The 143,522-nt window shown below is 50.6% G+C and overlaps 4 protein-coding genes across 8 annotated transcripts in view; 2 read left to right on the top strand and 2 right to left on the bottom strand.

Annotated features, from left to right (window-relative positions):
• The window catches only part of LOC119951012 (rootletin-like), a 71,795-nt gene extending 71,258 nt beyond the window's left edge, over positions 1 to 537 (bottom strand). The window contains exon 1 of the mRNA XM_038774045.1: positions 449 to 537. Coding sequence (XP_038629973.1) covers positions 449 to 537 — 89 coding nt within the window. The remainder of the gene's footprint in view (positions 1 to 448) is intronic.
• A 3,951-nt stretch (positions 538 to 4,488) lies between these two features.
• LOC119950564 (BTB/POZ domain-containing protein 17-like) lies at positions 4,489 to 15,744 on the bottom strand. 3 transcript variants are annotated; one of them, XM_038773083.1, is made up of 2 exons: positions 14,970 to 15,744; positions 4,489 to 6,017 (listed from the first exon to the last, which is right to left on the bottom strand). In XM_038773083.1, the coding sequence occupies exon 2, from the start codon at positions 6,004 to 6,006 to the stop codon at positions 4,633 to 4,635; it is 1,374 nt and encodes a 457-aa protein (XP_038629011.1). In that variant the 5' UTR covers positions 6,007 to 6,017; positions 14,970 to 15,744; the 3' UTR covers positions 4,489 to 4,632. The 3 variants fall into 3 exon arrangements, with proteins under 3 accessions (XP_038629011.1, XP_038629012.1, XP_038629010.1); XM_038773084.1 differs by lacking the exon at positions 14,970 to 15,744 and adding an exon at positions 12,405 to 12,458; XM_038773082.1 differs by lacking the exon at positions 14,970 to 15,744 and adding an exon at positions 12,249 to 12,292.
• A 19,426-nt stretch (positions 15,745 to 35,170) lies between these two features.
• LOC119979760 (lymphocyte activation gene 3 protein-like) lies at positions 35,171 to 105,661 on the top strand. 3 transcript variants are annotated; one of them, XM_038822380.1, is made up of 7 exons: positions 35,171 to 35,280; positions 96,282 to 96,650; positions 98,777 to 99,040; positions 100,603 to 100,908; positions 102,474 to 102,734; positions 104,239 to 104,360; positions 104,999 to 105,661. In XM_038822380.1, exons 2-7 carry the CDS (start codon positions 96,335 to 96,337, stop codon positions 105,068 to 105,070), a joined length of 1,341 nt encoding a protein of 446 aa, XP_038678308.1. In that variant the 5' UTR covers positions 35,171 to 35,280; positions 96,282 to 96,334; the 3' UTR covers positions 105,071 to 105,661. The 3 variants fall into 3 exon arrangements, with proteins under 3 accessions (XP_038678308.1, XP_038678307.1, XP_038678309.1); XM_038822379.1 differs by lacking the exon at positions 35,171 to 35,280 and adding an exon at positions 95,598 to 95,629; XM_038822381.1 differs by lacking the exons at positions 35,171 to 35,280; positions 102,474 to 102,734 and adding an exon at positions 95,598 to 95,629.
• Positions 105,662 to 137,623: 31,962 nt separating this feature from the next.
• LOC119951011 (T-cell surface glycoprotein CD4-like) overlaps positions 137,624 to 143,522 on the top strand; it is a 189,397-nt gene continuing 183,498 nt past the window's right edge. The window contains exon 1 of the mRNA XM_038774044.1: positions 137,624 to 138,065. The gene's annotated coding sequence lies outside the window, so the exon portion shown is untranslated. The remainder of the gene's footprint in view (positions 138,066 to 143,522) is intronic.

Genomic DNA, 143,522 nt, shown 5'->3' with positions numbered 1-143,522 from the left:
TTCCTCCCTATAACCCCACCCCTAAACACCTCCTTCTGTAACCCCACCCCTAAACCCCTCCCTCTGTAACCCCTCCCTCTATAACCCCTCCCCGAAACTCCTCCCTCTATAACCCCCTCCCCTAAACACCTCCTTCTGTAACCCTTCCCCTAAACTTCTCCCTCTATAACCCCCTCCCTATAACCCCTCCCCTAAACATCTCCTTCTGTAACCCTTCCCCTAAACTTCTCCCTCTGTAACACCTCCCCTAAACTCCTCCCTCTATAACCCCTCCCCGAAACTCCTCCCTCTGTAACCCCTCCCCTAAACTCCTCCCTCTGTAACCCCTCCCCGAAACTCCTCCCTCTGTAACCCCTCCCCTAAACTCCTCCCTCTGTAACCCCTCCCCTAAACTCCTCCCTCTATAACCCCGGCCCTTAAACATCTCCCTCTGTGACCCCTCCCTGACCTGTGACCCCGGTTGGAGGCCCGGGGAGGGATCCGGTAAACCTTCACATCCGCCTTGACGCACAAAACCGACTCGCGCTCGGCCGCCATTTTCCTCCCCTCCCTGCACTCAGCCGTGCCGCCTGAGGAAGGCTTCACTTCCGACAAGCAGGCCGTACTTCTGGTGGTCTGGGAGGACAGGCCTGGCGGACTTCCGGTGTCGGCATTCATTATTTCCGGTAACAGCCGCTTCACTTCCGGGCACCCGAACCGGGTCGCTTCGCGGCGCCTTCAGGCTTGAGTTCCGTTGTCTAGGCCGCGCTTCCGGTGAACATCCACACACACACACTTCAAAAAAGCGCGCAACCCGGTTAATTCCTCTTTTTTCTTTCAAGTTAGGCAGAGTAGTTAATAGATAATTAGATAAAAACCGCTGCCATTTAATCTTGTTGATTTTTTAAAATTGGCGCATGCGCACTGGCCCGTCGGCGCCAACCCACGTTCACCTTTTAATCAAAACCTTTCGTCCCAGACACGCGGTGAGATATATCGCGCGGCATGATAAAATTTCCGGTTAAAGGTCCCCGCCTTCTTTCATGCTGGCGCGGTGACCCAGATGGTTGTGGCAGCCATCTTTGATATTGGCTCACCCCTCCATCTTTCCTGCTGGCGACTGCTTTCCTTTTCCTCAAGGTCTTGTCTCTATCTGTGGTGCTGGCGTCAGTTCCGCCATTCCTCCCTCCCTCCATAACAGCAAAGCTGTTCTCTCCGCCATCTTTCTTACTGGCCCACAAGCTGTCAACTCCCAGTCACCAGCTTTGACAACAGGCGTAACATTTTGAGGACCTGCACTTGGATTCACGATGCTGTCAGACTGACACGTTCTCCACCTCTTTTTCTCCCCCTCCCCAACCCCCTGCCAAAGACCACGGTTTGAGTGCCAAGTGAATCCCAGGAGTGGGCACTCCAGGTTACCAGAGGGTGTTTGCCCGTCCTCACAATGGGTACTAAAGCGACCTCTTCATGTATAACAGCCTCAAGAGGGATTGAATGGACTTCTTCCTGTTCATGTCAAACAGCCTCGAGAGGGGCTGAATGGGCTTCCTCCTGTTCTTGTGTAAGACTTGAGGAGCTGAATGGCCTCTTCCTGTTCATGTCTAGGAGGGGCTGAACGGACACAGTGGTTAGCACTGTTGCATCACAGCACTAGGGACTAGAATTTGATTCCAGTCGTGTGGAGTTTGCACTTCTCCCCTTGTCTCTTTGGGTTTCCTCCCACACTTTAAAAATGTGCAGGTTAGGTGGAATGGTCATGATAAATTTCCCCTTAGTGTCCCAGGATGTGCAGGTTAAGTTACTAGCAAAGAAAGTGGTGGGTGGGGTTGTGGACCTGGGTAGAGTGCTCTTTCAGAGGATTGGTGCAAAATCGATGGGCTGAATGGCCTCCTGCACCTTAGGGATTCTGTGTGTTGAGGGGAGCCTAAATGAGACAGCTCCTGTTCCTGTGCAACAGGCTTGAGAGAGGTTGAATGGGCCTCCTGTTCCTATTCAGACCCTCTCGGGTCAGTTGCACAGGAATAGGAGGGGGCCCATTCAGCCCTTCTCAAGCCTGTCGGTGCAAAATTGATGGGCCGAATGGCCTCCTTCTGCCCTTAGGGATTTTATGAGTTATGGGGGGCCTGAATGGGACATCTCCTGTTCCTGTGTAACAGGCTCAAGAGAGACTGAATGGGACTCCTGCTCCTGTGCAACAGACTCAAGGGGCTTAATGGGCCTCCTCCTGTTCCTGTGTAACAGGCTCGAAGGGGTGTTGAATAGGCCTCCTCCTGTTCCTGTGTATCGAGGGAGGTTGAATGGGCCTCCTGCTGTTCCTGTGTAACTGGCTCGAGAGAGGCTCAATGTGCCTCCGCCTGTTCCTGTGTAACAGGCTCGAAGGGGTGTTGAACAGGCCTCCACTTGTTCCTGTGCATCGAGGGAGGTTGAATAGGCCTCCTGCTGTTCCTGTGTAACTGGCTCGAGAGAGGCTCAATGGGCCTCCGCCTGTTCCTGTGTAACAGGCTCGAGATGGGAGCTAAATGGGCCTCCTCCTGTTCCTGCTGGTGTACCGCCTGAGAGTTCCAAAGTCTGCACAACCCCCATCCCACAATGTCTACGTTGCCTCCCCCCACCACCCCCTCAAAGGAATCGAACGCCGCTATCCGTCACATTTTAATCAATTCAGCAATTACATTCACCGCTATCCGTCAGGTCAATGTGTAACATACAACAGGAGCAGGATGTGCAGACGGCCCCCGCACAGTCCTCTGGTTATCATCCGAGGGGTCCGTTGTTCTCTCCCCAATCCAACCAACCCCGCCCCACCCCCCCAAGGCACGACCATTGCCCCAAACCACACACGCGAACGTTAAAGGTAAACCCTTCCCCCTCCCCACCACCCCATCAGAGGCCCCAGAGATGACCATGGGGAGGGGTCTCCGAACGGCTGTTCCAAGGTGATGAACCCCCACCTCTGTCACTGCACTCCCACTGGACGTGCTTTGTCCGAATTTCCCTGGTGAGGGGAGGCAGCTCCGTCTTCGGATTTGGGGGAGAGCAAACAGAACACGAGGGGACAGTGACAGACATCGAGAGGTCCGTGCCAGGAGGTTAAAAATCCCGTCCCGCTGTAGGCCATCCAAGCCTCTCCCAATGGCGAGCGGTGCTGCCCCTGTAATTTTCCATCGGGTGGGGTGAAAGGTAAAGAGAGGGGTGGACAGAAACAGGGCACGAAATGGCACAACGCAAACCCCACAGTTATTCGACGACTGTTCATGAAAAGTGTCCCTCAGCACTGGCACTGGATGTGTACAGCACAGGTTGTCCAGATCTCTCTCATTCTCACTCTCTCACTCCCTGGAGGAAGGGCGGGGTAAACAAGGCAGCAGCGAGTATGAATCGCAGTTATTTAAAGACTGTGCCCAAGTTCTCTATAAATAACAATCCCTGTCCGCTACCGATGTACACAGGATAGTGTTATAGTGACAGACCCGTTGCACCAGTACTGTACCCCAGTGACAGACCCGTACTGTACCCCAGTGTTAGTGACAGAACCATCCTCACCTGTACTGTACCCAGTGTTATACAGTGGCAAATCTACACTGTCTCCATCAAACACTCCCAGGAGAGGTACAGCACGGGGTTAGATACAGAGTAAAGCTCCCGCTACACTGTCCCCATCAAACACCCCTAGGACAGGTACAGCACGGGGTTAGATACAGAGTAAAGCTCCCTCTACACTGTCCCCATCAAACACTCCCAGGACAGCAGGTACAGCACGGGGTTAGATACAGAGTAAAGCTCCCTCTACACTATCCCCATCAAACACTCCCAGAGACTGAAGAAACAAGAAGTGAGAGAGAGAGAGAGACAGGGGGGGGGGGGGGGGGGGGGGGGAAGAGAGAATGAGGAGAATGGGGGAAGAGACAGAGTGGGAAGAGACGGGGGGGGGGGGGGGGGGGGGGGGAGAGACGGGAAGGGAAGCCGGAGCAGAGGGAGGGGGATGGCGGTGAGGGGGGGTGCAAGATGGCGGGTGGGGGAGGTCGAGAAGGCAGGTGGGAGAGGGCGAGAAGGCGGGTGGGGGAGGGGGGGGTAGACAGCGAGATAGAGAGGTGGTGGGAAGGGGAGGGGAAGAAGGCGGGAGGGGGTGACAGAGGGAACGGGAGGCAGAGAAAGGGGGAAGGAGACAGAGAGAGGGGGAAGGAGACAGAGAGAGGGGGAAGGAGAGAGGGGGAGACGTTGACGGAGGGAGGTGGATGGAGAGGGGGGCGGAGCTGGGGGGGGGCGGAGGGAGAGGGGGCAGAGGGGGGGGGGCGGAGGGAGAGGGGGCAGAGGGAGGGGGGCGGAGGGAGAGAGAGGGACATGGTGACAGGGAGGGGGTGAGAGAGACAGAGGGAGAGTGGCGACTAAGGGAGGGGGAGAGACAAAGGGAGGGGAAGAGACAGGAGTGAGACAGAGAGAGGAGAAAGAGAAGGGGAGGAGCAGAGAGGGAGAGAGACAGAGGGAAACAGAGAGGGAGAGAGAGAAAGAAAGAGGGAGGGAGAGCGAGGGAGGCAGAGAGAGAGAGAGAGAGGCAGAGAGAGAGGGAGGCAGAGAGAGAGAGGGAGGCAGAGAGAGAGGGAGACAGGGAAAGGGAGACAGAGAGAAAGAACCCAATCCGCCCAGGTGCGGCTAAATCTTTTTCCAGTTTGTCTGCCCGATGAAGTGTAGAGTCATGGTGTCATTCACCCGGCTGACGTACTTGCCCCGCTCCGAGGCAGGCAACAGGTCGTCGATCTTCACGTCCTGCCAGTGGGGGATGTTGAAGGTCTTGAGGTCACACACAAGCCAGCGGCCCGCCAGGAAGCGGTAGAAAAGCACAGCAATCTGGTGCTCGTGTGTGGCCCGGCTGCTGGAGTGGCAGCGGATGATCTTGCAGTGCAGGGCTGCCCGGTTGTTGTCCTTCAGCACCCGCTCATAGAGGCCGGGGCAGGTGCAGCGGCGCTTGGCGCCAGGGGGAGCCGGCAAGCGCACGCTGCCACGGACTGGGCGCTCCTCCTGCACCACCAGCCGCTCGCCCTTGGGGTGGAAGGTGACAAACCACTTGGACTGCACCCGAAAGTTAGTGGTGGCAAACTCCTTGCAGAGCACCGTCTTGGTCATGGAGCTGAAGAAGTCGAGCTGCCAGGGACTGCCGCAGCTCTTGGCCGTGTAGAGCCGCTGACGCAGTGGGCAAGCCGGTGCCGCGTGGAGGCGCCCCACGTTCTCCTTAGTCAGGCAGCTGTCCTGGTGCAGACCCAAGCTCTGGGCCAGCAAGTCGTCGAGCAGCTGGCGCGGTGCCAGGGGGTCGACTCGCAGCGAGGCCAGCTCGTCGGGGCTCATCATGGGGAAGCGCAGGTGGGCCAGCAGGTTTGGGGCGGCAGCGTCGGGGCGGCGCTCCAGCCAGCGGAGCAGGGCCTGGCACAGGGCGAACTCGCTCTCCACCACCAGGTCCGATCGGCGGAGCAGGGCGTCCATTTGCTCCTCGTCCAGTGCCAGCCAGTCGGGTGAGCGCATCACCGTGTCCAGGTTCCACGCCACGAACGTGTCGCAGGCCTCCTCGAGCCGAGTGAAACCCACAAAGCGGGCGTAGCGGTGCCAGGCCAGGGCTAGGTCCAGCGCGCCAGCGTGCGCCACATTGTCCAGCAGGAACTGTTCACAGGCGATCCGCAGGGGCCCCACGTCGTACTTCTCAGCCAGGCCATGCACGGCAAAGACGTTGTCCACGTTGACGGCGATGCGGCCTGTGTAAAAGTAGCGCAGGAAGTCCTCAAAGCAGGCCGCTGCCCCCTCTTCCTCCGTCAGCTCCACCGTGCCACGACGGCCGTCTGCCCAGCGCTCGCCTGATAGCATGGCGCGGAAGACAGCACTGCCCAGCGCCAGCACGAAGCGGTGGGCCGGCAGCGGGCTGCCACCATTGATCGACAGCCGCACGTCGCAGAGCTCCTCGCTTTTGAAGAGGGACGAGAGGGCCGACATGATGTGCGTCTGGTGGACAAAGGTTTCCGACGCCTCCGAGCCGTCCATCCTCTGTCGACCTGCCGAGAAACCAGAGGGACAGAAGGGGTAATTAAACTTCAAGTGTCCCAAAGCCATGCTTACTAAATCACAACTGAACTCTGGCTGACCCAATGCTATGCCTACTTAACACAATCTATGGGGTGCACGGTAGCACAGTGTTTAGCACAGTTACTTCACAGCTCCAGTGTCTCAGGTTCGATTCCCGGCTTGGGTCACTGTGTGGAGTTTGCACATTCTCCCCGTGTCTGCGTGGGTTTCCTCCGGATGCTCCGGTTTCCTCCCACAGTCCAAAGATGTGCAGGTTAGGTGGACTGGCCATGTTAAATTGCACATAGTGTCCAAAAATGTTGGGTGGGGTTACTGAGGATGGGGTGGAGGTGTGAGCTTGGGTCGGGTGCTCTTTCCAAGGGTCGATGAGCCGAATGGCTTCCTTCTGTATGTATGAAAGTATGAATCCAACTCGGACGGACCCGAGGCCAGTGTTACTTCGCCACAATTGAACTCTGACTGACCTAATGTCACAGGTTTGCTGAAATGGAGATAACTTAACTGTAATTAAACTCGGGCTGAATCAATGCTGAGTTCACTTAACCACAATTGTACTCTGACTGACCCAATGTTCCATTTACTTAACTGCAATTCAACTCTGACTGACGTTTGTTTTCTCTATAAATTCAGAATGCCCAATTATTTTTTTTCAATTAAGGGGTAATTCAGCATGACCAATCCACCTACCCTACTCATCTTTGGGTTGTGGGGCTGAAACCCACGCAGACATGGGGAGAATGTGCAAACTCCACATGGACAGTGACCCAGGGCAAGGATCGAACCCAGGTCCTTAGCGCCACAGGCAGCAGTGCTAACCACTGCACCGCGTGCCACCCCAACTCTGACTGACCAAACGCTGCGTTTACTTATTCATAATTGAACTCGGACTGACCAGATGCCCAGCTTTAACTGCAATTAAACTTGGGATTGAAACTGTGCTTGCTAAACTGCAATTCAACTCTGACTGACCCACGGCCCCGCTTATTCAATTGCAATTCAACTCTGGACTGACGCCAGGCTTACTTAAGCACAATTGAACTCTGCCTGAGTCTCTCCACCCCTCCCTCCACAAGGCCACGCTTGAGAAAATAATCTGCTTTCATAGAATTTACAGTGCAGAAGGAGGCCATTTGGCCCATCGAGTCTGCACCGGCTGCTGGAAAGAGCACCCTACCCAAGGTTAACACCTCCACCCTATCCCCATAACCCAGTAACCCCACCCAACACTAAGGGCAATTTTGGACACTAAGGGCAATTTATCATGGCCAATCCACCTAACCTGCACATCTTTGGACTGTGGGAGGAAACCGGAGCACCCGGAGGAAACCCACGCACACACGGGGAGGATGTGCAGACTCCGCACAGATAGTGACCCAAGCCGGAATCGAACCTGGGACCCTGGAGCTGTGGAGCCATTGTGCTATCCACAATGCTACCGTGCTGCCCCCTTTCGAAGGGGGATTTAACCCCAAACATCTGCATTTAAAAGGGGCTCGGTAATCTGGTAAGCAGGTTCTTTAAGGTTGGTGAAGTACATTTTAAAGGGATTTTAGGACCAAGAATTCATTGCCAAGGAACTTTGTTCCCTATAATGTGAATTTTAAATTCAATAAACAGCCACCAAATGGGTTCAATCACAACTTAAAAGTCTACCCGGCTTTTTAATTGCGGGGCGGTGGCGGTGTAGTGGTATTGTCACTGGACTAGTACTGTAATAAGGAGATCCAGGATAATGACCTGGGGACTCGGGTTCGAATCCCACCATGGCAGGTGGTGGAATTTAAACTGATTAAAATATCTGGAATTAAAAGTCTACTGACCATTAAACCTTTGTCTATTGTCTTAAAAGCCCATCTGGTTCACTAATGTCCTTCAGAGAAGGAAATCTGCCATGACTTCTACATGTGATTACAGACCCACAGCAATGTAGTTGACTCTGAAACGGCCGAGCAAGCCATTCAGATGTATTCAACCGCTACGAAAACACAAAAAAGGAATGAAACCGTAAGTGGTTAAACCGGTTTTAGTTTAGACAGGTACCATAGTAGGCTTGGAGGGCCGAAGGGCCTGTTCCTGTGCTGTATTGTTCTTTGGACTACCTGGCATCAAACCAGGCACCGGAAACGACAACGGCAAACCCAGCCCTGACAAACTCGCAAAGTCCTCCTTACTAACATCTGGGGGCTTGTTCCAAAATTGGGAGAGCTGTCGCACAGACTAGCCCTACTCACAGAATCATACCACAGAATCATACAGCACGATTATCATTCCTGGATATGCCCTGTCTCAGCAGGACAGACCCAGCAGAGGCAGCGGCACAGTGATATATGGGAGGGAGGGAGTTGTTCTGGGGATCCTCAACATCGACACTGGACCCCATGAAATCTCATGGTTTCAGGTTAAACATGGGCAAGAATTACCATGTACCGGCCACCATCTACTGATGAATCAGTACTCCACCATGTTGAACGCCACTTGGAGGAAGCACCGAGGGTGGCAAGTGCGCAGAATATGCTCTGGGTGGGGGACTTCAATGTCCATCACCAAGAGTGGCTCGGTAGTACCACCACAAGATCGAGCTGGCTGGGTTCGAAAGGACATAGCTGCTGGACTGGTACTGCCGCAGGTGGTGAGGGAACCAAGAGGGAAAAACATACTTGACTTCATCCTCACCAATCTGCCTGCTGCAGATCCATCTGTCCATGACGGTATCAGTAACGTGACAACCGCACAGTCCTTGTGGCGACAAGGACCATCTTCACATTGAGGATACCCTCCATCTGGTTGTGTGGCACTGCCACCGTGCTAAATGGGATAGACTTCAAACAGATCTAGCAATTGAAGAATGGGCAGCCATGAGGCACTGTGGGCCATCAGCAGCTGCAGAATTATACTCAAATATAATCTGCAACCTCATGGCCCAGCATATCCCCCACTCTCCCATTACCACCAAGCCAGGGAATCAACCCTGGTTCAATGAAGAGTGCAGGAGAGCATGCCAGGAGCAACATCAGGCATGCCGAAAAATGAGGTGTCGACCTGGCGAAGCTACAACACAGAACTACTTGTGTGTCAAACAACATAAGCAGCAAGTAATAGAGCTAGGCGATTGCACAACAAATGCACCAGATCGAAGCTCTGTAGTCCTGCCACATCCAGTAGTGAATAGTGGTGGACAATTAAACAACTCACTGGAGGAGGAGGCTCGACAAATATGCCCATCCTCAATGATGGAGGAGCCCAGCACATATAGAACATAGAAAATACAGCACAGAACAGACACTTCGGCCCACGATGTTGTGCCGAACTTTTGCCCTAGATTAAGAACAAATTCATCTACACGCCATCATTCTATTTTAATCCATGTACCTATCCAATAGCCGCTTGAAGGTCCCTAATGTTTCCGACTCAACTACTTCCACAGGCAGTGCATTCCATGCCCCCACTACTCTCTGGGTAAAGAACCTACCTCTGACATCTCCCCTTTTTTTCCACCATTCACCTTAAATTTATGTCCCCTTGTAATGGTTTGTTCTATCCGGGAAAAAGTCTCTGACTGTCTAGTCTATCTATTCCCCTAATCATCTTATAAACCTCTATCTAGTCACCCCTCATCTTCTCCGTTCTAATGAGAAAAGGCCTAGCACCCTCAACCTTTCCTCGCAATACCTACTCTCCATTCCAGGCAACATCCTGGTAAATCTCCTTTGCACCTTTTCCAAAGCTTCCACATCCTTGGAGTTTACGATGTACTTTGTAATCCATGTTGATCTTTCAATATGTGTGTATTTGTTAAGTTAAGAGGAAAGTAAAAGAGTATTGTATTATAATCCAATTTTTCACGTTTAATCAATGTTTTTTTCCCTTGTTATTAAAACTAATTAGTTCTGCTCCACCACTTTTAAAAATAAATTTAGAATACCCAATTATTTTTTTTTCCAATTAAGGGACAATTTATTGTGGTCAATCCACCTAACCTGCATATTGAGTCTGCACCGATTCATGAAAAACACCTGACCTGCCTACCTAATCCCATTTGCCAGCACTTAGCCCATAGCCTTGATGTTATGATGTGTAAGGTACTCATCCAAGTACTTTTTAAAGGATGTGAGGCAACCCGCCTCTACCACCCTCCTACGCGGGGCATTCTAGACCATCTTCCTGTCCGGTTATAACACCATCTGGTATTGCAACAGAAGTTACTCCATCCTGCATGTTCATCATCTTACATAGATGGAAGGATACCAACAATGGAAAGTAGTAAAACATTTCAAGACAGTTCTCAAATAAAATTGGATAATTAGCCACCTAAAGAGGAATTAGGTCAGATGGCAAAAGCTTCATATTAAGGAGCACTTTAAATGAGAAAAAGAAAGGAACAGAGATTTGGGTGGTTTAGCAAGGGAATTCCGGCCCTTAGTAAGGCTTTGCCAACTGAAGACATGGTTGCCATTGTTGGAGCTGTCCAAATTGGGGTGCAATATCTATCTGTGCAAAAAAAAAAAGGCTGAGGCATTCACAATAATCTTCACCCAGAAGTAGCGAGTGGATGATCCATCTCTGTCTCCTCCAGAAATCCCCAGCATCACAGATGTCAGTCTTCAGCCAATACAATTCACTCCACATGATATCAAGAAACGGCTGAAGGCACTGAATACTGCAACGGCTATGGGTTCTGATAATATTCCGGCAATAGTACTGAAGACTTGTGCTCAAGAACTTGCCGCACCCGTAGCCAAGCTGTTCCAGTACAGCTACAACACTGGCATCTACCCCAGCAATGTGGAGATTGCCCAGGTGTGTCCTGTACACAAAAACAGGACAAATCCTACCCGCCAATTACCGCCTAATCAGCTACTCTCCATCATCAGTAAAGTGATGGAAGGAGTCATCAACAGTGCTCTCAAGCGGCACTTACTCAGCAATAACCTGCTCACCGAAGCTCAGTTTGGGATCCACCAGGGTCACTGAGCTCCTGACCTCGTTACCAGCCTTGGTTCAAAAAAGCGTTGAATGCCAGAGGTGAGGCGAGAGTTACTGCCCTTGACATAAACATAGACATAGAACATTACAGCGCAGTACAGGCCCTTCGGCCTTCGATGTGCGCTGACCTGTGAAATCACTCTAAAGCCCATCTACACTATTCCCTTATCTTCCATTGTCTATCCAATGACCATTTGAATGCGTTTAGTGTTGGCGAGTCCACTACCGTTGCAGGCAGAAAATCCCCAGCATCACAGATGTCCGTCTTCAGCCAATACATTCACTCCACATGATATCAAGAAACGGCTGAAGGCACTGAATACTGCACGCTATGGGTTCTGATAATATTCCGGCAATAGTACTGAAGACTTGTGCTCAAGACTTGCCGCACCCGTAGCCAAGCTGTCCAGTACAGCTACAACACTGGCATCTACCCAGCAATGTGGAGATTGCCCAGGTGTGTCCTGTACACAAAAAAACAGGACAAATCCTACCCAAGCCACGCCCTTACTACTCTCTGAGTAAAGAACCTACCTCTGACATCTGTCCTATATCTATCTCCCCTCAATTTAAAGCTTTGTCCCCTCGGCTAGACAGCACCATCCGAGAAAATGGCTCTCACTGTCCCCCCTATCTAATCCTCTGATCATCTTGTATGCCTCAATTAAGTCACCTCTTAACCTTCTCTCTTAACGAAAACAGCCTCAAGTCCCTCAGCCTTCCCTCATAAGATCTTCCCTCCATACCAGGCAACATCCTGGTAAATCTCCTCTGCACCCTTTCCAATGCTTCCAGATCCTTCCTATAATGCGGCAACCAGAATTGCATGCAATACTCCCAAATGCACCAGAATTTTGTAGAGCTGCAACATGACTCATGGATCCGAAACTCAATCCCTCTACCAATAAAAGCTAACACACCGTACGCCTTCTTAAACAACCCTATCAACCTGGTGGCAACTTTCAGGGATCTATGGACATGGACAACCGAGATCTCTCTGCTCATCCACACTACCAAGAATCTTCTCATTAGCCCAGTACTCTGTCTTGCTGTTATTCCTTCCAAAATGAATCACCTCACACTTTTCTGCATTAACTCCATTTGCCACCCTCTCAGCCCAGCGCTGCAGCATATCTATGTCCCTCTGTAACTTGTAACATCCTTCCGCACTGTCCACCAACTCCACCGACTTTAGTGTCATCTGCAGATTTACTCACCCATCCTTCTAACCCCTCCTCCATTCCATTTATAAAAATGACAAACAGCAGTGGCCCCATAAAGGCAGCATTTGACCGAGTATGGCATAAGGAGGCCCTAACTAAACTGGAGTCAATGGGAATCAGGGGAAAACTCTCCGCTGGTTGTAGTCAAACCTGGCACAAAGGAAGATGGTTGTGTGGTTGGATTTCAATCATCTCAGCTCCAGGCATCATTGCAGGAGTTCCTCAGGGTTGTGTCCTGGTCCCAACCATCTTCAGTTGCTTCATCACAAGTCAGAAGTGGGAATGTTTGTGGATGACTGCACAATGTTCTGCACCATTCGCGACTCCTCAGATATATAATCGCTTATTGTCACAAGTAGCTTCAATGAAGTTACTGTGAAAAGCCCCATGTCACCACATTCCGGCGCCTGTACGGGGAGGCTGGTACGGAAATAATGAGGCAGTCCGTGTCCAAATGCAGCATTTCTGCAGAAAACCCGAGGGAGGGGGAGAGAGAGAGAGAGAGAGAAGGTCCGTTTTTTCTGTGTGTCCAGGTCTCGACTCTGCCTTCCTTCAGTCTCTGGAAATCATCCCACTCAGGCAGAATCATAGAACTTACAATGCAGAAGGAGGCCATCGTACCATCAAGTCTGCATCGGCCCTGGAAAGAGCACCCTACTAGCCCACACCTCCACCCCATCACCCGTAAACCAGTACCCCACCCATCCTATCATCACTTGTTATCGCGCAGAATAGGGCCTTTTTATGGCCATGTTTTGGCCACCAGCCAACCAATCAAACTGAGTCCCCACCACATCTCGTGAGCTACAAAGCCTGGGTTCTGCTGTCAAGCTGCCAACTTCTTGAATGTCCTCCTTCTCGTTGCTGCTTGACATATGCACACATGTCCATTAAGTATCCATGGATCAAAAATGATACCGAAAAAAAAAAACAAAATGCGAAATAAGGGAATCAACAGCAAAGGATCCTTGCATACCTCCGTCCCTAAAGAATGAAACACCAGGGCATGTACGTTTCAGCATGGTAGCACAGTGGTTAGCACTGTTGCTTCACAGCTCCAGGGTCCCAGGTTCAATTTCCCGGCTTGGGTCACTGTGCAGAGTCTGCACATTCTCCCCGTGTCTGCATGGGTTTCCTCCGGGTACTCCGGTTTCCTCCCACAGTCCAAAGATGTACAGGTTAGGTGGATTGGCCATAAATAATTGCCGTTAGTGTCCAAAAAGAGTAGGTGGGGTTCCGGGGATAGGGTGGTGAGGTGGTCTTAAGTGGGGTGCTCATTTCAAGGGCAGGTGCAGACTCGATGGGCAAAATGGCCTCCTTCTGCACTCTAAATTCTATAAATCCTATGATATCCAGGCTTGGACTGACAAATAGCAAGTTATATTGGCCACACATGTGCCAGGCAAGACCATCTCCTACAAGAGAGGGTCTAACATCGCCCCTTGACATTCAACCCACATTAGCATCGCTGAATCCCCCACAATCACGTCCTGGGTGTACCATGGATCAAAAACTGAACTGGACTAGTCACATTAAAATTTGTGGCAAGCAGTAGCAGTTCAAAGACTAGGAATCCTATGGCGAGTAACTCACCTCCTGACCCCCCGAAACCTGTCCACCAACTGGAAGGCACAAGTCAGGATTGTAATGGAATACTCTCCACTTGCCTGGATGACTGCAGCTCCAACAACACTCAGGAAGTTCGCCACCATCCAGGACAAAGCAGCCCGCTTGATTGCTCCCCTTCCACAAACATGCAAACCCTCCACCGCCGATGATCAGTGGCAACTGTGTGCACCATCTACAAGATGCACTGCAGTAACTCACCAAGGTTCCTTCGTCAGCACCTTCCAAATCCACACCCACGACCATCTAGAAGAACAAGAGCAGCAGATACCTGGGAACCCCACCACCTGGAGGTTTCCCCTCCAGGTGACTCACCATCCTGACTGGAAAATATATCGCCGTTCCTTCGCTGTTCCACGGGACAAAGTCCTGGAACTCCTTCCATAACAGCACAGTGCGTTACCTACACCTCATGGAATGCAGCGGTTCAAGAAGGCAGCTCACCGCCGCCCACTTCTGAAGGGCAACTAGGGATGGGCAATAAATGCTGCCCACATCCCGTAAATGAATTTTAAAAAAAAAATTGCAACCCCCCTCCTTAGAGTGAACACCAACACGCCCAACGCAATCCCTCAAGGAGACCACAAACTGCGCAGTATTCCAGCTGCGGATGTCGCCAAGGCCCTGTGCAAAATTGGTGGAGTGGATCATTTCCGGCTGGGGTGGGCGGAAGCCATCTATCCTGCTCCTGCATTCAATTCCATCGTGTCTAACCTTGGGCTTCAGCTCCATTTCCCAACCCTCACCCCATATCCATAATTCTTTGAGACACCAAAGAGTTGTCCTCTCCCGCAGCCTTCAATGTATTGAACGACAGAGCAGAGAATTCAGAAGATTCACACACCCTTCCAAAGCGAAATCATTTCTCACCTGCTCGGTCCTAAGTTATCGGCCCTTATTCTGAAAATGCACCCCACCCCTCCACCACAAGGGGGGAAACATCCTCTCAGCTTCTATCTTGTCAAGACCCGCCCCTCAGGATCATCAATTTCAATAAGATCGCCACATATTCTCCTAAAACTCCGATGGCTAATGACCCCAACCTGTTCAACCTTCCCTCCTAAGACAACCAAGACCCCCCCCACCCACCTTCATCCTGGAACGAGTTGAACGACCCTTCTCCAAACTTCCTCCCAACGCAAGTCAATCGCTCGAGCAAGAAGACCAGAAACTGCACAGTACTCCGGCTGTGTACTCGCCAAGGCCTTGTGTGGCCACAGTAAGTCTTCCCTGCATTTATATTGCACTCACTCTTGAAAGTGAACACCAACACTCCCAATCACCTTCCTGATTTCCTGCTGTGTCGACGTACAAACCGGCTACAGAGAGCACAGAAGGAGGCTCTTCGCGTTGTAAGCTGCAGTTTCAAAGATAAGGGATTTGTCTGGTAAAGAGAGATTGAGCCGTTAGACCTATACTCTCTCAATATGAAGGGAGATCTAACGAGAAACATACATAGAAAATAGGAGGCCATTCAGCCCTTCTAACCTCGCTCCGCCAGTCATTATGATCAACACGTTCAATACCCCTGATCCCACCTCCCCACATCCCTTTCGCCAAGAACTATATCGAATTCCTTCTTGAAATTACACAATTACTTTCTGTTGTAGTGAATTCCACAGACTCACCACTCTCAGGGTGAAGAAATTTCTCCTCACTCAGTCCTAAAATGTTTACACCTTATCCTCAATACTATGACCACTTGTTCTGGGACTCCCCCACCATCGGGAATATTCTTATTGAATCTACCCTGGTAGTAAGTTGCTATGAGATCTCCTCTCACTCTTCGAAACTCAATGAATATAATCCTAACTGCCCTTAGTCTCTCCTCACATGACAGCCCACCATCCCAGGAATCAGTCTGGTAAACCTCCGCTGCACTCCATCCATAGCAAGCAACATCCCTTCAACACCGTTTGGAATAAAATATCTTTTTTTTTTAAAAAAAGAATATCATTCCACAGATAGGGGACCCAAAGCTGCACACACTACAGATGCTAAAAGGCATTGACAAAGTAGATATGAGGCAAATGCTTCTTCTTGTGGGACAATCTAGAATGAGAGTTCAACATTTTAGGATAATGGGGAGCAGATTTAAAACCAGAAAATACTTCTCTCAAAGGGACATGAATCTGTGGAATTTGCTATCCCAGAGTATGGTGAATGTTGAGACAGTGAGTAATTTAAGGAGTTAGACAGATTTTTGATTAGTAATGGGCTGAAGGGTTATGGCGAACAGGCAGGAGTTGAGGCCAAGTGGAGATCAGCCATGAGCGTTTTGAATAGTGGAGTTGGCTCGAGGGCGAATGGGCCTACTCTTGCTCCTAGTTTTATATTCTCAGAAATCCTTCCCAAATGCGGTGAGAGGTTCCTGCCTCTGCCCTCTTCTCAGGCAGAGAGTTCCAGATTCCCATCACCCTCTGGGTGAAAAAAACATCTTCTCAAATCCCCACTAAATCGCCTGGCCCTACCTTAAATCTATGACCCCCGCCTGGTTATTGAGTCCCTCTGATAAAGGGGAAAGGTTCTGTCTGATCTACCCTATGTCCCTCATCATTTTGTCCACCTCAGATCAGGTGCCCCTCTCAGCCTCATCTGTCACTAGATCATAGAATGATCATAGACTCACTGCAGTGAAGAGCTCTATAATTTTAATGGGTCTTTAGGCTCTATATCTGATTTCAAGAGACTGGATAATCTGTTTTAATGGCTCCATGATCTTATTCTATCTAGATCTGATTTTAATTGGGACTTTAAGCTGCGATAATCTGATTTTAAAGGGGCTCTCATCTGATGTCTAATGGGTCTTTAGGCTCTAAAATCTGATTTTAATGAACTCTATAATCTGATTTTAATGGGTTCAATAATCTGATTTCAATGGCCTCTGTTTAAAAAAGGAGGTAGGCAGAAAGCGGGTAATTATAGGCCAGTTAGCTTAACTTCAGTAGTAGGGAAGATGCTGGAATCTATCATCAAGGAAGAAATAGCGAGGCATCTGGTTGGGAATTTCCCATTGGGCAGAATGGCAGCATGGGTTCATAAAGGGCAGATCGTGCCTAACTAATAGTGGAATTTTTGAGGACATTACCAGTGCGGTAGATTACGGGGGAGCCAATGGATGTGATATATCTGGATTTCCGAAAGCCTTGACAAGGTGCCACACAAAAGGTTGCTGCATAAGATAAGATGCTGGCATTAAGGGTAAAGTAGTAGCATGGATAGAGGATGGTTAATAATAGAAAGCAAAGAGTGGGATTAATGGGTGTTTCTCTGGTTGGCAATCAGTATGCTAGTGGTGTCCCTCAGGGACCAGTGTTGGGCCCACAATTGTTCACAATTTACATAGATGATTTGGAGTTGGGGACCAAAGGCAATGTGTCCAAGTTTGCAGACGACACTAAGATGAGTGGTACAGCAAAATGTGCAGAGGATATCGGAAGTCTGCAGAGGGATTTGGATAGGTTAAGTGATTGGGCTAGGGTCTGGCAGATGGAATACAATGTTGACAATGTGAGGTTATTCATTTTGGTAGGAATAACAGCAAATGGGATTATTATTTAAATGATAAAATATTAAAACATGCTGCTGTGCAGAGACACCTGGGTATACTAGTGCATGAGTCACAGAAAGTTGGTTTACAGGTGCAACAGGTGATTAAGAGGGCAAATGGAATTTTGTCCTTCATTGCTAGAGGGATGGAGTTTAAGACTAGGGAGGTTATGCTGCAACTGTATAAGGTGTTAGTGAGGCCACACCTGGAGCATTGTGTTCAGGTTTGGTCTCCTTACCTGAGAAAGGACATACTGGCACTGGAGGGTGTGCAGAGGAGATTCACTAGGTTAATCCCAGATCTGAAGGGGTTGGATTACGAGGAAAGGTTGAGTCGGAGACTGTACTCGTTGGAATTTAGAAGGATGGTGGGGGGGGAGATCTGATAGAAACATATAAAATTATGGAGGGAATAGATAGGATAGATGCGGGCAGGTTGTTTCCACTGGCGGGTGAAAGCAGAACTAGGGGGCATAGCCTCAAAATAAGGGGAAGTAGATTTAGGACTGAGTTTAGGAGGAACTTCTTCACCCAAAGTGTTGTGAATCTATGGAATTCCTTGCCCAGTGAAGCAGTTGAGGCTCCTTCATTACATGTTTTTAAGATAAAGATCGATAGTATTTTGAAGAATAAATGGATTAAGGATTATGGTGTTCGGGCCGGAAAGTAGAGCTGAGTCCACAAAAGATCAGCCATGATCTAATTGAATGGCGGAGCAGGCTCGAGGGGCCAGATGGCCTACTAGTTCTTAAATTCTTATGATCTAATTCTAATGGAACTTTAGACATATAATCCTATTTTAATGGGCTCTATAATCTGATTTTAATGGGCTCTATAATCTGAGTTTAATGGGACTTTTTAATAATCTTTTTTATTGTCACAAGCAGGCATACATTAATGCTGCAATTAAGTTACTGTGAAAAGTCCCAAATCACCACATTCAGGCGCTTGTTCGGGTAAACAAGGGAGAATTCAGAATGTCCAATAGAGCAGAATGTTCATAGCACGTCTTTCGCTACTTGTGGGAGGAATCAGAGCACCCGGAGGAAACCCACGCAGACACAGGGACAACATGCAGACTCCGCACAGACAGTGACCCAAGCCGGGAATCGAACCTGGGACCCTGGAGCTGTGAAGCAACAGTGCTACCTACTGTGCTACGGTGCTGCCCTGATGGACTAATGGGCTCTACAATCTGATTTTAATGGATCTTTAGGCTCTATAATCTGATTTTAATGAGCTCTATAATTTGATTCTAATGGACTCTATAATCTGATTTTAATGAGCTCTCTAATCTGATTTTAAGGGGCTCTATAATCTGATTTTAATGATCTTTATAATCTGATTTTAATGGACTCTGTAATGTGATTTTAATCAGTCTTTCGGTTCTATAATCTGATTTTAATGGGCTCTGTAATCTGATTTTAATGGGCTCTATGATGTGACTTTAATGGGCTCTATATTGTGATTATAATCGGTCTTTATGGGGTTTTAGATCTAATTTGATTTTAATGTGCTCTATAATCTGATTTTAATGAGCTCTAGAATCTGATTTTAATCAACTCTATCAGCTGATTTTAATGGGTCTTTAAGGTCTAGAATCTGATTTTAATGAGCTCTATAATGTGGTTTAATGAGTTCTATAATTTGATTTTTAATGGGCCCTATAATCTGATTTTAATCGTTTTTTTAGGCCCTGTAATCTGATTTTAATGGGTCTTTTGGCTCTCTAATCGGATTTTAATGACCTCTATAATATTTTTAGTGATCTCTATAACGTGATTTTAATGGGCTCTTTAATCTGATTTTAATCGGTACTTAGACTCTGTAATCAGATTTTAATGAGCTCTATAATCTGTTTCCCCCCCCTATATTTAGAGTACCCAATTCAATGTTCCAATTAAGCGGCAATTTAACGTGGCCAATCCATCTATGCTGCACATCTTTGGGTTGTGGGGGTGTGATCCACACAAACATGGGGAAAATGGGCAAACTACACATGGACAGTGACCTGGGGCCAGGATCGAACCTAGGTCCTCAACACCTTGAGGCAGCAGTGCTAACCACCTATATAATTATATTATAAAGAGCTCTATAATCTGATTTTAATGAGCGCTATAATCTGATTTTAATGGATTCCATAATCCGATTTTAATGGGTCTTTAGGCTCTATAATCTGATTTAATAGGCTCTATAATCTGATTTAATGGGCTCTATAATCTGATTTAATGGGCTCTATAATCTGATTTTAATGGGTCTTTAAGATCTATAATCTGATTTTAATGAGCACTATAATCTGATTTTAATGGGTCTTTAGGCTCTATAATCTGATTTTAATGAGCCCTATAATCTGATTTTAATGGGTCTTTAGGCTCTATAATCTGATTTTAATGAGCCCTATAATCTGATTTTAATGGGTCTTTAGGCTCTATAATCTGATTTTAATGAGCCCTATAATCTGATTTTAATGGGTCTTTAGGCTCTATAATCTGATTTTAATGAGCCCTATAATCTGATTGTAATGGGTCTTTAGGCTCTATAATCTGATTTTAATGGGCTCTATAATCTGATTTTAGTGAGCTCTATAATCGATTAATGGGCTCTGTAATTGGATTTCAATGGGCTCTATAATCTGATTTTAATGGGTCTTGCTCCAACTTCATCTACAAGTTTGCTGATGACACAGCAGTAGTGGACCATATCTCAGAAAACAACGAGTCAGAATTCAGAAGGGAGATAGAGAACCTAGTGGATTGGTGCAATTACAACAATCTCTCCCTCAGTGTCAGCAAAACTAAAGAGCTGGTCATTGACTTCAGGAAGCAAATTATCGTACACCACCCCGGTCTGTATCAATGCTGCCGAGGTGGAGATGGGAAGCAGCTTCAATTCCTAGGTGTCCACATCACCAACAATCTGTCCTGGTCCATCCACGTCGACGCTACAACTAAGAAAGCACAATAGCTCCTATACTTTCTCAAGAAATTAAGGAAATTCGGCACGTCTACATTGACCTTACCAATTTTTACAGATGCACCATAGAAAGTGTCCCATTTGGCTGCATCACAGCCTGGTATGGCAACTGCTCAGCCCAAAACAGTAAGAAACTAGAGAGTCATGAACCAGCCCAGTCCATCACAGGAACCTGCCTCCCATCCATTGGTCTGGCGACACCTCCCGCTGCCTGGGGAAAGTAGGCAGCACAATCAAAGACCCCTCCCAACCGGGGGTATTCACTCTTCCAACGTCTTCCCATCGGGCCAGGAGGTAAAAAAGTCTGAGGAACACGCACGAACAGACTCAAAAACAGCTTCTTCCCCACTGCTCCCAGACTCCTGAATGATCCTCGTATGGACTGATCTGATTTTCTTCAACATCTTCTCTACTGAGTAGTACTGTAATCCTGAATGCTTCACCCGATGCTTATGTCTATGTATTTACATTGTGTATTTATGTATGCCCTATGTGTTTTTAATGTATGGAATGATCTGTCTGGTCTGCATGCAGAACAATACTTTTCACTGTACCTCAGTACACGTGACAATAAACAAATCCAAATTTAGGCTCTATAATCAGCTCTATAATCTCATTTTAATGGGACTTTAGGCTCCATAATCTGATTTTAATGGGCTCTATAATCTGATTTTAATGGGCTCTATAATCTGATTTTAGTGAGCTCTATAATCTGATTTAATGGGCTCTATAATCGGATTTTAATGGGTCTTTAGGCTCCAGAATCAGATTTTAATGGGCTCTATAATCTGATTTTAATGTGCTCTATAATCTCATTTAATGGGCTCTATAATCTGATTTTAATGGGCTCTATAATCTGATTTTAATGGGCTACATAATCTGATTTTAATGGGCTCTATAATCTGATTTTAGTGAGCTCTATAATCTGATTTAATGGGCTCTATAATCGGATTTTAAATGGGTCTTTAAAACTCCAGAATCTGATTTTAATGGGCTCCTAATCTGATTTAATGGGCTCTATAATCTGATTTTAATGGGCTCTATAATCTGATTTTAGTGAGCTCTATAATCTGATTTAATGGGCTCTATAATCGGATTTAATGGGTCTTTAGGCTCCAGAATCAGATTTTAATGGGCTCTATAATCTGATTTTAATGTGCTCTATAATCTCATTTAATGGGCTCTATAATCTGATTTTAATGGGCTCCATAATCTGATTTTAATGGGCTCTATAATCTGATTTTAGTGAGCTCTATAATCTGATTTAATGGGCTCTATAATCGGATTTTAATGGGTCTTTAGGCTCCAGAATCTGATTTTAATGGGCTCTATAATCTGATTTTAATGGGCTCCATAATCTGATTTTAATGGGCTCTATAATCTGATTTTAGTAAACTCTATAATCTGATTTAATGGGCTCTATAATCGGATTTTAATGGGTCTTTAGGCGCCAGAATCTGATTTTAATGGGCTCTATAATCTGATTTTAATGGGCACCTTAATCTGATTTTAATGGGCTCTATAATCTGATTTTAGTGAGCTCTATAATCTGATTTAATGGGCTCTATAATCGGATTTTAACGGGTCTTTAGGCTCCAGAATCTGATTTTAATGGGCTCTATAATCTGATTTTAATGGGCTCTATAATCTCATTTAATGGGCTCTATAATCTGATTTTAATGGGCTCCATAATCTGATTTTAATGGGCTCTATAATCTGATTTTAGTGAGCTCTATAATCTGATTTAATGGGCTCTATAATCGGATTTTAATGGGTCTTTAGGCTCCAGAATCTGATTTTAATGGGCTCTATAATCTGATTTTAGTGAGCTCTATAATCTGATTTAATGGGCTCTATAATCGGATTTTAATGGGTCTTTCGGCTCCAGAATCTGATTTTAATGGGCTCCATAATCTGATTTTAATGGGCTCTATAATCTGATTTTAGTGAGCTCTATAATCTGATTTAATGGGCTCTATAATCTGATTTTAGTGAGCTCTATAATATGATTTAATGGGCTATATAATCGAATTTTAATGGGCTCAATAATTTGCTTTAAGTGGCCTTTATAATCTGATTTTAGTGAGCTCTGTAATCAGATTTTAATGTGACTTTAGGCTCTATAATCTGATTTTAATGAGCTCTATCATCAGATTTTAATGGGCTCCATAATCTGATTTTAATGGGCTCCATAATTTGATTTTAATGGGCTCCATAATCTGATTTTAATGGGCTCTATAATCTGATTTTAGTGAGCTCTATAATCTGATTTAATGGGCTCAATAATCTGATTTTAGTGAGCTCTATAATATGATTTAATGGGCTCTATAATCGGATTTTAATGGGCTCAATAATATGCTTTAAGTGGCCTTTATAATCTGATTTTAGTGAGCTCTGTAATCAGATTTTAATGAGCTCTGTAATATGATTTTAATTAGCTCTATAATCAGATTTTAATGGGTCTTTAGGCTCCATAATCTGAGTTTAATGGGCTCTATAATCTGATTTTAATGGGCTCCATAATCTGATTTTAATGGGCTCTGTAATCGGATTTTTAGTGAGCTCCATAATCTGATTTAATGGGCTCTGTAATCGGTATTTTAATGGGTCTTTAGGCTCTATAATCAGATTTTAATGGGACTTTAGGCTCTATAATCTGATTTTAATGGCTCTATATGATTTTAATGTGCTCTGTAATATGATTTTAATGAGCTCTATAATCAGATTTTAATGGGTCTTTAGGCTCCATAATCTGAGTTTAATGGGCTCTATAATCTGATTTCAATGGGCTCAATAATCTGCTTTAAGTAGCCTTTATAATCTGATTTTAGTGAGCTCTATAATCAGATGTTAATGGGTCTTTAGGCTCCATAATCTGAGTTTAATGGGCTCTATAATCTGATTTCAATGGGCTCAATAATCTGCTTTAAGTAGTCTTTATAATCTGATTTTAGTGAGCTCTATAATCAGATTTTAATGGGACTTTAGGCTCTATAATCTGAATTTAATGGGCTCCATAATCCTATTTTAATGATCTCATAATCTGCTTTTAATGGTCTTGGCTCTATAATCTGATTTTAATGAGCTCTATAATAAATTTTAATGGGATTTTAGGCTCTATAATCTGATTTTAATGAGCTCTATTGTCAGATTTTAATGGGACTTTAGGCTCTATAATCTGATTTTAATGGGACTTTAGGCTCTATAATCTGATTTTAATGGGACTTTAGGCTCTATAATCTGATTATAATGGGACTTTAGGCTCTATAATCTGATTATAATGGGACTTTAGGCTCTATAATCTGATTATAATGGGACTTTAGGCTCTATAATCTGATTTTAATGGGACTTTAGGCTCTATAATCTGATTTTAATGGGACTTTAGGCTCTATAATCTGATTTTAATGGGACTTTAGGCTCTATAATCTGATTTTAATGGACCTTTAGGCTCTATAATCTGATTTTAATGGGACTTTAGGCTCTATAATCTGATTTTAATGGGACTTTAGGAGGCTTGGGCGGGAATTAAACCCGCGCTGCTGGCCTTGGTCTGCTTCACAAGCCAGTTATTTAGCCCACTGTGCTAAACCAGCCACTAATCTGATTTTAATGGGCTCTATAATCTGACTTTAAAGAGCTCTATAATCTAATTTTAAAGGGCTCTATAATCAGATTTTAATGGGTCTTTAGGCTCTAAAATCTGATTTTAATGGGTTCTATAATCAGATTTAAATGGGCTCTATAATCTGATTTTAATGGGCTCTATAATTTGATTTTAATGGGCTCTCTAATCTGATTGTAATGAGTTGTATAATCTGATTTTAATGGGTTTTGAGGGTGTGGTCTGGGGTTGGGAACTGGAGCAATAGGTCAGAAGGTGAAATAACAGAGAGGGAACTAGAGAATAGGGCCAGTAAGACTCAGAGGAAGGGAAGCAGGGAGATGTTGCTGAACACAGCTGTATTGGTGGTCTGAAGTTCACTTGTTTCAATATGAGAAGTATAACAGGTAAGGCCAATTAACCGTGGTGCTTGGATTGGTACTTGGAACTATGGGTGGCACAGTGGTTAGCACTGCTGTCTTACAGCGCCAATGTCCCAGGGTCAATCCCGGCCTTGGGTTACAGTTTATGTGGAGTTTTCACATTCTCCCCGTGTCCGCGTGGGTCTCACCCCCACAACCCAATAAGATATAGAGGGTAAGTGGATTGGCCATGCTAAATTGCCTCTTAATAGGAAAATAAAAATAATTGGATACTCTAAATTTAAAAAAATGTACTTGGAACTCTGCTGTTTTTGCCGTAATAGAGACTGGTTGAGGAGGGACAGGATTGGCAGATAAAGGTTCCAGGCATGATGGAGGGGGATGTAAAGGGCTGGGTGAAGGGGAGCGGGGGCGGGGGCGGGGGGGGGGGGGGGGGGTTCCCACTCTAGTTAAGGAGAATGTCACAGCTGTACTGCAGTAAGTCACCCTCGGAGGGCTCATGCAGCAAGGTAATATGGGTAGAGCTCAGGAGTAGGAAGGGTGCAGGTCACAATGTTGGGAATTTACTACAGGCCTCCCAACAATGAGCGGGAGATAGAGGAGCAGATGTATAGGCAGATGTTGGAATTCTATAAAAGCAACAGGGTTGTCGTGGTGGGTGATTTTAACTTCCCCTATATTGCTGGGACTCACTTAGTGCTAGATCTTCAATGGGGCAGAGTTTGTAAGGAGCATCCAGGAGGGCTTCTTGAAACATATGTAGATAGTCCAACTGAGGAAGAACATAAGAACTAGGAGCAGGAGTAGGCCATCTGGCCCCTCGAGCCTGCTCCGCCATTCAATTAGATCATGGCTGATCTTTTGTGGACTCAGCTCCACTTTCCGGCCCGAACACCATAACCCTTAATCCCTTTATTCTTCAAAAAACTATCTATCTTTACCTTAAAAACATGTAATGAAGGAGCCTCAACTGCTTCACTGGGCAAGGAATTCCATAGATTCACAACCCTTTGGGTGAAGAAGTTCCTCCTAAACTCAGTCCTAAATCTACTTCCCCTTATTTTGAGGCTATGCCCCCTAGTCCTGCTGTCACCCGCCAGTGGAAACAACCTGCCCGCATCTATCCTATCTATTCCCTTCATAATTTTAAATGTTTCTATAAGATCCCCCCTCATCCTTCTAAATTCCAACGAGTACAGTCCCAGTCTACTCAACCTCTCCTCATAATCCAACCCCTTCAGCTCTGGGATTACCTAGTGAATCTCCTCTGCACACCCTCAAGTGCCAGTACGTCCTTTCTCAAGTAAGGAGACCAAAACTGAACACAATACTCCAGGTGTGGCCGCACTAACACCTTATACAATTGCAACATAACCTCCCTAGTCCTTAAACTCCATCCCTCCTAGCAATGAAGGACAAAATTCCATTTGCCTTCTTAATCACCTGTGCACTTGTAAACCAACCTTCTGTGACTCATGCATCTAGCACACCCAAGTCTCTCTGAACAGCGGCATGCTTTAATATTTTATTCGTTTAAATAATATACCCGTTTGCTGTTATTCCTACCAAAATGGATAACCTCACATTTGTCAACATTGTATTCCATCTGCCAGACCCGAGCCCATTCACTTAACCTATCCAAATCCTCTGCAGACTTCCAGTATCCTCTGCACTTTTCGCTTTACCAACTCATCTTAGTGTCATCTGCAAACTTGGACACATTGCCCTTGGTCCCCAATTCCAAATCATCAATGTCAATTGTGAACATTGTGGGCCCAAACACGGATCCCTGAGGGACACCACTAGCTACTGATTGCCAACCAGAGAAACACCCATTATCCAACTCTTTGCTTTCTATTAATTAACCAATCCTCTATCCATGCTACTACTTTACCCTTAATGCCATGCATCTTTATCTTATGCAGCAACCTTTTGTGTGGCACCTTGTCAAAGGCTTTCTGGAAATCCAGATATACCACATCCATCGGCTCCCCGTATCTACTGCACTGGTAATGTCCTCAAAAAATTCCACTAAATTAGTTAGGCATGACCTGCCTTTAACGAACCCATGGTGCGTCTGCCCAATGGACAATTTCTATCCAGATGCCCTCGCTATTTCTTCCTTGATGATAGATTCCAGCATCTTCCCTATTACCGAAGTTAAACTCACTGGCCTATAATTTCCTGCTTTCTGCCTACCTCCTTTTTTAAACAGTGGCGTCACGTTTGCTAATTTCCAATCCACCGGGACCACCCCAGAGTCTAGTGAATTTCGGTAAATTATCACTAGTGCATCTGCAATTTCCCTAGCCATCTCTTTTAGCACTCTGGGATGCATTCCATCAGGGCCAGGAGACTTGTCTACCTTTAGCCCCATTAGCTTGCCCATCACTCCCTCCTTAGTGATAACAATCCTCTCAAGGTCCTCACCTGTCATAGCCTCATTTTTATCAGTCGCTGGCATGTTATTTGTGTCTTCCACTGTGAAGACCGACCCAAAAAACCTGTTCAGTTCCTCAGCCATTTCCTCATTTCCCATTATTAAAACTCCCTTCTCATCCTCTAAAGGACCAATATTTACCTTAGCCACTCTTTTTTGTCTTATATATTTGTAAAAACTTTTACTGTCTGTTTTTATATTCTGAGCAAGTTTACTCTCATACTCTATCTTACTCTTCTTTATAGCTTTTTTAGTAGCTTTCTGTTGCCCCCTAAAGATTTCCCAGTCCTCTAATCTCCCAGCAATCTTTGCCACTTATATGCTTTTTCCTTCAATTTGATACTCTCCCTTATTTCCTTAGATATCCACGGTCGATTTTCCCTCTTTCTTCCGTCCTTCCTTTTTGTTGGTAGAAACCTTTGCTGAGCACTGTGAAAATTGCTTGGAAGGTTCTCCACTGTTCCTCAACTGGTTCCACCATAAAGTCTTAGCTCCCAGTCTACCTTAGCTAGTTCTTCTCTCATCCCCTTGTAATCTCCGTTGTTTAAACACAAAACACTAGTATTGATTTTACTTTCTCACCCTCCATCTGTATTTTAAATTCCACCATATTGTGATCGGCTCCTTCCGAGAGGATCCCTAACTATGAGATCATGAATCAATCCTGTCTCATTACACAGACAAGATCTAGGACCGCTTGTTCCTCGTAGGTTCATTACATACTGTTCTAGGGAAACTATCGCGGATACATTCTATAAACTCCTCCTCACGGTTGCCCTGACCGACCTGGTTAAACCAATCGACATGTAGATTAAATCCCCCATGATAACTGCTGTACCATTTCTACATGCATCAGTTATTTCTTTGTTTATTGCCTGCCCCACCATATCGTTACTATTGGTGGCCGATAGACTACTCCTATCAGTGACTTTTTCGCCTTACTATTCCTGATTTCCACCCAAATGGATTCACCTTATCCTCCATAGCACCGATGTCATCCCTTACTATTGCCCGGATGTCATCCTTAAATAACAGAGCAACACCACCTCCTTACCATCCACTCTGTCCTTCCGAATAGTTTTGATACCCGCGGATATTTAACTCCCAGTCGTGACCATCCTTTAACCATGTTTCAGTAATGGCCACTAAATCATAGTCATTTACGATGATTTGTGCCACCAACTCATTTACTTTATTCCGAATACTACGAGCATTCAGGTAAAGTACACTTATGTTGGTTTTTTTACCTCTGTTTTGAATCTTACATCTCCAGTTTTTATTCCTTTTGTTTATTACTGGGCCTATTCACTGGGCTCCCCTCAGTCCTGTACCTTGTACTGTCGCCCTTATGGATTTCATGACTATGTCCTTCTCTGCCTTGCACTTTCCCCCTTACTTCCTTTTGTTTCTGTCCCTGTTTTACTACCTTCCAACTTCCAGCATTGGTTCCCATCCCCCTGCCACATTAGTTTAAACCCTCCCCAACAGCTCTAGAAAACACCCCTCCTAGGACATCGGTTCCAGTCCTGCCCAAGTGCAGACCGCCCGGTTTGTACTGGTCCCACCTCCCCCAGAACCGATCCCAATGCCCCAGGAATTTGAATCCCTCCCTCTTGCACCATCTCTCGAGCCACGCATTCATCCTATCTATCCTGACATTCCTACTCTGACTAGCTCGTGGCACTGGTAGCAATCCTGAGATTACTACCTTTGAGGTCCTACTTTTTAGTTTAACTCCTAACTCCCTGAATTCCGCTTGTAGGACCTCATCCCGTTTTTTACCTATATCGTTGGTGCCTATGTGCACCACAACAGCTGGCTGTTCACCCTCCCCCCCCCAGAATGTCCTGCAGCCGCTCCGAGACATCCTTGACCCTTGCACCAGGGAGGCAACATACCATCCTGGAGTCTCGATTGCGGCTACTCTTGACCTGGTATTGGGGAATGAGCCCGGCCAGGTGGCCGAAAGTTCAGTAGGAAGTCATTATGGGAACAGTGACCATAATTCAATGGTACTGTTGGATTAAGATAAGAGTAGTCCTCGGGCGAAGTTGCTAAATTAGGGGCAGGATGATTATAACAATATTAGGCAGGAACTGAAGAATCTAGATTGGGGTGAATGTTTAAGGGTAAATCAACATCTGACATGTGGGAGGCTTTCAAACGTCAGTTGATAGGAATTCAGGACCAGCATGTTCCTGTGAGGAAGAAGGTTAAGTTTGGCAAGTTTTGGGAACCTTGGATAACGAGGGACATTGTGAGCCTAGTCCAAACGAAAAGGGAAGCATTTGTAGGGGCTAGAAGGCTGGGATCAGACGAAACCCGGGAGGAGTATAAGAAAAGTAGGAAGGAACTTAAGCAAGGAGTCAGGAAAGCTAAAAGGGGTCACGAAAAGCCATTGGCAAATAGGATTAAGGAAAATCCCAAGACTTTTTATACATATATAAAGAGCAAGAGGGAGCCAGGGAAAGGATTGGGCCACTCATTTTTTAAAATAAATTTAGTGTACCCAATTTATATTTTCCAATTAAGGGGCAATTTAGCGTGGCCAATCCAGCTAGCTTGCACATCTTTGGGTTGTGGGGGCGAAACCCACACAAACACGGGGAGAATGTGCAAACTCCACACGGTCAGTGACCCAGAGCCGGGATCGAACCTGGGACCTCGACGTCGTGAGGCAGCAGGGCTAACCTACTGCGCCACCGGATTTGCCCACTCATGGACAGGGGAGGGAATCTATGCATGGAACCAGAGGAAATGGGAAATGTATTAAATGAGTACGACGCATCAGTACTCACCAAGTCTGGGGAAGGGTGGAGATAGTCTGGGTCACATTGAGATCAAAAAGGAGGCGTTTTGAAAAATATTAAGGTACTACATTTGAGTTCAACATTTTTTGCGAATAGCAAACATGTAAGAATTAAACTACACTCATTAACACTATCTCTATTTACTAACTACAACTATTAAAGGGCAGCACGATGGCTCAAGTGGTTAGCACTGCTGCCTCATGGCGCCAAGATCCCAGGCTCGATGCCGGCTCTGGGTCACTGTCCATGTGAAGTTTGCCCCCACAACCCAAACATGTGCAGGGTAGGTGAATTGGCCACGCTAAATTGCCCCTTAATTGGAAAAAATGAATTGGGTACTCTAAATTTTTTTAAAAGGTAGATAAATCCTCAGGGCCTGATGGGATCTACCCCAAAATACTGAGGGAGGGAAGGAAGGAAATTGCTGGGGCCTAGACAGAAATCTTTGTATCCTCACTGGCTTGAGGTCCCAGAGGACTGAAGAATAGCTAATGTTGTTCCTTTATTTAAGGGTAGCAAGATAAACTGGATAAACTGGTAGCAGGAAATTACAGGCCGGTGAGCCTTACGTCAGTGGTAGGGAAATTATTGGAGATGATTCTTCGAGACAGTATTTACTTCCATTTGGAAGCAAGTAGACTTATTGGCGAGAGACAGCATGGTTTTGTGAAGGGGAGATCGTGTCTCACTAACTTGATGTGGTTTTTCGAGGAAGTGACAAAATTATTGCTGAAAGTAGGGCAGTAGTTGTTGTAAGGCCTTTGACATGGTTCCTCAAGGCAGACTGGTACAGAAGGTGAAGTCACATGGGATCAGAGATGAGCTGGCAGGATGGTTACAGAACAGTCATAAAAGACAGAGGGTAGTATTGGAAGGGTGCTTTTCTGAATGGACGGCTGTGACTAGTGGTGTCGCTGGGATCTTTGCTGTTTGTAGTAATTATAAATGATTTGGAGGAAACCGTAACTGGTCTGATTCGTAAGTTTGCAGATGTCACAAAGGTTAGTGGAATTGCGGATAGCGATGAGCACTGTCAAGAGGGTATAGCAGGACATAGATCCTTTGGAGACTTGGGCGGCGAGATGGCAGATGGAGTTTAATCCAGATAAGTGTGAGGTAATGCATTTTGGAAGATCTAATACAGGTGAGAAATATACAGTAACTGCGGATCCTTTGAGAGTGTTGACAGGCAGAGGGCTCTGGGTGTACGGTCCACAGGTCACTGAAAGTGGCAACGCAGGTGGAGAAGGTAGTCAAGAAGGCATATAGCATGCTTGCCTTCATTGGCTGGGACATTGAGTATCAAAATTGGTAAGTTGTGCTGCAGCTGTAGAGAACCTTAGTTCGGCCACACTTTGAATTTGGTGTTCAATTCTGGTCACCACACTACCAGAAGGATGTGGAGGCTTTGGAGAGGTTACAGGTTACCAAGATGTTGCTTGGTATGGAGGGCATTAGCTATGAGAAGAGGTTGGATAAACTCAGTTTGTTCTCACTGAAACGATGTAGGTTGAAAGGCAACCTGATTGAAGTCTACAAAATTTTGAAGGGCATGGACAGAGTGGATAGTCAGAAGCTTCTTCCCAGGGTGGAAGAGTCAATTACTAAGGGACAAAGGTTTAAGGTGCGGGGGTCAAAGTTTAGAGGAGCTGTGCAATGGAAGATCTTTACACAGAGGGTAGTGGGTGCCTGGAACTCACTGGTGGTGGTGGAAGCAGGTATGATAGTGACGTTTAGGAGCATCTAGACAAATACATGAATAGAATCGGAATAGAGATACGGACCCCAGAAGTGGAGAAGGTTTTAGGTTCGACGGGCAGCATGGTCGGCGCACGGTCTGTTCGTATTTGTTCTTTGTATATTTCGGTTTTAATGGGTTTGGGTCTCCATATTTTATTTTTAATTGGTTTTAGGGCTTGATATTTTGTTTTTAATGGATTTTAGGGCTCTATATTTGGATTTTAATGGGGTTTGGCCCTCTTTATTTTGATTTTAATAGGTTTTGAAGCTCTATGTTTTGGTTTTATTTGTTTTTTATGGTGTATATTTGGTTTTAATGGGTTTTGGGCCTCTATGTTTTGGTTTTAATGGGTTTTTAGGATGCATATTTTGGTTTTAATGGGTTTTATGGCTCTATATTTTGATTTTAATGGTTTTTGGGGCTCTATATTTTGGTTGTAATAGATTTTTAGGGCGTATGTTTTGATTTTAATATGTTTGGGGGCAGTATGGTGTGTTTTTAAATATGATATTTGGTTCTGAGGGGGGGTTAAAGGGATTTTATGTCCGCCGATATTTATTCTGTTTAAAGGGATTTTCCCCCTCCGGCAGTTATGAATGTCAGAGGTCTCACCCCCTGGCTCGGTCACTCGGTCCCCGGCTCTCTCAGTCCCTCTGGTATCTCCCTCTCTCCCCGGTGTGTCTCTCTCTCTTTCTCCGCCTCGGTTTTTATTGTTTCTCGCGGATCTTCTGCCACCACCACCACCGCCGCCGCCTTCAATGCTCCCGGGTTGCCAACCGGAAGCGGAAGCTTCCCGGCGTTCCTCCCACCTCCCCGGCGTTCCTCCCACCTCCCCGACCCGTACGGACGCACAGCCGGCGTGCTTGCGTTACCGCCTCTAGCCCCGCCCCTTCTTCCCTCCGGCCGAGGATGCACTTGCATCGACCACCTGTAGCCCCGCCCACCGACCGCGCTACGTAACCTGCCTCAAACCCCGCCCCTTCTCCTCTCGGCCGACGACGTGTAGCGTCGCCCGTCTCAAACCTCGCCCCTTTTATCGACAACCGACGATGCGCATGCGTCGCCCATCTCCCGCTCATTCGGAAGAACCAGCACAGAGGAGACGGGCTGAAGAACATCGTTCTGAGTTTTTAGATTGTTTATCTGAGCTCAGAAGGCCGAGAGGGTGATCCTATTGAAACATATAACATTCCGTGTGGGGTTCTGGCAGGGTAGATATCCTTAAACAGGAAGAATTAAAAGCAGAATTATTGAAAGGGAGAGAGATTGCTGAACACTCTGAACTACGCTATAGAGAGATCTGGGTGCCATTGCCCATGATAAAATCATTTAAACACAACCCTCCCGTAGCTACAAGTTCTTGGCTGCTGAGACTGCTAGTGCTCTGAAACCCAACCAGGCTGGCCCTCTGGAAACCCTTAAACCCCAGCAATATCAGCAAACAGATGGGGAGTGGCCAAGCTCAGTCATAGAATTTACAGTGCATTGAGTCGGTGCAGGTTCCCGGGAAGAGCACCCCACTCAAGCCCACACCTCCACCCTATCCCTATAAACCAGTAACCCAAGCCTAATTTAGCATAGCCATTCCACCTAACTTGCACATCTTTGGACTGTGGGAGGAAACCAAAGCACCCAGAGGAAACCCATGCAGACAGGGAGAAAGTGCAGACTCTGACACAAGCCAGGAATTGAACCTGGGACCCTGGAGCTGTGAAGCAACTGCTAACCACTGTACAACCGTGCCGTCCCAATCGTTGGTCCACCAGGTGCTGCCTTCCTCGTTGTGCTCTAGTGTAGTCCCACAGCAGAGGAAGCGGGGGAACAGCAGAGCTCACTCCAAACAAAGGACAAAGTACCATGGCTGCTGGAACCCTCCCTAGCATATCACCCCCTCCCAGGGCAGAGCCCTCACCGATGACACTATCGGCTAGCCCACCCTCAGGACCACCAGTTATCTCCCAGCCTGCCCCCAGCCAGAGAATGCAACCAGCGTCCGATCACAACCTGTGTTTAAAACGCAGGCTCCATGTCACACTGCAGCTAAGGACCCACACACATCCCTCACCCACCCCATCTGTTGGACCTGCCTGCACACCAGACTCACCATGGACTACTCTCCAAAATCAGTTGCATTCTTGGACACACTCATATCCATCAAGGACGGTCACCTCAGCACTTTGCTTTACCGCAACCCCACGGATAACCTCACAATGCTCCACTTCTCTAGCTTCCACCCTAAACACATTAAAGAAGCCACCCCCAATGGACAAGCCCTCCGTATGCACAGGATCTGCTCAGACGAGAAGGAGCGTAACGGACATCTATAGACGCTGAAAGATGCCCTCGTACGAACGGGATATAGCGTTCTACTCATCGATCGACAGTTCCAACGCGCCACAGCAAAAAACCGCACCGACTCCTCAGAAGAGAAACACGGGACACAACCGACAGAGTACCCTTCGCCGTCCAGTATTTTCCCAGAGCGGAGAAACTGCGACATCTTCTTCACAGCCTTCAACACATCATCGATGAAGATGAACGTCTAGCCAAGGTCATCCCCGCACCCCTATTACTGTACTAGCCTTCAAACAACCGCGCAACCTCAAACAAACCATTGTTTGCAGCAAACTACCCAGCCTTCAGTACAGCGACCACGACACCACACAACCCTGCCATGGCAATCTCTGCAAGACATACCAGATCATCGACATGGATACCACCATTACATGTGAGAACACCACCCACCAGGTACGCGGTACATACTCGTGCGACTTGGCCAACGTTGTCTAACTCATACCCTGCAGGAAAGGATGTCCCAAAGTGTGGTACATTGGCGAGACCATGCAGACGCTGCGACAACGAATGAACGGACATTGCGCGACAATCACCAGGCAGGAATATTCCCTTCCAGTCAGGGAACACTTCAGCAGTCAAGGGCATTCAGCCTCTCATCTCCGGGTAAGCGTTCTCCAAGGCGGCCTTCAGGACGCGCGACAACGTAGAATCGCCGAGCAGAAACTTATAGCCAAGTTCCGCACACATGAGTGCGGCCTCAACCGGGACCTGGGATTCATGTCGCATTACATTCACCCCCCACCATCTGGCCTGGGCTTGCAAAATCGTACCAACTGTCCTGGCTTGAGACAATTCACACCACTTTAACCTTGGGTTACCCCTATCTCTGGATCTGTAAAGACTTGATTATCTGCAAATGCTCGCATTCTAAGCATTGTCTGGCATCTCTGACTTTGTCTATATATATATGTTTCTGGAACCTAGCTCTTCATTCACCTGAGGAAGGAGCAGTGCTCTGAAAGCTAGTGTTTGAAACAAACCTGTTGGACTTTAACTTGGTTTTGTAATACTTCTTACTGTGCTCACCCCAGTCTAACGCCGGCATCTCCACACCAGGTTCTTAGCATGGAGCCAAATTCCTGCACAGTATGAATATCTCACCAGTTGCCACCCTCCTGGAAAGGGAGCACAAGGCTCACCTGGTGCAGAGTCACGCAGTAGGCTGCACTTTAATTCAAACAGGAAGATCTAGAAGCTTGTGCTGTTTTAGACTGACATCAGTGACAACTCTGATTGATTCATGTGGCTGGTGGCCAATGAATGGGCCTAAGAGGTGGTGCTGTGTCCAGTAACAGGTAGTGATTGGATATTATCTCACTGGAATGTGTTTCTCAGAGACCTAAAGAAGTTTCAGTTTTTCTTTTGGCAGCAAAGGAAGAAGAACTGGCTATTCCCACTCTGTTTTCTCCAGAAATAACCGGTGAATTCTCACCAAATAGGGTAACTGTGGGAACCAGTTTTCTCTCTCTCTGCAGGAACGGCTGATGCAAGCAGAGACCAGAATCTGATGGCTCTCTCTGCAGAATAGGCTGGTCTGAAGCTCTAACTGTGAGTAGGTGTTTGCTAACTGTGGTAGGCCTGAACCCTGAAACTTTAACCCACACGCATAGCGTTCGTCTTAAACAAGGACTCTTATCATTTGACCCTAATTCTTATTATTTTTACCACTTTCCACCCCTCTATGTTTGTCTGTCTTGTGTGTGTGGGTAGAAGGTGGGGCAGTTAAAGGGGGAAGTCGGGTATTAGCTTGTTAACCAGTATTTACTGCATATTTCTTAATTGTTCTTGTTATAGATATAGAGTAATTGTGTTTAAACTTACAAACCTGGTGACTGTCATTATTGGTTGGGACACTGTTGTAAAACCTTTATCTGTTCTGTGTTTCTTGTTCATCCTTGTCATGCTGCCTGCCTTCAATCTACAGTTTTCTGATTAGCTGCTACACTGCTGAGATTTCTGCTTAAACTACACACTTTAGGCAAACCTGAAACACCCCTGGTTTAATGGAGTTGCCCAGGTTTTCCCTTGTAGGTTCTGTGGCACAGCCTGTGATGTCAGTTTGATAGACTTGGCAAGAAGCCAATCGGTGAATCTGAAATTTCGAACTATCTCCAGTTGTTGCTCGCGATTGATGGAGCCATTCAGAATCTACCGGAAGAAAGGCGGGTCATCTGGAGGGCTCCATTTTGTCCACAGTTCTGAAAAGGATTCAGTTTGGAAGCAGCTGCAAGACACTCTGCTCTCTCCATCTGACTCTGGCGGGCAAATTCTAAAACCTAGCCAGATCTGTGAAGGCTCCCCGAGTGAAAAGACACAGATAGCAATCAGGTCTGTGAAGGGCACTTCTGGAATAAGAAAACAGGCAGTCCCTCACCAGATTTGCAACCTTTTAATCCTCTGGAAGGCTGTAAAGACTCTGTTCTTAATATAGTGGAGTGTCTGTTGCAGACACCCAACAAAGGGGAAAATCAGGGATTCCACTGGGTTAAAGCTGCAGGACTCTCAGGGAGACTGTAGCTCCTTCTGGTGGTCAAAGGTCAGAATTGCATACATCTGAATCTTTCTGTCTATCTTTCTCTGCCCTCACTTTGTCTCTCTCTTGTCTCTCTGTCTCCCACTCACTCTGTCTTTCTCTGTCCTCCCCTCTCTCTCCTTCTGCAAAGAGAGGGAGCCAGACAGACCGAGAGAGGGAGAAGAGACAGAAGGAGAGAGAGAGAGACCTCTGGTTTCAATGAGGGTTAGGGAGCCCTCGGGTTAGCAACCACTGGAAAACATTTTGTATAGAGATAGCTTTGAAAGTTGGGTTGTAGAGAGAGATCCTTCGGGGAACAACCTGAGGATTCTTGCCTGTGTCGAGCCACTGTTTAACTTGACAACTCTTTACAGAAGCTGCTGTTCGGTTCACAGTCAAATCTAAACTAACTTGACTGAAAACCCGCCTGCTTTAGCCCCTCGCTCCTCCCATTAATTACAACATCCTTGTCTCCCACCCGAATCCCGTGACCTGATTACTTAAGTTTAAACGCAGGGGCTGGATTCTCCGTCTCGCGATGCCGGGAACGCGAATCGCAATTGGTTGGAGAATTGGATGTCTGGCAAAAAAAATCAAAATCCGCGCCCGTACCGATTCGGACGCCATGCTCCGGTACCTCCCCGATGGTGAAATCGGGGTTTGCAGACCGTGCCAGTGGTAGCAGGCAAAAAACAGAATTTGAATGCATTTAAATGTGATTGGACACATCATGCTCTGCCCTTCTGCGCTGCTCCGCCCCTTTCAGGTGCGAAGTCTGTGTACTCAGGGTGTCCCCCTCAGGGTCAGGTGGCCTGGCTCAGACCGCCATTGCTGTAGTCTGCCTTTTAATAATAATCTTTATTGTCACGAGTAGGCTTACATTAACACTGCAATGACGTTACTGTGAAAAGCCCCGAGTCACCACATTCCGGCGCCCGTACGCTGAGACAGAACTCAGAATGTCCAATTCGCCTAACAGCCTGTATTCGGGACCTGTGGGAGGAAACCGGAGCATCCAGAGGAAACCCACGCAGACACGGGGAGAACGTGCAGACTCCGCAAAGACAGTGACCCAAGCCGGGATTCGAACCTGGGACCCTGGCATTGCGAAGCAACAATGCTAACCACTGTGCTACCATGGCGCCCAACATACCCCTATGGTACTACTTACAGGCTCCTGTCTGCTCACACTGCTGAGTGCTGCCTGTGTCCTTTAAATGCTCAGAAGGCCTCTGGTCATCTGGGAGCCCACCCAGGCTGCCCCTCTGAAACCCTCGTACCACAGCTGCATCATCAAGGAAATGGTCATGGCCAAGCTCAATCAGGTGGCAATCAGGTGTTGGCACTCCTCAGAAGTGCTGCCCCACTACTGAGGAATTAAGGAATCAGCAGGCCTTGCCCCGACCAGAGGGCACCTCCACTGTGGTCTTTGGAGCCCTCCCTGGTTCTCTGCCTCTCTCCGGGCATAACTCACCAGTGACCCCCACCAGATGAGACTGGCAGCACAGACTGTGTCTGCCACCACCTGCCAGGCAGTGTTCAGGAGGGCAGGCTTGGGTCTGCGGGTCTCACTCCGGCTCCTCACCGCCATGGAGCTGTGAGTCCACCTCGGACCCCCCAATCCAGGGGCAGGTCTTCTCTAAGCTGTCTTGGTGGCTGCAATGAGTGTGCGGTCAGTGGAGCGCTTATAAACAGCTCCAGCTGCCAGGCTGTGTGGCACTATCTCTGGCCCCAAGGGTTAGAATGCCCGCTGGGCTAGGAATTGCTCTGAATTTGTGCCGGCAGAGTGCTGCCAGTTTGCATGCCCTGACTCTCTTACCGAATAATGCTTCCAACTGAAACGTGAATCACACGCTAATCAGTCCTGGCATAAACATTTAAGTCTCCAAGCCATTGGGTTTGCTGTTTTAAACATAAGCATGGCTTGAAATAAGGATGCTGTAATTACCCTTCTGTAGCCACAAGTGTCTGCCTGTCTTTTAAACTAGCATTTTTAAAAAACATTACTGCAGCAGATATACCCACACCCTAACCTAGGCTTTTACAACCATTACTGCACCAGATATATATAATACAATATATATCTGAAATTCCTACATTCATCACACCTCCTCCTTAAAAACACTAACCCAGGCTTTTAAACCTTACTGCACCAAGTACCTCGAATACAATATATCTGAAATTCCTACATTCAGCAAACGTTCTGCCAGCGACTGATAGAAATAAGGCTATGGCAGGTGAGGACCTTGAGAAGATTGTTATCACTAAGGAGGTAGTGATGGGCAAGCTAATGGGGCTAAAGGTAGACACGTCTCCTGGCCCTGATGGAATGCATCCAAGAGTGCTAAAAGAAATGGCTAGGGAAATTGCAAATGCACTAGTGATGATTTACCCAAATTCACTAGACTCTGGGGTGGTCCCGGCGGATTGGAAATTAGCAAACGTGACACCACTGTTTAAAAAGGGAGGTAGGCAGAAAGCAGGAAATTATAGGCCAGTGAGCTTAACTTCGGTAGTAGGGAAGATGCTGGAATCTATTATCAAGGAAGAAATAGCGAGGCATCTGGATAGAAATTGTCCCATTGGGCAGATGCAGCATGGGTTCATAAAGGGCAGGTCATGCCTAACTAATTTAGTGGAATTTTTTGAGGACATTACCAGTGCGGTAGATAACGGGGAGCCAATGGATGTGGATTTCCAGAAAGCCTTTGACACGGTGCCACACAAAAGGTTACTGCATAAGATAAAGATGCATGGCATTAAGGGTAAAGTAGTAGCATGGATAGAGGATTGGTTAATGAATAGAAAGCAAATAGTGGGGATTAATGGGTGTTTCTCTGGTTGGCAATCAGTAGCTAGTGGTGTCCCTCAGGGAACCGTGTTGGACCCACAATTGTTCACAATTTACATAGATGATTTGGAGTTGGGGACCAAGGGCAATGTGTCCAAGTTTGCAGACGACACTAAGATGAGTGGTAAAGCGAAAAGTGCAGAGGATACTGGAAGTCTGCAGAGGGATTTGGATAGGTTAAGTGAATGGGCTAGGGTCTGGCAGATGGAATACAATGTTGACAAATGTGAGGTTATCCATTTTGGTAGGAATAACAGCAAACGGGATTATTATTTAAACGATAAAATATTAAAGCATGCTGCTGTGCAGAGAGACCTGGGTGTGCTAGTGCATGAGTCACAGAAAGTTGGTTTACAGGTGCAACAGGTGATTAAGAGGGCAAATGGAATTTTGTCCTTCATTGCTAGAGGGATGGAGTTTAAGACTAGGGAGGTTATGTTGCAATTGTATACGGTGTTAGTGAGGCCACACCTGGAGTATTGTGTTCAGTTTTGGTCTCTTTACTTGAGAAAGGACGTACTGGCGCTGGAGGGTGTGCAGAGGAGATTCACGAGGTTAATCCCAGAGCTGAAGGGGTTGGATTATGAGGAGAGGTTGAGTAGACTGCGACTGTACTCGTTGGAATTTAGAAGGATGAGGGGGATCTTATTGAAACATTTAAAATTATGAAGGGAATAGATAGGATAGATGCGGGCAGGTTGTTTCCACTGGAGGGTGAAAGCAGAACTGGGGACATAGCCTCAAAATAAGGGGAAGTAGATTTAGGACTGAGGAACTTCTTCACCCAAAGGGTTGTGAATCTATGGAATTCCTTGCCCAGTGAAGCAGTTGAGGCTCCTTCATTACATGTTTTTAAGGTAAAGATAGATAGTTTTTTGATGAATAAAGGGATTAAGGGTTATGGTGTTCGGGGCCGGAAAGTGGAGCTGAGTCCACAAAAGATCAGCCATGATCTCATTGAATGGCGGAGCAGGCTCGAGGGGCCAGATGGCCTACTCCTGCTCCTAGTTCTTATGTTCTTATGTTCTCTCCTTCGAGGTCTCCCCCCCTCTCTCTCTCCATCAGGGCCTCCTGTTTAAGAGGGAGTCTCTCTCTGTCTGCCAGGTACCCCTGTTAAAGAGGGTGTCTCTCTCCAAAATAACACACATCTCTCCCTCGCTTGTTGCCTCCAATCTCACCGCTGGAGATTTTTACAAAGGTCGAAGGACAGAACCTTTGCTTTGAGGTTCTGGAATATTTGAGAATTGCATCTCAGAAAGGAGCATGTAGTTGCAGGCACGTGGCACTGGGAGGCACTGCTGAGCTGCTTCTGGCAAGTGATCTGTGTCTCTGCTCAAGGCATTTATCAGGTTCAGGAACAACTGCCTCAGGCTAATTGGCCCATCGCAGCTAAACTGCCCTTCCCAAGATTATTCCTGAGTGCTCCCTACCCCTCATTCATATCAGAGGTCTCTCTCTCTTTCTGTCTCCTCTCTCTCTATCTTTGTATGTCTCTATCTGTCCGTCTGTCTCTCTCAGTCTCCCCCTCTCTCTCTGTCTGTTTCTCTGTCTCCCCCTCTCTGTCTCTCTCTCTGTCTGTCTCTCTCGCTCTTCCTCTCTGTGTCTCTCTCTCTCTCTCCCTCTCTGTGTCTCTCTCTCTCTCCCCCTCTCATCTCGCTCCCTCTCATTTCTCTCTCTCTCTCTCTCTCTATCATTTTCAGCCCCCCTCTGTCTCTCTCCCTCTTTCTCTCTCTCTCTGTCTGTCTTTCTCTCCCTCCCTCCCTGTCTCTCAGTCCCCCCTCATCTCTCAATTTTAATCGCCCTTCCCCCTCTGTCTCCTCCTCCTCTGTCTCCTCCCCCCTCTGTCTCTCTGTTTTTCTCTCTCTTGGTTTTTCTCTCTGTCTCTCTCTCTGTCCCTGTTTCTCTCTCTGTCTCTCTCTCTCTGTCTCTCTCCCTGTGTCTCTCTCTTTCTCTCTCTCTTTCCGATATTCCTTTGCCTCGTTCCTCTCCACCATTGTTTCACAGGGAAGCAGGTCCTTAGATTGAGAATTGAAGAGGTTGTCATTAGTGGCCCTGGCAGTTTGAAGTTGTCAATACAAACACTAGTTCCATAGCCTCAACCTTTCACGCGCCCAACCCCCACTGTCCTAAACCTCCCACTCTCTGCTCTTAACCAGCAGGTCAACATTGAACTGACAATCAAGACCGGGGAGACAGAAGGAGAGAGAGAGAGACAGAAGGAGAGAGACACAGAGGGAGAGACAGACAAAGAAAAAGAGAGAGTGTGCCAGACAGAGAGAAAGAGAGAGAAAGACAGAGAAATGGAGAGACAGGGAGAGAAAAAGACACGAGAAATAGAGAGACAGACACACATAGAGTGACAGAGACAGACAGTGTAAGGAAGACAGAGAGGGAGAGAAACAGAAAGATAGAGACAGAGAGGGAGAGACAGAAAGGGATTTTAAGAGACTGATGGAGCGAAACAGAGGGCGGGATATTGTAATCGGTGATCGGCCAGAGAATCGGCTCCAACGCCCAAATCGGAGCTGGCCCGTTTTGATGCCGGTCAGCCAGCTCCCCCCCCCCCCCCCCCCCTCGGAAATAGTGTAATCGCGTCACGCGCCGTTGGTGTATCATCAGCTGGTCCTCCTGCGATGCTCCACCCGCGATGGGCTGAGTTCCCGACCGCGCGGGACACGTGTGGTCTCAGCGGTCGGGAACCCGGCGTGGCGGCTGGGGACTGTGTCCAGCGGCGCCACACCCGGCCGGGACCTGTGCTGCTGGCCGGGGGGGGGGGGGGGGGCTTCCACGAGGGCTGGTGGGGGGTGGCCTGTGGGGTTGTGGTTGGGGGGGGTCGGGTCCGCGCATGGCCAGCGCCGTGTTCTACAGCGCGACCACTGCAGGTCGCTGCTGTGCACATGCATGGCCTGGGACCCGACCATTTTTGGCACGGGAGGCGGTAGTTTCACCCAGCGCCGCTGCTAGCTTCTCACCGGTCCCGGAATCGGTGAGGGGCCGGCGCTGATTTTTCGGTCGTAGAACTCCCGCAAATTCTCCGTTCGAGCTGGCACTTAGCTGCTGAAACGGAGAGTCCAGTCCAAAGAAGGACAACGAGGGAGGTCCCAGGTTCGATCCCGGCCCTGGGTCACTGCTCGTGTGGAGTTTGCACATTCTCACCACGTCTGTACACCCAAAGATGTGCAGGGTAGGTGTATTGGCCATGCTAAATTGCCCCTTAATTGGAAAAAATGAATTGGGTACTCTAAATTTAAAAAAAGCGAGGGATTAAAAAAAAGAGAGAGGGAGAGGGACAATGAGGGAGATGGAGCCAGGGAGAGATCCAAGGAGATGGAGAGGGAGTCAGGGAGGTAGAAGGTGATGGGGGTGTGAGGACAGTGCAGGGGGAATGGAGGAAAGGGGAAGGAAAGAGGGAGCTGCCAGGGGGAGGAGGGGGACAGATTGAGTGTGCAAGGGCACCAATGGGGAGGGGGGGGGGGAACAAGCAAGTGGGCAGCGAAACATTTGAGGCGGCGGGGAATGCTGATGAGGCGAGTCTTCGGGGAGAGGGGCGTTTGGAGCTCTGGTGGGGGTAGAGGAGTGGAAATGGGGCAGAGATTCGATCTTGAGATAGTCCAAAGGTCTCTTTTAGAGAGACAGCAGAGGTGTGAAGGGCCAGATGGGTGACTGCAGGTCTATGAGGTGTGGTGAAGCTATGGAGGAAACTGAAAGAGCAAGAGAGAGAGAAAACGGAAAAAATATCAACAGGTTCTCAAATATCAGCGGAAAAGATAATTACTCAAAAACAATTTCTGTGAATACATCATTGAGAGAGAGCGAGAGGAAGAAAAACAGCAATCGCCAGATCGTTCAAATACGGCAACGCAACCAATTCTCTGCAGTTTCCCCACCCGTACCCTAGTTCACAGCACATCTCGCTTTCCAATCCCCCTCTCTGTGCCCGCAGACCTACACTGGCTCCCTTTCCGCAATGCCTCCATTTAAAAATTCTACATCCTCGTTTTCAATCCCTCCTCACTTCTCCCCCCCACCCCCCGACATGTTTGTAACCTCCTCCAGCCCCCTCCACCTCTCTTGACCTCCGTAACTTCCTCCAGCCTCCAAACCCCTCCCTATCTCTGTAACCTCCTCCAGCCCGTACAACCCTCCCTATCTCTGAAATCCCCTCCAGCACTGACATCCCTCCATATCTTTGTAACATCCTCCAGCCCCCACAAACCTCCATGTCTCTGTAGCTTCCCTGTCTCTGAAACTCCTTCCAGCCCCTACAACCTCCTCCAGGCCCTACACCTCCTTATTTGCTGGAGAAAGTATAGAGGGAATTTTACTCTGTATCTAACCCCGTGCTGTACCTGTCCTGGGAGTGTTTGATGGGGACAGTGTAGAGGGAATTTTACTCTGTATCTAACCCCGTGCTGTCCCTGTCCTGGGAGTGTTTGATGAGGACAGTGTAGAGGGAGCTTTACTCTGTATCTAACCCCGTGCTGTACCTGTCCTGGGAGTGTTAGATGGGGACAGTGTAGAGGGAGCTTTACTCTGTATCTAACCCCGTGCTGTCCCTGTCCTGGGAGTGTTTGATGGGGACAGTGTAGAGGGAGCTTTACTCTGTATCTAACCCCGTGCTGTCCCTGTCCTGGGAGTGTTTGATGGGGACAGTGTAGAGGGAGCTTTACTCTGTATCTAACCCCGTGCTGTACCTGTCCTGGGAGTGTTTATGGGGACAGTGTAGAGGGAGCTTTACTCTGTATCTAACCCTGTGCTGTACCTGTCCTGGGAGTGATTGATGGGGACAGTGTCAAGGGAGATTTACTTTCTGTCTAATCACCAGCAGGCAAACATTTGTGTTCCGCGATGCTCAATGATGTAACTGGTCCCTGTGTGTTAACCACAATCTCGTGATCGTGGATGCGTCAACTGAGCTTCAAACAGCAATGTTTAGCATTTGAGATGTGGTGTGTTCGCTGGGAACTGCGCAATCTGTTTGATCTATCTGTTTTGTATGTGTGTTGGGGAGGGTTGGTCTGTGGGCGTTGAGGAATGGAGTTTGGCCTTATTATCTTCCGTTAAAGCCTGATGCAGTTTACTGTAAGACAACTAGGGCTTTGCGAAGGATTGGAAAATCTCAGTCATGGCCAAGAATAGCCTTGAATAAACTTGGCTGCTGAGGTGATCGAGGCTGGGCCCTTCTTCTGTGGTGGAGGGAATAGATTTCACCCTTGGAGGCTTGAATTGTTCATTGTCTGGGCCGTATCAGGTACCCCTATTACCAAGGGAGTCTCTTTCTTTCCTTCTCTCTGTCAGGGACCCCTGTTAAAGAGGGATTCTCTCCGTTAGGGACCCTTATTGAAGAGGGAGTCCCTCTCTCTCTCTGTCAGGGAACCCTGTTATATAGAGAGTCCATCTTTCTCTTCGTCAGGGACCCCTGTTAAAGAGGGAGTCTCTCTCACTCTCTCTCTTTCCATCAGGGATCCATGTTAAAGAGAGAGTCCCTCTCTCTCTGTCAGGGACCCCTGTTAAAGAGGGAGTCTCTCTCTCTCTCTCTCTCTCTTTGCGTCAGGGACCCCTGTTAAAGAGGGAGTCTCTCTGTCTCCACCAGGGACCCCTGTTAATGAGAAAGCCTCTCTCTCTTTCCGTCAGGGATCCCTGTTAAAGAGGGGGTCTCTCTCTCTCTCTCTCTTTGCGTCAGGGAACACTGTTACAGAGGGAGTCTCTCTCTCTCTCACTCTCTCTCTCTCTTTCCATCAGGGATCCATGTTAAAGAGAGAGTCTCTCTCTCTCTGTCAGGGACCCCTGTCAAAGAGGGAGTCTCTCTCTCTCTCTCTCTGTCAGGGACCTCTGTTAAAGAGGGAGTCTCTCTCTCTTTGCGTCAGGGAACCCTGTTACAGAGGGAGTCTCTCTCTCTCTCTTTGCATCAGGGAACCCTGTTAAAGAGGGGGTCTCTCTCTCTCTCTCTTTGCGTCAGGGAACACTGTTACAGAGGGAGTCTATCGCTGTCCGTCTGTAACTGCTAATAATGAGGGCGTCTCCCTCTCCGTTAGAGATCCCTGTTGAAGAGGGAGTTTCTCTATTTCTTCATCAGGGACCCTTTTAAAAATTGAGTCTCTCTCTCTCTCTCTCTCTCTCTCTCCATCAGGGACCCCTATTAAAAAGGGAGATTCTCCCTCTTGCTCTCCCTCTCTCTCTCTCGGCTGGAAAAATAGTTTCCCTCTCTGTTGGAACCAACAATTCTACAGACACGTGCTTGTAGGATTAGAATAGCGGTTTTAATATACTTACAACAGAGCCAGCCTGTTAGCCATTGAACTTTCGGTGAACTGGCCGGATGACCCTGTGGCACTGATCTTTATACAGCAGCTCCCAGGGGAGGAGTCCTGGGCGGAGCCAAGGGAGGAGCCCCGTACAACTCTCAAGCATTCCCAGAGCTACTGCCCCTGGAGGTCAGATAGTGCAACTGCACTTACAATATAGACACATGTATATACAGGTTATAATCAGGGCCGGCTCAAGGCACCGGCAACTCGGGCAGTCGCCCGGGGCGCCATGTGCTAGGGGGCGCCAGAGACTCGGGTCCCGCGCATGCGCAGTTGGGCCGGTGCCAACCAGCGCATGCGCGGTGGCCGCCCTCCCCCAAGGCGACCCCCCCCCCGGTCCGCCCCACCGCTCGGTCCGCGGGTCCGCCCCCCTGCCCCCCCTCGGGTCCGCCCCCCCTGCCCCCCCCCCCCTCGGGTCCGCCCCCCCTGCCCCCCCCCTCGGGTCCGCCCCCTTTGCCCCCCCTCGGGTCCGCCCCCCCTGCCCCCCCCCCCTCGGCCCCGCCCCCCCTGGGCGGGGCGCCAGCAACCCTAGGGCCGGCGCTGGTTATAATCCGGTGTGAATCACATTCACCACACTCTCATTGCTAGGGACTCTGTTATAGAGGGAGTCTCCATCTCTGTGTCTGTCTCTCTCTCTCGCTCTCTCTCTCTCTCCGGAGAGATAGAGAGAGGGAAAAGGGTTTGAGAGAGAGAGAGAGACCAAGAAATGGACGTAGCAAGTGAGAGAGGGAGATAGAGATAGATAGAGATGCAGAGAAAAGGAAAGAGATAGAGTAAGTGAGGTAAAGATAGAGAGAGAGATAGTGAGAGAGAGACAGAGAAATGTTGAGAGATTGTAAAACGTTGCTGATGCATAGAGGAAACATTGATGGACAGAACGATAGAGGGAGAAAGACATTTCTAGTGGTGGAGAGAGGCAGAGGACAAAATTAGGCCATTTCGCGGGCGGAATGTTCCGGATGTGCCAGAGCATCTGTGTAATATAATGCACGATTAATGGGCAGGTCAGCGATTTCAAAGATGAGATTAAAAGGCAGTATCACATGACAATCAACAATTTAATTTGCATGTAATATTGGCTCATCTCTCGCCCACAATCAATCTGGTGACCTATAACTTAGCTAGGAGATAAATCACAGAATTTTGACAGAGAGAGAGAGAGAGAGAGTCTTCTTTAACAAGGTGCCTGAAAGAGAGAGTCCCTCTTTAACAGGGATCCCTGACGGGGAGAGAAAGACTCCCTCTTAATGGATTCCATGATGCACAGAGAGAGACTCCCTTACTAACAGGATCCTCGTGGAGAGAGAGGGAGACTCCCTCTTCAACAAGGGCCTCTGGGGCAGCACGGTGGCACAGTGGTTAGCACTGCAGTCCCACGGTGCTGAGGTCCCAGGTTCGATCCCGGCACTGGGTCACTGTCCGTGTGGAGTGTGCACATTCTCCCCGTGTTTGCGTAGGTTTCGCCCCCACAACCCAAAGATGTGCAAGGAAGGTGGATTGGTCATGCTAAATTGCCCCTTAATTGGAAAAAATGAATTGGGTACACTAAATTTTAAAAAAAACAGGGGCCCCTGGCGGAGAGAGAGAGATGGACTCCCTCTTTAACAGGGATCCCTGCGGAGAGAGGGAGAAAGTCCCCGATGGAGGGAGTGAAAGAGACTCCCTCTTTAACAGGTGTTACGTTCTGGTGCTTGGTCAGACCGAGTTAGTGCACGAGAGAACGTCTAGTTCATGACTAGTTGAATGTTTATTGTTTAACAATAACGTGGGTCAGATAACAATATGAAAACTACTGAAACCACTAACTATTAAATCACTATTATAAAATTATCCAAGCGTTATTACAAATGCGACTCCACTATGACGACTATCTCCAGACTCTGAGGCTGCAGTGTCACGTTGTTCTTTACTGCCACCTGCTGGTTGGAGGTTGTATTTGTTAATATTTACATAACTGCTTAAGCATATCATCACATCCCCTTTCCTTTGGAAATGAACAATATTTACATGCATTATTCAAAGTCAATACATATATTTAATGTCCATCACAAATTCAATCTGTCTGACTTTCGTCCATGCCTTGTTGCCCTTCTTTTTATTTTAATAAACAATTTTATTGAGGTAGTTTTTGGCTTTATAAACAGTTACAGACATCATCAGAAAGAAAGCAAAAAAGGCAAAAATGTGCAAACATCCACGTACTTTCAATACTTCCATCGTAACATATTACCCGCTCCCCTCCCACCGGTACTACCCGCCATATTTTCCCTCCTACTCTACTCTACTCCCCCCCACCCACCCCCCTGCTGACGCTCACTCTCCCGCAAAGAAGTCAATAAATGGTTGCCACCTCCGGGTGAACCCCTGCACAGATCCCCTCAAGGCGAACTTAATTTTTTCCATCCCCAGGAAATTCGACATGTCCGCAAGCCACCACTCAGTCTTCGGGGGCTTTGAGTCCCTCCACGCCAATAATATTCGTCGCCGGGCTATCAGGGAAGCAAAGGCCAACACATTGGCCTCTTTCTCCCCCTGGACGCCCGGGTCTTCCAAAACCCCAAAAATTGCCACCCCTGGGCTCATCACCACCCTTGTTTTTAGCACCTGGGACATGACCCCTGCAAATCCCTCCCAGTACCCCCTCAGCTCAGGGCATGCCCAAAACATGTGAACATGGTTCGCTGGTCCTCCCGCGCACCTAGCGCATTTGTCCTCTATCCCGAAAAATTTGCTCATCCGATCCACCGTCATATGGGCCCGGTGAACGACCTTAAATTGGATCAGCCCGAGCCTAGCGCATGTCGCGGTCGAATTTACCCTACTCAGGGCCTCTGCCCACAGCCCATCCTCCATTTCCCCGCCTAGCTCCTCCTCCCATTTAAGTTTCAGTTCCTCTGTCTGGGACCCTTCCTCCCTCATGAGCACCTTATATATACCCGAGACTCTGCCCTCCCCTTCTTCCCTCCTAGAGACTATTCTGTCGAGGATCCCCATTGGCGGGAGGCGCGGGAAAGATGGGACCTGTCTACGAACAAAGTCCCGCAACTGTAGGTATCTAAAATCATTTCCCCTTACCAACCCAAATTTCTCCTCCAAGCTCCTCAAACTCGCGAAGCTCCCTTCCAGGAACATATCACCCACCCTTCCCGCCCCTGCTCGCCGCCATACTCGGAACCCCCCATCCATACTGCCGGGGGCAAACCGATGGTTGTCGCAGATTGGCGCCCAGACAGACGCACCCATCTCCCCCACATGCCTCCTCCACTGGCCCCATATCCGCAGGGTCGCCACCACTACCGGGCTGGTGGTGTACTTGGCCGGCGGCAGCGGTAGAGGAGCCGTGACCAGGGCTTCCAAGCTGGAGCCCCTGCACGAAGCCGCCTCCACCCGCTCCCAAATAGACCCCGTACCCACCATCCACTTCCTTATCATAGCGATGTTGGCCGCCCAGTAATAATTGACCAGACTCGGCAAAGCCAGCCCTCCCTCGCTGCGGTTCCTCTCCAACATCGCCTTCTTCACCCGCGGGGATTTTCCCGCCCAGACAAAGCTCATGATCAGCCCGTTAACTCTTTTGAAGAAGGACTGTGGGATAAAGATCGGGAGGCACTGAAAAATAAACAAAAATCAAGGGAGAATTGTCATCTTTACAGTCTGCACCCTCCCTGCCAGCGACAGCGGGAGTGCATCCCATCTCCGAAACTCTCCCTTCATTTGCTCCACCACCCTGGCCAAATTTAACTTATGCAGCCTGCCCCAGTCTCGTACCACCTGGATTCCCAAATTCCGGAAATTTTCCTCAACCAGCCTAAACGGTAGCCCTCTCAATCTGTTCTCCTGGCCCCTTGCCTGGACCACAAACATTTCACTCTTGACCGTATTTAATTTGTATCCTGAGAACTGGCCGAACTTCCTCAGCATTCCCAGTATAGTTCCCATCCCGGCCACTGGGTCCGACACGTACAGGAGCAGGTCGTCTGCATAAAGAGAAACCCTGTGTTCAACCCCGCCCCTCACCATCCCCTTCCAACCCTCTGCGGCTCTTAGCGCAATCGCCAGCGGCTCTATGGCCAGCGCAAACAGCAGCGGGGAGAGCGGGCAGCCCTGTCTGGTCCCTCGGTACAACCTAAAGTACTCCAACACTTCTCTGTTGATCCTGACGCTGGCCCTCGGGGCCTGATATAATAATTTGATCCAATCCACCAATCCCTCCCCGAACCCAAACCGTCCGAGCACCTCCCATAGATAGTCCCAATCCACCCGGTCAAAGGCCTTCTCGGCGTCCATTGCCACCACTACCTCCACCTCTCTACCCGCCGGGGGCATCATTATCACATTGAGCAATCTCCTCAGATTGGCCGCCAGCTGCCTACCTTTCACGAACCCCGTTTGATCCTCCCCTATCACCCGGTACACAGTCCTCCATTCTACCCGCCAGTACCTTTGCCAGGAGCTTGGTGTCTACATTAATCAGGGAGATTGGCCTGTAGGACCCGCACGCCTCCGGGTCTTTACACCGCTTCAATATCAGAGATATGGTGGCTTGTGACATTGTCGGCGGCAGGGTCCCTCTGTCCCTTGCCTCATTGAAAACCCTCGCCAAGACCGGGCCCACCAGCTCAGAGAACTTCCTATAAAACTCTACTGGGTATCCATCCGGCCCCGGGGACTTCCCCGACTGCATAGCCTTAAGGCCCCCCAATACCTCCTCTACTCTAATCGGGGCCCCCAGCTCTTCCACTCGCCCCCCACCAACTGTTGGGAATATTAACCCGTCCAGAAACCTTTTCATCCCCTCCGGTTCTTCCGGCGGCTCCGAAGTATACAGCTTACGATAGAAGTCCCGGAATACCCTATTCAATTCTGCCGGGTCCTCCACTTTGCGCCCCCCCCTCGTCCCTCACTCTACCTATTTCCCTGGCCGCCTCCCTCCCCCTGAGTTGCTGTGCTAACAGTCTGCTAGCCTTTTCCCCATGATCGTACACCGCTCCCCTCGCCTTCCTAAGCTGTTCCATGGCCCTGCTCGTGGATAGTACCCCCAGTTCCGCCTGTAGTCTCTGCCTCTCCCTGAGTAAAACCTCCCCCGGGGACTCCGCGTGCTCTTCATCTATCCGACCCATTTTCCTGACCAATCTATCCATCTCTGCCCGGTCTGCCTTGGCTCTGTGGGCCCCAATTGAAATCAGCTCCACCCGCACTACTGCCTTTAGCGCCTCCCACAGGGTCGCCGCTGAGACCTCCCCCGTGTCATTCACCTGCAGGTCATTTTTTATACATTTCCGAAGCCTCTCGCAGATCCCCTCCTCCGACAGCAGTCCCACATCTAGCCTCCATTGCGGGCGTTGATAGCTCGCTCCCCCGAACTGCAGGTCCACCCAATGCGGGGCATGGTCTGAAATGGTAATTGCTGAGTATTCCGTGTTCTTTACCTCCCCCATACAGTCCCTGCTTAGTACAAAGAGATCTATCCTGGAATATACTTTATGGACGTGCGAGTAAAACGAGTAGCCCCTTCCTGTTGGCTGTCTATCTCTCCAGGGGTCCACTGCCCCCATTTGCTCCATAAACCCTTTCAGCTCCCTTGCCATTGCTGAGAGTCTACCCGTTCTGGGACACGACCGATCCAAAGTCGGGTCAAGGACCATGTTAAAGTCCCCTCCCATTATTAGCTTGCGAGAATCCAAGTCCGGGATCTTCCCCAGCACTCTTTTAATGAAGTCCACGTCATCCCAGTTCGGGGCATATATATTCACCAGCACCACTCTTCTCCCCTCCAGTCTGCCCCGTACCATCAGGTATCTGCCCCCCCCTGTCTGCGGATATGCCCTCTGCCTCGAATTGCACGCGCTTGTTGATCATGATTGCCACCTCTCTGGACTTCGAGTCCAAGTCCGAGTGGAAGACCTGGCTAATCCAGCCCTTCCTTAGCCTGGTCTGGTCCGACACTTTCAGATGTGTCTCCTGCAACATAATTACGTCCGCCCTCAGGGCCCGCAAGTGCGCGAACACCCGCGCCCTCTTAACCGGCCCATTCAGTCCCTTGACATTCCAGGTGATCAGCCTGGTCGGGGGGCACATCCCCCCCCCCCCCCCCCCCCCCCCACCCCGCCAGTCAGCCATAGCCTTTCTCGGGCCGGCCCCTGGCCCGTGCGTCGCGCCATTCCTGGCCCGCCCTTTGGCTGCCTCCACCCTCAACCTCCTTTCCAGTGCCTATTTCAAGTCCCTCTCCTGTCAGCAGGACAACCCCCCCCTCCCCTAACCTCATCCCCCGATACCCCCACCCCTGCCATCTACTGGCTGTAACTTCCCCCCCCATCTGACTCCCTTGACTAGCCAATCTGCTAGCCCGGTGACTCAACACTCCGGCGCCTTCCTGTCTCATTTCCATTGTTTCCCCGTCCTCCTCCCCACCCACTGGGGCAAGCCGGCTCCAGTGTCTTCCGCCAGCTGCACAAAAAGCACAAACCAGCCCAAACAGGAAAAAAAAAACACAGAAAAAAGAGAAAAAGCACATAAATGTCCATGAACAAAGGAAAGAGTCTCAAATGTTCCGCTTGGCCCTTTGGCCCAGCAAACCGTTGAGCAACATCCAGGCACTTTCGGCATTCCTTCCCACAGAAATCCTCGGGCCCTAACTCGCATCCTTGGGGCCTCCCTTCGGGACCAGCCCCAGGTCCCTCACAAAATCCATCGCTTCTTCGGGCTCGGAGAAGTAGTGGTGTTGACCCTGGTGCGTGACCCATAGCCGAGCTGGGAACAGCAGACCAAACTTCACGTGCTTCTTGAACAGCACCTCCTTGACATTCTTAAAGGCTGCTCGCCGCCGAGCCACCTCCTGGCTTAGGTCCTGATAAATGCGGAGAACACTGTTGTTCCACGTGCTGCTCCTGGCACTCTTTGCCCACTGCAGCACCCGCTCCTTGTCCACGAACCTGTGGAACTGTAGCCATCTAAGATGGACACTGGGCTACAAAATGGAGAACTGCTAAGGCTGCAGGGAAAAACAGTCTTAGTGAGGACAAGCAGTTTGCAGAAGACTAATTTGCATTCTGCACGTACAGAAACCAGTTTTTGGCCAGGTGCAGAGTTTCAGCCAAAGGTGCAAATGGGAACAGATCTGCATAGTAATGAGGTGATCCAGATCCAGACCCCGCACAATAGAAACATTTAAGTATCAATGGATACTTTTCCGTAGACGCCCAGACAGAATGGCGCCACAGCAACCAACGCAAAGAGCCGTAGGGACCGCCCCACCCATCGAGGAACGACCCTCAGATTGGGGGGTTTGGAAGATATCGATTGGGAGAGACCCAATCGATACCTGGCAGGTAAAAGAACCGCCCCAAGGGGGCACGGGCTTCTAGGACCTATAAGAGTAGACCCCGCACATGGTTCAGTCTGTTGCTTTGCTCCGGCTCAGGACTGCTTGCTTACTCCGACCCAAGTTTGTTGTTTGTTACATCGCATCCTGACTCCAGTTTCATCACCAGCCGTTGAGCCTCAGCCATCGAACTGTAAGTGCCAATACAACGATCGCTACGTGATCCAGACCTTACTAGATCTTGACAACTTTGCGGTTCAGAAAGTTGCAGACCAAGAACGGGACGAAGGCCTTGTTCCCTGACCTTGCCTGTTCCTGTCTAGATAAGTATTTAGTTGTTTAGTATTAGAAGTAAGTTAGTCTCTTTAGCGTATGCATGTGTATTTATTATATTTGTTATAATAAACACCAATCGTTTGGACTTACTAATCGGTGTACGGATTTATTACTTTGAACCTGACCTTGATATACTTGTGACGGTGTCTAAATACGGCACCTGGCAACTCCGAGCATAATTACACATACAGAGCCATAGTAGTGTTAAGCACACGGCCTTTAAACGGAGGCGTGTTAATCACACTCCAGTAAAACGAGCAACAGAACCTAATCACCATCGGGCGGGGGGGGGGGTCCGCCCGGCCGCCCCTGCCTTGCCTGCACTCTGTGTGCCCCCTCCAGCTCCAGCGGTCGCGGAAAGGCTTCGGCCCCCATCAGCTGCTTCAGCAGGTCTGCTACAAACGCTGTAGCCTCAGCCCCCTCCGGGAGGCCGACCATCCTCAGATTGTTCCTGCGGACTCTATTCTCCAGCTCCTCCACTCTGTCCAGCAGTCTTCTCTGCCGCTCTTTCAGGCCGTCAACTTCTAGCGCTGCAACCGTTTGCGCATCCGCCTGCTCCTCCACCGCCTCTCCCAGCTCCTTAACTTTAACATCCTGGGCGTCCAGCCTCTGGTTCAGCTGATCCACCGCTTTCTGGATTGGGTCCAAGCTGTCCCACTTCAGCGCTTCAAAACTGGACTTCATTACCTGGAGCATGTTATCCAGCGCCTGCTGGATTGCTGAGTCCGGGGTCCGTGTGTCCGCCATCTTAGGTCCCAGGTACTTTTCTTCAGGCCCTTTTTCTCCTTCTTCTTCTGCCTTCTGGAATCCCGCTGTTCCATGTGCCGCAGCCCGCTCCTCAGCACCTTCGCTGCCGCCTTCCTTCGCCCAGCTCCTTAAATTTTACCTCCTGGGCATCTGAAATGGGTCCAAGCTGTCCCTCCTCAGCAACTCCAAACTTTTTTTTCCTTGTCCTGGAGGAAGGAAGGTCCGTGGGTCCGCCATCTTACCCTTCAGGTCAGTTTCCTCCTTGCCTCCGTCTCTCTCTCTCTCTTTCTTCCTCTACCTGCTGGCCTCCCACGATTCCATCCGCTGCAGCCCGCTCTCCTCTTCCTTCCACGGCAGCCTTTTTGCCGCCCCCGTGGTCCCGCTATCGCGGGGAATCAGCTGCTAAGCCCCGCCGGAGTGAGAGCCCACCGAATGTGCGGCTCACTCGAACATTGCCGCCACCGGAAAACCCTTGTTGCCCTTCTAAGCATTGGTTGAGCTTGTGAATTTGACTGGCATTCAGATGTTTTTGAAAATAGTTCTTGCTGTGTTTTGTACATCTTCAGCTTGTCCTGTTTCTGTTTGCTGAGATAGCTTTTGTTCAGGTGAAATCGGTGATCACGCTGACACCCCCTCCAATCCCATGTGTTGCTTCCATTGCCCCCACACCCTAAGGGTTGCCACCACCACAGGACTTGTAGAGTATCGAGCCTGCGAGAACGGCAGAGGCGCCGTCAGCAAGGCCTCTAAACTCATACACTTAGAGGATGACGCCTCCACTCGCTCTCACACCGACTCATCCCCCTTCCTGACCATCGATATGTTGGCCGCCCAGTAATAGTTAATAAAGCTCGGGAGGGCCAAGCCCCCCTCTCCGCGACCCCGTTCCAGAAGTGCCGTCTTTACTCTCGGAGTTTTACCCGCCCACACAAAACCCGATATAGCCGCGTTCATTTTCCTGAAAAAAACCTTTGGGAAGAAAATCGGAAGACATTGAAAAAAGAAGAGCAGTCTCGGAAGGACCATCATCTTTACCATCTGGACCCTCCCCGCCAGCAGCAGCGGGAGCATGTCCCATCTGCGAAAATCCCTTTTCATTTGATCCACCAGTTTGCCTAGATTTAACTTGTGAAGCTGCCCCCAATCCTTAGCCACTTGAATCCCTAGATACCTAAAACTCCTCTCAACCACTCTGAACCGCAACTCCCTCATTCTCCTTTCCTTCCCCCATGCCTGGATCACGAACATCTCGTTCCTATATTTAACTTGTAGCCTGAAAATCGCCCAAATTCTCCTAGTATCTCCATGATTTTGGCCATACCCCCAACGGGTCTGTGACATAGAGCAACAAATTGTCCGCATATAGAGAGACTGTGCTCAACCCCCCCCCCCCCCCCCTCCCCTCACTATCCCCCGTCAGGTATTTGATGATCTAAGGGCCATTGCCAAGGGTTCTATGGCCAGGGAAAACAGTAATGGGGAGCGCGGATATCCCTGTCTTATCCCCCTGCAGAGACTAAAATACTCCGACAGGACTCAGTTGGTTCTTACATTTGCTACCGGAGCCTGATATAACAACCGGCCCCAATACACAAATCCCTGTCCGAACCCAAACCCGCCTAAAATGTCCCATAGGTACTTCCACTCCACCCGGTCGAAAGCCTTCTCCGTGTCCATGGCTACTACCAACATCGCGCCCTTCCGATGGCATCATTATGACATTAAGAAACCGTCTAATATTGGACGTCAGGTGCCTGCCCTTTACAAATCCCGCCTGATCCTCCCCGATTATCTCTGGGACGCAATCCTCTACACGAGTGGCCAAGATCTTTGCCAGCAATTTAGCATCAACCTTCAGCAGGGAAATTGGCCTGTACGATCCACAGTTCTCCGGGTCCTTATCTCGCTTCAGGATTAGAGAAATTGATGCCTGTGATAGCGTTGGGGGGAGTACTCCCAGCTCCCGAGACTCGTTAAAAGCATTAACCCGGAGCGGTCCCCAGTAACCCAGAAAACTTTTCTACAATCCCACTGGGAATCCATCAGGTCCCGGGGCCTTACCCGATTGAATCCCCCCCAGCCCATCTATCACCTCCCCGAGCCAAATTGGGCCCCTCCCCCAGGTCTTCCACCACCAGGTCCTCATCTGGGCGCTGAGACTTTCCCGTGGTTACCCGGAGGTCTACCCAATGTGGTGCATCATCTGACACCACAATTGCTTAGCACTCAGTGTCCTCCACCGCGCTAACAGTATTTTATCCAGTACAAAGAAATCTATCCTGGAGTATACCTTGTGCACATGGGAGTAGAATGAATATTCCTTGCTCCTTGGTCTCCCAAATCACCACGGATCCACCCCTTCATGTACCATGAACCCCTGCATTTCCTTCACCATTGCTGATATTTTCCCTGACCTAGAACGCGACCGGTCCAGTCTCGGATCCAGGACCGCGTTGAAGTCACGCCCCCCCCCCCCCCCCCCTCCCATAACCACCCGGTGCGAGTCCAGGTCAGGGATCTTTCCCAGCGCCTTCCGAACAAACGCGACATCATCCCAGTTTGGGGCGTATATATTTACCAGCACCACTGCCATTCCCTCCAGCTTCCCACTGACCATAATAAATCTACCCCCGGGTCTCCCTCTATCCTCCCTACCTCAAATGCCACCCTCTTGTTAATCAGGGTGGCCACCCCACTTGTTTTACATCCAGTCCCGAATGAAACACCTGTCCGACCCATCCTTTCTTCAATCTGAATTGGTGTCCCAGCTTCAAGTGCTTGGCCTGTAGCTTGGCCACATCTTTTAACAGTCTCAAGTGTGCGAACACACGGGCCCTTTTGACTGGCCCATTCAGTCCACGAACATTCCACTTGGCCAGTCTGGTCGGGGGGGGGGGGGGGGGGGCCTCCTCTGTCCATCAACCATGACCTTTCCTAGGTCAGCCCTCAGTCCATGCCCCGCACCTCCCCTGGTCCGGCCCTCGGCAGCTTCCGTTCTCCATCTCCAATCCCCCGAAAGTCCCTTACTCGTCAGCCCCCCCCCCCCCCACTCCATCTCTCCTCAGCTCTCCCCCCACTTTGCTCCCATTAACTAGCTTTCTAGCTAGCCCAGCAGCCCCCCCCCCCCCGGGCACCTAACATTCTATCACCTGCCGGATCCTCTCCCCCCACCTCTTAAGATAAATTCTCAACACAATAACATCAAACACCAGGAAAAAAAACAATCCCCAAAGGCCCAGGCAGAGGTCCACCCTCCCTCCCTTAACAGAATCTTATCTATCCCATCACCTTCAAACAGAAACAAACAATAGAAGGGACATCAAACGGGGTATGAGAAAAAAAAATTATGCATACAGAAACTCAAACATCTTTTTTCCAACAGAAGAGAAAAAACATCGCAACTCAAAACCCCTTTCACTGCAGTTCGGCACATACAACAACAAATCGAAATCAAATCAAGCAGAAAAAAGCCCTTCTTCTCTCCTCCCGAAAGTCGCAACTTAAATTACAGAAATAAAAGGTTGAGATTTTTCCAGTCAAAGAAAGAAAGAATCGCACAAAACGTCTTCTCCCCCCCTCCCCTCCCCCCCCCCCCCCCAAACACCTTTCTGACAAAAAACTCAGTCCACCACAGCTTTGGCTTTAAAGTCGTTATGCATCCACTAAGTTCTTGTCTTTCATAAAGACCTACACCTCTTCCTCCGAGCCAAAGTATAGCTCCCGGTTCTGGTAGGTCACCCAGAGACGGGCCGGGTAGAGCAGTCCAAATTTTATGTCTTTCGCATACAGGGCCACCTTGACTTTTGTAAAACTCGCCCTCCTCTTTGCAAGCTCTGCTCCCAATACTGATACACCCGGATCTCTGACTCTTCCCAGGTGCACCGTTTCGTCTGCCTAGCCCACTTCATAATACGTTCCTTATCCAGGAACCGATGCAGCCGTACCACAATCGCCCTCGGGGGCTCACGACCCTGGAGCTTACGCATAAGAGCCCAAGGGCCCGGTCCACCTCCAACATCTTGGGAACGAGCCTTCCCCCATCAGCTTCTCCAGCATCTTCCACACATATGCACTGACATCTGATCCCTCCTTTCCTTCTGGCAGACCGACGATCCGGATATTCTGCCTGCGAGAGCGATTCTCCAGGTCTTCCACCTTCTCCAACAGCCGCTTCTGCCGTTCCTGTAGAATGCCAATTTCCATTGCCATCGCTGTGGACTCTCCCTCCTATAAGGGGCTGTTTAGCACAATGCTAAATTGCTGGCTTTGAAAGCAGACCCAGCAGCACGGTTCGATTCCCGTAATAGCCTCTCCGAACAGGCGCCGGAATGTGGCGACTCGGGGCTTTTCACAGCAACTTCATTTGAAGCCTACTCGTGACAATAAGCGATTTTCATTTTTTTTTTTTCTCGTTTGCCGCCTGCTCCTGCAGCTTTTGAATCTCCTGACCCTGAGTCTTCACTTTCTCCTCCACCTGGTCGAACACCCCCTTAATTCAGGCCACCGCCTGGATCAACTCCTCAGCACACTCCTTGCCATGTTGGGCGAACTTGCCATCCAAGTATTCGACCAACTGGCCCATCGTCCATTTGTCAGACGCGGCGGAACTTTGCCTCGTTGTCATTAAACCCGCTGCTTTCTGAGCTTTGCTTCCATCCATCCTTTAATTTCTTCTTTTCTTATTTTTTGGGCATGGTTCCATAAATTGGGGGTTGCCCCCTTCTCCTCTCACTTTTATCAACTGGTGCAGATGCCCCAATTATACAGATTTTCAAAAATCAGTAGCCCTCCCCAGTTGGACTTGATCCACGGCCACCACCGGAAGACGTTGCCCATGTTTTTAAGACAAACAGAATCAGACAGAAATAGTGTGGTCAGCAATAACACAGTCAGCTCAGTAAACCGTTCTTATTCTTATCAGTGGCCCCAACATCCTGTCTCAGACAATCCATGGTTTAAAGAGGAACCAACTTCAACATCCCGCACCCAGATGAACAATGAGGTGGGCAGGAACTGGCTGGCATAAACAACATGGGAATGGGAGCTAAACAAAAAATAACGGATAAAGTGTCCTGGTAAACAACAGGTGGCAGGATGGGGTTTAATCATGATAACAGTCACCTTACTGTTTTAAAGTAAACTTCATTGGTCAAGATAGAATTGACAGCTCCAAGGATTGGATCAAGTCCAACTGGGGAGGGCTATTGATTTTTGGAAATCTGTATAATTGGGGCATCTGCACCAATGTAAAGATGAGTGGTTTTGGCATTTATCCAAATTACTCTCCCTCGTACGTTGATCAAGCTTGGAAAAATAACGCCGTCTTAACCAGAGTTGATGTTTCTACAGGTCTTTGTGTTCAGCTGAGCTGTAACATAAGAGGGAGGAACCCCACTTAAATGCCAGCTCAGTACTCTGTCTTGAAAAGCTCCGACATTAACCACTGCGGCACCTATTTCGCCCAGTTGCATTGGTTCTTTTCGTTGCTTTTTCTGAAATTCCTGACAGGTTGCACAGTTTTCTCCCATCATCTTAATGTCTTGATTTATGCCTGGCCAGTATACCGTGTCTCTGGCTCTTCGTTTGCATTTTTCAATGCCGAAGTGTCATGAACCTTCTGTAGAATCAGAGATCTTTAGAGAATGTGGTATGACAATCCTGTTCTGCCGAAGGAAGAATCCATTGGCTGCACTTAGTTCCGTTCTTATGTTGTAATATTTGGAACAGGAACCTTTTGGCCATCCCTCACTGAGATGTTTTATGACCCTTTGTCGCATTTCATTCTTCTTGGTTACTTCTTTGTTCTTTCGGGTTTTGACCAAGGGTATTATGACCGGTACAGGCTTGGAGGGATGAAGAGCCTGTTCCTGTACTGTATTGTCATTTCTTGCTCTTCTTTGATCAACTTTGATTTCGCATCGGACACTGGAAGTGTCTCTGTCACAAGATTTACGTGTCCTTGGACATCCTCATCCATACATCGTTCTTCCACAATATCTGTAGCTCGTGAGAGTGCATCAGCGACTACGATATGTTTTCCTGAAGTATAAATAAGATTGAAGTCTGGAGTTTCATCACCATTCTCTGTATCACGGTGACACTTCATTCAAGTTTATTTTTCTTTATAATTGTTACTAGCGATCTATGATTTGTTTCAATCAAGAATGTTGGTGAGCCATATAAATAACTGAAATTTTTCTAAGCCGTTGATCAGACCTGAACATTCTTTCTGAGCATATCTACACTCTGTGTCAGTCTTTGACCTCGAGGCATAAGCAATTGGCTTCCAATTTTCATCACTGTCTTGCTGCAATAACGCTGCTCCGAATCCATCTTTCAACGTATCAGTTGAGATTTTCGTCTTCCTTGTAGGGTCAAAGAATGTCAGCACTGGAGCTGTAGTTAATGCTATCTTCAGAATTCGCTACTCTTGCTCATGTCTTTCGGACCATTGGAAAATAGTATCCATTTTGATTATTTCCCGCAAGCATGTTGTTTTTGTTGATAAATTAGGAATGAATTTACCTATGAAATTTATCATACCTAGCATCCTGAGAACTCTTTTTTTGTCTGTTGGACGTGACATGTTTAATATTGCCTTTATCTTCACCTGGTCTGGTTGTACACCTCGAGCAAACAACTTGTCTCCAAAGAGAGAGGCAGATAGCTAGATTCTCCACAGCTCTGCGCCGAAATCGCATTAGAGCGGGGGCGGAGAATCAACTTTCCCGACGGAATCGGGCCTGGCGATTGTCCGGGACCGTAAGGGCCGCGCGTCCGCGAATTACGCTGTGCGGCTGGGGGGCCATTACCAGAGGCACGCCTAAAGATACTCCGCTCCCGACCGGCCGATTCCCGACAGCATGGAACTAACATGCTATGGCTGGTCAGGATTCACACGTGGTGGCTGCGGACTCAGTCCGCTGGCCGTCATGGTGGTGGGGGGGGGGGGGGGGATCGGGGATCGGGAACCGGGGAGGGGCCTTATGGGCAGCCGGGGCACAGATGGTGCCAGTCCGATGCAAGGGGGGGGCCTAGTTTCTTTGTGTGGGTCCGCGGTCTGAGTTCGCCGTAGCCGTTGGAGGCCGCCCCCGTACACGTGCACAGAACCGGATGTGTGGGGGCGAGTATCCACAGCCAAAGCTCCGTGAGCACTCAGCGTCTCTGCTAGCCCCCTGAAGGTAAGTGAATCGCCTGGTATTTGTTGCTGGAAACTCGGGAATGCAATGCCTGCGTTTCTACGCCGGCATGGGGACATAGCCCCATTTTGGAAGAATCCAGCCCAGAGATTCCTACGTTTAACAGGGATCCCTGACACACACAGGGAGAGAGAGAGAGACTCCATTGTTAACAGGAGTCCCTGATGAAGAGAGAGAGAGAGAGAGAGACTCCCTCTTTAATAGGGGGTCCCTGACAGAGATAGCGAGAGAGACTCCCTCTTTAATAGAGGGTCCCTGACAGAAAGAGCGAGAGAGACTCCCTCTTTAATAGGGGGTCCCTGACAAAGAGAGAGCGAGAGTTACTCCCTCTTTAATAGAGGGTCCCTGACAGAAAGAGCGAGAGAGACTCCCTCTTTAATAGAGGGTCCCTGACAGAGATAGCGAGAGAGACTCCCTCTTTAATAGAGGGTCCCTGACAGAGAGAGCGAGAGTTACTCCCTCTTTAATAGGGGGTCCCTGACAGAGAGAGCGGGAGAGACTCCCTCTTTTTAGGTACCCAATTCATTTTTCCAATTTAGCGTGGCCAATTGACCTAGCCTGCACATCTTTGGGTTGTGGGGGTAAGACCCACGCAAACACGGGGAGAATGTGCAAACTCCACACGGACAGTGACCCAGTGCCGGGATCGAACCTGGGATCTCGGCGCTATGAGGTAGCAGTGCTAACCCACTGTGCCACCGTGCTGCCCAGAGAGAGATTCCCTCTTTTAGTGCGTTTTTGATGGAGAGAGCGAAACCCCATCGTTCCGCAGAGCCCCCGACGGAGAGTCTGCCTCTTGCTCAGGGGCCCCCGACGGAGAGTCTCCCTCTTGCACAGGGCCCCCGACGGAGAGTCTCCCTCTTGCACAGGGGCCTCAACGGAGAGTCTCCCTCTTGCACAAGGGCCTCAACGGAGAGTCTCCCTCTTGCACAGAGCCCCCAACGGAGAGTCTCCCTCTTGCACAGAGCCCCCGACGGAGAGTCTCCCTCTTGCACAGGGGCCTCAATGGAGAGTCTCCCTCTTGCACAGGGGCCTCGACGGAGAGTCTGCCTCTTGCACAGGGCCCCCGACGGAGAGTCTGCCTCTTGCACAGGGCCCCCGACGGAGAGTCTGCCTCTCGCACAGGTCCCTCGACGGAGAGTCTCCCTCTTGCACAGGGTACCTGACTGGGGGGAGTGGTCTCCCTTTCACAGAGGACCCTGATGGCAATCGAGAGACTCCTTCTTTCACAGAGGACCCTGATGACGAGAGAGGGAGAGACTCCCTATTTAGCAGGGGTCCCTGACAGGGAGAAAGAGACTCCCTCATTATCAGGGGTCCCTGACACAGAGAGAGAGAGAGACTCCCTCATTAACAGTGGTCCCTGATAGGGAGAGAGAGAAAGAGAGAGAGGCTCCCTCTTTAACAGGGATCCCTGACAGGGAGAAAGAGACTCCCTCATTATCAGGGGTCCCTGACAGAGAGAGAGAGAGAGACTCCCTCTTTAACAGGGGTCCCTGACATGGAGAGAGAGAAAGAGAGAGAGACTCCCTCATTAACAGTGGTCCCTGACAGGGAGAGAGAGAAAGAGAGAGAGACTCCCTCTTTAACAGGGGTCCCTGACAGGGAGAGAGAGACTCCCTCATTATCAGGGGTCCCTCAAAGAGAGAGAGAGAGAGAGAGAGAGACTCCCTCTTTTACAGGGATCCCTGATGGAGAGAGACTCCCTCTTTAGCAGGGATCCCTGACGGAGAAAGTGAGAGAGAGAGAGACCCCCTCTTTAGCAGGGGTCCCTGACGGAGAAAGGGAGAGAGAGAGAGAGAGAGAGAGAGACTCCCTTGTTCAAAGCGGTCACAGACGGAGAGATCCCTCACGATGCGGACTTTGCCCAGTTGAGGTGACACAGCTTGTGTGTGTATGTGTTATGATTGATGTGTTTTGCAGTGGCATTTTGCAAGTGAGTTCGCCTCAATTCCATTCGGTTCTTTCAGAACCCACGCCTCAGATGTAAATGACAATTTGAGATCATCATTCTGTGAACAACACTGTGACCTCAAGCATACCTCGAGCAGAAATTCTCTCTCATGTGGGGAGTGGGACTCTTCTACTGGGATCACTCGAGGGCTGTCACATTACCTCCAATATCAATACAACTGGGATGAAATGCCGAACACCTGCACAGCACCTGTCATAGAACAGAAATCCTGCCCCCATCAACACCAGGTGGTATTCGCAACAGTACAACGGTCAAACTGAGGACCCCCTGTAAATACTGACACGCTCCCCGGGACCCCCTGTAAATACTGACACGCTCCTCGGGACCCCCTGTAAATACTGACACGCTCCCCGGGACCCCCTGTAAATACTGACACGCTCCCCGGGACCCCCTGTAAATACTGACACGCTCCCCGGGACCCCCTGTAAATACTGACACGCTCCCTGGGACCCCCTGTAAATACTGACACGCTCCCTGGGACCCCCTGTAAATACTGACACACTCCCCAGAGACCTCGTGGAAATACCGACACACTCCCCGGGACCCCCTATAAATACTGATTCACTCCCCAGAGACCTCCTATAAATACCGACACACTCCCCAGAGACCTTCTGTAAATACTGACACACTCCCCAGAGACTTCGTGGAAATACCGACACACTCCCCGGGACCCCCTATAAATACTGATTCACTCCCCAGAGACCTCCTGTAAATACCGACACACTCCCCAGAGACCTTCTGTAAATACTGACTCACTCCCCAGAGACCTTCTGTAAATACTGACACACTCCCTGGGACCCCCTGTAAATACTGACACACTCCCCGGGACCCCCTGTAAATAGTGATTCACTCCCCAGAGACCTTCTGTAAATACCGACACACTCCCCAGAGACCTCCTGTAAATCCCGACACACTCCCCAGAGACCTTTTGTAAATACCGACACACCCCCCAGAGACCTTCTGTAAATACTGACACACTCCCCAGAGACCTTCTGTAAATACTGACACACGCCCCAGAGACCTCCTGTAAATACTGACACACTCCCCAGAGACCTTCTGTAAATACCGACACACTCCCCAGAGACCTCCTGTAAATACCGACACACTCCCCAGAGACCTCCTGTAAATACTGACACACTCCCCAGAGACCTTCTGTAAATACTGACACACTCCCCAGAGACCTTCTGTAAACACTGATTCCCTCCCCAGAGACCTCCTATAAATACTAATTCACTCCCTGGGACCCCCTGTAAATACCGACACACACCCCAGAGACCTCCTGAAAATACCGACACACTCCCCAGAGACCTTCTGTAAATACCGACACACTCCCCGGGACCCCCTGTAAATACCGACACACTCCCCAGAGACCTCCTGTAAATACCGACACACTCCCCAGAGACCTTCTGTAAATACCGACACACTCCCCAGAGACCTTCTGTAAATATTGACACACTCCCCAGAGACCTTCTGTAAATACTGATTCACTCCCCAGAGCCCTCCTATAAATACTGTCACGCTCCCCGGGACCCCCTGTAAATACCGACACGCTCCCCGGGTCCCCCTGTAAATACTGACACACGCCCCAGAGACCTTCTGTAAATACTGACACACTCCCCAGAGACCTTCTGTAAATACCGACACACTCCCCAGAGACCTTCTGTAAATACTGACACACCCCCAGAGACCTTCTGTAAATACTGACACACTCCCCAGAGACCTCCTGTAAATACTGACACGCTCCCCGGGACCCCCTGTAAATACTGACACACTCCCCAGAGCCCTTCTGTAAATACTGACACACTCCCTGGGACCCCCTGTAAATACCGACACACTCCCCAGAGACCCCCTGTAAATACTGACACGCTCCCCGGGACCCCCTGTAAATACTGACACACTCCCCAGAGACCCCCTGTAAATACCGACACACTCCCCAGAGACCTCTGTAAATACCGACACACTCCCCAGAGACCTTCTGTAAATACTGACACACTCCCCAGAGACCTTCTGTAAATACTGATTCACTCCCCAGAGCCCTCCTATAAATACTGTCACGCTCCCCGGGACCCCCTGTAAATACAGACACGCTCCCCGGGACCCCCTGTAAATACTGACACGCCCCAGAGACCTTCTGTAAATACTGACACACTCCCCAGAGACCTTCTGTAAATACCGACACACTCCCCAGAGACCTTCTGTAAATACTGACACACGCCCCAGAGACCTTCTGTAAATACTGACACACTCCCCAGAGACCTCCTGTAAATACTGACACGCTCCCCGGGACCCCCTGTAAATACTGACACACTCCCCAGAGACCTTCTGTAAATACTGACACACTCCCTGGGACCCCCTGTAAATACTGACACACTCCCCAGACCCTCTGTAAATACCGACACACTCCCCAGAGACCTTCTGTAAATACTGACACACTCCCTGGGACCCCCTGTAAATACTGACACACTCCCCAGACCCTCTGTAAATACTGACACACTCCCCAGAGACCTTCTGTAAATACCGACACACTCCCCAGAGACCTTCTGTAAATACTGACACACTCCCTGGGACCCCCTGTAAATAGTGACACACTCCCTGGGACCCCCTGTAAATACTGACACACTCCCCAGATACCTTCTGTAAATACTGACACACTCCCCGGGACCCCCTGTAAATACTGATTCACTCCCTAGAGACCTTCTGTAAATACTGACACACTCCCCAGAGACCTCCTGTAAATACCGACACTGCCCAGAGACCTCCTGTAAATACCGACACACTCCCCAGAGACCTCATGTAAATACCGACACACTCCCCAGAGACCTTCTGTAAATACCGACACACTCCCCAGAGACCTCCTGTAAATACTGACACACTCCCCAGAGACCTTCTGCAAATACTGACACACTCCCCAGAGACCTATAAATACTGACACACTCCCCGGGACCCCCTATAAATACTGACACACTCCCCAGAGACCTTCTGTAAATACTGACACACTCCCCAGAGACCTCCTGTAAATACTGACACACTCCCCAGAGACCTTCTGCAAATACTGACACACTCCCCAGAGACCTATAAATACTGACACACTCCCCGGGACCCCCTATAAATACTGACACACTCCCCAGAGACCTTCTGTAAATACCGACACACTCCCCAGAGACCTCATGTAAATACCGACACACTCCCCAGAGACCTTCTGTAAATACCGACACACTCCCCAGAGACCTCCTGTAAATACTGACACACTCCCCAGAGACCTTCTGCAAATACTGACACACTCCCCAGAGACCTATAAATACTGACACACTCCCCGGGACCCCCTATAAATACTGACACACTCCCCAGAGACCTTCTGTAAATACCGACACACTCCCCAGAGACCTCCTGTAAATACCGACACACTCCCCAGAGACCTCCTGTAAATACTGACACACTCCCCAGAGACCTTCTGTAAATACTGACACACTCCCCAGAGACCTTCTGTAAATACTGACACACTCCCTGGGACCCCCTGTAAATACTGACACACTCCCCAGACCCTCTGTAAATACCGACACACTCCCCAGAGACCTTCTGTAAATACTGACACACTCCCTGGGACCCCCTGTAAATACTGACACACTCCCCAGACCCTCTGTAAATACTGACACACTCCCCAGAGACCTTCTGTAAATACCGACACACTCCCCAGAGACCTTCTGTAAATACTGACACACTCCCTGGGACCCCCTGTAAATAGTGACACACTCCCTGGGACCCCCTGTAAATACTGACACACTCCCCAGATACCTTCTGTAAATACTGACACACTCCCCGGGACCCCCTGTAAATACTGATTCACTCCCTAGAGACCTTCTGTAAATACTGACACACTCCCCAGAGACCTCCTGTAAATACCGACACTGCCCAGAGACCTCCTGTAAATACCGACACACTCCCCAGAGACCTCATGTAAATACCGACACACTCCCCAGAGACCTTCTGTAAATACCGACACACTCCCCAGAGACCTCCTGTAAATACTGACACACTCCCCAGAGACCTTCTGCAAATACTGACACACTCCCCAGAGACCTATAAATACTGACACACTCCCCGGGACCCCCTATAAATACTGACACACTCCCCAGAGACCTTCTGTAAATACTGACACACTCCCCAGAGACCTCCTGTAAATACTGACACACTCCCCAGAGACCTTCTGCAAATACTGACACACTCCCCAGAGACCTATAAATACTGACACACTCCCCGGGACCCCCTATAAATACTGACACACTCCCCAGAGACCTTCTGTAAATACCGACACACTCCCCAGAGACCTCATGTAAATACCGACACACTCCCCAGTGACCTTCTGTAAATACCGACACACTCCCCAGAGACCTCCTGTAAATACTGACACACTCCCCAGAGACCTTCTGCAAATACTGACACACTCCCCAGAGACCTATAAATACTGACACACTCCCCGGGACCCCCTATAAATACTGACACACTCCCCAGAGACCTTCTGTAAATACTGACACACTCCCCAGAGACCTTCTGTAAGTACTGACACGCTCCCCGGGACCCCCTGTAAATACTGACACACTCCCTGGGACCCCTGTAAATACTGACACATTCCCCAGAGACCTCCTGTAAATACCAACACACTCCCTGGGACACCCTGTAAGTACTGACACACTCCACGGAACCCCCTGTAAATACTGACACTGTAATGAACTCCAATTGGCTTTATTGGTTGGCCAATTGGAGTATGAGCTCCCTCAATGATAGCTCATTGAGGGGGCCCATATAATCACCTGTGTAGCCTTGTGAGCCAGTCTTAAGTTGACTGGACTGCTAGCAGCACTGTTTGTAGCAGCTCCTGTAATATCGTTATTGTAAATAAATATTGGTGTGTGACAGAACTCCTGCCTCCCTTGGATTACTACAGTGGCGACGAGGTAAACTAAGAATTTTGCGGAGACCAGCTGCCGCACTCGGAAGGTAAGCCTTGCCATTTTAAAAATGCCGTTTTTTGGAAGGTTAGAGGCATTCAACCCGGCTATTGAGGACTGGTCCCAGTATGTGGAGAGAATGTGTTACTTCTTCTGGGCAAATGATATACTGACGGAGGAAAGGAGACGGCTTATCCTGCTGTCGGCGTGCGGACCCTCAGCTTTTGCCATTATACGTAGTCTGACTTATCCCGATGCGCCGGACACGAAAACTTTCCAAGAAGTAACGGAATTGGTGAAAGAGCACTACGACCCAAAACCACCCCTCATTTTGCGTAGGTACAGATTCTACACAGCAAAGCGGGAAGACAGGGAGTCAGTCACGAATTTCTTGACCCGCCTGAGAAGGCTGGCGGAAAAATGTGAGTTCGGCCCGACGCTAAATGAAATGCTTCGGGACCGGTTAGTGTGTGGTATAAACGACTTCACAATACAGAAACGCCTGTTGGCAGAAACAGAGCTAGACTGCAAGCAGGCGTTACAGCTCGCACTGTCCCTAGAAAAGGCAGCAAGTGGGGCGCAGTAACTACAGGGCCGCCAATGGAGGTAGATACCTGTGAGAGGGACTACCACAACGGGTCCTGCTACCAGATAGCCGCCCTCAGGAAAAACCTGAGGAATAGAGGGAAAAAGGAAAACCCCAGAACTGCCCCCAAGTCTGCCAGGACTAACTGGAGACAGAGGGAAGTACCGGCTGAGGCTCCCCCAACAGAGAAGGACCGTTTCTGGCACCAGACAGAGTGGGGTAACAACGACAGAAACCCTAGAAGGAGGTGGCAAAAGAGGAATTGCAGGTGGGGATGCAGGGAAGTACACAACCTAGACGCCCCATCCTCCTCCGAAGAGGAACAATTATATAATATTGCAACGAAGAAAGCAGAACCCATTAGGATTACCCCACGGGTGAACAGGCGGCCGACAATAATGGAAATAGACACGGGTGCGGCCGTATCAGTAATGGGAGTGGCAGCATTTAGAAAAATCAAAGATGGACTCCAGCCACTAACCCTAACAAAAACATCAACGAAACTTAAAACCTACACGGGGGAACCCCTTGAAGTTCTAGGCACGACTCATGTACCCGTGGAATATGAGAAACAATTGCTCAGATTACCGTTGACTATAGTAGAGGGCTCCGGACCGAGCTTAATTGGACGGAACTGGCTGAAAGACCTAAAATTAGATTGGATGAAAATTTTCCAGAGTGGAAGCGGGCAGTTGAGTGGAGTACTCCAGAAATACCCGGAGGTCTTCCAGGAAGGTTTGGGGGAAATCATAGGCGCCAAAGCAACTTTGCACGTGGACCCAGAAGCCCTTCCGAAATTTTGTAAGGCCAGGCCGGTACCTTTTGCATTAAGGAAGAAAGTAGATGACGAAATAGAAAGGTTACGGCGCGATGGCATTATCAGACCAGTACAGTTCTCGGAATGGGCAGCGCCGGTGGTACCAATTTTGAAGCCAGACGGCTCGATACGCCTCTGTGGAGATTTCAAACAGACAGTAAACAAATACGCACTGCTGGACAAATACCCGATCCCGAAAATAGACGACCTATATGCCAAATTGGCAGGTGGGCTTTTGTTCACGAAACTGGACATGAGCCACGCCTACCTGCAGTTAAAACTGGACAAGGGCTCCCAGAAGTTTGCTACGATCAACACCCTGAAGGGCCTTTTTTGTTATACTAGGCTACCTTTCGGAGTGTCATCAGCCTGCGCTATATTCCAGCGTACGATGGAAAATATTCTGCAGGGACTACCGCAGGTGGCGATTTATTTGGACGATGTCTCAATGACGGGTAGGACAAACAGGGAACACTTCAGGAACCTGGAGGAAGTGCTCAGGCGTTTTGCAAAGGCAGGTGTACGGCTAAAAAGGGAAAAATGTGTTTTTCTGGCCCCACAAGTGACGTACCTGGGATATAAAGTAGACGAGTCAGGCTTACATCCATTAGAAGGCAGAGTAAGGGCAATAAAAGAAGCCCCAGCTCCCACCACGGTCCAGGAATTACGATCATTTCTAGGGTTGGTAACCTATTATGGAAAATTTATTGAAAATAGGGCGTCCATCCTAGAAACCCTCCACCAGCTACTAAAAAAGGGGCAAGAATGGAAATGGTCCACCCGCCAAAACCGAGCATTTAGGGACATTAAGGAACAGCTGTCATCCGAAAATGTCCTAGAGCATTATGACCCAAGGAAGGAGTTGGTGGTCACTTGTGATGCATCCCCCTACGGGGTAGGAGCCGTCTTAGCCCATAGAGGAAGGAATGGGGAAGAACGGCCAATAGCCTATGCTTCGAGGACCTTGGCGATGGCTGAGAGGAAGTACGCCCAAATCGAGAAGGAAGGACTGGCGGTGATATTCGCAGTAAAAAAATTTCACCAGTATCTGTATGGGCGGAAATTCACCATAGTGACGGACCATAAGCCGTTATTAGGGTTATTAAAAGAAGACAAGTCAATACCCCCGATTGCATCAGCTAGAATCCAACGCTGGGCGTTGCTACTGGCGGCGTATAGATACGTTCTGGAGCACAGACCGGGAACGCGAGTAGCACATGCAGATGCTTTGAGCAGACTTCCCCTCCCGGACACTCCGCCGCAAATACCAAAAGTAGAGGAGACAGTAATGACTCTAAATTTTTTGGACACCCTACCAGTAGACGCACAACATATTCGGTTGTGGACGCAAAAAGGCCCAGTTTTAGCCAAGATGAAGCATTTACTGCTAACTGGGGAACTGGAAAGACCAGTGGAGCCCCAGATGCACCCATACTGGAGCAGAAGGGACCAAATAACCGTAGAAGGCGGTATCCTATTATGGGGAGCCCGGGTAATCTCAGAGGAATGCCAGCTGGCAGGAATTCCTCAGACCTTGGGGGGGAGGGGTGTAATGAACTCCAATTGGCTTTATTGATTGGCCAATTGGAGTATGAGCTCCCTCAATGATAGCTCATTGAGGGGGCCCATATAATCACCTGTGTAGGCTTTGTGAGCCAGTCTTAAGTTGACTGGACTGCTAGCAGCACTGTTTGTAGCTGCTCCTGTAATATCGTTATTGCAAATAAATATTGGTGTGGTGACGGCACTCCTGCCTCCCGTGGATTATTACAGACACACTCCCTGGGACCCCCTGTAAATACTGACACACTCCACGGAACACCCTGTAAATACTGGCACAATCACCGGGACCCCCTGTAAACACTGATTCACTCCCCAGAGACCTCCTGTAAATACTGACACACTCCCCAGAAACCTTCTGTAAATACTGACACACTCCACGGAACACCCTGTAAATACTGACACACTCACCGGGACCCCCTGTAAATACTGATTCACTCCCCAGAGACCTCCTGTAAATACTGATTCACTCCCCAGAGACCTTCTGTAAATACTGACACACTCCCGGGACCCCCTGTAAATACTGACACACTCCCCGGAATGCCCCTGTAAATACTGACACACTCCCCGGGACCCCCTGTAAATACTGACACACTCCACGGAACCCCCTGTAAATGCTGACACACTCCCGGGACCCCCTGTAAATACTGACACACTCCCGGGACCCCCTGTAAATACTGACACACTCCCGGGACCCCCTGTAAATACTGACACGCTCCCTGGGACCCCCTGTAAATACTGACACACTCCACGGAACCCCCTGTAAATACTGACACACTCCACGGAACCCCCTGTAAATACTGACACACTCCCGGGACCCCCTGTAAATACTGACACACTCCCGGGACCCCCTGTAAATACTGACACACTCCTGGGACCCCCTGTAAATACTGACACACTCCCCTGACCCCCTGTAAATACTGACACACTCCCCGGTACCCCCTGTAAATACTGACACACTCCCCAGACCCCCTGTAAATACTGACACACTCCCCAGACCCCCTGTAAATACTGACACACTCCCCGGGACCCCCTGTAAATACTGACACACTCCCCAGACCTCCTGTAAATACTGACACACTCCCGGGACCCCCTGTAAATACTGACACACTCCCGCGACTAGCACCAAGCCACACGTGGAGATATGTGGGACTGGACGACACAATTAAGTTTCAAACAGTGTCTTAAAGGAGGAGACAGAGAGATGGACAGAGACAGAGAGAGAGAGAGAGAGGAGGGAGTCAGAAGGAATCAGAGAAGTTTGGGGAGGGTAAGACAGAGCTCAGGGCCCCCCAGGTAGCTGAAGGCACGGCTGCCAATGGTGGAGCGATGGGAATCGGTGGGAGGCTCAAGAGGCTGGAAGAGCGCAAAGACCTCGGAGGGCTGCAGGAGGTTTCAGAGATGGGGAGTGTTGCAGGGAGTTGGAGGAGGTTACAGAGATAGGGGGGAGTGTCGGGTCTGAGGAGGTTACAGTGATAGGGAGGGGTGTAGGGGCTGGAGGAGGTTACAGAGATAGGGAGAGTTTTAGGGGTTGGAGGAGGTTACAGAAATATGAAGGGATGTAGGGGCTGGAGTAGCTTATGAGATAGGGAAGGCTGTAAGGGCTGGAGGAGTGCTAGAGATAGGGAGGGTTCTAGAGGCTGGAGGAGGTTACAGTGATAGTTAGGGAAGATTATAAGGGCAGGATGAGGTTACAGAGATTGGGAGGATTGTAGTGGAAAGAGGAGGTTACAAAGATCGGGAGAGTTGTAGGGGCTGGAGGAGGTTACAGAGATAGGGAGGGGTGTTGGGGCTGGAGGAGATTACAGAGATAGGGAGGGTTGTAGGGACTGGAGGAGGTTACAGAGGTAGGGAGGGTTGTAGGGACTGGAGGTGGTTACAGAGATAGGGAGGGGTGTAGGGGCTGGAGGAGGTTACAGAGATAGGGAGGGGTGTGGGCACTGGAGGAGGTTACAGAGATAGGGAGGGGTGTGGGCACTGGAGGAGGTTACAGAGATAGGGAGGGGTGTTCAGGCTGGAGGTGATTATAGAGAAAGGAAAGGTTGTAGGTGCTGCAGGTGGGTACAGAGACAGGAGTATAAGGTCTGACGGAGGTTACAGAGAGAGGGAGAGTTTTAGTTGCTAAATGAGGGCATAGAGATTAGACAGCAGTGTAGGGTCTTGAGGGTATTGAGATAGCGAGGGTTGTAGGGGACTGGAGGGCTTTATAGAGATAAGGAAGGTTGTAGGTGCTGCAGGGGATTACAGCAATAAGGAGGGGTGTAGGGGCTAGAGGAGGTTACTGAGATAGGGAAGGTTGTAGGTGCTGCAGGAGGTTACAGGCAGAGAGGATTATAGGGGTCGGAGAAGCGTACAGAGATAGAGAGGGGTGTAAGGGTTGGAGGAGGTGACAGAGATAGGGAGGGGTGTGAGGGTTGGAGGAGGTTATACAGATAGGGAGGGGTGAAGGGGTTGGAGGAGGTAACAGATAGGGAGGGGTCTAGGTGTTGGAGGAGGGAACAGAGGGAGGGGTGTCGGTGGTGCAGGAGTCAACAGAGATAGGGAGATTGTAGGTGCTGCAGGGGGTTACAGAGATAAGAGGGTTGTAGGTGTTGGAGGATGTTACAGAGATAGGGAGAGATGTATGTACTGGAGGAGGTTACACAGAGAGGGAGGGTTGTAGGTGCTGCAGGAGATTACTGTAATATCCTAACTGGACCAACAGGTTGGGAATGTTTGTCTTCCCCGTGCTTCTTGCTAGGGGTAGGTTTCTCAATTACCCAATGTATAAAAGATCAGCCAGTAAGGCACTGATCAGAACAGGAACCCAGTGGGAATCTTATCGGGTAATTTATGTAGTAAACCACTGTTGCACCTAAATTAGGTGATGTATGGTAGGACCTGTACTACAGGTACGTCGGTAGTCCCTGCCTGCTGGCTCCGCCCAGTAGGCAGAGTATAAATGTGTGTGTCCTCCATGCTGCAGCCATTTCGCCAGCTGCTGCGGGAGGCCACACATCTTAGAGCAGTAAAGCCTCAGTTGTATTCAACTCTCGTCTTTGTGCAATTGATCGTGCATCAATTTATTGCTCTAAGATTTTCAAAAGATGGACCTCCGTATCAAACCGAATCGCCTGCAGCTGGATCCCCAATCAAGCGACGCCAAAAGGGACTTTCAGCACTGGCTAGCTTGTTTCGAGGCAGTCATCAACTCGGCGCCAAGCCCTGTCTCGGAGGCTCAGAAAATACAGATCTGTACTCGAGATTGAGCTCCAAAGTCTTTCCGCTGATCTAGGACGTGCCAAACTACACCGAAGCCATGACGCTTCTCAAAGAGAATTACGCTCAGAAGACGAACACGCTCTTCGCCAGGCACGTACTCGCCACTCGCTCTCAACTCCCTGGTGAGTCCATAGAAGACTTCTGGTGGGCCCTAATCCCACTCGTCCGGGACTGTGACTGTCAGGCCGTTACGGCCACGGAACATTCAAACCTTATGCGGGACGCTTTTGTTACGGGGATTGGGTCGGACCTCATACGTCAGCGACTGTTAGAAGGGGCCACACTCGATCTCGCAGAGACAAAGAAACTAGCGCTCTCTATGATGGTCGCCTCGCGCAACATTCAGGCCCACACCCCCAGCCGCGCGGCCTACCCCTCCTATGCATCGTGAACCCCACAGACGGTCGCACCAGCGGGGGCCTTACCCAGCTAATACACCTGCGCCATGCGCCTGCCAGCGAACCCTGGGGGTCCCCGATGTTACTTTTGCGGCCAGCAGAAACACCCCCGCCAATGCTGCCCAGCCCGCGCTGACCTTTGTAAGGCTTGCGGTAAAAAGGGGCACTTCGCTGTGGTGTGCCAGGCCTGTGCAGTCGCCGCTATCGCCCCCATCCCCCTCGTTTACAAACAATGGTCGCCACCATCTTCACCACCCCGGCCACGCGCGGCCAGTGGGCGCCGCCATCTTCTCCCCCTCAGACCACGCGCGGCCAGTGGGCGCCGCCATCTTCTCCCCCTCAGACCACGCACGGCCAGTGGGCGCCGCCATCTTCTCCCCCTCAGACCACGCGCGGCCAGTGGGCGCCGCCATCTTCTCCCCCTCAGACCACGCACGGCCAGTGGGCGCCGCCATCTTCTCCCCCTCAGACCACGCACGGCCAGTGGGCGCCGCCATCTTCTCCCCCTCAGACCACGCGCGGCCAGTGGGCGGCGCCATCTTCTCCACCTCAGACCAAACGCGGCCAGTGGGCGACCCCATCTTCTCCCCATCAGACGAAGCACCATTTTGTTCTCTTCAAGATCTTGTCTCCCCCACGGCACATGGGCACCGCCAGCGTTCCAGGACCTGTGCCCCCCGGGCTCCCCATCATCCGACACCAGTGACGACTGACCACGACTCGTCTCAGTGACCATCGATCAGTCTCGTCCGCACAACCTGGCCACCGCATCGACCAGCGTGAAAATCAACGGACACGTGACCTCTTGTATGCTCGACTCAGGGAGCACTGAAAGCTTCATACACCCGGATACAGTAAGGCGCTGCTCCCTCGCGGTACATCCCGCCAATCAAAGAATCTCCCTGGCCTCCGGATCCCATTCCGTGGCGATTCGGGGGTACTGTATGGTCACACTTACGGTCCAGGGCGTAGAATTCAGCGGCTTCCGTCTCTACTTCCTCCCTAACCTCTGCGCTGCCCTACTATTCGGCCTGGACTTCCAGTGCAACCTCCGGAGCCTAACCCTGAAATTCGGCGGGCTCCTACCACCCCTTACTGTGTGTGGCCTCGCAACCCTAAAGGTCGATGCGCCTTCCTTCTGCACAAATCTAACCCCGGATTGCAAACCCGTCACCACCAGGAGCAGACGGTACAGCACCCAGGACAGGACCTTCATCAGGTCCGAGGCCCAGCGGCTGCTTCGGGAAGGCATCATCGAGGCCAGCAACAGCCCCTGGAGAGCCCAAGTGGTAGTAGTTAAAACTGGGGAGAAACACAGAATGGTCGTGGACTACAGCCAGACCATCAATAGGTACACACAGCTCGACGCATATCCCCTCCCATGCATATCTGATATGGTCAATCGGATTACATAGTACCGGGTCTTCTCATTGGTAGACCTCAAATCCGCCTACCACCAGCTCCCCATTCATAAATCAGAGCATCCATACACGGCCCTCGAGGCAGACGGGCGCCTCTATCACTTCCTCAGGGTTCCTTTCGGCGTCACCAACGGGGTCTCGGTCTTCCAAAGGGAGATGGGCCAAATGGTCAACCGGTACGGATTGTGGGCCACCTTTCCGTATCTAGACAATGTCACCATCTGTGGCCATAATCAGCAGGACCACGATGCCAACCTTGCCAAATTTCTCCACACCGCCACGATCATAAACCTCACCTACAACAAGTGCCATCCTCGGCTATGTGGTCCAGAATGGAGTTCTGGGGCCCAATCCCGACAGCATGCGCCATGGAGCTCCCTCCTCATGGAGCTCCCCCTCCCCCACTGCCCCAAGGCCTTCAAAGGCTGCCTGGGGTTCTTTTAAATACTACGCCCAGTGGGTCCCAAACGATGCGGACAACGCCTGCCCACTCATACAGTCCACCCATTTTACCCTGACGGCCGAGGCTCAACAGGCCTTCGCCTGTATCAGAGCCGATATTGCCAAGGCCGGGATGCACACAGTAGATGAGACGCTGCCCTTTCAAGTGGAATGCGACACATCAGACGTCGCCCTAGCCGCCACCCTCAATCAGGCAGGCAGGCCCGTGGCATTCTTTTCCCGCACCCTTCATGCCTCAGAAATTGGGCACTCATCTCTCAAAAAAGAGGCCCAGGCCATTGTTGAAGCTGTGCGGCATTGGAGGCATTACCTGGCTGGCAGGAGATTCACTCTCCTCATTGACCATGTTCAATAACACGCAGCGGGGCAAGATCAAGAATGATAAGATCTTGAGGTGGAGGATCGAGCTCTCCATCTACAATTACGAGATTTAGTATCACCCCGGCAAGCTCAACGAGCCCAGACGCCCTCTCCCGAGGTACATGTGCCAGCGCACAAGTAGACCGACTCCGAGCTCTGCACGACAGCCTTTGTCACCCGGGGGTCACTCGACTGTACCACCTTGTCAAGGCTCACAATCTGCCCTACTCTGTCGAGGAAGTACGGACAATCACCAGGGACTGCCAGGTCTGTGCGGTGTGCAAGCTGCACTTCTACCGGCCGGACCGTGCGCGCCTGGTGAAGGCCTCCCGCCCCTTTGAATACCTCACCGTGGATTTCAAAGGGCCCCTCCCCTCCACCGACCGTAACACGTATTTTCTCAGTATGGTCGATGAGTACTCCAGGTTCCCCTTCGCCATCCCATGCCCCGACATGACGTCTGCCACCGTCAACAAAGCCCTCAACCCAATCTTCGCTCTGTTCGGTTTCCCCGCCTATATCCACAGTGACAGGGGATCTTCATTCATGAGTGATGAGCTGCGTCAGTTCCTGCTCAGCAGGGTTATCGCCTCCGGCAGGACGACCAGCTATAACACCTGGGGAAATGGACAGGTAGAGAGGGAGAATGGGACGGTAAGGAGGGCCGTCCAACTGGCCCTACGGTCCAGGAACCTCCTGGCCTCCCGCTGGCAGGAGGTCGTCTCTGATACACTACACTCCATTTGGTCACTACTGTGCATCGCCACGAACAATACACCCCATGAACGTCTTTTTGCCTTCCCCAGGAAGTCCACATCCGGGGTGTCGCTCCCGACTTGGCTCGCAGCTCCAGGACCCGTCCTTCTCCGTAGGAACGTCTGACTCCACAAGGCGGACCCGTTGGTGGAGAGGGTGCAGTTGCTCCATGCAAACCCCCAGTATGCCCACGTGGCGTAACCCGATGGCTGCCAGGATACTGTCTCCCTCAGGGACCTGGCATCAGCAGGTTCCACACACACACACCTCTCCGGCCCGGTGCCACCCTTCCCTCCCCCGGCGCTCCCAGCAGCAACCCCCCCCGGACCATCCACCCTCCCCCTGCCCACGCCCGAGGATGAAGAGGATTTCGGCACGCTCCCGGAGTCACCGAAGACCAGACCGGCATCGCCGTCACCACTGCGTCGCTCCCAGCGGCACATCAAGGCCCCGGACCGGTTTAACCTCTACCTGATCCACTGGACTTCAAGAGACATTTTTTTGCTCTCAAATATTGGAAATGTAAAATGTAATTGTTGTATATAGTTCCCCATCACCCCCGCCGGACTCAATTTTAACAGGGGGGTGAATGTGGTAAACCACTGTTGCACCTATATTAGGTGATGTATGGTAGGACCTGTACTATAGATACGTTGGTAGTCCCTGCCTGCTGGCTCCGCCCAGTAGGCGGAGTATAAATGTGCATGTCCTCCATGCTGTAGCCATTTTGCCAGCAGCTGTGGGAGGCCACACAGCTTAGAGCAATAAAGCCTCAGTTGTATTCAACTCTCGTCTTTGTGCAGTTGATCGTGCATCAATGTACAAATCGTTTGAGTAAATAAAACTTGTCTTCTTCGTATTTTCTCGGTGTGACTCCCCGTGTCCTTGTTAAAGTGGCGACGAGGAGTAAATTGGTTTGCTGTCGACGCTGTGATCTACTCAGCTGAGCCACCTCCCTGATTTTCTGGACTCAGGTTTGGATTTCTTTGATTCGCCGTGCCTCTGTTCAGGTGGTTAGATGTGGCTGACGCCGGTGTTGCAGACTAAAACCAATATGTTGAATGGATACATTATTTCTTCGGGCCACCAACATCATGGAGAACAAGTGCCAGGCGGTCATCCTGTGGATCATGTACTTTTGGGGTGATACAGCGTCTCACGTACCTAGCGACCCGGACACGCAGTAATTTGACCAGCTCGTGTCACTTGTGGTGCAACACCTTAACCCAATCCCGTCAATAACCGCTCAAAGATATCGGTTTAATTTTGCAGAGAGGTCCATCGGTGAGTCCATCACTGAGTTCCTATCTCGGTTATGGAAGATAGCTGAGTTTTGTGAGTATGGAACTGGTTTGTCCGATATGCTCCGCGATCGTTTGGTCTGCAGTATCAGTAATATAGAAACTCAGAAAAAACGTTTGGCCGAAGTCTCCCGAGCGATTCAGCAGGCACTGATCTCCCTGTCCTGAGAAAGCGCAGAACCTCCCTGTCCTGAGAAAGCGCAGAACTTGGTGTTCAATAGCTACAAGGGAAGGGAGTGAATGTTTTTGGGCATTGTCCCTCACATAGCATCCCCGCGGCCCGGACCGAATGCCGCTGCGATTCTGGCGAAGAGCAGGCCGCCGAGACGTGCGACGTCCCCGGACTCGGCTGAATGCATCAGCCCCAGGGCCGAGCCTTGCATTTGGACGGCCCAGAAGAGTCTGACGGTGTGGCTGAGATGCAGCCGAACTGTTTGGCAGCACCCCATGTGGCCTCTATTCGCATTCCGATACAAATGATTGATCATATACTCCAAGTGGAGCTGGATAAAGGAGCAGCTGTTACTGTAGTGGCAAAGAGCACTTTCGATCTTGTCAAACAAGGACTGCATACTTCGCCTTTGGTTGCCATGGCAGCTTTTTTGGGCCACTTATACAGGTCGCCACGAAGGTACAGGCCATCAAAATGGCCACCGTTCCAGGCGATGCCACGGAACCTTGCTCTGTCCTTGGACTAGTTAATTACTGTGGGTGATTTATTCTGAATTTGGCTACTGTCCGAGCCCGCTCCGGTTAGAACATAGAAAAATACAGCACAGAACAGGCCCTTCGGCCCACGATGTTGTGCCGAACTTTTGTCCTTAAGAACAAATTCATCTACACCCCATCATTCTACCATGTACCTATCCAATAACCGCTTGAAGGTCCCTAATGTTTCCGACTTAACTACTTCCACAGGCAGTGCATTCCGTGCCCCACTACTCTCTGTGAAAAGAACCTACCTCTGACATCCCCCCAATATCTTCCACCATTCACCTTAATTTATGTCCCCTTGTAATGGTTTGTTCTACCCGAGGAAAAAGTCTCTGACTGTCTACTCTATCTATTCCCCTGATCATCTTATAAACCTCTATCAAGTCGCCCCTCGTCCTCCGTTCTAATGAGAAAAGGCCTAGCACCCTCAACCTTTCCTCGTAAGACCTACTCTCCATTCCAAGCAACATCCTGGTAAATCTCCTTTGCACCTTTTCCAAAGCTTCCACATTCTTCGTAAAATGAGGCGACCAGAACTGCACACAGTAATCCAAATGTGGCCTTACAAAGGTTTTATACAGCTGCATCATCACCTCATGGCTCTTAAATTCAATCCCTCTGCTAATGAACGCTAGCACACCATAGGCCTTCTTCACAGCTCTATCCACTTGAGTGGCAACTTTTGAAGATCTATGAACATAGACCCCAAGATCTCTCTGCTCCTCCACATTGCCAAGAACCCTACCGTTAACCCTGTATTCCGCATTCATATTTGTCCTTCCAAAATGGACAACCTCACACTTTTCAGGGTTAAACTCCATCTGCCACATCTCAGCCCAGCTCTGCATCCTATCTATGTCTCTTTGCAGCCGACAACAGCTCTCCTCACTATCCACAACTCCACCAATCTTGGTATCGTCTGCAAATTTACTGACCCACCCTTCAGCTCCCTCATCCAAGTCATTAGTGAAAATCACAAACAACAGAGGACCCAGAACTGATCCCTGCGGTATGCCACTGGTAACTGGGCTCCAGGCTGAATATTTGCCATCCACCACCACTCTCTGACTTCTATCGGTTAGCCAGTTCGTTATCCAACTGGCCAAATTTCCCACTATCCCATGCCTCCTTACTTTCTGCATAAGCCTACCATGGGGAATACTAAAATCCATATACACCACATCCACTGCTTTACCTTCATCCACGTGCTTGGTCACCTCCTCAAACTTGTGAGTCAAGACCTACCCCTCACAAATCCATGCTGACTATCCCTAATCAAGCAGTGTCTTTCCAGATGCTCAGAAATACTATCCCTCAGTACCCTTTCCATTGCTTTGCCTACCATCAAAGTAAGACTAACTGGCCTGTAATTCCCAGGGTTATCCCAGTTGCTCTTGAAGAAGCGCCAGCCATGTGCTTGGGACGAGACCCAGGATGTGGCGTTTAAAAAGGTGAAGTGACGAATGTCCTCTTCAGGGTGATGACACATTTTGACTCTTCAAAACTGTTGTGCGCCACAAGCGATGCTTCACCTTATGGTCGTTCTTTTTTTCCAATTAATGGGCAATTTAGCGTGTCCAATCTACCTACCCTGCACATCTTTGGGTTGTGGCGGCGAAACCCACGCAGACACGGGAAGAATGTGCAAACTCCACACGGACAGTGACCCAGAGCCGGGATCGAACCTGGGACCTCGGCGCCGTGAGGCAGCAGTGCTAACCTACTGCGCCACCGTGCTGCCCACCTTATGGTAGTTCTGTCCCACTGCATGGGCGACAGCTTTTGCCTCCTGGACACTGGCTGCGGCTCAGAGAAAATGTGCCCAGATCGAAAAAGAAGACCTAACGTTCGTATTCGGTGTAAAGTGGTTTGATCAATGCATCTGTGGCCACACTTTGTTAGCATCACCGATCGCAAGCCATTGATAGGCCTCCTCCGTAAAGGCAAGATGATTCCACCAATTGTGCCTGCAAGGATCCAGTGTGGGGCTTTGCTATTGGCTGCTTACAAATACTCTTTTGACCATTGACCAGGGACTTAGATTGCGCATGCTGATGCGTTGAATCGTCCTTCCCTGCAGACCAAGTCCGCGATCCCCCCCCCACCCATGTCAGGCAAAGTGATTGCTTTCATGACTGGATGCAAACTGACCCAAAGTGTGGCATCTGGTGCTATATGGTGTCCAGCATCGATAGCTACCAGGGAAGTTGAAGACTTTCTCCTCAAAATTGTCAGAGCTGACTGTGGAGTATGGCATCCTCCTGTGGGCCACGAGGGTTGTTGACCTGGTGAAGGGACAAGCTGCCGTACTGAAGGGGCTTCACAGCGGATATCTTGAAGTGTCCAAAATGAAGATGCTGACAAGAAACAATGTCTGGTGGCCATGGATATCGAGATGTTGGCCCAGCAGAGCTGCATCTGTCAAGAGCATCAGGAGCACCACGCAGCGGCACCCTACAGCCTTGGGAGCAGTCAGGGCGCACTGGAGTTTGTGTACATGTCGTTTTCGGCAGTACCTTGGGTTTGATGTTTCTCTTCGTGGTGGACACCCACTCGAAGTGGCTGGAGGCCCGCAAGATGGCGAGATCACCTTCCAGGCGACCATCGAGAGATTCCGCATTTCTTTTTCCTGAATCCCTGAGGTACTTGTGACTAATGGGGCCTCGGTCACAAGTGAAGAACTTGCCATTTTTGTGAAAAGCAACAGGATTCGCCACATCCCCAGAGCTCCATACCAGCCGGCATGGAATGGTTTGGCAGAAAGGACTGTGCAGACGGTTAAACAGGGGCTGAAGAAGTAGATATCTATCTGGCTGTATGGACACAATACAGACAAGAAATCTATCCTCGTACAGGACCATGCTGCACCCAGTAACTGGGGTAGCCTTTGCTGAGATGTTAATGGGTCGCAGACTTCGTATACGGCTGAGTTTGATTCAACCAGACATTGGCGTGAAGGTGCAGCGTAACCAAGATTTGCGAGGCCATTGCCCAGTTCGATGTCATTGACCCTTCACCCCTGGCGATGTTGTGTTTATTTGTAACTTCAGTGACGGTGCTCGCTGGCTCCCTGGGATTGTCTCTTACCAAGTTTGGGTGCGGGGCAACTAATGTGATGACATGTGGATCACGCTCGCTCACGAAGGTTGCTCGCTCGTGCTGTGAAAGAAGCCAGTCCAGGATCCTCCCCCTCCATTGCCGGGCCAGCCTGCTGTGGTGCCGTTCGTCACTCTCTCGACGCCGACATGCCCAACGTTGGGTCTTCCGACTCTGAGATGGAGATCCAGACATCGGAGGTCTTGGACACCAACTCCCTAGTTCAGCCGCCTCCTGACGATCGTACAACGCGACATTCCTGCCGCAGATGTTGCTCACCGGCGAGGTATATGCCGACTGATCCGGTACAACAGCTCCATGAGGACTTACCGGAGCTGAAGACACTCCGACATCCTCTGCCTGCTCCTCCTCCTCCATCTCATCGGTCGTTGAGGGGGTCTTCGAACTTTGGGAGGGAGGGATGTAATATCCTGCATGGGACCCACGGGGTGGGAATGCCTATCCTCCCTGTGATCTGCGCAGAGTAGGAGCACCCTCGCTAGGGCCGAGACACCTCAATTACCCAATGTATAAAAGATCAGCCAGTAAGGCACCATTCAGAACCGGAAGCTGGTCGGGATATACTGGGTCATATACAAATCGTTTATGTAAATGAAATGAAATGAAAATCGCTTATTGTCACAAGTAGGCTTCAGTTAAGTTACTGTGAAAAGCCCCTAGTCGCCACATTCCTGCGCCTGTTCCGGGGAGGCTGGTACGGGAATCGAACCGTGCTGCTGGCCTGCTTGGTCTGCTTTAAAAGCCAGCGATTTAGCCCAGTGTGCTAAACCAGCCCCTATAAAACTTGGTTTCTTATTTTTACTCAGTGTGGACTCCCCATGTCCTTAAAATGTTACAGAGATAGGGAGTGTTGAAGAGGCTTGAGGAGCTTACAGAAATAGGGAAGGGTGTAGGGCTGGAGGAGGTTACAAAGATAGGTAGGGGTGTAGGGTCTGGTGGAGGTTACTTAGATGGGGAGGGGTGTAGGGGCTGGAGGAGGTTACAGAGATAGGGAGGGGTGTAGGGGTTGGAGGAGGTTACAGAGATAGGGAGGGGTGTAGGGGCTGGAGGAGGTTACAGTGATATGGAGGGGTGTAGGGGCTGGAGAAGGTTACAGAGATAGGGAGGGGTGTAGGGGCTGGAGGAGGTTACAGAGATAGGGAGGGGTGTAGGGGTTGGAGGAGGTTACAGAGATAGGGAGGGGTGTAGGGGCTGGAGGAGGTTACAGTGATATGGAGGGGTGTAGGGGCTGGAGAAGGTTACAGAGATAGGGAGGGGTGTAGGGGCTGGAGGAGGTTACAGAGATAGGGAGGGGTGTAGGGGTTGGAGAAGGTTACAGAGATAGGGAGGGGTGTAGGGGCTGGAGGAGGTTACAGAGATAGGGAGGGGTGTAGGGCATTGGAGCAGGTCACAGAGATAGGGAGGGGTGCAGGGGGCTAGAGGAGGTTACAAAGATAGGGAGCAGTGTAGGGGGCTGGAGGAGGTTACAGATATAGGGAGAGGTGTAGGGGATTAAGAAGGTTACAGAGATAGGGAGAGTTGTCGGGGCTGGAAGAGGTTACATAGATAGGGAGGGGTGGAGGGATTGGAGGAGGGGGCATACATAGGGAGGGGTGTAGGGGGTTGTAGGAGATTACATAGATAGGGAGGGTGATAGGGGCTAGAGGAGGTTACAGAGATAGGGAGGGTTGTAGGGACTGGAGGAGGTTCCAGACATAGGGAGGGGTGTAGGGGCTGGAGTAGGTTACAGAGATAGGGAGGGTTGGAGGGGCTGGAGGAGATTACAGAGATAGGGAGGGTGTAGGGGCTGGAGGAGGTTACAGAGATAGGGAGGGGTGTAGGGGCTAGAGGAGGTTACAAAGATAGGGAGGGTTGTAGGAACTGGAGGAGGTTCCAGAGATAGGGAGGGGTGTAGGGGGGTTGTAGGAGGTTACAGCGATAGGGAGAGGTAAATGGGGCTTGGAAGAGGTTACAGCCTTCTGCTTTCCCTATTCATGTAACCTCCAGTCCCACACCCCTCTATGCAGTCCCCGTGTGGTGTAGGTACACCCACAGTGCTGTTAGGGTGGTAGTTCCAGGATTCTGACCCAACGACAGTGAAGGAATGGTCGAAACAAATTCTCACTCGGAATGGTGTGTGTGGGGCTCAGAGGGGGACCTTGCAAGTGATGGTGTTTCCCACGTGTCTGCTGCCTCTTGTCCTTCCAGACGGTAGAGGCGGTGGGTTTGGAAGGTGCTGTCGAAGGAACCATGGCGAGTGGCTGCAGTGCATCTTGTGGACGGTACACACGACTGCCACTGTGCACGGTGGTGGAGGGAGTGAATGTTTATGGTTAGCATGTTGATCGAGCGGGGCTGCTTTGTTCTGGATGGTGTTGAGCTTCTTGAGTGTTTCTCGGAGGTGCACTCGTCCGGGCAAGTGGAGAGTTTCCCATCACACTCCTGACTTGTAGATGGTGGACAGGGTTTGGGGGAGTAAGGAGGTGAGTTACTCTCCACAGAGTTCCCAGCCTCTGACCTGCTCTTGTAGCCCAGTTTACAAAGAAGTTAACTCACTGCCTAACCCCCAAGACATGACGCCCAAGGGCATCCGAGAATTGGGTTGAAATTTAACATACCACAGCAGATAAACAGTTCGAGAGAAATGAGCTAACTGGGTTGAGGTAAGTAATGAGATTGTTTATACGACAGCGATGAGATGTTCCATCCAGTCATCGCACGCTTGGCCTATGCGGAAAGGCTGACTCGAAGATTATTTCTGTCAGGAACTCATGCGACTGTGGGCCTCAGGCTATCTGTGTGTCAACTCTTACCGGCAAAGGATAATTTCACTTGCTCAAAATGCGTGTCAGGGGTTAGATACAGAGTAAAGCTCCCTCTACATACTCCCCATCTAACACTCCCAGGACAGGTACAGCACAGGGTTAGATACAGAGTAAAGCTCCCTCTACACTGTCCCCATCAAACACTCCCAGGACAGGTCCAGCACGAGGTTAGACACAGAGTAAAGCTCCCTCTACACTGTCCCCATCAAACACTCCCAGGGCAGGTACAGCACGGGGTTAGATACAGAGTAAAGCTCCCTCTACACTGTCCCCATCAAACTCTCCCAGGACAGGTACAGCACGGGGTTAGATACAGAGTAAAGCTCCCTCTACACTGTCCCCATCAAACACGCCCAGGACAGGTACAGCACGGGGTTAGATACAGAGTAAAGCTCCCTCTACACTGTCCCCATCAAACACTCCCAGGACAGGTACAGCACGGGGTTAGATACAGAGTAAAGCTCCCTCTACACTGTCCCCATCAAACACTCCCAGGAAAGGCACAGCACGGGGTTAGATACAGAGTAAAGCTCCCTTTACACTGTCCCCATCAAACACTCCCAGGACAGGTACAGCACGGGGTTAGATACAGAGTAAAGCTCCCTTTACACTGTCCCCATCAAACACTTCCAGGACAGGTACAGCACAGGGTTAGATACAGAGTAAAGCTCCCTTTACACTGTCCCCATCAAACACTCCCAGGACAGGTACGGCACGGGGTTAGATACAGAGTAAAGCTCCCTCTACCCTGTCCCCATCAAACACTCCCAGGACAGGGACAGCACAGGGTTAGATACAGAGTAAAGCTCCCTTTACACTGTCCCCATCAAACACTCCCAGGACAGGCACAGCACAGGGTTAGATACAGAGTAAAGCTCCCTTTACACTGTCCCCATCAAACACTCCCAGGACAGGTACAGCACGGGGTTAGATACAGATTAAAGCTCCCTTTACACTGTCCCCATCAAACACTTCAAGGACAGGTACAGCACAGGGTTAGATACAGAGTAAAGCTCCCTTTACACTGTCCCCATCAAACACTTCCAGGACAGGTACAGCACGGGGTTAGATACAGAGTAAAGCTCCCTCTACACTGTCCCCATCAAACACTCCCAGGACAGGTACAGCACGGGGTTAGATACAGAGTAAAGCTCCCTCTACACTGTCCCCATCAAACTCTCAGGACAGGTAAGGCGTGGGGTTAGATATGGGGTAAATATGTGAATGGACTGTCTCTGAATTTAAGAGCCTGAATCTTTTGTTCTTGGACCCCACCCCTCCCACCACCACAACCCGAGGAGAAGGTTATTTGAATCCACTTAAACTCTTGAATTACTCCAACCCATCGCATTCTGCAATGCTGTCAATAAACAACCTGTCTGTGGAGGTTTAATTTAACAGTTTCCCAGCATAGCTGAGTGCACTATGCGAAGGTGATATGCTTGAGATCAAGGAAAGGGGTGGTTGAACATCAAAGAGTGTTCAGATAGTTAACCAGATAGATGCAGAGATCGAGAGATAGAGGGAGAGAGTTAGAAGGGACAGATAGCCGTGTGCGAGATGGAAGAAGAGCAAGTTAGAGACAGAGAGATTCGATATTCGGAGAGACAGCAAAGAAGAGAAAGAGAGACAGGTTAAAGCTACAGAGAGAGGTTAAAGAGACAGAGGTAAATCAACTGGAAGATTGGAAGAGAGAGAGAGGGCCAAAGATGGAGAGGCAGAGAGGTACAAAGAGAGAGATACACCTAGAGAGAGAGAAAGAAAGGGAGAGAGATGGAGACAAAGAGAGACAGAGAGAGGGAGAAAGAGCAGGATGGAGAGAGACAGAGAGAGAGATTGAGACGAATAGTTTGAGACCGAGAGAGAAGCAGGGAGAGAGAGAAGCAGGGCGAGAGAGAGAGAAGCAGAGAGAGAGACAGACAGAGAGGGAGAGAGAGAGAGACAGAGAGAGAGGGAGAGAGAGAGACAGACAGACAGAGAGGGACAAAGGGAGACTTAGAGACAGAGAAACAGAAAGACAAAGAGATGGAAAAACAGCATAAGCAAGATAAAAGCAACAACAAGAGGTCTGTTATCTCTGAAGAGTAATTTCAAAACCTAGTGCTCACTGAGGCTGATATGAATCACAGAAACTTCAAGAGAACTTTCCACTGGTGATATAACGGGGCAGAGATAGAAGTCCAAATGAACAGTTATCAATTCTTTCCAATTACCTTGTGAGTGAAGAGAGATAGAGCAACAGAGTGAGAGGGAGAGAGAGAGACAAACGGAGCGGGACAGACAGGGAGATGGGGAGAGCGACAGACAGAGAGAGAGAAAGAGGGACACAAGAGAGAGAAAAAGAGGGAGAGAGAGAGAAAAAACAGAGACGAGAGTGAGACAGAGAAAGGCGAGAGCAAGACAGGGAGAGAAACAGAAAGAGAGACAGAGAGGGGAAGGGAGAGCGCGAGAGAGAGGGAAGGAAGAGAGAAATGTGAGAGAGAGAGAGACATAAGAGAGAGATGCGAGGGAGAGTCGATGGAGATGAGAGAGAGACAGAGAAAGAGACAAGGGAGAGACAGAGAAAGGGTTACAATACGCTGGGCTAGTACACGGTCAATTCTAGCCGCATGTGTCCTGGAGTCACAACACAAATAAATGATGCAGTAATTCTGAGAAAAATACCCAAAGTCAATCCCTCTCGGCTGCCCAATAATTACACTCATCTGGTTTGTAAATGCAAACACAATAACTTTTTTGATAACAAAAACTTTAATGAAATACTTTGCAAATACAAGTTGTTAACTATCACCTTTAAGACCTGATGTGGAGATGCCGGCGTTGGACTGGGGTGAGCACAGTAAGAAGTCTTACAGCACCAGGTTAAAGTCCAACAGGTTTGTTTCGAGCACTAGCTTTCGGAGCACAGCTCCTTCCTCAGGTGAATCTATCTATAAGACCATAAGACATAGGAGCGGAATTAGGCCACTTGGCCCATCGAGTCTGCTCCCCCATTCAATCATGGCTGATATTTTCTCTTCCCATTCTCTTGCCTTCTCCCCATAACCCCGATCCCCTTATTAATCATGAACCTCTCTATCTCTGTCTTAAAGACACTCAGTGATTTGGCCTCCACAGCCTTGTGCGGCAAAGAGTTCCACAGATTCACCACACTCTGGCTGAAGGAATTCCTCCTCATCTCTGTTTTAAAGGATCGTCCCTTTAGCCTGAGATGGTGTCCTTTGGTTCTAGTTTTTCGTGCAAGTGGAAACATCCTGTCCACGTCCACCCTATCCAGGCCTCGCAGTATCATAAGTTTCAATAAGATCCTCTCTCATCCTTCTAAAGTCCAACGAGTACAGACCCAGAGTCCTCAAACGTTCCTCATACGACAAGTTCTTCATTCCAGGGATCATTCTTGTGAACCTCCTCTGGACCCTTTCCAAGGCCATCACATCCTGCCTTAGATACGGGGCCCAAAACCACCAACAATACTCCAAATGGGGTCTGACCAGAGCCTTATACAGCCTCAGAAGTACATCCCTGGTCTTGTATTCTCGCCCTCTTGACATGAATGCTAACATTGCATTTGCCTTCTTAACTGCTGACTGATCCTGCACATTAACCTTAAGAGAATCGTGAATAAGGACTCCCAAGTCTCTGTACTTCTGATTTCTGAAGCAATTCCCCATTTAGAAAATAGTCTATGCCTAAATTCCTCCTTCCAAAGTGCATAACCTCACACTGTATTTCATTTGCCCACTCTCCTAGCTTATCCAAGTCCTTCTGCAGCCCCCTTCCTCAATACTACCTGTCCCTCTACAGATCATTGTATCATCTGCAAACTTAGCAACAGTGCCTTAAGTACCTTCTTCCAGATCAATAATGTATATTATAAAAAGTTGTGGTCCCAGCACAGGCCCCTGAGGCACACCACTAGTCACCGGCTGCCATTCTGAAAAAGACCCCTTTATCCCCACTCTCTGCCTTCTGCCAGTCACCCCAATCCTCTATCCATGCCAGGATCTTACCCTGAACACCATGAGCTCTTACTTTATTTTAGTCACTTTGTCAAAGGCCTTCTGGAAATCTAAATAAATTATGTCCACTGGTTCTCCTTTGTCTAACTTGCTTGTTACCACCTCAAAGAACTCTAACAGATTTGTCAGTCACGACCTCCCTTTGACAAAGCCGTGCTGACTCAGTCCTATTTTACCATGCACTTCCAAGTACTTCACGATCTCATCTTTAATAACAGACTCCAAAATCTTACCAATGACCAAAGTCAGGCTAACCGGCCTATAATTTCCCGTCTTCTGCCTCCCTCCCTTCTTAAATAGTGGTGCTACATTAGCCACCTTCCAGTCCTCTGGGACCCTTCCTGCCTCCAGTGATTCCTGAAAGATCATCAGTAATGCCTCCACAATTTCCTCAGCTATCTCTTTTAGGACCCTGGGGTGTAGTCCATCCGGTCCAGGTGACTTATCCACCTTCAGAGCTTTCAGTTTCCCCAGAACCTTCTCCTGAGTAATGGTCACTGCAATCACCTCTGCCCCCTTGTTCTCCTGGAGCTCTGGCATCCCACTAGTGTCTTCCACCGTGAAGATTGAAGACTCTTCAGTTCGTCTACCTTTACTTGTTTCCTTTTATTACTTCTCCAGCCACATTTTCTAGTGGTCCAATGTCTTTTTTTGTCTCTCTTAACTTTTATATATTGAAAAAATCTCTTCCTATCTTCCTCTGTATTACTAGCTAGCTTGCACTCATACTTCATCTTCTCCCCCCTTATTGCTTTTTTAGTTGTCGTCTGCTCGCTTTTAAAGGCCTCCCAATCCTCTGGTTTCCCACTAATCCTCGCCACTTTGTATGCTTTTTCTTTAGCCTTTATGCTGTCCTTGACATCTCTCGTCAGCCATGGATGCCTTGTCCTCCCCTTAGCATGTTTCCTCCTTGGGATGAATTTCTGTTGTGTCTCCCTAATTAGCCCCCAAAACTCCTGCCATTGCTGTTCCACTGTCTTCCCTGCTCGGCTCCTTTTCCAATCAACTCTGGCCAGCTCCTCCCTCATGTCTTTGTAGTTACCCTTATTTAATTGTTATACTGTTACATCTGATTGCAGCTTCTCCCTCTCAAACTGAAGGTTAAATTCTATCATATTGTGGCCACTGCTCCCTCAGGGTTCCTTCACCTTAAGTTCCCTAATCAAGTCTGCTTCATTACACCAAATCCAGAATTGCCTGCTCCCTAGTCGGCTCTGTCACAACTGCGCCAAAACACCATCTCTTACACATTCCACAAATTCCTTTTCTTGGGATCCACTGCCAACCTGATTTTCCCAGTCCACCTGCATATTGATGCCCCCATGATTACTGTAATATTGCCTTTTTTACATGTCTTTTCTACCTACTGATTTGTTTTCTGCCCCACATCCTGACTACTGCTTGGGCCTGTACATAACTCCCATCAGGGTCTTTTTACCTTTGCGATTCCTCAACTCTACCCACAGAGATTCTATGCCTTCTGATCCTATATCGCTCCTTGCTATCGATTTAACTTCATTCCTTACTAACAATGCAACCCCGCCCTCTTTGCCTATCTGCCTGTCCTTTCGATAGGACATATATCCTTGGATATTTAGACCCCAGCCCTGATCCCCTTGCAGCCATGTCTTTGTGATGCCCACAACATGTATTGGCCAATTTCAATGAGCGCATCAAGCTCATTTACCTTGTTCCATACACTGTGTGCATTTAGGTACAACACCCTCAATCCTGCATTGACCACCTCCCTTTTCACACTCTCCTCAGTCATTGTACCTTGTACTGTGGCCCTTTTTGATTTTTGACTATGGCTTCTCTGCTTTACACTTTCCCACTTACTGCTTTTTGTTTCTGGCCCCGTTTTACTTCCCACCGACTTCCTGCATCAGTTCCCATCCCCCTGCCACATTAGTTTAAACCCTCCCCAACAGCACTAGCAAACACCCCCCCCACCACCACCCCCCCCCCCCCCCCCCCCCCCCCCCACCCCAGCTTGTAGGACTTCATCCCGCTTTTTACCTATATCGTTGGTGCCTATGTGCACCACGACAGCTGGTGGTTCACAACCCCCCCCCCCCCCCCCCTCCCCCAGAATGTCCTGCAGCCGCTCCGAGATATCCTTATATCCTTGACCCTTGCACCAGGGAGGCAACATACCATCCTGGAGACTCGATTGCGCCCGCAGAACCGCCTGTCTATTCCCCTTACAATTGAGTCCCCTGTAACTATAGCCCTGCCATTCTTCTTCCTGTCCTGCTGCGCAGCAGAGCCAGCCACAGTGCTATGAACCAGGCTGCTGCTGCTTTCCCCTGGTAAGCCATCTCCCTCAACAGTATCCAAAGCGGTATATCTGTTTTGCAGGGAGATGGCCTCAGGGGACACCTGCACTGCTTCCTACTCTTGCTCTGTCTTTTGGTCACCCATTTTCTATCTCCCTCAGTAATTTTCACCTGCGGTGTGACCAACTCAGTGGGCAGCACGGTAGGACAAGTGGATAGCACTGTGGCTTCACAGCGCCACGGTCCCAGGTTCGAGTCCCCGCTGGATACCTCTCCGTGCAGAGTCTGCACGTTCTCCCTGTGTCTGCGTGGGTTTCTTCCTCCAGGTGCTCCGGTTTCCTCCCACAGTCCAAAGTCGTGCAGGTTAGGTGGATTGGCCATGATAAATTGCCCTCAGTGACCAAAAAGGTTAGGAGGGGTTATTTGGTTACGGGGATAGTGAGGGCTTAAGTGGGTCCGTGCAGACTCGATGGGCTGAATGGCCTCCTGCACGGTATGTTCTATGTTCTAACTCGCTAAACGTGCTATCCACGACGTCCTCAGCATCGCGGATGCTCCAAAGTGAGTCCATCCGCAGCTCCAGAGCCGTCAAGCGGTCCAACAGGAGCTGCAGCTGGACACACTTCTTGCACGTGAAGGAGCCAGGGACAGTGGATGTGTCCCTGAGCTCCCACATCGCACACGAGGAGCATGACACGGGTCTGGGATCTCCTGCCATGTCTTAAACCTTAGGTTAACTTATACAACCACAATCCCAAAAAACAAAAGAAAAAATAAATAAATAGACAAATGAAAAGAAAAACTACTTGCCAGTCACTTACGAGGGATGAAAAGCACCTCCTCCCCACCCACCTTCTCCCCACCCTAATCCCTCCACTTCAGCTTGCCCCACCCCCCACCTTCTACGCACACATACAAGACAGACAAAGACAGAGGGGAGGAGAAGGGTGTAAAAATCATAATGAAAGAGATAAAAAGTCTTTGTTTCAGATGGTGGTTTCCAGCACACTGCCCTTCAATCCAGACTTTCTGGACGAGTTTTCTGCTTTCCAGTCTGCAATGGTTTTCACTAGCATCATTCAGGTCTCTGCAGCTTTACATACACCATTCTTTGTTTTACAGCTTTCACCTCCTCATCGGAGTCTTTGCAATCACAAGCCGCATCTCCATTTAGTAATATGGACTGAAACAATTTGTGCTTTCCAGATTTTAACTGTTCTTCTTTACTTTCAGAGTCAGAGGATAACACATTGTTGGTTCCGTGAACTCCCTGTTTTTCGTTACCTGTGTGGTTGCAGAATAACTGTGCGGTTCTTCATCCACCTTCCTTCTCATTTTCAAAGGAATTGATCATTGATTATTTCACCTCCTTTGCTGTTTGCCGCCTTCACCTTGAAGAGGCAGTGTGGGCCTTTAAAAGGAGATGGGTTAATCAGCTGTTTGCTGGGTGTCATTTCACAGCCATTGCTTTTTAAAAATAAATTTAGCGTACCCAATTCCTTTTTTCCAATTAAGGGGCAATTTAGAGTGGCCAATCCACCTGTCCTGCAAATCTTTGGCTTGTGGGGGTGAGACACGGGGAGAATGTGAAAACTCCACACGGACAGTGACCCAAGAACGGGATCGAACCCAGGTCTCGGTGCCGTGAGGCAACCTTGCTAACCACTGTGTCACCGTGCCAGCCATTTCACAGTCATTGTTGTCCTCCTCCTGACTAACTGATGCCATGCTATTATGTAGTTTTTCCTTCAAAATAGCATGTTCTGAAATATTTGCACCTGAAGTGGATGGTAATGGGTTTACTGCAAGAGGCTGTAACTAGTTACTTTTTTAAAAAGTCCAATTCTCTTCTTCTGAATTGCTGTCTTCTTTCCTAGCTTTGGAAGAACTACTTGCCCTATGTTCAAGATCAGTTAGTGACTGGTCTATTTGGTAACAGTTGTTTATCATTACTTCATAATCAGAACCAAAATTGAATTCAGAACTATCGCCTGAATCACTGTTATTACTACTAGATTAGGACTCTTTTTTTTTCTTAGGATCACCTTTAGTCTTGATGTTCTCAGAGTCTGGTTGTCCACTAGATTATATATTTGAAAATTGATTTGTTGTCTTTCAACATTTCTACCTTTGAGTCATTTAATGCCCAATGAGTTTCTTAATTCCCACCTGCCATGCCACAAGCATCTCATGTGAGATCTGCGGTAGATCCCTCGGACTCTCTGTAATCATGGGTGAAGCAACAACTGTGGTGGTATGATTAGCATAGCTGCCTGCCATTGGTGCAGAACACCGGCTTACCATTGGCCCTGGTCGGTCATGTGCCTCTCGACCGGTTGGTTGAGACCAGTCATGTGACGGCTCCCCGATTGGTCGAGAGGCTGAGTTAACCCCGCCTCCAGGGCGGGGTATAAATACCCAGTACTCCCGGCGGTCGTCCTTCTACTGTAATCGACCGCAGGGCTTAACATCTAGTATATTAAAGCCATACTTTTGTTCAGCAACTCGTCTCGCGTTCAGTTGATGGTACATCAACAACCTTCACTCCTCCCAAATGATTCTCCAACAGTAAGTCTACTCTGTCCACTGGTAACTTCTTAATCACTGTGACAACAGGCGGCATGATGCCACAGTGGGTAGCACTGCTGCCTATGGCGCTGAGGACCAGAATTTGATCCCACCGCTGAGTAACTGTCCGTGTGGAGTTTGCTCATTCTCCCAGTGTATGCTTGGGTTTCACCCCCACAACCCAAAGATGTGCAGGCTAGGGGAATTAGCTATGCTACATTGTCCCTTAATTGGAAAAATTAATTGGGCACTCTTAAAAAATGTTTTAAATCACTGTGACAACTACTGGAACTGACACAAAATCGCACTCCAGTTGCACTTTATACAATGGAACCGGGATATAATCTCTGCTTATCCCACTCACTAATACCTCAACATTCATTGAACTCTCTGGAGGGAATTTTTCTCCAGTAAAAGTGGGATCTACGCCAGGCACAACTCAGCTGGAGAACCATCCCCAGAGAGAGAGTTAAGAGGAGACAGCGAGAGAGACACGGAGAGAGAAAGACACAGCAAGAGAGAGACAGCGAGAGCGAGGCAGCAAGACGGAAAGAGACACAGAGAACAAACAAAGACAAAAAGAGAGAGGCAGACACAGACTGAAGGAGAGAAATAGAGACAAAGATGGAGACAGACAGCAAGAGAGTGACAGAAAGAGATGGAGACAGAGAGAGAAATAGAGAGGGAGAGGAGATAGAGAGAGATATACAGAGAGATAAAGCAATAGACATGCACAGAGAGAGGGGGAGAGAGAGACAGAGAGATTGAGCTGGAGAGAGAAATAGAGAGATGAATACAGATAGAAAGCGTGAGAGAGAGACGAGAGAGATAGACAGAGTGGGAGAGTGATAGAATGAGGGAGAAAGAAGAATTGGAGAGGGGGAAAGGAGGATGCAAGAGGGAAAGAATTATGTGGCGAATGAGTACAGGATAGAGAGAGAGATGGTTAATTAAAAAAAATGGAGGGAGGACATGAAATGGAAAGAGAGAGAAAAACAATGAGAGGCGTGAGAATGAGCTGTGGTTTGCATTGAATGTCGGTGTGGCTTCCTCTGACGTGAGCCACAGTGTATAAAATCTCTAGCGGTATTCGGCGGGGGCAGTACAGAAGTGAACAGAACTCTTGACTGCCAGAAAAGCCCCCTCCCCTCTCTCTCCGTCTCGCGCTCTCTCTCTCCCGTAATCTCAAAACGGCCGTACCCTGAGATCCCCAGGCTGAGCTGGCGAATGGCTTCCCTCCGCCCCTGGATGGCCCTGTTCCTGCTGTCTGCTGCACACGGTGAGAGAAAAAACCTCTTTCATTCCTTTTCACGTTGCTCCCCGTCGCCCCACCTCTCAATGTCCCCAAGCATCTCTGCTGCCCCCAACCCACCCCACCCGCCTGCCCCCAGCTAGCTATGCTGCATCCACCTGCATGGGCAGAGCCTCCTCAGCGTAGCCTGTGGCAATTCGACTGCAGCGGGCCTCGTGGAGCTGCTGTCCGGCCCACTCCCAAGAGCCCGGAGGAGCAGGAGAGCGACTGATTTCCATCAATCTTTCATCTCTCCTTTTTCCCAACTTGATTTGAACCGCTGAGAACCGAGGTCCATGTTGCAGGGAGTTCAGAGTTCCTGCCGGGGTTCGGGGGCTCGTCCAGCACGGCTCAAGGAGTGCGGAGTTGCGGGCATGTGTGTCTGCAAGTGTATGCCTGAGTGTGCGAGTGTGTGTGAGTGTGCCTGTGTGCGTGTTTGTCTTTGTGTGTGTGAATGTGTCCGTGGGTGAGTGAGTGAGTGTACCTGTGTGTGTGTGTGTGAGAGAGAGAGAGTGTCGTACAGGCTGGAGGAGGTCACAAAGGATTTTATTAAAGTTCTGTAACTGAATGAGGGTCGAGCCGGGCACAAGAAGATCCGTCCGTCAGTCTCTCTTTATCTCTCTCTCTCTCCACCTTGTAGCCTTCAATACCCGTGCGTTTGCAACCGAGAGGGTAATCGCGGCAGCAGGCGGCATGGCCTCACTGCCCTGCCTTGATGGAGACCGGGTCGGGCGAAAGGCAGGATATCGCAAGCTGGCACTCAGCTGGTCCTTTGAGAGGACGGGCATGGGCAAGGTGCCCCTCCTGATGATGGGCAGCGATGGCGTCGTGAAGAGGGGTCTGTGCGAGACCAGCGGCAGGACAAGGGTGTCCGGGGAGAGGACCGATGCCGGCGACTACTCCCTCACTGCCCGGGACTTGCGTTCGACGGACGCTGGCGTCTACTCCTGCGAGGTCAGACATGGGAGCGTGTACCTGGAGAGAGCCGTCGAGCTTCATGTGGTGCAAGGTAGGTGAACACAGCCTCTCCTGCCCCTTCTCCCACCCAGCAATGCCGAGTCTCCAATATCTGTCATGCCTCCAAGAAGCACTCCCTCAGTATTGACCCTCCAACAGTGCGGCACTCCCTCAGTATTGACCCTCCAACAGTGCGGCACTCCCTCAATACTGACCCTCCGACAGTGCCGCACTCCCTCAATACTGACCCTCCGACAGTGCAGCACTCCCTCAGCACTGACCCTCCGACAGTGTGGCGCTCACTCAGTGCTGACCCTCTGACAGTGCAGCACTCCCTCAGTACTGACCCTCTGACAGTGCAGCAATCCCTCAGTACTGACCCACCGACAGTGCAGCACTCCCTCAGTGCTGACCCTCTGACAGTGCAGCACTCCCTCAGGACTGACCCTCTAACAGTGCGGCGCTCCCTCAGTACTGACCCTCTGACAGTGCGGCGCTCCCTCAGTACTGACCCTCTGACAGTGCAGCACTCCCTCAGGACTGACCCTCTAACAGTGCGGGGCTCCCTCAGTACTGACCCTCCGACAGTGTGGCGCTCCCTCAGTGCTGACCCTCTGACAGTGCAGCATTCCCTCAGGACTGACCCTCTAACAGTACGCGCTCCCTCAGTACTGACCCTCTGGAAGTGCAGCACTCCCTCAGTACTGACCCTCTGACAGTGCAGCGCTCCCTCAGTGCTGACTCTCAGACGTTGCTGAGCTCCCTCAGTAGTGACCCTCCAACAGTGCAGCACTCCCTCAGTACTGACCCTCCAACAGTGCGGGGCTCCCTCAGTTCTGACCCTCTGATAGTGTAGCAGTCCCTCAGTGCTGACCCTCTGACAATGCGGCGCTCTCTCAAAACTGACCCTCCAACAGTATGGCGTTCCCTCAGTACTGACCCCTCAATTGTGCGTCGCTCTCTCAGTGCTGGCCCTCGGATACTGCGTCGCTCTCTCAGTGCTGACCCTCGGACAGTGCATCGCTCTCTCAGTGCTGGCCCTCGGATACTGCGTCGCTCTCTCCGTGCTGACCCTCGGACAGTGTGTCGCTCTCTCAGTGCTGACCCTCGGACAGTGCGTCGCTGTCTCAGTGCTGAACCTCGGACAGTGTGTCGCTCTCTCAGTGCTGACCCTCGGACAGTGCGTCGCTGTCTCAGTGCTGAATCTCGGACAGTGTGTCGCTCTCTCCGTGCTGACCCTCGGACAGTGTGTCGCTCTCTCAGTGCTGAACCTCGGACACTGTGTCGCTCTCTCAGTGTTTTTTTTTTTTTTTTTTTTCTTTTTTTTTATATAAATTTAGATTACCCAATTATTTTTTCTATTAAGGGGCAATTTAGCGTGGCCAATCCACCTACTCTGCACATTTTTGGGTTGTGGGGGCGAAACCCACACAGACACGGGGAGAATGTGCAAACTCCACACGGACAGTGACCCAGAGCCGGGATCGAACCTGGGACCTCAGCGCCGTGAGGCGGTTGTGCTAACCACTAGGCCACCGTGCGGCACGCTCTCTCAGTGTTGACCCTCGGACAGTGTGTCGCTCTCTCAGTGCTGACCCTCGGACAGTGAGTCGGTCTCTCCGTGCTGGCCCTCGGATACTGCGTCGCTCTCTCCGTGCTGACCCTCGGACAGTGCATCGCTCTCTCAGTGCTGGCCCTCGGATACTGCGTCGCTCTCTCCGTGCTGACCTTCGGACAGTGTGTCGCTCTTTCCGTGCTGACCCTCGGACAGTGTGTCGCTCTCTCAGTGCTGACCCTCAGAAAGTGCATTGCTCTCTCAGTACTGAGATTACGACAGTGCAGCACTCCCTCAGTACCGGCCCTGGGAATGTGTCACCCTGTGATGGTGAATTTTCCGTTATTCGGGGTTTGTGGGCGCTGATTGTTCTCTGGGAGACTTGAGAAGGATTGTAAGAGACACTCATCACTTCTGTGTGGGATGTTCCTTGCTTCCTCTTTCTCTCACTCCCTCCATCAGGGTGGTGGGCGAGTCATGCAGAAATCACAGGCTGTCAATGGAGCTGATCATGAGGCATCTCTCCCATTCTCCCTCCCACGCCATCACTGAATTGTCTCATTACAATCTCACTCTCTCTCTCTCTCTCCCTCCTCGCCCCCCCCCCTCACCCCTCCACACAGTGACGACCGATGCAGTAGGACTCCCACTGGAGGGCAGCAAGCTCAACCTCCTCTGTGAGATGGCAGAGCCTCTGACGGGGGCTCGTTACTCTTGGCACAGAGGAGGGAACATGGTGACACCCACAGGACAGCGTGTCTGGACCGGGGACAGTGGGAGGAAGCTGCACTTCTCGACCCTCAAACCGGAGGACCAGGGAGATTGGGAATGCCACGTTACCTTTGAAATGCTGAGCGTCAATGCTCACTATCAGCTGAAAGTACTTGGTGAGTTTCACAGGCTCTTGCACCCTTCACAGGAGTAGATTTACTCTATCTAACCACGTGATGTACGTGTCCTGGGAGTGTTTGATGGGGACAGTGTAGAGGGAGCTTTACTCTGTATCTAACCACGTGATGTACGTGTCCTGGGAGTGTTTGATGGGGACAGTGTAGAGGGAGCTTTACTCTGTATCTAACCCCGTGCTGTACATGTCCTGGGAGTGTTTGATGGGGACAGTGTAGAGGGAGCTTTACTCTGTATCTAACCCCGTGCTGTACCTGTCCTGGGAGTGTTTGATGGGGACAGTGTAGAGGGAGCTTTACTCTGTATCTAACCCCGTGCTGTACCTGTCCTGGGAGTGTTTGATGGGGACAGTGTAGAGGGAGCTTTACTCTGTATCTAACCCCATGCTGTACCTGTCCTGGGTGGGTTTGATGGGGACAGTGTAGAGGGAGCTTTACTCTGTATCTAACCCCGTGCTGTACCTGTCCTGGGAGTGTTTGATGGGGACAGTGTAGAGGGAGCTTTACTCTGTATCTAACCCCATGCTGTACCTGTCCTGGGAATGTTTGATGGGGACATTGTAGAGGGAGCTTTACTCTGTATCTAACCCCGTGCTGTACCTGTCCTGGGAGTGTTTGATGGGGACAGTGTAGAGGGAGCTTTACTCTGTATCTAACCCTGTGCTGTACCTGTCCTGGGAGTGTTTGATGGGGACAGTGTAGAGGGAGCTTTACTCTGTATCTAACCACGTGATGTACGTGTCCTGGGAATGTTTGATGGGGACAGTATAGAGGGAGCTTTACTCTGTATCTAACCACGTGATGTACGTGTCCTGGGAATGTTTGATGGGGACAGTATAGAGGGAGCTTTACTCTGTATCTAACCCCGTGCTGTACCTGTCCTGTGAGTGTTTGATGGGGACAGTGTAGAGGGAGCTTTACTCTGTATCTAACCCTGTGCTGTACCTGCCCTGGGAGTGTTTGATGGGGACAGTGTAGAGGGAGCTTTACTCTGTATCTAACCCCATGCTGTACCTGTCCTGGGAGTGTTTGATGGGGACAGTGTAGAGGGAGCTTTACTCTGTATCTAACCCCGTGATGTACCTGTCCTGGGAGTGTTTGATGGGGACAGTGTAGAGGGAGCTTTACTCTGTATCTAACCACGTGCTGTACCTATCCTGGGAGTGTTTGATGGGGACAGTGTAGAGGGAGCTTTACTCTGCATCTAATTCCATGCTGCAACTGTCTTGGGAGTGACCGCCTATTTTAATGTCTGTAACACATTCCAAAAGTGCACCTGTCTCAGCTCATTGACTGCTGAAGCCTTCGTCAATGTCTTGGTTAGCTCCAAACACAATTATTACCCCGCATTCTCGTGCAGGTGGTCCACATGCAGCCTCCATTACTTTCAGTTCATCTAAAGTTCTGACTCCCCAATTCCTCCCAATTGCTACCATGCTGCCCACCATTGATAGTATACCGTTGTTGCGTGACTCGCAGTCAATTGAATATTCTTTTAATTTTCCCTGAACCTCACACCTCTCCATTCCCTTCCCCCTTCTTAGGTTTCCTCAGCTCTCCACAGGACGTCCCTACCCTCTACGCCAGGCCGGATTCCAGTGCCACCCTCTTCCTCGCTCTCATGCCTGAGGTACCGTGCCAGCCACAGACCTGCGGCTGGCTGAGGGGCCAGGGACAGGATGCCCAGCCGGTGGGTAACGGCAGCGACCACGCCCGGACGGAACGTCACCCGGGGTCCCTGTCACTCACCCTTACGCCTGCTCTGGCCTCGGATCGCGGCTTCTTCACCGGGTACGTCAACGTGTCAGGGCACTGGATAGAGAGGATCGTTCGCTTGGAGTTAATCGAAGGTAAGTCCCAGAATCTGGCACAACAGAAAATTGGAGGGGGGGGGGGGGGTGTTGCTGAGGGGGGCATGGTGGTGGGGGAACTCATTTTGGAGTGCAATGAGAGACAGGAACAAGTTACATCACTGGGAGAGATGGCGGCTAAAATGCAGTGGGAAAAATCGAAGAGCGCCAAATTTCAGAGCGAGCTACAATTTATGCAGCTGGTGAATCAGCTGCTGATTGGTTGAGAAGCTGATTCTTGATTGGTTGAATGCCAACCCCCGGGAAAACGATTTCCCCCCCTCCTCCACCCGAGTCAAGATTTTCCTCATTAAATTAATTTAATTCAAATAGCACAGTGCAGGGGTTGGCGCCCCGTGTATGAATATATTTAGCATCTAGCACATGCGAGTAAGCCGCATTGCGGGATCAACTGGTCATATTAAATTTGGCGAGTGTGGTCAATTCCAAATTTCTGCAATTCTTTGCACGCTCAGGGTTGCTTGGTCAGTGCTGTCCAATCACGGAATCACAAACCAAAACCGGGGGTGGGGGAGGTGCAGAATTCTTCATGACAACGCCAGACCAATCAGCATTGACTTGGCAACTGGTTGGCCGCCCCACCCACATTCTTTGAAATCTGTCATTCTTGCATCTGGTCCTTTTCACTCAGCAATACTCAGCTCCGCACGATCGAGCGATCACTTGGCTCCATGGGTTGTGAGCTGTGGGATTTTCTACCCCCAGGGGGCAGTGGCGACTCCTTTATTGAGTCAATGCCAGGCAGACATCGCTTCATCACAGAGGAGAACCTCATCCATCGGTCAGAGGTGAAGGTCGGCTTGGTGCAATAACACATTTGTACCACTGGGTGGTGGTGCATCCCCACGGCCCTTCACCCTGCATTGAACCATAACCCTTGGCCCTGGAACTTGACATGGCAGATGTAGGGGGGGGGGACATGTTGGTCTGTGGGGAGGCCATGCCCTTGGGTCCACCTGAGCCTATGTGTGACCCTGGGATTGGGCCATTCAAATAATGGGGGTATCTTGGGATCTCCGTCCCCACATCTCCCCACCCCCCATTTACAACTGGCATTATAGGAGTACAGAAAGATTCAAAAAGTGTCCATGTTTGGCTCCCAAGACGTGTAGGAAAATGTTAGGCTTGGTCAAGGAATTAGGCTGAAGGAACATCTTAAATGAGACAGAGAGAGAGAGAGAGTGAGGTGTGGGGAGATTCATGGAGAGAATTCCAGAGTTGAGAACCAGCCACCCCAGGCAGCTAAAGGCACGGTTGCTAATGGTGGAAAAGCTGGACCTGGGGAAATGTAGAGATCTCGGAAGGTTAGAGGAGGTTACAGAGATAGGGAGGGCTTTTTGGTCTGGAGGAGGTTACAGAGGTTGGGGAGGCTGCAGGGGCCGGTGGAGGTTACAGCAGGGCCTCTGGTCTGTCACCGTTCAATTGCCATAGACTAAGCATGGCTGCAGGTCAGTTAGAGTGGAATTGCAGAGTGCAACAGATGTTCTTTGGTGGCCCACTCATCGATGCTCGTTCTGTGCCCCCCCCCCCCCCCCCCCCTCCAGTGATGGCGAGTCAGGTGGGACCTGTGCTTGTAGGATCCTCGCTGAGCATCAACGTCAGCATGGGATACGCAGCCGGGGTCGATTCGGTGGAGTGGCAACACGAGAACGGCAGCGTGGGGCAGGCGGGGAGGTCGTTTCGGGAGGAGGGCGGGGGCCTGTACATCCCTCAGGTGACAGCAGCCCACGCTGGCAACTGGACATGTACCCTCTACTGGCACGGGGAGATTGTCGGAGAAATCAGCTACCTCCTGGAGATCACTGGTAAGTCTTAGACCCTGAGGGTTTATGGGGACAGTGTAGAGGGAGCTTTACTCTGTATCTAACCCCGTGCTGTACCTGTCCTGGGAGTGTTTGATGGGGACTGTGCAGAGGGAACTTTACTCTGTATCTAACCCTGTGCTGTATCTGTCCTGGGAGGGTTTGATGGGGACAGTGTAGAGGGAGCTTTACTTTGTATTTAACCCCGTGCTGTACCTGTCCTGGGAGTGTTTGATGGGGACAGTGTAGAGGGAGCTTTACTCTGTACCTAACCCCGTGCTGGCCCTGTCCTGGGAGTGTTTGATGGGGACAGTGTCGAGTGAGCTTTACTCTGTATCTAACCCCATGCTGTACTTGTCCTGGGAGGGTTTGATGGGGACAGTGTAGAGGGAGCTTTACTCTGTATCTAACCCCGTGCTGTACCTGTCCTGGGAGTGTTTGATGAGGACAGTGTAGAGGGAGCTTTACTCTGTACCTAACCCCGTGCTGGCCCTGTCCTGGGAGTGTTTGATGGGGACAGTGTAGAGGGAGCTTTACTCTGTATCTAACCCCGTGCTGGCCCTGTCCTGGGAGTGTTTGATGGGGACAGTGTAGAGGGAGCTTTACTCTGTATCTAACCCCGTGCTGGCCCTGTCCTGGGAGTGTTTGATGGGGACAGTGTAGAGGGAGCTTTACTCTGTATCTAACCCCGTGCTGTACCTGTCCTGGGAGTGTTTGATGAGGACAGTGTAGAGGGAGCTTTACTCTGTATCTAACCCCGTGCTGTACCTGTCCTGGGAGTGTCTATGGGGACAGTGTAGAGGGAGCTTTACTCTGTATCTAACTCTGAGCTCCTGTGCCGAGTAAATGAAGCTTCTTGAGTCAGTGTACAGTAACAAATGTGGGATTAGCTTCACTGCGTATCAAAGGCCGATAACTGGGTCACCAGATTTTGGTGACATCTTGATGTGGTGGGGATTCTCTCGTGTACGCTCACAGTGCTACAGGTGGACTTGCTTTGAGCAGCGCACCCCTGGGGATCCTCCTTGTCTCTGGTCGGCACCTGAATCCATGTTTGCCCTTTTGCTGATCTTTGCCAGTAACTTCTTCACACAGGAGATGTCCATTCGGCCTTTCTGCTGCACGTCACCCTCCTTCTGTGTCCCATATTCACCTCCCGCACCCCCATCGCCATCTCCTTCTGTCCCTAACCCCCTCATGTCTTAATCCAGCTCCTTCTCCTACTTTGAGTTCCACATTCTGAGTGTGGTGTAACCGGGAGATACAGAAACCAGAACTGTGCATGGCGCTCCGAGTGTGGTCCAACCGAGGGATATGGAGACCGGAACTTTGAACGGTGCTCCCAGTGTGGTCTATCCGGAGGATACGGAGACCAGAACTGAGCACAGTGCTCCATGTGTGCTGTAGCAAATGTTTGAGGGGTGGGGTGGAGTGGAGGGTGGCTTAAATTCTACTGCCGGTGGTTTGAGGCCTGCATTAAAATGGCCGTATTTTGCATCCTTTTCAGCTTTGGATTACCAGGCGGCCGAGGCTGCCCCCTCGTCTCGCCGGATCACCCTGGTGGTGGCCTTGAGTTTGCTGCTCGTGTTTATCGTGGGCGCCTCCTTGATCATCTTCAGGAAATTCATGGTGCGTATCCATTCTCAGCCTTCCAACTAGGATGGAGCCCCTGAGGCACTTGGGGAAGACGCTGGGCAATTGGCGAAGGTGTAGTGCGTGCAGCCAATGCTATTTAGTGCAGAGACTTTGGAGTGCCTCACTCCCTCCGTAGGCAAGTGCGAGGCTGGGGGCAGGGATGGATAAAGAGGGGGGGGGGGGATGTGGTGGGACGGTGGAGGGGAGTTGTCTGGAGTAGATTTTCGCAGGATATGAGACCTCCCAGTTTTTGCCATCACTTTGGGACTGGGGAGGAGGGGAGAGGGATGAGGTGAGGGAGGGGGGGGGGGGGAAGGGAGAGGATTTGGGGAAGACGAGAGGAAGAAGGTGAGGGAGGAAGGGGAGAGGTTATGGGGAGGAGAGAGGAAGGGAGGGGTGGAGGGGGAGAGGATATGAGGGAGGGGAGAGGTGGGAAGGGGAGAGGATATGGGAAAGGGGTAAGGTGAGGGAGGAGGGGTGAGGATATGGGAGAGGGGTTGAGGAGGAGGATGGGAGGAGGGCTGGGTGGAAGAGGAGAGGATATGGGGGAGGGGAGGAGGGGACGGGAGTAAAGGAGAAATTATTTCCTCTGTGTTGACCATTCGGCCATTTTCGTTCTGTTTCTCCCTCAGTCCCGGCGACGGAACTTTCCAGCACTGGACGTCACCCTGACGACAGTTGAGGCCTCGGTGAAGAAAGTGTAAAAGCTGGGGGGGGTTTCTCCCCTGAACCGTCATTGGCTTGCCTGCTCGATGGCCAAGGTCAGAGTCCAGCCGCTCGCAAGATGGATGCCGGAGGACTGGAGGGTGAAGGGGTCTCCAAGGGCGACGTTAATTCCCTTTGCTCCCCCTGAAACCTATCACCCCTCACCCTCCCTCAACCCCATTGCTCCAATCCTGGGTCGGAGGGCATCGCAGGAAACCCTGTCACCATTGGCGCCTCCTTAGTAATGGCTGCCATTAGCAGCGGCCTCCCGGCACTGGGCGGCCTCCTTAGCAAGGGCATCCCGCCTCTGTGCGAACACCTCGGCCCCTGCATGCCAAGCCAACATCCCGCTGACCGGCATCCGCACTTTATTGAGCATCTTTCCCCAGCCGATGAGTGACCTTCCCGGCCTGTCCCCCTCCGAGGGAAACAGAGATGGAGGGTGGAGTTGCCACCAACCTTGTTGCTTCCAGAAGCTATTGTGAGATCCTTCACCCATCCACTCCCTCAAACTCCAAAAACACAGCATTACTGACGGGAAGGAGCAAAACTGCCCATGCACTGACGATGAAGAGATAATATATCGCATATTTAACCCCTTATAATTAAATGTTTTCTAATAAAGCTTTGAATAAACTTGAAATCCATCGTCCTTTATTGGAGATTTCCGGACTTGGGCAATGTCTGTCATTCTCCCTCTCTCAGGGAGATATCTGTACACTGACTGGTGTCTCTCAGTCCCCTCTCTCTCTCTCAGGGAGATATCTGTACACTGACTGGTGTCTCTCAGTCCTCTCTCTCAGGGAGATATCTGTACACTGACTGGTGTATCTCAGTCCCTCTCTCTCTCTCAGGGAGATATCTGTACACTGACTGGTGTCTCTCAGTCCCTCTCTCTCTCTCAGGGAGATATCTGTACACTGACTGGTGTCTCTCAGTCCCCCCTCTCTCTCTCAGGGAGATATCTGTACACTGACTGGTGTCTCTCAGTCCCTCTCTCTCTCTCAGGGAGATATCTGTACACTGACTGGTGTCTGTCAGTCCCTCTCTCTCAGGGAGATATCTGTACACTGACTGGTGTCTCTCAGTCCCCCCTCTCTCTCTCAGGGAGATATCTGTACACTGACTGGTGTCTCTCAGTCCCTCTCTCTCTCTCTCTCAGGGAGATATCTGTACACTGACTGGTGTCTCTCAGTCCCCTCTCTCTCAGGGAGATATCTGTACACTGACTGGTGTCTCTCACTCCCCACTCTCTCTCAGGGAGATATCTGTACACTGACTGGTGTCTCTCACTCCCCCCTCTCTCTCAGGGAGATATCTGTACACTGACTGGTATCTCTCAGACCCCTCTCTCTCTCTCAGGGAGATATCTGTACACTGACTGGTGTCTCTCAGTACCCTCTCTCTCTCAGGGAGATATCTGTACACTGACTGGTGTCTCTCAGTCCTCTCTCTCTCACTGAGATATCTGTACACTGACTGGTGTCTCTCAGTCCCCCCTCTCTCTCTCAGGGAGATATCTGTACACTGACTGGTGTCTCTCAGTCCCTCTCTCTCTCTCAGGGAGATATCTGTACACTGACTGGTGTCTCTCAGTCCCCCCTCTCTCAGGGAGATATCTGTACACTGACTGGTGTCTCTCAGTCCCTCTCTCTCTCTCAGGGAGATATCTGTACACTGACTGGTGTCTGTCCGTCCCTCTCTCTTTCAGGGAGATATCTGTACACTGACTGGTGTCTCTCAGTCCCCCCTCTCTCTCTCAGGGAGATATCTGTACACTGACTGGTGTCTCTCAGTCCCTCTCTCTCTCTCTCGGGGAGATATCTGTACACTGACTGGTGTCTCTCAGTCCCCTCTCTCTCAGGGAGATATCTGTACACTGACTGGTGTCTCTCACTCCCCACTCTCTCTCAGGGAGATATCTGTACACTGACTGGTGCCTCTCACTCCCCCCTCTCTCTCAGGGAGATATCTGTACACTGACTGGTATCTCTCAGACCCCTCACTCTCTCAGGGAGATATCTGTACACTGACTGGTGTTTCTCAGTCCCCCCTCTCTCACTCTCAGGGAAATATCTGTACACTGACTGGTGTTTCTCAGTCCCCCCTCTCTCTCTCAGGGCGATATCTGTACACTGACTGGTGTCTCTCAGTCCTCTCTCTCACGGAGATATCTGTACACCGACTGGTGTCTCTGATGTACCATCAATTGAACGCGAGGCGAGTTGCTGAACAAAAGTATGGCTTTAATATACTAGATGTTAAGCCCTGCGGTCGATTACAGTAGAAGGATGACCGCCGGGAGTACTGGGTATTTATACCCCGCCCTGGAGGCGGGGTTAACGCAGCCTCTCGACCAATCGGGGAGCCGTCACATGACTGGTCTCAACCAACCGGTCGAGAGGCACATGACCGACCAGGGCCAATGGTAAGCCGGTGTTCTGCACCAATGGCAGGCAGCTATGCTAATCATACCACCACATTCACCCCTTGCGGAGAAAGAAGCCGGGGGGGGGGGGGGGGGGGGGGGGGAGAACTGGTGGTATGAGTAGTAAGGAGAAAAAAAATTGTATCCTTGGCTTCCCACTGGCCCAGACATTTAGCAACAGTACATAGTGTCCATACAAGGTCCATGGTGGTGTTGAAGTTAAATGGACTCGATCAGCCTTTTCGTTGCCCGTGACGTCCTGGCAGACCACCGCAGAGGAGTTGGTGACGTTGGTTCAGCCGATGGTGGTGGTTCCGCTGATGTCCTGGACTCCGGGAGCGGTGGTCCTTGAACTGTCTCCATACCCCGGGCTGGTGGTGGAGACGCCATGGATGGGGAAAGGGTGGCATGGGTGGGGCGCTGGGGGAAAAGGGGCGGGGGGGTCTGTAGTGAAGGGGGGGAAGGCCTCACGCCGGCGGGTGCCAGGTCCCGGAGGGAGACCGTGTCCTGCCGACCGTCGGGGTACTCCACGTACGCATACTGCGGGTTAGCGTGGAGTAACTGGACTTGTTCCACCAACGGGTCGGACTTGTGCACCCGCACATGCTTCCGGTGCAAGATGGGTCCGGGGGCGGCCAGCCACGTCGGGAGAGGGGATCCGGAGGATGACTTCCTGGGGAAAACAAAAAGGCGTTCATGAGGTGTTTGATTAGTTGTTGTACAGAGGAGGGAGCGGATGGAATGTTGGGCATCGGGGATCACCTCTTGCCATCGGGAAATAGGGAGATCTCTGGACCGGAGGGCCAGTAGGATGGTCTTCCAGATGGTACCATTCTCCCGCTCGACCTGTCCATTACCCCGGGGGTTATAGCTGGTCATCCTGCTAGAGGCAATGCCCCTGCTGAGCAGGAATTGACGCAGCTCATCGCTCATAAAGGAGGACCCCCGATCGCTATGTATGTACACGGGGTAGCTGAACAGGGAGAAGATGGAGAGGCGGGCCTTAATGACGGTCGATGTGGTCATGTTGGGGCAGGGAATGGCGAAGGGGAAGCGGGGGTATTCATCGATCACCGTCAGGAAGTAAATGTTGCGGTTGCTAGAGGGAAGGGGCCCCTTGAAGTCTATGCTGAGATGTTCGAAGGGGCGGGATGCTTTGATCAGATGCACGCGCTCGGGGCGGTATAAGTGCGGTTTGCACTCTGCGCAGATGTGGCAGTCGCGGGTTACTGTCCTGACTTCCTTGATGGAGTAGGGCAGGTTGCGGGTCTTTATGAAATGATAGAAACGGGCCACCCCTGGATGGCAGAGGTCCGTGTGGAGGGAGCGGAGGCGATCTATCTGCGCGCTGGCGCAGGTACCACGGGACAGGGCATCAGGAGGCTCATTGAGCTTCCCAGGACGATACAAGATCTCATAGTTGTACGTGGACAACTCGACCCGCCACCGCAAGATCTTGTCGTTCTTAATCTTGCCCCTCTGTGCATTATCGAACATGAAAGCTATTGACCGTTGGTCTGTGAGGAGGGTAAACTTCCTGCCGGCCAAATAGTGCCTCCAATGTTGCACAGCTTCGACTATGGCCTTGGCTTCCTTTTCCACAGAGGGGTGGCGGAGTTCGGAGGCCTGGAGAGTTCTGGAGAAGAAGGCCACGGGTCTGCCCGCTTGGTTCAGGGTGGCCGCCAGAGCTACTTCTGATGCGTCGCTCTCGACCTGGAAGGGGAGGGACTCGTCGATGGCGCGCATCGTGGCCTTTGCGATGTCCGCTTTGATGCGGCTAAAGGCCTGGCAGGCCTCTGTCGACGGCGGGAAGGTCGTGGACTGAATGAGGGGATGGGCGTAGTAAGCGAAGAAACCCAGGCAGCGTTTAAGGGATTTTAGGGTATTGGGGAGAGGGAGTTCCATCAGGGGGCGCATGCATTCAGGGTCGGGGCCTATCACTCTGTTATGCGCTACGTAGCCGAGGATGGCTAGACGGTCGGTGCTAAACACGCACTTATCCTTATTGTAAGTGAGGTTAAGGAGTTTTGCAGTTTGGAGAAATTTTCGGAGGTTGGTGTCATGGTCCTGCTGGTCGTGGCCGCAGATGGTGACATTATCGAGGTACGGGAAGGTAGCCCGTAATCCGTACTTGTCGACCATTCGGTCCATCTCCCGTTGGAAGACCGAGACCCCATTTGTGACACCGAATGGAACCCTGAGGAAGTGGTAGAGGCGCCCATCAGCCTCGAACGCGGTGTACTTGCGGTCACTCGCGCGGATGGGGAGCTGGTGATAAGCGGACTTGAGGTCCACAGTGGAGAAGACCTTGTATTTCGCGATATCGTTTACCATGGCGGAAATACAGGGGAGAGGATACGCGTCCAGTTGCGTAAACCGGTTGATGGTCTGACTGTAGTCGATGACCATCCGGTTTTTCTCCACAGTCCAGACCACCAGCACTTGGGCTCGCCAGGGACTGTTGCTGGCTTCGATGACCCCTCTCAGTCCTCTCTCTCTCAGGGAGATATCTGTACACTGACTGGTGTCTCTCAGTCCCCTCTCTCTCAGGGAGATATCTATACACTGACTGGTGTTGCTCAGTCCTCTCTCTCTCAGAGAGATATCTGTACACTGACTGTCTCTCAGTCCCCCATCTCTCAGGGAGATATCTGTACACTGACTGGCGTCTCTCAGTCCCTCTCTCCCAGGGAGATACCTGTACACTGACTGGTGTCTCTCAGTCCCCTCTCTCTCTCAGGGAGATATCTGTACACTGACTGATGCCTCTCAGTCCCCCATCTCTCTCTCAGGGAGATATCTGTACACTGACTGGTGTCTCTCAGTCCCCCCTCTCTCAGGGAGATATCTGTACACTGACTGGTGTCTCTCAGTCCTCTCTCTCTCAGGGAGATATCTGTACACTGACTGGTGTCTCTCAGTCCTCTCTCTCTCAGGGAGATATCTGTACACTGACTGATGTCTCTCAGTCCCCTCTCTCTCAGAGAGATATCTGTACACTGACTGGTGTCTCTCAGTCCCCCCTCTCTCTCAGGGAGATATTTGTACACTGACTGGTGTCTCTCAGTCCCCTCTCTCTCTCCCAGGCAGTTATCTGTACACTGACTGGTGTCTCTCAGTCCCTCTCTTATCAGGGAGATATCTGTACACTGACTAGTGTCTCTCAGTCCCCCATCTCTCAGGGAGATATCTGTACACTACTGGCGTCTCTCAGTTCCTCTCTCCCAGGGAGATATCTGTACACTGACTGGTGTCTCTCAGTCCCCTCTCTCTCTCAGGGAGATATCTGTACACTGACTGGTGTCTCTCAGTCCCCCCTCTCTCTCATGGAGATATTTGTACACTGACTGGTGTCTCTCAGTCCCCTCTCTCTCTCCCAGGCAGATATCTGTACACTGACTGGTGTCTCTCAGTCCCCTCTCTCTCCCAGGGAGATATCTGTACACTGACTGGTGTCTCTCAGTTGCAGGGGGTTCTGCTGTGAGAGTTTGCTTTCCAGGTCAGTTGGTGTGTGTTCTGTTGGTGTTACTCTGATGAGGGTTCCGATGCTGATGTTGGCTCATTGTTGCTCTGGCTTGATCTCGATGCACCTGGGTAACTGAGCTTGAATCTTCCTGGACTGCCCCACTTTCCTTTTCTCAAAAACAAAACTGAATTCTTGTCGTCTTCCACCCATATTACAGTTGCTAGGCTGGTTTATCTGTGTGCCCAATCTTGACTTGGTTTTGTCTTGCAGTATGTGGTGAGCGCTGACCTGATTAGGTGCTGATTGTTTAACCCAATGGCCTGGTGTTGTGGGATATGCTATGTAGATGGTTTGATGGGACTGTCTGTTATGGGCCTTTGTTGGGATGGAGGCGTTAATGGGGTTTGTGGACCATCCTCGCACCCAATCTGGAGTTGGCTCCACTGTGGGGGCTTCTGGAGAGCCCATGCTTGAACAATGTCTCAGTCTATTGTTTAAGTGTTCATGTGTCTTGGGGTGTGATTCACAGACAGGCTGCTGTTCCGTGACTATTTTTAAAAAAGTTTTTTTTTCCATTCTTAACTGTTCCAAAGTGCAAACCCATAAACCATAACTCTGGGGGATTTTTGAACATTCTACAGTCCCTCATTTGGCACATTAGTAAAATACTAAAGTGTCATTGTAGGTGTGGAAAAACCTTGGTTCCCAAATCTTTTTCCCTGAATTTATCTAACTTAAACCCCAGGAACACTTCTTTCCCCCTTACATGAGAACAGTTTCTGGATGCTAGACATCCAACAAGAATAATAATAATCTTTATTGTCACAACCTGGCTTACATTAACAGTGCAATGAAGTTACTGTGCAAATCCCCTAGTCGCCACATTCCAGCACCTGTTTGGGTACACAGAGGGAGAACTCAGAATGTCCAAATTACCTAACAGCACTCTTTCAGGACTTGTGGGAGGAAAGCGGAGCTCCCAGAGGAAACCCACACAGAACAGTGGAGAACCTTCCAAGGAAGGACGGTAGAAAGAGGGAAAATCGACCGTGGATATCTAAGGAAATAAGGGAGAGTATCAAATTGAAGGAAAGAGCATACAAAGTGGCAAAGATTGGTGGGAGACTAGAGGACTGGGAAATATTTAAGGGGCAACAGAAAGCTACTAAAAAAGCTATAAAGAAGAATAAGATAGAGTATGAGAGTAAACTTGCTCAGAATATAAAAGCACTGGAGTGCTGAGCTTGTGGCATTTGAGTGCTGCAGTGAGAGTTTGGTGACTGAGGGAGTATAAGGGTTCATTTTTATTTAAAGTCTAGTATTTATTTTATTTAGTTAATTAACTTAAAAGTTGCTGTTTGGTCTATAAGAAGGTGAATTTTGAATTAGCTTTAAACAAGGTTCTACTTGGACTTACTTGCAGCTGGAGCTTGTTAATTAGTTAATTGCATTAGGCCAGTTTTCAGAAGCTAGAGTCACAGTATAAATAGGAGCTAGTTACAGTGCAGACTTTGTTTGCACTGGAGTGCTGAGCTTGTGGCATTTGAGTGCTACAGTGAGAGTTTGGTGACTGAGGGAGTGCTGAGCTTGTGGCATTTGAGTGCTACAGTGAGAGTTTGGTGACTGAGGGAGTGCTGAGCTTGTGGCATTTGAGTGCTACAGTGAGAGTTTGGTGACTGAGGGAGTTAGGTGAGGAGGGAGTAAGGTGCTCCTTACATTTCATTTCCTATATTTATCAAAGAGCGTGAAGGGAGCCAGGAGTTTAGAGTACAGCTGACTGGAAGTAGAGTCGGAGGGTGGAGGTCCAGTTGGTCCAAGGGGCAGCTAATTCTGTAAAGTAAGAGGGGATGGAGGCTAGGGCAGTTGCATGCTCCTCCTGTAGGATGTGGGTGGTGAGGGAAACCACTGGTGTCCCCGCTGACTATACCTGCGGGAAGTGCACCCAACTCCAGCTCCTCAGAGACCGTGTTAAGGTACTGGAGCTGGAGCTGGATGAACTTCGGATCATCCGGGAGGCAGAGGGGGCTATAGAGAAGAGTTACAGGGAGGTAGCCACACCAAAGGTACTGGACAAGAGTCCCTACTCGGCAGGGTTACAGTCAGGGGAAAGAAAACTAACAGGCAGATAGTGCAGGGATCCCTCGTGGCCGTTCCCCTTCAAAACAAGTATACCGTTTTGGATGCTGTTGGGGGGGGATGACCTACCGGGGGAAGGCCCCAGCGGCCAGGTCTCTGGCACTGAGTCTGGCTCTGGGGCTCAGAAGGGAAGGGGGGAGCATAGAAAAGCAATAATAATAGGAGATTCAATAGTTAGGGGAATAGATAGGAGATTCTGTGGTCGCGAGCGAGACTCCCGAAAGGTATGTTGTCTCCTGGGTGCCAGGGCCAGGGATGTCTCGGATCGTGTCTTCAGGATCCTGAAGGGGGAGGGTGAGCAGCCAGAAGTCGTGGTGCACATTGGTACCAACGATGTAGGTAGGAAAAAGGGTGTGGAGGTAATAAACAAGTTTAGGGAGTTAGGCTGGAAGTTAAAGGCCAGGACAGACAGAGTTGTCATCTCTGGTTTGTTGCCGGTGCCACATGATAGCGAGGCTAGGAATAGGGAGAGAGTGCAGTTGAACACATGGCTGCAGGAATGGTGTAGGAGGGAGGGCTTCAGGTATTTGGATAATTGGAGCGCATTCTGGGGAAGGTGGGACCTGTACAAGCAGGACGGGTTGCATCTGAACCAGAGGGGCACCAATATCCTTTTGGGGAGATTTTCTAGTACTCTTCGGGAGGGTTTAAACTAATTTGGCAGGGGAATGGGAACCGGATCTGTAGTCCAGCAGCTAAGGAAGACGATAGTCAGGACGCCAAAGCACATAGTGATGCAGTGGGGAAGGTAACAATGACAAAGGAGAGTACTTGCAGGCAAGGAGATGGGTTGAAGTGTGTATACTTTAATGCAAGAAGCATCAGGAATAAGGTGGGTGAACTTAAGGCATGGATCGGTACTTGGGACTACGATGTGGTGGCCATCACGGAAACTTGGATAGAAGAGGGGCATAAATGGTTGTTGGAGGTCCCTGGTTATAGATGTTTCAACAAGATTAGGGAGGATGGTAAAAGAGGTGGGGGGGGGGGGGGGTGGCATTGTTAATTAGAGATAGTATAACAGCTGCAGAAAGGCAGTTCGAGGAGGATCTGCCTACTGAGGTAATATGGGTTGAAGTCAGAAATAGGAAAGGAGCAGTCACCTTGTTGGGAGTTTTCTATAGGCCCCCCAATAGCAGCAGAGATGTGGAGGAACAGATTGGGAAACAGATTTTGGAAAGGTGCAGAAGTCACAGGGTAGTAGTCATGGGTGACTTTAACTTCCCAAACATTGAGTGGAAACTCTTTAGATCAAATAGTTTGGATGGGGTAGTGTTTGTGCAGTGTGTCCAGGAAGCTTTTCTAACACAGTATGTAGATTGTCCGACCAGAGGGGAGGCCATATTGGATTTAGTACTTGGTAATGAACCAGGGCAAGTGATAGATTTGTTAGTGGGGGAGCATTTTGGAGGTAGTGACCACAATTCTGTGACTTTCACTTTAGTTATGGAGAGGGATAGGTGCGTGCAACAGGGCAAGGTTTATAATTGGGGGAAGGGTAAATACAATGCTGTCAGACAAGAATTGAAGTGCAGAAGTTGGGAACATAGGCTGTCAGGGAAGGACACAAGTGAAATGTGGAACTTGTTCAAGGAACAGGTACTGCGTGTCTTTGATATGTATGTCCCTGTCAGGCAGGGAAGAGATGGTCGAGTGAGGGAACCATGGTTGACAAGAGAGGTTGAATGTCTTGTTAAGAGGAAGAAGGAGACTTATGTAAGGCTGAAGAAACAAGGTTCAGACAGGGTGCTGGAGGGATACAAGATAGCCAGGAGGGAACTGAAGAAAGGGATTAGGAGAGCTAAGAGAGGGCATGAAAAATCTTTGGCGGGTAGGATCAAGGAAAACCCCAAGGCCTTTTACACATACGTGAGAAATATGAGAATGACTAGAGCGAGGGTAGGTCCGATTAAGGACAGTAGCGGGAGATTGTGTATTGAGTCTGAAGAGATAGGAGAGGTCTTGAACAAGTATTTTTCTTCAGTATTTACAAACGAGAGGGGCCATATTGTTGGAGAGGACAGCGTGAAGCAGACTGATAAGCTTGAGGAGATACATGTCAGGAAGGAAGATGTGTTGCGCGTTTTGAAAAACTTGAGGATAGACAAGTCCCCCGGGCCTGACGGGATATATCCAAGGATTCTATGGGAAGCAAGAAATGAAATTGCAGAGCCGTTGGCAATGATCTTTTCGTCCTCGCTGTCAACAAGGGTGGTACCAGAGGATTGGAGAGTGGCGAATGTCGTGCCCCTGTTCAAAAAAGGGAATAGGGATAACCCTGGGAATTACAGGCCAGTTAGTCTTACTTCGGTGGTAGGCAAAGTAATGGAAAGGGTACTGAGGGATAGGATTTCTGAGCATCTGGAAAGGCATTGCTTGATTAGGGATAGTCAGCACGGATTTGTGAGGGGTAGGTCTTGCCTTACAAGTCTTATTGACTTCTTTGAGGAGGTGACCAAGCATGTGGATGAAGGTAAAGCAGTGGATGTAGTGTACATGGATTTTAGTAAGGCATTTGATAAGGTTCCCCATGGTAGGCTTATGCAGAAAGTAAGGAGGCATGGGATAGTGGGAAATTTGGCCAGTTGGATGACAAACTGGCTAACCGATAGAAGACAGAGAGTGGTGGTGGATGGCAAATATTCAGCCTGGAGCCCAGTTATCAGTGGCGTACCGCAGGGATCAGTTCTGGGTCCTCTGCTGTTTGTGATTTTCGTTAACGACTTGGATGAGGGAGTTGAAGGGTGGGTCAGTAAATTTGCAGATGATACGAAGATTGGTGGAGTTGTGGATAGTGAGGATGGCTGTTGTCGGCTTCAAAGAGACATAGATAGAATGCAGAGCTGGGCTGAGAAGTGGCAGATGGAGTTTAACCCTGACAAGTGTGAGGTTGTCCATTTTGGAAGGACAAATATGAATGCGGAATACAGGATTAATGGTAGGGTTCTTGGCAATGTGGAGGAGCAGAGAGATCTTGGGGTCTATGTTCATAGATCTTCAAAAGTTGCCACTCAAGTGGATAGAGCTGTGAAGAAGGCCTATGGTGTGCTAGCGTTCATTAGCAGAGGGATTGAATTTAAGAGCCATGAGGTGATGATGCAGCTGTACAAAACCTTGGTCAGGCCACATTTGGAGTACTGTGTGCAGTTCTGGTCACCTCATTTAAGAAGGATGTGGAAGCTTTGGAAAAGGTGCAAAGGAGATTTACCAGGATGTTGCCTGGAATGGAGAGTAGGTCATACGAGGAAAGGTTGAGGGTGCTAGGTCTTTTCTCATTAGAACGTAGAAGGATGAGGGGCGACTTGATAGAGGTTTATTAGATCATTAGGGGAATAGATAGACAGTCAGAGACTTTTTCCCCGGGTGGAACACACCATTACAAGGGGACATAAATTTAAGATAAATGGTGGAAGATATAGAGGGGATATCAGAGGTAGGTTCTTTACCCAGAGAGTAGTGGGGGCATGGAATGCACTGCCTGTGGAAGTAGTTGAGTTGGAAAAGTTAGGGACCTTCAAGCGGCTATTGGATAGGTACATGGATTAGGGTAGAATAATGGAATGTAGGTTAACTTCTTAAGGGCAGCACGGTAGCATTGTGGATAGCACAATTGCTTCACAGCTCCAGGGTCCCAAGTTCGATTTCGACTTGGGTCGCTGTCTGTGTGGAGTCTGCACATCCTCCCCGTGACTGCGTGGGTTTCTCCGGGTACTCCGGTTTCCTCCCACAGTCCAAAGATGTGCAGGTTGGGTGGATTGGCCATGTAAAATTGTCCAAAATTCTATGATTAACCTAGGACAAAAGTTCGGCGCAACATCGTGGGCCGAAGGGCCTGTTCTGTGCTGTATTTCTCTATCAGACAGCAAATGTTTTTACAAATATATAAAGCAAAAAAGAGTGGCTAAGGTAAATATTGGTCCTTTAGAGCAGTGCTTCTCAAAGTGTGGTACGCGTACCGGTGCCGGTACGCGAGCCGTCGTCTGCCGGTACGTGGAGTACTCCCAGAAAAGAAACACTTTCACACTTGCGCAAAGGTGAGTGCTGAGCTGGAACTGGGGCTGGGGCGTTCCGAGGTTCCGTCCTCGTGCTGAGCAGGGCGGGCGGGGGGGGTTGCGTCCTTGGGCCGTGCTGGGGGCTGGGGGGGGGGGGGGGGGTTGCGTCCTCGGGGCCGTGCTGGGGGGGGGGGGGCGTTGCGTCCTCGGGCCGTGCTGGGGGGGGGGGGGGGTGGTTGTGTCCTTGGGCCGTGCTGGGGGGGGGGGGTTGCATCCTCGGGCCGTGCTGGGGGGGGGGTTGCGTCCTCGGGCCGTGCTGGGGGGGGTGTTGTGTCCTCGGGCCGTGCTGGGGGGGGGGTTGTGTCCTCGGGCCGTGCTGGGGGGGGGGTTGTGTCTTCGGGCCGTGCTGGGGGGGGGTTGTGTCCTCGGGCCGTGCTGGGGGGGGGGTTGTGTCCTCGGGCCGTGCTGGGGGGGGGGGGGTTGTGTCCTCGGGCCGTGCTGGGGGGGTGTTGTGTCCTCGGGCCGTGCTGGGGGGGGGTTGCGTCCTCGGGCCGTGCTGGGGGCTGGGGGCGGGGGTTGCGTCCTCGGCCGTGCTGGGGGGGGGGGGGGTTGCGTCCTCGGGCCATGCTGGGGGGGGGGGGGTTGCGTCCTCGGCCCGTGCTGGGGGGGGGGGGGGGGAGGTTGCGTCCTCGGGCCATGCTTGGGGGGGGGGGGGCAATTATATTACATTATATTATATTATTGCAAATATATCCATTATATTTGCAATAATATAATATAATGTAATATAATTGCCCCTGCAATAAGATATGTCTCAAAAAAATTTCTGGAGGTTCACATCCCCACCCCCCGAATCCCCAGCTGGATTGGCTTGTTTCAATCACCAGTCCCTGGCACATTGAAAAAAAAAACTGCCGGTACGCCACATCAGATAGTTTGAGAAGCACTGCTTTGGAGGATGAGAAGGGAGTTTTAATAATGGGAGATGAGGAAATGGCTGAGGAACTGAACAGGTTTTTTGGGTCGGTCTTCACAGTGGAAGACACAAATAACATGCCAGTGACTGATAGAAATGAGGTTATGACAGGTGATGACCTTGAGAGGATTGTTATCGCTAAGGAGGTAGTGATGGGCAAGCTAATGGGGCTAAAGGTAGACAAGTCTCCTGGCCCTGATGGAATGCATACCAGAGTGCTAAAAGAGATGGCTAGGGAAATTGCAGATGCACTAGTGATGATTTACCAAAATTCACTAGACTCTGGGGTGGTCCCGGTGGATTGGAAATGAGCAAACGTGACACCACTGTTTAAAAAAGGAGGTAGGCAGAGAGCAGGAAATTATAGGCCAGTGAGCTTAACGTCGGTAGTAGGGAAGATACTGAAATCTATCATCAAGGAAGAAATAGCGAGGCATCTGGATAGAAATTGTCCCATTGGGGGCAGACGCAGCATGGGTTCATAAAGGGCAGGTCATGCCTAACTAATTTAGTGGAATTTTTTGAGGACATTACCAGTGCAGTGGATAACGGGGAGCCAATGGATGTGGTATATCTGGATTTCCAGAAAGCTTTTGACAAGGTGCCACACAAAAGGCTGCTGCATAAGATCAAGGTGCATGGCATTAAGGGTAAAGTAGTAGCATGGATAGAGGATTGGTTAATTAATAGAAAGCAAAGAGTGGGGATTAATGGGTGTTTCTCTGGTTGGCAATCAGTAGCTTAGTGGTGTCCCTCAGGGATCCCTGTTGGGCCCACAATTGTTCACAATCTACATAGATGATTTGGAGTTGGGGACCAAGGGCAATGTGTCCAAGTTTGCAGATGACACTAAGATGAGTGGTAAAGCGAAAAGTGCAGAGGATACTGGAAGTCTGCAGATGGATTTGGATAGGTTAAGTGAATGGGCTAGGGTCTGGCAGATGGAATACAATGTTGACAAATGTGAGGTTATCCATTTTGGTAGGAATAACAGCAAACGGGATTATTATTTAAACAATAAAATATTAAAGCATGCTGCTGTGCAGAGAGACCTGGGTGTGCTAGTGCATGAATCACAGAAAGTTGGTTTACAGGTGCAACAGGTGATTAAGAAGGCAAATTGAATTTTGTCCTTCATTGCTAGAGGGATGGAGTTTAAGACTAGGGAGGTTATGCTGCAATTGTATAAGGTGTTAGTGAGGCCACACCTGGAGTATTGTGTTCAGTTTTGGTCTCCTTACTTGAGAAAGGACGTACTGGCACTGGAGGGTGTGCAGAGGAGATTCACGAGGTTAATCCTAGAGCTGAAGGGGTTGGATTACGAGGAGAGGTTGAGTAGACTGGGACTGTACTCGTTGGAATTTAGAAGGATGAGGGGGGATCTTATCGAAACATTTAAAATTATGAAGGGAATAGATAGGATAGATGCGGGCAGGTTGTTTCCACTGGCGGGTGAAAGCAGAACTAGGGGACATAGCCTCAAAATAAGGGGAAGTAGATTTAGGACTGAGTTTAGGAGGAACCTCTTCACCCAAAGGGTTGTGAATCTATGGAATTCCTTGCCCAGTGAAGCAGTTGAGGCTCCTTCATTAAATGTTTTTAAGGTAAAGATAGATAGTTTTTTGAAGAAAAAAGGGATTAAGGGTTATGGTGTTCGGGCCGGAAAGTGGAGCTGAGTCCACAAAAGATCAGCCATGATCTCATTGAATGGTGGTGCAGGCTCGAGGGGCCAGATGGCCTACTCTTGCTCCTAGTTCTTATGTTCTTATGCTCTTACATGGGGAGAACGTGCAGACTCTGCACAGTGACCCAAGCCGGTAATTGAACCTGGGACCCTGGCGCTGTGAAGCAACGGTGCTAACCAGTTGAGTGAAGAGAAAGGCTCCAACACCCTCCTCTATCACTCACATAGCAAAACATTTTCAGTTACAATGCGTGCATGCAAAGTTTTTACATGGTACATGCAGGTTTCTAAACTTTACACAGCCTTCCTCTAACTTCATACGTGGAAAAAATGGCTTGGTCATTCGATTTGTTACAGCGTTGTTTTTACAGAAATTGAAAATACAAAACAATCCTTGCCCTCCCCCGTTAGCAGAACATGGAGTATTGGTAGGCTGTGTAGTGCCATCTTCGGCGACTTCTGACTTTTAATCTGCAGCCAGTGTACAAAAGATACGCGACAATCAGTAACTGACAGATTATGAGAGCATGGGGACCCGATCCTTATCCATGGCGGTTATCTCGAACCTCAGTCCCAAGTCGCACCACGGAGGACAATTTCTGTGATTTCTGCCCCCAACTTTCCAGTCTTTTCTTCTACGCTGGAGAAATGTTGTTGGGAAAGTTGTGTCGTTTTTAGCAACTCAGGCAGTGGGGGTATTTCATAGCCGAAACGTGCAACATGGTTTGTAAGAAGGTAACGTTGTTTCTCACGATGATTTAAAAAAATATATTTTTATTGGCATTCCCCATATTTATAAACAGTTGTATATATACATTACATTTCTCTTGCCCGCGCTAATTTACTTTATTGTACAGAGAGGTTTATTTTGTCCTTCATTTAAATGACCCTATGTACAGTTTGCTGCTCTCTGGATTGGTCTATAGTTTCCCCTTGTTTCTGCCCCCCCCCCCCCCCTCCCTTGGCTTCATCTGTGTTTTTCTTTTATTTTCCAGAAGGGGGGAGGTAGCCCCCCCCCCCCCCCCCATCTCTTCTCTTGTGGTTTCCCCACCTTCCGTTTCTCTCTCCCTCCCCACCCCCATCCCTCCACCCGGGTTGCGCAGTCCTTTGGTTCCTCATCTATCTTGTTTTTTTATTCTTGGCTTACTCATTGCTGGCTGTGGTGATATGAATCACTGTAAATACACAAGGGGTGAATGCAAATACACTAAGACTAAATAAACACTAGAGGGAGCACCAGAGACATCATTACACACAGACATTCATCCAATAGGCCAGCAAGATAGGACACGACCAATGGGCAGTCAAGACATACCTGGAGGTGACACTACCGCAAGGGGGTTACCCATATAAAAGGACAGGGCACACATGCTCTTTCTCTTTTCCACAGGCGACACTTAAGAGAGACAGGGGCAGATCAGGAAGCATCACACCCACCGCATGGCTGAGAGCAGACTGGTTAGTTAGATTGAGTTACTATAGTAAGATCAGCCGAAGAGTCTAACTCAAGTAGGAGAATTGTTAACTGTTCAATAAATGTGTTAAACCTATCTCCAAGTCTGAACCTTCCTTTGTCAGAGTATACATCAAAGAAGCAGCTTGTGCTACGTGAAGAAGCATAACACTGCTCAAACAGGTTTTGGAACAGGCCGTCGAACTGCCCTCAAGTATCCAGGAAGCCTTCCTCTGTCCCTCGGATGGCGTACTTAATCTTCTCCAGGTGGAGAAATTCCGAGAGGTCAGCCAGCCAGTCTGCAGCTTTGGGTGGTGCTGCTGATCGCCAGCCGAGCAGGATTCTCCAGCGTGCGATTAGGGAAGCGAAAGCAAGGGCGTTATTCCCCATGTGTAGCTCTGGCAGCTCCGATACCCCGAAGATTGCCACTATCTGGCATGGCTTCACCCTCACTCCCACAACCTTGGACATTACCTCGGAGAAGGCTGTCCAGAACCCAGCAAGTTTGGGACAAGCCCAGAACATGTGGGTGTGGTTGACCGGGCTCGTCTGGCACCGCTTACGTTTGTCATCATCTCTGGGAAGAACCGGCTCATTTGGGTTCTGGTCAGGTGCGCTCTGTGCGCCACTTTGAGCTGAATTAGGCTTAGCCTTGCGCAGGAGGAGGTGGAGCTCACCCTGCTCAGTGCTTCGCTCCAGAGTCCCCACCCTATCTCTGTCCCCAGTTTGTCCTCCCATTTGTGTCTGGTCTCGTCCAGTGGTGGTCGAGCTCTGTCCAGTGGCTGTCTGTATATTTTCCCACATTGCCCCCCCCCTTCTCGCTGCTTGTGCCTATCTGGTCCTCTAGTAGTGTGTTTTCTAGGTACCCCAATATTTTTATTTGGAGGTGTCTCATTTCCTGTCCTTTTGCTAGTTTCCACTTCCTCGTCAGTTCGTCCAGTGTCGCCAGTCTGTGCCCTACGTAGAATGTCTGTGTGCCCCGTCCCGCCTCAATCTTTTGAAGGTGGTATCTAGCACGGCTGGGGGGAATCTGTGATTGCCTCAGATGGGGAACATTTTAGTTAGCCCAAAGTACTGTCTCGGCTGGGCCTACGTTCTCAGTGTGGCCGCTACCACTGGGCTCATTGTGTACCTCGTTGAGGAGGATGGGAGTGCTGCCGTAGCCAGGACCCAGAGGGTTGTTCCTTTACAGGATAGCTCCTCCATTTGTATCCAATCTGTGCTGGGTACTTGTACCCATCCCCTCACTCTTCCTGTCGTTACTGCCCAGTGGTAGTATTGTAGGTTTGGTAAGGCCAAGCCCCCTTTGATTTTCCTTCTTTGCAGTGACTGTTTGGGAATTCTCGGGTTCTCACCCCCCCCCCCCCCCCCACCCCCACACACACACACCCCCCCCCCCCCCCCCCCCCACACACACACACACACACAAACGCCATAATTAGACTGTTTTCATTTTGGAAAAAGGCCTTGGGGATGAAGATCAGTATGGATCTAAACAGGAAGAGGAACCTCAGCAACACGTTCATCTTGATCGTCCCTGCCAGGGAGAGTGGGAGTGAGCCTCACCGTTGAAGGTCTTTTCTTACTTCGTCCATCAGGCTGGTCAGGTTCCACTTGTGGATCTGTGTCCATTCTCTGGTAACGGAATCTCTTCTGGGCCATTTTAAATGGGAGCCTCTTCAGCTCTGCCCCTCCCCCGTAGCTGGGAATGTCTCGCTTTTGCCCAGGTTATTTGTAGCCCGAGAAGCTTCCAAACTCTTTCAGTATTTGCCTTCAGTCCCTCCTGTGGCTTCGAGACATAGAGGAGCAGGTCATCTGCATGGAGTGAGACTCTGTGCTCTCTATCTCCTCTCCGGATTCCCTTCCAGCTTTTTGCGTCCCGCAGGGCTATCGCCAGGGGTTCAATCGAAAGCGCAAACAAGAGTGGGGCCAGAGAGCACGGTGGCACAGTGGTTAGCATTGCTGCCTACGGCGCTGAGGACCCGGGTTCGAATCCCGGCCCTGGGTCACTGTCCATGTGGAGTTTGCACATTCTCTCTGTGTCTGCGTGGGTTTCGCCCCCACAACCCAAAAGATGTGCGGGATAGGTGAATTGGCCCCGCTAAATTGGCCCTTAATTGGAAAAGGTAATTGGGTACTCTAAATTTTAAAAAAAAGAGTGGGGACAGAGGGCAGCCCTGTCTTGTTCCTCTCTGTAGCTGGAAGTATTCAGAGCTGGTGGTATTAGTTTGAACACACGCTTTGGAAGCGTTGTCCAGGGGCATCACCTAGGCGGTGAATCCTGCTCCTAGCCCAAGCTGTTGAAGTATCTCGAGGAGGTACTTCCATTCGACTCTGTCGAAGGCCTTTTCTGCATCCAGGGAGACGATCACTTCTGTGTTTATAGAAGGTCCCCCGTGTCAGGCGGAGTTGGTGCTTTCCTTTCCTACTGGATAGCTGGTTAAAGCCCATTAGCAGCTTTTTCCTCTCTGCCAGCAGCCCTACGGTCGGGGCCTCGAAGTATTTTCTGTCGACTTCCAGAATGGAGTCCACCAGCTGTTGCCTTGCCACCCTCTCTTCCCTATCTCTGCTTGCCTTGTAGACTATGATTTCTCCTCTAATCACAGCTTTCAGTGCCTCCCAGAACGTGGAGGGTGAGACCTCCCCATTTTGGTTATTACTAACGTAGTCGCCTATGGCCTGCGATGTTTTTTGACAGAAGGCCTTGTCGGCCAGGAGGTCCGTGTCCAGCGTCCATGTGGGGCGCTGGGCCCGGCCTGTCTCCAACCTCATATCCATATAGTGTGGAGCGTGGTCGGAGGTAACGATCGCGTAGTATTCCGTTCCCGTGATCCCTGGTAGCACCGATTTCCCCACTGCAAAGTCGATACGGGTGTACACCTTGTGTACTTGTGAAAAGTATGAGAATTCCTTTTCTCCCGGGTGCAGGAACCTCCACGGGTCCACCGCCCCCATCTGTTCCATGAAGGCCCCTAGCTCCCGAGCCTTGCCAGTCTTTTTCCCCGTTCTGGGGTTTGATCGGTCGGTCAGTGAGTCCTGCAGTTAAAGTCGTCCCCCCCCCCCAATGCCCCCCCCCCCCCCCCCCCCCCCCCCCCCCCCAGCCCTTGTTCCGTAGCATGAATGGTAAGTCTGTCCCACCCAGCCCTTCCTTACCAGCAGTCGGTCCTTCTCCCTCAGGTGCGTCTCTTGTCGGTAGATTATGTCTGCTTTTAGGCTTCTTAGGTGGGCAAAGATTCTGGATCTTTTCACTGGGCCGCTGAGTCCCCTTACATTCCAGGTAACAATCCTGGTGGGGGTTTTCTGACCCCCTGGTCCTGCGGGATTACCCATACTTACCTGGTGGACATGCCCCTGCACTCCGGGGTTTCCCTTTGTTAGGTGGCAGTCCAAAATGGCCATGGTCGCCACTCTTATCATGAGGTCGGGCCTCAGCGCTCCGGGGTTTCCCTTTGTCCAGTGGGCACCCAACATGGCCGCCAGCTATGTGTATGCCACGTGGATGTGCCCCTGCACTTCGGGGTCTCCCTTTGCCCTGAAACCCTCCCGAGTGGCTGTTTGCGGCGCCATCTTGGTTCCTCGTCCTGCTCCATGCCTGCCGAGGCCTGTGTCTATCCTGCTTCTCCACTTCACTTCATCTCTTTGCTTCTCTTTTGTTCTGCGCTCTCCCCCCGACTCCACTTCACCCCCCCAAGCCCCTGTCCCTCTGTTCCCCCCCCCCCCCCCGTGTTCTTCCCCTCCTTCTACCCCATACCCCTTTTGTGCCAGGCGCTCCCTCTCCCCTGAGAGGTGCGCCGCGGCCCTCCTTTCTCCCTGTCCTCCCGTGTTGGCCCTCCTCGCTAGCACGGTGGCCCCCCCTCCCAGTACTTGCCCAGCTCTGGCCTTGTTTTACATTCCTCTTCCTAGCCCTTGTCTCGCCCTCCTGTCCACTTTCCTCACCCTTACTCCACTCCACCCCTCCCGCCTCCCCCGCCATCGCATTGAGAGAGGAGACATACCCGGAAACAAGGCGGCACAGTCCCTCGCAAGACACATGTGCACAGTTCATGATCTTATTGTCTCTGTTTGCGGTCTGTCCTCCGCTCGTTGTTCCGGTTTTCCCTTTCTTTACCATCCCCATGGCTTTAATCGCGGTTACGGCTGTTCCTCTCCCAGTTTGTTCGATCTAACTAACTCATCAGCCACCGCTGGGGTGTTAAAATACAGCTCCTTCCCCTAAATGTTACCCAGAGTCTGGTCGGGAATAACATCCCAAATTTCACCTTGCTTTTGTGTAGTGCAGATTTCGCCTTCTTAAACTCGGCCCTTCTTTTAGCCAGGTCTGCCCCAATGTCCTGATACACCCTTATGTTCTTTTCTTCCCATGTGCTCGATCTCGTCTGCCGGGCCTGATGTGTTGGGTAAGCTGGGTCTATGTGGACTGCATTTGATGCAGTGTAGAGAGAGACAGGCTTCCAACACTTGAAGAGATGCAACATGATTTTATTGATCTCTTAACTGTAATACATGCTTAACTGTGGGTTGACACTATGCTGACTTGACTGGAGACCTGAGGCTAACCTGACCAGACTTACTGACTACCACATGGTGTTTGTACTAGCTGCTGCTCACGAGCTCTGACTGTCTCAGAGGCTGGGTCCCGAGAGAGCGGGAAACCTGGTGCAGTCTGGCTTTTTAGTGGTAGTGTCCTGTCTGGTGATTGGCTGCTGTGTTCTGTGTGCTCACTGGTCATCCTGTGTGTCAATCACTGCCTGTCTGCACTCCATTATATATATGGATGTACATTATGACAATCTGTACACTGACATGTATCTCTCAGTCCCCTCACTCTCTCAGAGAGATATCTGTACACTGACTGGTGTCTCTCAGACCCCTCTCTCTCTCAGGGAGATATCTGTACGCTGACTGGTGTCTCTCAGACCCCCCTCTCTCTCTCAGAGAGATATCTGTACACTGACTGGTGTCTCTCAGACCCCCCTCTCTCTCTCAGAGAGATATCTGTACACTGACTGGTGTCTCTCAGTCCACTCTCTCTCAGGAAGATATCTGTACACTGACTGGTGTCTCTCAGTCCCCTCTCTCTCACAGAGATATCTGTACACTGACTGGTGTCTCTCAGTCCTCCCTCTCTCAGGGAGATATCTGTACAGTGACTGGTGTCTCTCAGTCCTCCCTCTCTCAGGGAGATATCTGTACACTGACTGGTGTCTCTCAGTCCTCCCTCTCTCACAGAGATATCTGTACACTGACTGGTGTCTCTCAGTCCTCCCTCTCTCAGGGAGATATCTGTACAGTGACTGGTGTCTCTCAGTCCTCCCTCTCTCAGGGAGATATCTGTACACTGACTGGTGTCTCTCAGTCCTCCCTCTCTCACAGAGATATCTGTACACTGACTGGTGTCTCTCAGTCCTCCCTCTCTCAGGGAGATATCTGTACAGTGACTGGTGTCTCTCAGTCCTCCCTCTCTCAGGGAGATATCTGTACACTGACTGGTGTCTCTCAGTCCTCCCTCTCTCAGGGAGATATCTGTACAGTGACTGGTGTCTCTCAGTCCTCCCTCTCTCAGGGAGATATCTGTACACTGACTGGTGTCTCTCAGTCCCCTCTCTCTCAGGGAGATATCTATACACTGACTGGTGTCTCTCAGTCCCCTCCCTCTCTCAGGGAGATATCTGTACACTGACTGGTGTCTCTCAGTCCCCGCTCTCTCGCTCAGGGAGATATCTGTACACTGACTGGTGTCTCTCAGTCCCCTCTCTCTCTCTCAGGGAGATATCTGTACACTGACTGGTGTCTCTCAGTTCCCCCTTTCTCTCAGGGAGATATCTATACACTGACTGGTGTCTCTCAGTCCCCTCCCTCTCTCAGGGAGATATCTGTACACTGACTGGTGTCTCTCAGTCCCCGCTCTCTCGCTCAGGGAGATATCTGTACACTGACTGGTGTCTCTCAGTCCCCTCTCTCTCTCAGAGAGATATCTGTACACTGACTGGTGTCTCTCAGTCCCCCTCTCTCTCACGGTGATATCTGTACACTGACTGGTGTCTCTCAGTCCCTCTCTCTCTCACGGTGATATCTGTACACTGACTGGTGTCTCTCAGTCCCCTCTCTCAGGGAGATATCTGTACACTGACTGGTGTCTCTCAGTCCCTCTCTCTCTCACGGTGATATCTGTACACTGACTGGTGTCTCTCAGTCCCCTCTCTCAGGGAGATATCTGTACACTGACTGGTGTCTCTCAGTCCCCTCTCTCAGGGAGATATCTGTACACTGACTGGTGTCTCTCCGTCCCCTCTCTCAGGGAGATATCTGTACACTGACTGGTGTCTCTCAGTCCCCTCTCTCTCACGGTGATATCTGTACACTGACTGGTGTCTCTCAGTTCTTTTTCTCAGGGAGATATCTGTGAGAAGAATTATTCACTTGTTTTTCTGCAGTTGCAGGTATGGTATTGAGGTCAGTAATGTGCCCCTATCTACAGCATATATTGAACAGATGGTGTGCGGCGATCCCCCTGTACATGATCTGCACACCTGTTAGAATGACATCAGTGAACAGTTTATTCCAAATGATTGCTTGCTAAATTCAATTGAGATCAAGGAGGTAACCCTCTCACCCACCTCCTCCCAGTTACACACACCAGGCAGCCCCTTCCCCTATCGGAGGGGGATTAACCCTCTCACCCACCTCCTCCCAGTTACACACACCAGGCAGCCCCTTCCCCTATCGGAGGGGGATTAACCCTCTCACCCACCTCCTCTCAGTTACACACACCAGGCAGCCCCTTCCCCTATCGGAGGGGGGATTAACCCCCTCACCCACCTCCTCCCAGTTACACACACCAGGCAGCCCCTTCCCCTATCGGAGGGGGATTAACCCTCTCACCCACCTCCTCCCAGTTACACACACCAGGCAGCCCCTTCCCCTATCGGAGGGAGGGGGATTAACCCTCTCACCCACCTCCTCCCAGTTACACACACCAGGCAGCCCCTTCCCCTATCGGAGGGGGATTAACTCTCTCACCCACCTCCTCCCAGTTACACACACCAGGCAGCCCTTTCCCTTATCGGAGGGGGATTAACCCTCTCACCCACCTCCTCCCAGTTACACACACCAGGCAGCCCCTTCCCCTATCGGAGGGGGATTAACCCTCTCACCCACCTCCTCCCAGTTACACACACCAGGCAGCCCCTTCCCCTATCGGAGGGGGATTAACACTCTCACCCACCTCCTCCCAGTTACACACACCAGGCAGCCCCTTCCCCTATCGGAGGGGGATTAACCCTCTCACCCACCTCCTCCCAGTTACACACACCAGGCAGCCCCTTCCCCTATCGGAGGGGGATTAACCCCCTCACCCACCTCCTCCCAGTTACACACACCAGGCAGCCCCTTCCCCTATCGGAGGGGGATTAACTCTCTCACCCACCTCCTCCCAGTTACACACACCAGGCAGCCCCTTCCCCTATCGGAGGGAGGGGGATTAACCCTCTCACCCACCTCCTCCCAGTTACACACACCAGGCAGCCCCTTCCCCTATCGGAGGGGGATTAACTCTCTCACCCACCTCCTCCCAGTTACACACACCAGGCAGCCCTTTCCCTTATCGGAGGGGGATTAACCCTCTCACCCACCTCCTCCCAGTTACACACACCAGGCAGCCCCTTCCCCTATCGGAGGGGGATTAACCGTCTCACCCACCTCCTCCCAGTTACACACATAGAACATACAGTGCAGAAGGAGGCAATTTGGCCCATTGAGTCTGCACTGACCCACTTACGCCCTCACTTCAACCCTATCCCCGTAACCCAATAACCCCTCCTAACCTTTTTGGTCACTAAGGGCAATTTATCATGGCCAATTCATCTAACCTGCACGTCTTTGGACTGTGGGAGGAAACCAGAGCACCCGGAGGAAACCCACGACACGGGGAGAAGGTGCAGACTCCGCACAGACAGTGACCCAGCGGGGAATCAAACCTGGGAACCCTGGTGCTGTGAAGCCACAGTGCTAGCCACTTGTGCTACCGTGCTGCCCACACCAAGCAGCCCTTCCCCTATCGGAGGGAGGGGGGATTAATCCTCTCATTCAGCTACCAGGTAGCCCGTTCCCCGATCGACAAGCTGGGGTGGAATTACAGCTTTATGGAAGGGGTGTGCAGATTATAGAACATAGAACAGTTGAAGTTTCCTCAAGCTTTGCAAGCATTTGTACCCCTACCACGAGGCAAGGAACAGATTTCCTGCTGGTAACCTTGAGGTTTTGTATGTCTGCTGTAGCTTGAACAGCTGAAGACACACAACACTAGTACAGAACAGTGGGTGAGGGAGAAAGACAATGGTGTCGACACCAGCGTGGGGTACGTGTCTGTCTGAAGAGTGAGTACTACTTATTTCTCCCCCTGTCTCCTTCCAGGACCCTTGGAACACATGTCGCCTGCCCAGAGGTGCGAGCTAGTCACACCTAGGAGCATCATGCTTGAGCTTACTCTGATCCACCTCTCTCTCCCTGCACCCTCCCACCTCCCTGCTAATGAGGCACCTTTGTGTTTCTTGAGGCCAAGAAGAGGGACTGAATGGACCTCCTCCTTTACCTGTGTAGTAGGCTGGAGATGGGGACGGAATAGGGCCCCCCCTCCCCCTCCACCCCACCCCTATTCCTGTGTAACAGGCCCCAGAGGGGCTGAATCGCCGCCTCCTGTTCCTGTGTAACAGCCTCGAGAGAGGCTGAATGGCCTCCTCCTCTTCCTATGTAACTGGCTCTTGAGGGGCTGAATGGGCCTCTTCCTGTCGCTGTGTAACCGGCTTGAGAGGGGCTGAATGGGCCTCTTCCTGTTGCTGTGTAACCGGCTTGAGAGGGGCTGAATGGGCCTCTTCCTTTTCCTGTGTAACCGGCTTGAGAGGGGCTCGATTGGCCTCCTCCTGCTCCTGTGTAACAGGCCCAAAAGAGGCTGAATGGGCCTCCTCCGGTTTCTGTGTAACAGGCTCGAGAGGGGCTGAATGGACTCCTTTTCCTGTGTAACCGCCCTGATGGAACCATCAATTCATGAGACACGTGCTTTATGATATGAACAGTGGTTTTAATCTACTTACTACAGAGCCAGCCTGTTACCCGTTGAACTCTCGATGAACTGCAGGCTGGCTCTGGACACGGTTATTTATACAGCAGTCAAGGGGGAGGAGTCATGGGCGCATCCAAGGGTGGAGCCCTGTACAAACTCCTGAGCATTCCCAGAGCTACTCCCCCTAGTGGTCGGATAACGCTACTGCGCTTACAATGGTATTGGTAAATACAGTGTGAATTACTACGTTACATTCACCGCATTCACCCCCTGCAAAAAAATCAAGTCTGGCGGGGGTGGTGGTCTACAAAGTAAGTCTGTCCGGGGGTCGAACTGTCCGCTGTGATCTGCGGAGCACCGGGGTTGCAGCCTCTTGCGTTGGCTGGGGTACAATGGCGGACTCCAGGGAGGATTGTGTCCGAGCTTCATACTTTTCTGGTTCGACTGGGGGCGCTGGGGGCTGGCCGGCGCGGGTGCACGGAACTGGTGGAGCGAGCTCCTGGGCTCGGGAGCGCGAGGGTGCAGCAACATTGTGTGTAGGGTGAGGGGTCCTTCTGTGGGGGTGGAGGGGGCGCTGGATCCCGCGGGTGCCAGATCCCGGAGGGATACTGTGTCCTGGCGGCCGTCAGGGAACTCGACAAAGGCGTACTGGGGGTTAGAGTGGAGCACGCGCACCTTCTCAACAAGGCGGAGGGGGCGGGGTCAGGGCATAGGCCGCAGCGTTTCGGGCCCCGCGAGCCTGCGGGCGTGGGGAGCGATTACTTTGTGCCGCTGGGGAGTTTGAAGCTTGGGCCCTTTTTGCGAGGCACACTCTTGCGTAATGGCCTTTCCGCCGGCAGCTTCAGCAGGTCGCATCGCGGGCCGGGCAGTGCTGCCGCGGGTGCTGATTCTGGCCGCAGAAATGGCACGCTGGAGCAGCATAGTGGCTGGCTGGCGCAGCATGGTGGCTGGGAGGCCGCGTGGCACAGGCCTGGGGGAGTCGCTGGTCGGGGGCCCATGATTGGGCCGCGGGGAATGAGGTGAGGCTGCGGAAGGAGACCTCCATCGTGGTCGCAGCTTCCACAGTTGTTTCTAAGTTGGGCCCCCTTTTCCAGCAGTCTTTGGCGCACATGATTAGACCTGAGGCCCGCTACAAAAACATCGGGTACAGCAAGTTCTCTATGTTCAGCCGCGGTAACCGCTTGATAATTACAGTCATTAGATAGATTATTGAGCTCTCTTACAAATTCGGCGAGTGATTCTGTAGGCCGCTGGCGGCGAGCTGTGAACACATGGCGTGCGTAAACTTCGTTAATGGGCCTTACATACATCTTATCGAGTATCGCTAGCGCTGCAGTATATGAACCGGCTGAGTTTAGTTGCGTAGAGATTCTGTGGCTCACCCTTGCGTGCAGTAGACTTAGCTTCTGTTCCTAGTTGTTTCGGCTGTGCTCGCTTCTGCCAGGTAGGCCTTAAAGCACCGCAGCCAGTGGGAGAAGATTTATTTAGCCTCTGCATCCTGCGGGTCGAGTTCCAGGCGTCCAGGCTTGAGGGCTGATTCCATGATCGATCCTGACTGTTCTTAAGTAGATTAAATTGATGGAACCATCAACTCACGAGACACGTGCTTTAAAATATGAACAGTGGTTTTAATCTACTTAATACAGAGCCAGCCTGTTACCCGTTGAACTCTCGATGAACTGCAGGCTGGTTCTGGACACGGTTATTTATACAGCAGTCAAGGGGGAGGAGTCGTGGGCGGAGCCAAGGGTGGAGCCCTGTACAAACTCCTGAGCATTCCCAGAGCTACTCCCCCTAGTGGTCGGATAACGCTACTGCGCTTACAATGGTATTGGTAAATACAGTGTGAATTACTACGTTACATTCACCACACACCCAATGCACATTGCTTCTCTTGATCCAATTTTCCTCACTCGAAGAAACTATCTGATTCTGAGTTAGACTTGGAGGTTTCAGCAGGATCCTGGTAATTACTTAGCCGAACTTTCCAGTGGAAAATCCTCGACTTGTGGCGAACAGTGCGACTGATGCGTAGGAATGCTTACCCTGGCTCCCTGCCTAACTCCCAGATACCCCTCCTGAACCCAGACACCGCATCTAACCCACAGACACCCCTGCTAACCCCACACACCCCTCCTGACCCCACACACCCCTCCTCACCTCACACACCCCTCCTGACCCCACAGACCCCTCCTGACCCCACAGACCCCTCCTGACCCCACAGACCCCTCCTGACCCCACAGACCCCTGCTGACCCCACAGACCCCTCCTGACCCCACACACCCCTCCTGACCGCACACACCCCTCCTGACCCCACACACCCCTCCTCACCTCACACACCCCTCCTGACCCCACACACCCCTCCTGACCCCACACACCCCTCCTGACCCCACAGACCCCTCCTGACCCCACAGACCCCTCCTGACCCCACAGACCCCTCCTGACCCCACAGACCCCTCCTGACCCCACAGACCCCTGCTGACCCCACACACCCCTCCTCACCTCACACACCCATCCTGACCCCACACAACCCTACTGACCCCACAGACCCCTGCTGACCCCACACACACCTCTTGACCCCACACAACCCACCTGACCCCACAGACCCCTCCTGACCCCACACACTCCTCCTGACCCCACACACCCTTTCTGACCCCACACACCCCTCCTGACCCTACAGACCCCACAGACCCCTCCTGACCCCACACACTCCTCCTGAAATCACACACCCCTCCTGACCCCACACACCCCTCCTGTCCTCACACACCCCTCCTGACCCCACACACCCCTCCTGACCCCACACACCCCTCCTGACCCCACACACCCCTCCTGACCCCACACACCCCTCCTAACTCCACACACCCCTCCTGACCCCACACATCCCTCCTGACCCCACAGACCCCTCCTAACCCCACACACCCCTCCTGACCACACACACCCCTACTGACCCCACACACCCCTCCTGACCCAACACACCCCTCCTGACCCCACACACCACTCCTGACCCCACACACCCCTCCTGACCCCACAGACCCCTCCTGACCCCACAGACCCCTCCTGACCACACACCCCTCCTGACCCCACACACCCCTCCTAACCCCACAGACCCCTCCTGACCGACACATCCCTCCTGACCCCACACACCCTTCCTGACCCCACACACCCCTCTTGACCCCGACATCCCTCCTAACCCCAGACACCTGTCTTAATCCCCAGAGACCCCTCCTGACCCCCAGACACCCCTCCTGACCCCCAGACTCCCCTCCTGACCCACAGACACCTCTCCTGACCCTCAGCCACCTCTCCTGACCCCACATACCCCTCCTGACCCCACACACTCCCCCCCTGACCCCTAGACTCCCCCCTGAACCCCAGACAGCCCTCCTGACCCCCAGATGCCCTCCTGATCCCGAGACTCCCCTCCTGACCCCAGACTCCCCTCCTGACCCCCAGACTCCCCTCCTGACCCCCAGACACCTCTCCTGACCCTCAGACACCTCTCCTGACTCGCAGACTCCCCTCCTGACACCCAGGCGCCCCTCCTGGCCCCCAGACTCCCCTCCTGACCCTCAGGCACCTCACCTGACCCCCAAGCAGCTCCCCTGACCCTCAGGCACCTCTCCTGACCCCCAGACTCCCCCCCCCACCCCGTATCCCCAGACTTCCGTCCTAACCCCCAGACTTCCCTCCTAACCCCCAGACTTCCCTCCTGACCCCCAGACTCCCCTCCTGACCCCCAGACTCCCCTCCTGACCCCCAGACTCCCCTCCTGACCCCCAGACTCCCCTCCTGACCCCCAGACTCCCCTCCTAACCCCCAGACTCCCCTCCTAACCCCCAGACTCCCCTCCTGAACCCCAGACTCCCCTCCTGAACCCCAGACTCCCCTCCTAACCCCCAGACTCCCCTCCTGACCCCCAGGCACCTCTCCTGACCCCCAGCCACCTCCCTTGACCCTCAGGCACCTCTCCTGACCCCCAAACTCCCCCCCCCCGCCCCGTATCCCCAGATGCCCCCCCCCCCGACCCCCAGACTTCCTTCCTAACCCCCAGACTCCCCTCCTGACCCCCAGGCACCTCTCCTGACCCCCAGACTCCCCTCCTGACCCCCAGACTCCCCTCCTGACCCCCAGATACCTCTCCTGACCCTCAGACACCTCTCCTGACCCTCCATCTCCTCTCCTGACCCTCCATTTCATCTCCTGACCTTCCATCTTCTCACTCAACTGTCCATCTCCTCCCCGACCCTCCATCTCCCCGACCCTCCAACTCCTCCCTGACCCTCCATCTCCTCCCCGACCCTCCATCTCCCCCGACCCTCCAACTCCTCCCTAACCCTCCATCTCCTCCCCTGACCCACCAGCTCCTCCCTCAACTCTCCCTCTCCTCTCCTGACCCTCCATTTCCCCCCGACACTCCATCTCCCCCCGACCCAAAATCTCCCCCTGACCTTCCATCTTCCCCGACCCTCCATCTCCCCCCGACCCTCCATCCCCTCCCTCAACTCTGAATCTCACCCCTCACCCTCCATCTCCTGCCACAACCCTCCATCTCCCCCTTGACCCTCCATTTCCTCTCTGACCCTCCATCTCCTCCCTGACCCTCCATCTCCTACCTGACCCTCCATCTCACCCCTCACCCTCCATCTCACTCCTCACCCTCCATCTCACCCCTCACCCTCCATCTTCTCCCTGACACTTCATTTCTCCCTGACATTCCATCTCCTCGCCGAAACTCCATCTCCCCTGACACTCTCCATCACCGTCTTAACCTCAATTTCCTCCCTTCAACCTTCCTCCTCCTGATGCTCCATCTTCTCCCTCAACCCTCCATCTCCTCCCTCAACCCTCCATTTCTTTAAACAGGATAAGGATCATTCTCTGTGTAACTGTACATAGTCACTGTTTATTCAGCAGGGTAAGGATCACTCACTATGTAACTGTACAGAATCACTGTTTATTCAGCACGGTAAGGGTTAATCAATGTGTAACTGTACAGAATCACTGTTTATTCAGGGTAAGGATCACTCACTGTGTAACTGTACAGAGTCACTGTTTATTCAGCAGGGTAAGGATCACTCACTGTGTAACTGTACAGAACACTGTTTATTCAGCAGGGTAAGGATCACTCACTATGTAACTGTACAGAGCCACTGTTTATTCAGCAGGGTGAGGATCACTGACAGTACAACTGTACAGAATCACTGTTTATTCAGCAGGGTGAGGATCACTCACTGTGTAACTGTACAGTCACTGTTTATTCAGCAGGGTAAGGATCACTCACTGTGTAACTGTACAGAGTCCCTGTTTATTCAGCAGGGTAAGGATCACTCACTGTGTAACTGTAGAATCACTGTTTATTCAGCAGGGTAAGGATCACTCACTGTGTAACTGTACAGAGTCACTGTTTATTCAGCAGGGTGAGGATCACTCACTGTGTAACTGTACAGAGTCACTGTTTATTCAGCAGGGTATGGATCCCTCACTGTGTAACTGGACAGTCACTGTTTATTCAGCAGGGTAAGGATCACTCACTGTGTAACTGTACAGAATCACTGTTTATTCAGCAGGGTAAGGATCACTCACTGTGTAACTGTAAGAATCACTGTTTATTCAGGGTAAGAATCACTCACTGTAACTGTACAGAGTCACTGTTTATTCAGCAGGGTGAGGATCACTGACTGTGTAACTGTACAGAGTCACTGTTTATTCAGCAGGGTGAGGATCACTCACTGTGTAACTGTAAAGAGTCACTTTATTCAGGGTAAGGATCACTCACTGTGTAACTGTACAGAGTGTTTATTCAGCAGGGTGAGGATCACTCATTGTGTAACTGTACAGAGTCACTGTTTATTCAGCAGGGTGAGGATCACTCACTGTGTAACTGTAAAGAGTCACTGTTTATTCAGGGTAAGAATCACTCACTGTGTAACTGTACAGAATCACTGTTTATTCAGCAGGGTGAGGATCACTCACTGTGTAACTGTACAGAATCACTGTTTATTCAGCAGGGTGAGGATCACTGACCGTGTAACTGTACAGAGTCATTGTTTATTCAGCAGGGTGAGGATCACTCACTGTGTAACTGTACAGAGTCACTGTTAAGTCAGGGTAAGGATCACTCACTGTGTAACTGTACAGAGTCACTGTTTATTCAGGGTGAGGATCACTCACTGTGTAACTGTACAGTCACTGTTAAGTCAGGGTAAGGATCACTCACTGTGTAACTGTACAGAGTCACTGTTAAGTCAGGGTAAGGATCACTCACTGTGTAACTGTAAAGAGTCACTTTATTCAGGGTAAGGATCACTCACTGTGTAACTGTACAGAGTCACTGTTTATTCAGTGTGAGGATCACTCACCGTGTAACTGTACAGAATCATTTTTTCAGCAGGGTAAGGGTTAATCAATGTACCTTGTGGTGGGTTGCAGTTTAAATGTCTTGTTTTCTGATTCGAGTGGGTGTTTGTGAGTCTGTGATTTTAGTTCTCTGCGATCTCAGGCAGGTATGGGGTTTATTTGATGTCTGTTCCGTCGCCCCAAACTGTCGGGTTTGCATTTGTTTGAGGGTTGGTTGGGGGTGGATTTTTAAAGCAGTGTCTTGCTCTGTAAACCTGGAGCATGTTAAATCTCAGTTGTTACCGGTCCTGACTGTTAGTCGCAGAGTGTGAGAGGCGTTGGAGGTAAGGGGCATGGCAACTCAAATGGAACAGAGTACTACAGGAGGTGGGATATTGAGGAGGGACAGAGTGAGAGAGAGAGAGACAGGAAGGGAAAGAGAAAAATAAAGAGATAGAGGATGAGAGATAGATAGAGGGAAAGAGATGGATTGGGAGAAATGGAGCAAAGTGGGAGAAAGATAGATCTGAGAGAGGGATGGAGAGAGAGAGTGAGATAAAGAGAGAGACACACATAAGAGACAGGGAGAGACGTTTTCAGGATAGAATTATGACAGGGCAGCACGGTGGTGCAGTGGTTAGCACTGCCGCCTCACGGCGCCGAGGTCCCAGGTTCGATCACGGCTCTGGGTCACTAAGGGCCAAATTGGCCCTTAATTGAAAAAAATGAATTGGTACTCTAAATTTATTTTAAAAAAGGATAGAATGATGACGTTCCTGCCCAAAACTATTCGCCCTTCCAAATGTCCCCATGCCTCCGCAAACTTACGAAAAAGCGGATCTGCCGTCAAGCGAGAAACAGTAAACTCCACCCCACCCCCCCCCCCCCCCCCCCCCGGCGGAAATCGAGATGGGTCCAAGACGGGTTAAAAATTAAGTGAATCGGAACCGAGAGGGGGGGGGAGGGGAGAGGGGAGGGTGTGTGTGGTGCTCTCCCTCTAACCCTGGTCTTGTTTTACATTTTCAGAAACCGTCTCTCCCTCACCCGCCTTCCCCAGCCCTGAAAACACCGCGAGATTTCTCTATGGTGACTGAGCAGGTTTAATCCGGTTGCCTGAACTCCGCCCTGCACTCTCCGTCGCTCGTCGATTCATCGGCAACCTCCTTCCGCCCCCCCCCCCCCTCTCATCGGCACCTCTTTCCCCCCTTCAACCTCGCTCCGTCTCACCTCACTGCCTCTCTGCGATCTCCGGAACGAATCGACCTGTGGCTTCTGTATCATTGGACCTCTCGCGGTCTGTCGGGCGGGGCCCTTCATCTTCCGGAAGGAGCGGGTGAGACTTCCAATATTTCTCTGAAAGTGCGTCACAGCCCAGCGAGAAAAGGAGAAAGAGAGAGAAGGGGAAAGGGACAGACAACAAACGTTCGGCTGGATACCCTTGGGTCCAAAACAAACACATCGTGAGGTAGGTCTTGCCGTAGATGTTTGGCGGGCTATCCGTGAGCAAAATGGCTGGGGGGGGGAACCGAGAGACGTTCTGCCTCGTCTGGAGCCTGGAAAGTTCTAACCGCGGGCAGAGTCAAGCTGAGAGGAGAGTGAGCAGATTCGCGATACATTGCGAGGCAGATTCTCAACAGAGCAGAGCGAGAGAGAGAGAGCACAGCTGGATCCCTGTCGGAAATCGATGTGGGGGATCTGTCACATTGTTAGTTTCGTAAGGAAGGACTTGATTATGATGTGAATGGAGAGAGGCTGCAGAAAGCCGTAGTACTTGTGGGGGTTGGGAGGGAACTTCTTTGTTCGTGAAACGCAGAGATCTTGGCAGAAGGTAATCGGGAAGGCAAATGGAACCTGCCTTTTATTTTGAGAGGCACGGTGGCACGGCGGGTCAGCGCTGCTACTTCACGGTGCCAGGGACCCAGGTTCGAGTACAGCCTCGGGTGACTGTCTGTGTGGAGTTTGCACGTTCTCTCCATGTCTGAGTGGGTTTCCTCCGAGTGCTCCAGTTTCCTCCCACAGTAAAGATGTGTGGCTTAGATGAATTGGCCATGATAAAATTTCCCCTTAGTTCCAAAGATGTGGAGGTCAGAGAGTGGCGAATCGTTGGAATTCATTCATCCCTGGAAATGGCGGAGGCCGAGTCCTTGAACATTTTTCGAGGCAGGGATCGTTTTTCAAATCAGGAGGAGGATTAAGGGTTGCAGAGGGAAGGCAGGGGAATTGGACTCAGCGAATGTTCGCGAAGCCTCGATCTTCTGAAAATGGCGGAGCAGCATCGACTGGCTGACGCCTATTCCTCTTCCTTACGGTCTCCTCCAAGGTGCGAAGGGGTGGGGGGGGGGGGTGTCAAAGGCCGGCAGGCAAGGGTGCACAAGCGAGTGGCCCCCGGTGGACAGCTAGGCAGGTGGGCAGCGGGCGAAGATCTGGGCTCGTTCCTTCGACCTTGGAAAGTCCCACGGCGACACCCTCGAGACAGCCCACTGGCATCAGCATAGAGCGACAAACACCGCACCTCCCCTCGGAGTTCCACCCCCTTTCCTCAATTCGGCGTTCCCGCGGGGAGGATCCAGTCCTGTCCCTTGTAGGTTGGAGGAGGAGGGGGCTCGGAATGTGAGCCAGCATCTTGGCGCTCACACCCCACCCAGGAAGAGCTCCCAACTCCTAGCAGGAGTTCAGGGATTCCCCGAACCCTCTCCCGGATGAACTCAGTGTGCCCTGGGGGATGTGGTACGGCTAATGGTGTGCTAGGTGGGGCATTGCAGTCAAGGTTGCTTCACCACTCTTTCATACTGTCCCCCAGACCATCCTTTAATCTCTCTCCCTTCTCACCATTCTGTCTATCCCTGTCTTTGTTTCTGTCTCTCTCTCCCACTGTCTTTGGCTTTCTCCATGGCTCTCTCTCTTTCCCTCTCACTTACTCTCTGTGTTTCTCTCTCACTCTCTTTCTTTCTCTCCTGTCTAGTACTCTCTCTCTTTCTCTAATTCTCTCTCTTTGTCTCTCTCTTTTTCTGTCCTGTTGGCTTGCACTCTGTCTGTTTCTCTCCCTCTGTCTCTCTCTCTCTCTCTCTGTCTCTCTCTCTCTGTCAGTCTGGTTCTCTTCTGTGTGTTTCTGTCTTTATGCCTGTCTCTGTCTCCCTCTCTGTCTCTGTCTCCCTCTCTGCCTCCCATGTGTGTGTCGCTCTCTGTCTCTGTCTCTCAGCCTCTCTCTGTGTCTCTCTCTGTCTCCCTCTGCGTGTGTGTCTCTCTCTCTGTCTCCCTCTGCCTCTGTCTCTGTTTCCCTTTGTCTCGCTCTCGCCCTCGCCCTGTCTCTCCCTTGCTCTGTCTCTCACTCTGTCTCTTTCACCCTCTGTCTCTCTCGCTCTCTGCCTCGCTCTGTCTGTCTTTCCCTCTGTCTCTCTCTCCCTCTGTCTTTCTCCCTCTATCTCTCTCCCTCAGTCTCTGTCTCTCTGCCTCTCTGTGCGTCTCTCTCGCTCTCTGCCTCACTCTGTCTGTCTTTCCCTCTGTCTCTCTCTCCCTCTGTCTTTCTCCCTCTGTCTCTCTCCCTCAGTCTCTGTCTTTCTGCCTCTCTGTGCGTCTCTCTCTCTGTGCGTCTCTCTTGCTCTCTGTCTCGCTCTGTCTCTCTCTCGCTGTCTCTCTCTCCTCTCTCTCTCTGCCTGCCTGTCTCCCTCTGTCTCTCTGCCTCTCTATGTGTCCCTCTGCCTCTGTGTGTGTCTCTCTGTGCGTCTCTCTTGCTCTTTGTCTCGCTCGGTCTCGCTCTCTCTCTCTGTCTCTCTCTCCTCTCTCTCTCTGCCTGCCTGTCTCTCGCCCTCTGTCTCTCCCTCTCTGTCTCTCCCGTTTTCCCACTTCTTCTGTTCCCCTGAACCCCTCTATTATTTAGCGAATGGAAAAAAAACACAGGCCCTCCAAATGATCCGACAAAGTGTCGAGAATCTCCGGATGTGCCCAGGGGAAAGCCTCTGAAGGTGAGGGGAGTAGCAGATTGTTTTGTTCTTTTCCCCGGGACAGGTGGATGTTGACACCGTTACTCAGATTGTTCCGCTGTCAAGTGGCAGGTCTCGTTGAAATGTCACTGTGAGTCAGACCACTGAACTGCCGTCTCTGCAGAGCACGATCAAGTGAACTTTAAAACACAGCCGAATACTGAAACACAGCCACACCTTGAGTGGCCCAGTTATCCCCTCCCTCTGCTCAGCTTCCGAAACACTTTCACACCCATCGGACGCCGAGCTAAGGAAAACACTCCATCAAACTCACACTTACACATGGTTTGGTTAAAATGCGCCTGCTGTTTCTCTCTCTTTATCTCTCTCTGCCTCTCTCTCTCTGCCTCTCTCTCTGCCTCTCCGTCTCGCACTCCCTCTTTCTCTCCCTCTTTCTCTTTCTTTCTCTCTCTCTATCACTCTCTCTTTATTTCTCCCTCTGTGTCGCACTCCTTCTTTATCTCTCTCTGTCTCTCTCTCTCTCACTCCCTCTTTGTCTCTCTCTCTGTCTCGCATTCTCTCTTTATTTCTCTGTCTGCCTGTCTCTCTCTGTGTCTCTCATTCTCTCTTTATCTCCTCTCTGTCCCTCTCTATCTATCTTTGTCTCTTATTGCTCTCTTTATATATCTCCCTGTGACTCTCCCTGTGTCTTTCTCTCTGACTCACTGTCTCTCTCTGTCACTCGCTCTGTCTCTCTCTCTCTCTCTGTCTCTCACTTTCTCGCACTGTCTCTTGTTCTGCCTCTCTATCTCTCTCTCCCCTCACTCTCTCGCTCTCTCTCTCTCTGTCTCTTTCTCGCTCCCTAACCCTTTCAGTTGGCATCTGGTTTCAAAGAGATATGTAAGAACCACTAATCAGCGATTACTCTCTTGAAAACATGTCTTGAGGTCTGCAGGAGCTGGAGAAGGTTACAGAGATAGGGAGGGGTGTAGGGGCTGGAGGAGGTTACAGAGATAGGGAGGGGGTGTAGGGGCTGGAGGAAGATACAGAGATAGGGAGGTGTGTAGGGGCTGGAGGAAGATACAGAGATAGGGAGGTGTGTAGGGGCTGGAGGAAGATACAGAGATAGGGAGGGGTGTAGGGGCTGGAGGAAGATACAGAGATAGGGAGGGGTGTTGGGGCTGGAGGAGGATACAGAAATAGGGAGGGGTGTAGGGGCTGGAGGAAGTTACAGGGATAGGGAGGGGTGTAGGGGCTGGAGGAAGATACAGAGATAGGGAGGTGTGTAGGGGCTGGAGGAAGATACAGAGATAGGGAGGTGTGTAGGGGCTGGAGGAAGATACAGAGATAGGGAGGGGTGTAGGGGCTGGAGGAAGGTACAGAGATAGGGAGGGGTGTTGGGGCTGGAGGAGGATACAGAGATAGGGAGGGGTGTTGGGGCTGGAGGAGGATACAGAAATAGGGAGGGGTGTAGGGGCTGGAGGAAGTTACAGGGATAGGGAGGGGTGTAGGGGCTGGAGGAAGATACAGAGATAGGGAGGTGTGTAGGGGCTGGAGGAAGATACAGAGATAGGGAGGTGTGTAGGGGCTGGAGGAAGATACAGAGATAGGGAGGGGTGTAGGGGCTGGAGGAAGGTACAGAGATAGGGAGGGGTGTTGGGGCTGGAGGAGGATACAGAGATAGGGAGGGGTGTTGGGGCTGGAGGAGGATACAGAGATAGGGAGGGGTGTAGGGGCTGGAGGAAGTTACAGGGATAGGGAGGGGTGTAGGGGCTGGAGGAGGATTCAGAGATAGGGAGGGGTGTAGGGGCTGGCGGAAGATACAGAGATAGGGATGTGTGATGAACGGTTACTGTGTTACTGTACCCTTAACACCATGTAGGTGATGCCCCTTTAAGACCGGGTTTGGAACCCTGGGGGACTCCGCCTCCCGGCTCCGCCCACCAGGGAGCCGTATATAAGGTGACGCCCTGTAGGTGGCACTCAGTAAGCACACATCTCGGTAACTGGCTAGTTCACTGCTTATTAAAGCCTTCATTTACCATTCAACACTCTCATGTCGTTATTGAGGGTACTACAGGGGGGTTGAAGGAGCTGGAGGAGATTACAGAGATAGGGAGGGTTGTAGCCGCTGGAGGAGGTTACAGAGATAGGGAGGGCTGCAGGAGCTGGAGGAGGTTACAGAGATAGGGAGGGTTGTAGGGGCTGGAGGAGGTTACAGAGATAGGGAGGGCTGCAGGAGCTGGAGGAGGTTGCAGAGATAGGGAGGGCTGCAGGAGCTGGAGGAGGTTGCAGAGATAGGGAGGGCTGAAATGAAAATGAAATGAAAATCGCTTATTGTCACGAGTAGGCTTCAATGAAGTTACTGTGAAAAGCCCCTAGTCACCACATTCCGGCGCCTGTTCGGGGAGGCTGTTACGGGAATCGAACCGTGGTGCTGGCCTGCTTTCAAAGCCAGCGATTTATCCCTGTGCTAAACAGCCCCAGATAGGCTGGAGGAGGTTACAGAGATAGGGAGGGCTGCAGGAGCTGGAGGAGGTTACTGAACTGGAAAGGGTGGAAGGGCTGGAGGGATTTACAAATTTGGGGAGGGTAATAAGTGCTGGGGGAGTTTACAGAGATAGGGAGGGGCTTAGATGCTGGAGGAGGTTACAGAGAAAGGGAGGGGTTTAGATGCTGGAGGAGGTTACAGAGATAGGGAGGGGTTTAGATGCTGGAGGAGGTTACAGAGATAGGGTTGTAGGGGCTGGAGGAGGTTACAGAGAAATGGAGGGTTGTAGTGCTGGAGGAGGTTACTGAGATATGGAGGGGTGTAAGGGCTGGAGGAGGTTACAGAGATAGGAAGGGTGTAGAGGCTCGAGGAGGTTACAGAGTTGGGGAGGGGTGTAGGGGCTGGAATGGTTATAGAGATAGGGAGGGTTGAATGAGCTAGAAGTTTTAGCGAAAGGGAGAGAATGTAGGGACTGGAGGAGGTTGCAGAGGTAGGGAGGGGTATAGGGGCT

The sequence above is a fragment of the Scyliorhinus canicula genome, chromosome 16, assembly GCF_902713615.1.
Source record: "Scyliorhinus canicula chromosome 16, sScyCan1.1, whole genome shotgun sequence".
NCBI classification, from domain to species: domain Eukaryota; kingdom Metazoa; phylum Chordata; class Chondrichthyes; order Carcharhiniformes; family Scyliorhinidae; genus Scyliorhinus; species Scyliorhinus canicula.
The sequence above is the reverse complement of the archived record's forward strand: the minus strand, read 5'-3'. Positions and strand labels throughout refer to the sequence as shown.

What these genes read in the sequence shown, in the direction of transcription:
- LOC119979760 (XM_038822379.1), top strand. Translation starts at nt 95,599, where the DNA reads ATGGCCCTGTTCCTGCTGTCTGCTGCACACG. An exon ending in CCTGCTGTCTGCTGCACACG is followed by an intron (nt 95,630 to 96,281) that starts GTGAGAGAAAAA and finishes TCCACCTTGTAG; the next exon opens with CCTTCAATACCCGTGCGTTT. An exon ending in CTACCTCCTGGAGATCACTG is followed by an intron (nt 102,735 to 104,238) that starts GTAAGTCTTAGA and finishes CATCCTTTTCAG; the next exon opens with CTTTGGATTACCAGGCGGCC.